Source organism: Aulonocara sp. 'chitande type north' Nkhata Bay, linkage group LG3, assembly GCF_057382095.1.
Source record: "Aulonocara sp. 'chitande type north' Nkhata Bay isolate Kocher_YH1m ecotype deep benthic linkage group LG3, A_spYH_male_GT1.1, whole genome shotgun sequence".
Classification (NCBI taxonomy): Eukaryota; Metazoa; Chordata; class Actinopteri; order Cichliformes; family Cichlidae; genus Aulonocara; species Aulonocara sp. 'chitande type north' Nkhata Bay.
The window spans coordinates 40,075,635-40,197,530 of NC_141346.1; the positions used below are offsets into that span (position 1 = coordinate 40,075,635).

At 42.2% G+C, this 121,896-nt stretch overlaps 7 protein-coding genes across 11 annotated transcripts in view; 4 read left to right on the forward strand and 3 right to left on the reverse strand.

Moving 5' to 3' along the window:
* The window catches only part of fis1 (fission, mitochondrial 1), a 5,676-nt gene extending 4,531 nt beyond the window's left edge, over positions 1–1,145 (forward strand). The window contains exons 4-5 of the mRNA XM_086280934.1: positions 175–280; positions 367–1,145. Coding sequence (XP_086137060.1) covers positions 175–280; positions 367–470 — 210 coding nt within the window. The 3' untranslated portion in view covers positions 471–1,145. The remainder of the gene's footprint in view (positions 1–174; positions 281–366) is intronic.
* Positions 1,146–9,913: 8,768 nt separating this feature from the next.
* cldn15a (claudin 15a) lies at positions 9,914–16,914 on the forward strand. Of its 2 annotated transcripts, none has more exons than XM_086281015.1 (6): positions 9,914–11,040; positions 14,146–14,380; positions 14,627–14,791; positions 15,059–15,140; positions 15,220–15,327; positions 16,330–16,914. In XM_086281015.1, exons 2-6 carry the CDS (start codon positions 14,164–14,166, stop codon positions 16,421–16,423), a joined length of 666 nt encoding a protein of 221 aa, XP_086137141.1. In that variant the 5' UTR covers positions 9,914–11,040; positions 14,146–14,163; the 3' UTR covers positions 16,424–16,914. The 2 variants fall into 2 exon arrangements, with proteins under 2 accessions (XP_086137141.1, XP_086137132.1); XM_086281006.1 differs by having other exon boundaries at positions 9,914–10,029.
* Positions 16,915–18,947: 2,033 nt separating this feature from the next.
* On the forward strand, positions 18,948–25,790 carry dnajc3b (DnaJ (Hsp40) homolog, subfamily C, member 3b). Its single transcript, XM_086280984.1, has 12 exons — positions 18,948–19,425; positions 20,893–21,003; positions 21,189–21,313; positions 21,420–21,494; positions 21,580–21,723; positions 21,896–22,077; positions 22,166–22,285; positions 23,169–23,274; positions 23,455–23,575; positions 23,814–23,946; positions 24,065–24,213; positions 24,880–25,790. Exons 1-12 carry the CDS (start codon positions 19,341–19,343, stop codon positions 25,023–25,025), a joined length of 1,497 nt encoding a protein of 498 aa, XP_086137110.1. The 5' UTR covers positions 18,948–19,340; the 3' UTR covers positions 25,026–25,790.
* Positions 25,791–26,466: 676 nt separating this feature from the next.
* naa38 (N-alpha-acetyltransferase 38, NatC auxiliary subunit) lies at positions 26,467–29,267 on the reverse strand. The gene is made up of 3 exons (XM_086281034.1): positions 29,159–29,267; positions 27,863–28,037; positions 26,467–26,920 (listed from the first exon to the last, which is right to left on the reverse strand). Exons 1-3 carry the CDS (start codon positions 29,195–29,197, stop codon positions 26,796–26,798), a joined length of 339 nt encoding a protein of 112 aa, XP_086137160.1. The 5' UTR covers positions 29,198–29,267; the 3' UTR covers positions 26,467–26,795.
* A 4,854-nt stretch (positions 29,268–34,121) lies between these two features.
* chd3 (chromodomain helicase DNA binding protein 3) lies at positions 34,122–90,552 on the forward strand. Of its 4 annotated transcripts, XM_086280952.1 has the most exons (41): positions 34,122–34,343; positions 34,902–35,088; positions 37,627–37,754; positions 37,859–38,047; positions 38,145–38,272; positions 39,974–40,212; positions 41,442–41,581; positions 41,727–41,856; positions 43,830–43,999; positions 45,629–45,898; positions 46,006–46,209; positions 47,554–47,777; positions 47,857–47,988; positions 48,652–48,751; positions 49,757–49,948; positions 50,039–50,239; positions 50,328–50,465; positions 50,872–50,993; positions 51,667–51,840; positions 52,841–52,982; positions 53,189–53,320; positions 53,534–53,651; positions 57,674–57,798; positions 57,892–58,123; positions 58,474–58,658; positions 58,816–58,993; positions 59,252–59,338; positions 59,677–59,762; positions 60,195–60,328; positions 61,276–61,420; positions 63,687–63,849; positions 63,959–64,116; positions 65,760–65,970; positions 66,107–66,223; positions 66,314–66,448; positions 67,926–68,034; positions 69,808–69,940; positions 72,669–72,864; positions 73,704–73,867; positions 74,184–74,310; positions 79,475–80,914. In XM_086280952.1, exons 2-41 carry the CDS (start codon positions 34,926–34,928, stop codon positions 79,741–79,743), a joined length of 6,390 nt encoding a protein of 2,129 aa, XP_086137078.1. In that variant the 5' UTR covers positions 34,122–34,343; positions 34,902–34,925; the 3' UTR covers positions 79,744–80,914. The 4 variants fall into 4 exon arrangements, with proteins under 4 accessions (XP_086137078.1, XP_086137086.1, XP_086137092.1 ...); XM_086280960.1 differs by lacking the exon at positions 34,122–34,343 and having other exon boundaries at positions 34,618–35,088; positions 66,317–66,448; XM_086280966.1 differs by lacking the exon at positions 34,122–34,343 and having other exon boundaries at positions 34,618–35,088; positions 59,273–59,338.
* Positions 90,553–96,740: 6,188 nt separating this feature from the next.
* On the reverse strand, positions 96,741–108,331 carry tnfsf12 (TNF superfamily member 12). The gene is made up of 6 exons (XM_086280995.1): positions 107,607–108,331; positions 106,118–106,199; positions 103,897–103,956; positions 103,724–103,747; positions 103,503–103,630; positions 96,741–100,875 (listed from the first exon to the last, which is right to left on the reverse strand). Exons 1-6 carry the CDS (start codon positions 107,856–107,858, stop codon positions 100,600–100,602), a joined length of 822 nt encoding a protein of 273 aa, XP_086137121.1. The 5' UTR covers positions 107,859–108,331; the 3' UTR covers positions 96,741–100,599.
* A 2,493-nt stretch (positions 108,332–110,824) lies between these two features.
* On the reverse strand, positions 110,825–121,444 carry sat2a.1 (spermidine/spermine N1-acetyltransferase family member 2a, tandem duplicate 1). Its single transcript, XM_086281025.1, has 6 exons — positions 121,035–121,444; positions 120,693–120,744; positions 117,351–117,434; positions 116,211–116,312; positions 116,079–116,119; positions 110,825–115,908 (listed from the first exon to the last, which is right to left on the reverse strand). Exons 1-6 carry the CDS (start codon positions 121,095–121,097, stop codon positions 115,741–115,743), a joined length of 510 nt encoding a protein of 169 aa, XP_086137151.1. The 5' UTR covers positions 121,098–121,444; the 3' UTR covers positions 110,825–115,740.
* Between the last annotated feature and the right edge of the window lie 452 nt (positions 121,445–121,896).

Here is a 121,896-nt window from a genome sequence, read left to right on the forward strand (position 1 = left end):
TTTTAGACCCTTTATTATGGAGCAAAGTCCCACTGACCACAGCAATTACTGCCATGGCTCTATCTCCCCATTAATTTAGATAGCCGCTTGGAGGTGTTACAGGGGTGGCTGTCGAGTGATGAGAGCTGCTTTTGGAAGGACTTCCATAAACTAGACTTTCTCTTCTCCCTCCAGGAATATGAAAAAGCTCTCAAGTATATCCGCATTCTCCTAAAGAACGAGCCGGGGAACAAGCAGGCTCTGGAGATGGAGAAGCTCATCGACAAGGCTTTAAAGAAAGGTAAGAAAGAGGCACTAAATGGTTTCATAATAAAAGCGCTTGTGTTTTGAAAACTACATCCTGACCTTTTACCTCTTGATATCTAGATGGCCTTGTCGGCATGGCGATTGTCGGGGGAATCGGCCTTGGCGTGGCCGGCTTAGCGGGCCTCATCGGCTTGGCCGTGTCAAAAGGAGCTGCCAAATCCTAACTTGGGTGTGAGTGGGAAGGTGGATGTTTTTCTGGACTCACACACTGACCAGCCTGCATAAAAATAAAGCTTTTGTACTAAAAGCTTGGAAGACGTAGAATTCTGATTTGAGGGTGAAATTAAACTGCGTTATTTAAAAGATTTGAATATTGCCAGCTGTAACAGGGGTGAAAATCGTCGTACATACATTTGTTGACACACTAATAACCTGTCACTTCCTCATTTGTCGTTTAAACAAACTAGAATAGGAGACGTGTTGTTTAACCCTTATATAATTTTTATACTGTGCACTTCAGCCCAAATATTTACAGCTTGTAAAAAGAAAATTTGTCCAGATGCATGATTTTGCTTCAGTTGTTGTTCGTTGCATTGATTTTTGAAGCGTTACAGAAAGTGTTACTGATGAAGCGGAAAGTGAAGCTTGTAATCCTGTAATGAGGGAAGAGAATCATTTGTTTGATGGTGACGTCTCGGTGACTCTGCCATACTTCTGCTGCTGCTGCTGAGGAGGCAGTGAGCAGATGTTTGCATTTACTCTGGACATGCAGTTTCTTAAAGGGATGCAGCTCTTATAATGGAAATTAAACTGTTTTATGTTGTGTAAAAAGCATTTCCTAACATTAATATTAATGGGTTGTTTTCCATCTCTATTAATAAAATGATTTTCAAATGAGAGATTTGTGTTGTATGCTTTTGATATCTCAGAGTAACACACACACACACACACTACTGTGGAGTAAAAGCTATACTTTAAATTCTTTTGCAGCACAAGTAGCACAAATAAGCATTTGATTACATGGAGTCCTCATTATAATAAGAAGATATTAAAACATTGAGCAATGTATTTATATGGATAAATACATTGTAATGAAATGAAATTAAGAAAAGTCAAAATCTGAATTTTACATAGTTAGCATAATTAGCCTATGTTGTTTGGGATATGTATTCACAAGTCACATTTTAATTGTACGTTGAAGCCTTTTATTCACCTGACATCCACAAACAGCACACAATCACCAGTTATCTAACACCTATGTCTGTGGGAAGAAGCTGGATTGCCCTCGCAGAGAAATCCACGCAGAAAGGATCTAAACGGCATTTAGACCAAGAACCTCAAGCAGTGACTGCACTGCTGTGCTTTAAAAAAGAAAATAATAATACTTTTTTTCAAATCAAATCAAATCACTTTTATTGTCACATCACATGTGCAGGTACATTGGTACAGCACATGTGAGTGAAATTCTTGTGTGCGAGCTTCACAAGCAACAGAGTTGTGCAAAATACAATAATGTAAACAAGCAAAATACAAGAATGGCTACATCTGAAACTAATAAATATATGTACAATATATAATAGTATATGCATTTCTGGATGTGTATACTAAATATTTTTCTACGTGTGTGTGTGTGTGTGTGTGTGTGTGTGTGTGTACATATTTTACAAATTAAATAGAGTAAATGAATCAAAGTACTTGAATCAAATAATTAAATTAATCTACAAATGACTCAAAATTGTTTAAAATCCTTTTATAAAATTGAACGCAACTTTAAAAACATGTTATATACTTTTGAAGCTATTTTCATATTTACTTTAGAACCTGTTTAATATGTATGTATAATCTTTTTATTCGTTTGCTATTTGATAATGAACCGATAATCTGACATATGCGATATTGCGCAGTGGTGTTCCCATCACTGCCACGCATAACACACATCAGATCAACAAACACGGTGAACACAGCAGCTGTGAGCGCGGTGTCAAAGCTGTAGGTCCCGACGAGTCACCGGCTCGCTCCCCTGACGATTCCCGGTCCACCTGACTGGTTTGTTAAAGAGCGGGAGCGCGCGCACGCAAGCTTCCTCACACACCAAATGAACTTGAACGCATTTAGCTCCCGAACTCCTTATTACCACAAGGCATATTTATGTTCACACGTCCCTCAGTATTAACACCTGAAGTCCACAACAGGCTCCGTGTCAGATTTTCCTTCCTGCTTCACCCTTTGGCGCATCAGTCAACAGAATCTATGTAAAGCTCGGTGTTCTTCTGCACCCAAGCATTTAAGTCACAACACCGTCTTAAATCAACCAAACTCTGATTTGCATTAAAATGAAAATTGCTGTGAAATTTTAGCTTCACATATTAAATACTTTTCCAGCTGATTTTTTTTTTAATTACCGAATCAATCAACCGATAATATATTGAAAATATGAAAGAAGACCGGCACTCCTGCAAAGTCCCATATTCAAGAACACATTAATTTAAAAAAACAAACAAACAAAACAAAAAACCTTCAAAGTTGCAAAAGACAACTTGTGACAAATTTAAATGATAAACACTTGAATTACTCAATACTGTAAAATTAGACAATTTTTTTAACATTACATTTTTAGTCACAAAAATGAAGAAAACTTTTATTCACCTTTCTTATTTTCTGCTCTGCTCTTTGCAAAAAACATGTGATGGTCCATAGTTTGAATGTACAGTAGGCTACATAATAATTGCCGTTCAATTTAGCGTCATATATGTATTAGAATTAAAGGCGTGTTTTTTGTTTTTATGACATACAATGTTTATATCGTTTTTCTTGCACATTAAAATCAGAGGCAGTAATTGAAAATGCTTATTTCAAAAGATAAACTATTACAGATGAAAGCCTGAAATGTTGAATTTTCTCACCATCAAAATAAAACGGGGTCTTTAATGTGGGACTCGTGCATCAACAATGTCTGCGTATTGGCTTATTAAAATATGTAGTCCTGCATATTTGTGCGCACAATTTCTGAATAGTAAATAGTTCACTGCACTATGATGCTAAAACAAAAGATAGAATGCTTTTAAACATCGATTTATTAGTCACAAAAATGAAGAAAATGCTATTTTCATGAAGGATCGAGCAAATAGTACAAAATCCTGGAGTTTCTAGGTACGCCTGTAAGTACAACTGGGAAAATTTCCTATAATGAAGAGCACCTCCCTTTCTTCAAGGCACCACCCACGCTCCTGTCATTGTTTCACTGATTTCATAAAAAGTGGGTCCTTGTAACTGATGCAGATACTGTTTTATTAAGGTCCAGCATCACTCCAACACAAGACAGCTTATAATCTAGACATGGTTTGGGATGAAGAAGAACTGAATGGCTTTAAAACACACGGTGTAAGCGTTTCTACAAGGAAACAGGAGCCAGGATTCTGTAACACTGTAGCATTTTTCCTACCATATCCATAAAGACCAATCGATAAATCAAAGTCCAATATGAAACCCCATTCTTATCAATGTCATTTATTAACTGTTAGATTTACAATGAGGGATTTGGTGCACACAATGTGACAGCTTGTATTGTGATTGTCATCTCTGAGAGTTTAACCCACGCACGAGTTCGCTCACTCTCGATCATCCTCATATCTTGACCCTCGGAGAGATTCAAACAGTCAACATCTTTTTACAACGGGGAGGTTTATGGAGGCTATGGTTTATGTGCCGCGTTATCAGCGCGGTGGGATGTTACTTATTAACCCGGGTGAAAGGACCGAAACTCGGATCGGCCTGAGAAAACAATCATTTTCTCTGGTGTAAAATAGATGATCATTTAGGTAAACAATTAGATAAAACCATATCTGAAGAAACAAATATCCAAACAGAGGAGCAGAAAATAGACATAATGTCTAACTGACCCCCGAGCTGTCTCCAGCCTCTTCCCACGCGCAGTTTAAACACACTTAAACATCAATGATTCATCAGAGCTGGTGTAATTCAGCTCAGCTTCAGTGCGTCTGAGGGCCAACGTCCGTCAAGTACCCAGCGGGTTTAACACAGATACTAATGTTTAATCACCGCGAATGAGCACAGTGTAGAGGCTCGCTTACCCCCCGCTGTGCAGGTGTAACTACACTGGAAATTAAGGTTGTTGTATAATCCAGTTAAACAGCTGATTGCGGGCAGACACAAGGAAAGGCGGTACATGTTACTTTTTGTCTCTCTTTTATTGTGCTGTTCACATGTCATATTCATCATAATGTGAAAGTGAGTCTGTCTTTGTATGTGGGCTGTGTCGTGAAACAGAGGCCAGAGGCATCTGCGGGAACAAAGGCTGTTTGTGTCGCAACCGATCACAGAGCGCTCACAACACTTTACAGGAGCGAAGCAGACGTCAAAATGAAGGGTGTCGGAATTATGGAAAAACTCTTAACCCTTGTCCTTTGCATTGCATTTTTAATTTCTTTAACTGATGATGTGTTGTTGCCGTTTCTTTTTAATCTGGCATTAACATAAATGACACCATGTGGGTGCTGCACAATCACAAGACAAGTTTCTTCTACTGTTTTTTTTTTTTTTCAAAGCACAAGAGTGTTTTTTAAACTTTTTTCTAAAATTAAAACAACAATAGCACAGGAAATGGACAAACAACACAGAAAAGAGGACGAGCTTAAACAAACAGGATAGAAAGGGGGTCACGTGGTTAACTGTATTCTCCCCATCATCATGATATATATATAGTACCATGAAAAGGTGTTTTCTGAAAAGTCGTAGTAGAAAGATTTCTTATTTTTAGTGTATCTGTCTCAATTACATAATGTGTAAATACAAAATATAGTTTTTAAAGGATTATTTCTTCTATTTGGGGGGGGGGTATCCAAACCTACAACAGAAGAAGAACAAAACAAATGCATAAATAAGTAAATGTGCAGTTCCATAAATATAAAGTACTAATAAAGAAAGGGAGAGGCTTATTGGTAAACTTTGAAAAGACAGACAACAGAGATGACCTCTGTTTGTAGTCAGCAGCCAACTGTACACACCTGGAATCTGGTGACACAGCCATGCTGCACAGCTCTTGAGACAACACCAGTGCATTCAGACCAAGTTCACGAGGCCGTTATTTAAGTGAATAATGAATATGAACAATTAACTGTTATTATTATAACTCATAGCATCACTTAATTGCAAACTGAAATTATGGCTTCAGTGTTAAATGTATGTATTAATAGTATTATAAGAAGGAGAAGAAGACATTATATAATAATACAGAAAAAGGCTATGGTCAAATATCTTAATACACACACACACACACACACACACGTGTATATATATATATATATATATACATATATAAATATATATACATCTCCCATCTGTGTTACCCAACCTTCATTTCCTTATAAGCCTTGTGGATTTTGCACCATCTGCAATGCAGCTTTTGATCATTTTTCATTATACTTGGATACAAATGATTTAAAATGAAAGATGCCAAATCTGTAACTTTCTGGAAAGTGAGTGGAAAGTGGAAAATCATAGTTGCTCTTTGAAGTTTCGACCTGTTGCTCATCAGGACAATGTTAATGTTTACCCAAGCATACCAACATTTGCTAATTGGCACTAGACTCTAGTAATAAAATCAAGATTTCTGTGTGGAAATTTCACCTTGTAAGTCTGTTTGTGCGTACCTCTGTGTGTCATAATGGGAAAAGTGATTCTGAAGACACCTATTGTGGCAGAAAATTAACACAGCGGTGAAACTGAATACTTTGGCATGTGTTTTCTGTCCATGGAGCAGCACTGCAATAGTATAAGATGCGGTCATGACATTTCACAAGTTTTGCTGACACTTTCACAGATGGGTACAGTCTGTACTTGAGAGATTCCTCAGCAAGATGAGTTCAGGTTTTAAAGATATTATGGTGGCACCAAATCCAAATTTATTCTTTGTGTACCAATAAATCCACACTGTCTGGACCTATGTGACAGACTTATACCTGCCATTCCCTGTGGGTATTTTGCGCTGGTAAAAAGCGGTGAATATTGCTCTCCAGTTTTAGCAATTTCCTCTTAGCATTGATATGCATGTTTCGATATGACACTTAAAGGTTGTGTAATACGTTAAACCATTTAAAGCAACTGATTGGTTTCATTATGGCTTTATGGGCGTGGTCAAAAATATTTGACTGTGGCCTGGCAACGTGAGCAACAGTCCAACAACTATTGTTTTATTTTGATACAAATGTTACTAAATCCTGATTGGTGTAGGAGATGTGAGGTCACCTTTTTTGTTTAGTTTTTTTATTTAAAGTCCACCCCCCTCCACACACACACACACACACACACACACACACACACACACACAAATAATTGTGAATCTTTTAACAATTAGAGTCAATGGATTATTTACAGACATACTGACGTTTTAAATAAACAAGTGGACACAAAAAACTTACTAAGCACTTACCTGCTCGATCTCATCTCTCTAGTTGTGTCCACTCATCACATGCTCATCTCGCCGGCTTTTAATGACCTGTTCTGGGAAAGCACATGAAAAACTTATAAACTTCGTTCCAGGAATTAGTTTATAAATGTCATATAAAGTTTATTTTAAAAGGCAGAGCCTGGGTGAAAGTTTCAATACAATAGCACAAAGTTATATGTAGCCAAGTGGGCAAAGAAATTGGGTTTAACAAAAAAGCTTTGCAAACACCTCACTCGTAAACTGAGACACTTAGGGCTGGACTGATTTCTCAGTTGAAAATGTCGCAGAACGTGGCTAATGTGTTTAGACGTAACTGTGGTTTGGATTTCTGTCTTTCTTGATAAAATGTTGGTCAGAGCAGTAAAAGGAAATAATAATGGCAGATATTTAGTTTGAAACACTTACATTGGTGTATGTAGTATGCATGTACTAACAGTATTTATCCTATTGTACATGATATTCTTAATAGTCAGATGGGATGCAAAACTTCAAGTATCTAAAAGGGTTCCTTTTAAATTATCACAATTAAGCTATAATTAATATTAGATTATTGGTTTGCTGTGCTTTTTATATATTTTGAGTTCACATGGCTGTCATTGTGAAAGAGATTGGATCAGTTAAATAAAGATAAAATAAATAATATTGACTGTGGATATCCTGAAGTGCAATATTTTTGTTACTACACTGTTTTAATATAACCATATATTGTTTCTATTCTGAGGTACGATATCTTTTTTATATGGACCATTAATAATGTTCCAAATTTTCTTTTGTACATAACTAAATCTAAGACATTAATTAAATCACAGGAAAAGAAATGTGTGTAAAACGTACTGAAAATGTAAAATGTAATGCTTTAAAAAAACGAACTAGTTAAAAGAAGCCATCAGGTAATCATTAAAAACATCAGCACAAATATCTGGGTGCCCCTTTCCCAAGAATGTCTTTGTTTCCTGGAAGGTTTGTTGGAGCATTAAATTACTCTGTGTTCTGGCTAATCATGCACTCCTATCACTGTGGAGAGATTCAAAAAGCCATTTGTGATGGAGAAGCATTTTGACAATATCCTTCTCTTCTCAACAGTCAATTGGGTGGGGGGGTGGGGGGGTTATCGGCACATTTATAAAAAATAAGGGTTTACATCAAATACAGAAAAAAATAAGATGAAAAATAAACAAAACAAAAGTGAAGTGTCAAAATCTTGTTTATATTTAAACGCTAGGGAGTAAAGACGTGTCTTCGAGCTGGTTTTAAAGATGTCGAGTGCTGGTGAGGTCCTAATTTGAAGAGGTAGATTGGAAAAGCTTAGGTGCAGCCTCGGCTTCAGTCTGCTTGTATGAACAAACACAAGCATCTGATGACTACGCCAAGATAAAAGTTCAGAAAGGTTATAGGGTGCTAATCCATTTAGTGGCTTTAAAAAACAAACAATAAAATCTTTAAATGAACTGTAAAGCATACTGGAAGCCAGTGTAAAGAAGAAATATGGTCTCGCTTATATGTGGCTGTCAGGAGTCGAGCTGCCGCCTGCAAAGCCTGCATGACTCCAAAATAAAGGCGATTCCAATATTGAGGCCTGGATTAAATTAAAGCATGAATTACTTAATTAAATCAGCAGATGAGGGAATATTTGTAATCTTTGTAAGGGCCCTCAGCTGGAAGAGGCAATTTAACAACAGAATTTAGTTATTAAATATAAAACTGCCATACAAAAAGGTCACTCCTGTTTTGTTTAGTTTTTTCTTTTTTGCAAACGGTGTTTTGCAATTTTCCAAATGAAAAAGTTCCCCCTTAAAAGAGCAATGTGTGTCAGGAGGTTCGAATAGTACCACCTCTGTTTCTTTGTCCATTCATGTTGGAAAGGTCTATCACTGATCATGTTTTTTCGTCTGCAATACAGTCCAGCAAGGCCTTTTACAATATATATATATATATATATATATGCGGTGACTCCCAAGCTAGGCGAGTGGCTCCAGCAGATCCCGCAGGGGCGTGCTGGCCCCTGCGGGCGGTTTATCCTTCAAGCTCGGGTCCTCTACCAGAGGCCTGGGAGCTTGAGGGTCCTGCACAGTATCTTAGCTGTTCCCAGGACTGCGCTCTTCTGGACAGAGATCTCCGATGTTATTCCCGGGATCTGCTGGAGCCACTCGCCTAGCTTGGGAGTCACCGCATATATATATATATTAGGGGTGCAACGATACACAAAATTCACGGTTCGGTTCGATACTTTGGTGTCACGGTTCGATATTTTTTCGATACAAAAAAAATGTTCATGCCTTTTTAATTTGTCATTTATTAAAATTATAAATATATATTTTAACTCAAAAGTACAGTTTTTAAATTTAATGTTGCTGAAACAAAAATAATTAAAAAAATAAATATATCTGATTGAGGAATCACTCATCTTTGGAAAAGAGAGTTTATTACAGAGAAATGGCTCTTTCCAAAATAAAAGCTATACTATACGCTTCTTCTGGGCTATATTCTCAGCAGCATATTGTAGCGGGTCAGGGCGGGGTTCTGTTTGTACAGTTATGTTTTGTTTATGTTGCCATAGTGACGGGTGACGCCCTCTCGCTGCGACGGTGTGTCCTTCCGGGGTCAGAGGGCGCCCTGTGTGTTGTTGTTGTTGTTGCTGTGCGGTTGCCGCGCTGAGCAGTTAGCTAGCGGCAGTGTTCTTCTGCAGATGTCAATAAACGGCTGTGCTCCCTGGCTAGCTCACGGGAAGCAAGACCAAACAACACCTCCGTCTCCTCCTTGTCTGAGCTCGCCACATTGGTGTCAGAAGTGGGATGATGGTGGCACCCCATGTTCTGACCCGAGTGACTTTTCCTCCGCCTGTCGTGACCGGCGGTGCGCCAAAAGAAGGCACCTGGATATTTGCAAAGTGAAAGCAAAAAACAAGCGCAAATTCAAACGCGATTTCAATATGTCACATATTGACAGTGGCTCACCGATGCCAATGACATAATTACCCAGCTACATTTCCGAAAGAATGCAAAAGCATTGACATATATTTTTCCTTCCTACAATAGCCCGACGGGCAGGGCAGAGATAGATTTTGGTAGCCCGACTGGAAAAATCGCTAGCCCGATTTTGCAAGCCCTGTGTTACAGGCATGGCCCTTTAAGGATGAAGCCTGATGGGAAATGTATTCGGGATGTGTGTAGCGGGACTGCCTGGTGTGTGTGTGTGTGAAGAGAGAGAGCGGAGAAGGGGAAAAAGTAACGGTTAGCTACAGAAGAGACGGAAAGAAAATAAATAAAAGGAATATAATAACTCCCTCGACAGCCAGAGTTGTGTCGGCGATGCTCGCTGTGAGTAAACTGTTTCAGCCCACTGTACGCTGTGTTCGTGCCTTAGAGAAGAAATAAAGTTCGGTGAAGCAGTTTCCTACGCCTCCTTCGATCTTTTTGCTAGCGGAGTTGACCTGTATAGTAAGCTGTTGCCGGCTACGAGTCAGTTACGGAACCTTCAAGTAACTGCCAGAGGTTTCCTTACTACGGTTCGGGGCCGCGGATCTGGCGCGGTAACACCTGTATCTGATTGAGGAGTCACTCATCTTTGGAAAAGAGAGTTTATTACAGAGAAATGGCTCTTTCCAAAATAAAAGCTATACTATACGCTTCTTCTGGGCTATATTCTCAGCAGCATATTGTAGCGGGTCAGGGCTGTTCGGGGTTCTGTTTGTACAGTTATGTTTTGTTTATGTTGCCATAGTGACGGGTGACGCCCTCTCGCTGCGACGGTGTGTCCTTCCGGGGTCAGAGGGCGCCCTGTGTGTTGTTGTTGTGGCTGTGCGGTTGCCGCGCTGAGCAGTTAGCTAGCGGCAGTGTTCTTCTGCAGATGTCAATAAACGGCTGTGCTCCCTGGCTAGCTCACGGGAAGCAAGACCAAACGACACCTCCGTCTCCTCGTTGTCTGAGCTCGCCACATTAGTGTCAGAAGTGGGATGATGGTGGCACCCCATGTTCTGACCCGAGTGACTTTTCCCCCGCCGGTCGTGACCGGCCGGTGCGCCAAAAGAAGGCACCTGGACATTTGCAGGACTTTGTGTGGGGCAATGGGGTCGTCGGGGACGACTGACCCCTTAGGCGGGGGCTATGTAGCGGGTCAGGGCTGTTCAGGGTTCTGTTTGTACAGTTATGTTTTGTTTATGTTGCCATAGTGACGGGTGACGCCTTCTCGCTGCGACGGTGTGTCCTTCCGGGGTCAGAGGGCGCTCTGTGTGTTGTTGTTGCTGTGCGGTTGCCGCGCTGAGCAGTTAGCTAGTGGCAGTGTTCTTCTGCAGATGTCAATAAACGGCTGTGCTCCCTGGCTAGCTCACGGTAAGCAAGACCAAACGACACCTCCGTCTCCTCGTTGTCTGAGCTCGCCACAATATTAAACATATCAGGTCCCCATAAGGAGAATCATGTGCTAACGGCTGTCTAAATGACTCGGGTAAAGTTTGTAACATGCATGCTTGTTGTTTTTGTCTGCTTCCACTTGTCTTTGCACTAGGATGATGTCGGCGTAAATGTGCAGTCATATTCGTTGTGTTCCCACTAGTGCTCCGTTATCGAGCTACCCCTGCGTGGGGCTAGACGGCTAACACGTTAACGAGCTAACTGCTCGCTAACACACGAGTTCCCACCCATGTAATTGAGCATTGCGTGGCACATCCAACATACTGTTTTACTTTAGTCCATGACGCGCTTACCTTCAGGGTCATACGTCACATGAAAACCAAAATAATTCCAAACGCCAGATCTGAATGAGGGTGGGGAAGGTTCAATTTGCCATGTTGCAAGGAGAGCTTAACTTCTGTCTCGCTAGCTTGCCCTGCGCTCTTCCTCCTGACTATGCTGTCTGTGTTGAGCGCTCAGTGGATCTGCGCTCGACAGTGCAGCCTAGGCTGAGTAGTCGAACGCAGATTTACTGAGCGCTCAACACAGACAGCATCGTCAGAAGGAAAGTTGATAAAATAAATTACAAATGTTGTATTGTTCGATACATATGCGTACCGAACCGAAAGCACTGTATCGAACGGTTCAATATCGATACGAGTATCGTTGCACCCCTAATATATATATATATATAGTATTCTTTTTAAGATAAAGTAAACATCACCATAACATGAAAGTGAAAAGAGTGCCGGGCCAAGGATAGATCCTTGAGGGATGCCCCATGTAAGCCGCTGAACATGACGTAAAAACAATTCAAGGCGAGTTCCTTTTAGTGCTCACAGCTCTCCATAAAGACTAGGACACCATGATCCACTCTATCAAACACTCAGGTCTAAAAGCACTAAAAAGGCAGGATTACCTGAGTCTGCAATTAATAAAAGATAATCAAAAATGTTTAAAAGTACAGTTTCTGTGCTGTGATGTTATTTTGAAACCTGACTGAAATGTTTCAGTGACGCCATTTATTTCCAGAAAAGTCTAGAGCTGAAGGACAATTTTATCCACCACCATAGACCAAAAAGGGAGTTTAGAGATTGGTCTAAAACCAGCAAAGGAATTTTGATCATGAGCAGGAAGAGTGATTTGACACCTGCTAGCAGCAGCCTCATCACCAAAAACAACCCAGAACATTTTTCACAAATAGCTGGAGACTCTGGAAAGTGTGTGATGGGTAAATCATTAAAGTGTAAATGGTGTTAAAAAAAACAGTAACAGTTTCTTCATAAGACTGTTAGAGCTAAGTTGTTCCAAAGTAATGCATCATTATGACGACCTTACATTTGGCAGTACTGTTGCTAAAACCAGTAATCAAATTCCTGCTTAATGGTTCCATTAAAAAAAGAAAAATATATAAATTTTATGGCAGTTGAGCAACACTTGTTGGAAAAGTGGGCTGAAATATTTCAGGTCTGATGGAAATTTGTTTCATGAAAACAGAAAAATGTTAAGTTAAAGTGTTGACTTTTGCTAGTAGCACTTTTAGCTAAGTGCGCGCAATGACCACAATGACGATGCTAGTATGCTAATGTTTATCAGGCAGCCGTGTTAACCATGTTCTTCAGCTTGTTCACATTTGCAAAGAACACGAATTACAGTTGCAGTTGTGGTGACTAACAAAACACAATCAATTTGAAACAGTAATGATAATAAGAAGTCATTTTCAAAAGGAGCCTTTGAACATTTGTAGTTTCTTTTATCAGCACAAAATGTTTCATGGTCTCCCAGTTCACTCAGTAATGTTGCCAAACTATGTTACTTACCTTCAGTTGTTACATGCCATTTGAGCAGTTTAATAACCTATCTGATGAAACATAAAGAGCATAACCCTCTTTGATTATATCACTGAAAATGTGCTCATTATATTTAATCGGTTTATTTAAGCATTTTGTGAGTTTTTAGTTATTAGTTTCTTTGTCATTTCGTAAAATAAATGCAAAACATTTGAATTTTTGTTACAATTAACAACCTTTGTGTCTTTTTCATTTCCACAAGTCGAACTTTCCCTTCCAAACACTCGGCTCACCAGCAGCTAGAGTCTGGCTTATTGTTGGTGAATGGGGCTATTCCTGGAGGCTGACCTTTAAACAAACACATTCGCTGGTTTATAAATCTCCCCACCTCTACCGACTTGGTGTGAAATGCAGGTTAAGATTTATCTTCAAATTATCAGTGAGGTAAACTCAGAGTGCCCTGGATTTGTCAACGCTGACCTAAAAGCTATCAGGAGGATTATTAATGGCATGAAACAAACTGAGAAACTACGGGATGAACTGGGCAGCGTTTGACCTTGGTCTCTGGTTGGTGTTTGTGACATTAAATTGAACCTGTTAAATATTGATGGTTCCCAAGCACAGGGTGTGACAAAGAAATTGTTAACTCGAGTCTTCTGGCCTTGAGATATGCAAACCGAAACAATAAAACCTATGCGGTGGAGCATAATTTAGAGAAATATATTCGTATATGTTTCGATATGAGTTTTGAAGTGTTATAGTGAATAGTGATTACAAAAAAACTAGTTGTTTTTTTTAAGCAATGATATCCTTTAAAAGTTATTAAATGACAAATAGTGTAATCATTTATTATGAGAGATGGGAGAATTTTATATGTTTGAGTATTTTTCATAAACATAACCAGAAATGCATACAGAGTCACGGCGTCATTAAGAGTAGCAGATGACCATTGGACCCTGAAAGTGAGTCGATAAACACCTGTTCAGTTTCAGGGGTGTAAAATGCAAAAAAAAAAAAAAAAAAAAAAGAGGATAGAGTACACGTGTGTGCGTGTGAGAGAGAGAGAGTGTAGGGGGAGGAGAGACTGCAAGTGAGTCATATAACTGATTATACTTATCTGTTGAACTGGACACATCTCTCAGTGGCGGAGCGGACACACATCACACACACACATTCACCCAAATCCGATGTTTTTATCTTCATAAAAAAACAACTTTTATTAAATTCAAAAACTTCAGTCTGTCGTCACTGACAGTTGGGCCGAGGAGAAGTCATGGATCCAATCGTGGAAGTGGTGGCTGTGATTTTGGGGTTCATCGGATGGATAATGGTGGGGGTTGCGATTCCAAACCGTTACTGGAGGACCTCCACTGTTGACGGAAATGTCATCACCACCTCTACAATCTATGAAAACCTGTGGATGTCCTGCGCGACAGATTCAACCGGGGTCAGTAACTGCAGGGACTTCCCTTCGATGCTCGCTTTGAATGGTATGCTGACAAAAAAATTGACTTCTTAATAATATCATGAGGTTCGGGAAAGTTGGATGCCATCAAATGTTTATGTTGCTTTGTCTGGAGGAGGGTTTCTGTCATAAGAAATGTATTAAAAGGACAACTTGAAGAGCTTAGATGTCCTATCTTTTGTTGTACTGTGGGTACACATTAAAACATCAATCCATCTTTGAAAAATCTGCTAGAATTATGTGGTTTTGTGTATCTATGCACTGTTTCCAGGTTACATCCAAGCGTCTCGTGCCTTGATGATTGCCTCGATAGTGTTTGGCACATTTGGACTGCTGGGCTCGCTGATCGGGATACAATGCTCTAAAGCAGGAGGAGAAAACTATGTTCTCAAAGGGAGGATCGCAGGCACTGCTGGAGTACTTTTTATGCTTCAAGGTAACAAAAGCATAGAAAATACAGTCTGTTCTTCCTGGCTATTCAGATAACAATATTGACCTCCTATTACACTACCCCTTAAAGAAGATAAAGAAACCTCCCCAGCATGCTGATGAATCATGATAATGCCCTACCGCCTTTTTAGATCAGTCCTACCTATTTTTGTTTACTTCAATACTTTGGATCAGAGTTAAACTCTGACCCGTCACTGTTTTATTGCTCACTAAAGACTCCCTGTTGTTGTTGTCTGTTTTTTTCTATCAAAAGGTTTGTGCACTATGGTTGCAGTGTCCTGGTATGCTTTCAATATCACTCAGAATTTCTTTGATCCCTACTACCCTGGCACAAAGTAAGTTGCTGTTAGTGGTGTGAGATAAACAGGCCTAAAGTGCAGTGCCAGCAGCCCATAATTTTGCTATGTGTCACAGGTATGAGATAGGAGAAGGGCTTTACATCGGCTGGTGCTCTGCTGTGCTCGCCATCGCTGGAGGAGCCGTTCTCACCTGCTCCTGCAAATTGGGCACAGAGGAAAAATAGTGAGTTTGATCTCTTTTTGATGTACAGAGCTGGAGGTAATTCTCAGAGTCTACAGGTGCAGTCTGGCCCCGCCATGAAAAATGTTCTGGTTAAATTAAAGAAAACACGAATGTGCTGAATGTTCTGTTATTAATTTGATACAAAGGGAGACGGATGCCGTGGCTCTCTAGCGACTCACTGTGGCAACATGAACTTATCTCAAAGTGTCGATAGTTCCCACCCATCCAGGTGTCTTTGTCTCGACTGTGCTAAGTGGCAGGTTTAAGGGGCTTATAGTAGGTTTATAGTTTATTTGGTAATTACCTGTCTCAATGGTAAACATGGGCAAAAGAACAAATAAAAATTGTATGAAAATTTTTTGACCCACCTTCATTACAGGGACATCATAAAACACAGCATAGAAAAGATTTTAAATTTCTCTGTGGAGAGATCTCTGTTTGGAGATGGAAGCTCCTGAGCAGGTCTCAGACTGCTCAAAGTGAATAACGGAGACGTAGCAATCAAAGATTTGAAAAAGAATGAAAATCTTTGGCAGAAACAGAAACAAAAACCCACACACGTATTTATTAAAACCTTATTTTATTAGAAAGTCGGTAAAATTGTAAACTTTTTAAATCAGATTAGTGATTTAGATTTCTATCCAGGTAATCATTAGAATTAAAGTAGATCTAAACTGTGCTTTAAAAAGAAACAATGCAAACACGTTACCAAGATGGCTGCCTAGTGGCAAGTGCTCATGTCCCTGATTAGAAAGTTGGCTCCCCCCAGTGGTCAAAAAAAGTAGTAACTAGATTATTCACAAGAATTTTACTCACTTTACACTGACCATAGCCTGTTTATATTCACTTCTGATAGGTGCACTGCCACTATAAGGATAACTTATTCTAACACTATTCTAAAACTTTTAATTTCCTTGCTGAGACTCTGAGTATATGATGTGCAGCATGCTTGGGGTGATTTGTATTTCCACCATCTGATCCTGACGTTTTCTTTCTCTGCAGCCCTCTACCTCATGCAAGGGGAACTGTGTATTCTGGACCAGCACCAACCAGAAGCCTGGCCGCCAGTACTTACGGGAGAAACGCTTACGTCTGAGCAGGATTTGGAAACTGAGCTTTGTGGACTTATTCATCCCTTCACTTTTGGCTGGTCTAACTAACACATTGTGCCATTTCATCACTGTGGAAACACTTGCAGTGCATCAGATGTTCACTGTTGGGAGTATTTCAGCTGTATATGTTATATACAAATAACCGCAGTTTCAAAATGCATGTTCTGTAGAAATAACATGGATAAAATGATTGCAAAAAGCTTGACAAAACATCAGCGTCACTGCACAAACTCACTGTGCGCTCTCAATGATTAATATTTATATTTCTCTGATATTGTCACTTATTTTCCAATGAATTCAATCACATTTGTAAGGGGAAGGTCAAAAGTGTGATGATTGTTGGGATATGTTGTTTTGTACAGTTTTGTAGGCGACACCTGAGGCGCTGGAGGGCAGGTTGTCTTTGTTTTGATTGTATTTTGCCTGTTTGTTTGTTTTTGGGGTTTTGTTGTTGTTGTTGTTGTTTTTTTTGGGGGGGGGGGGGTAAGCAAATGTACAAATTTAAATGTTTTACATTGAACATTCCAGTTTTGCTTACCACAGACAAAAACAGTGGTGGCTGTATTCTTCCTTTTTTAAATAAAAAATTAAATTAAAATTAAAAAACCATCAGCCAGGCGCATGATTACAGGTCATCAGGACATGATTTGGGTAAAATATTGTGGGAAATCATCAACAACCTGTTCGGTGTCTGTGTTCAGAGTAAAGACTGATTGCAAATGTTATATTTTCATCAAATTCCACATTTTTACTATTTAAATTTGGTGCTAAAAGCAGCAAATTCAAATGTCTTTATGTGTCAAATAAAGACTGTATTTTGTACAACTTATTTAATAATAATAAAGAAGATAGGGAAGAGTCACTGGGTGGTCACCTTAACCCGTGGTAAATGTATGCAGGTGGAAGCGGTCTTAACCAGGATGACAGTGACTCCGTTTAGAGGACACATCAACCACCGAATGATTGAAAATCCTGTGACTTGTGTGCCTTTAGCACCAGGTCTCAGCTCAGCAACTTCTTGTTCAGTTTGTTAACAAAACACAAGAGGAGAACACATCTTATGTGAGTTGGTGTGTGTGTGTCCACCGGTTCAAGGTGAACTCAAGCTGTTTTGGTGAAACATGGCTGCCCAGCTTCTTATTACGACTGTTAAAATGCTCGATAGTGCAATTATCTGCTGAAGCTTAACCTCAGTGTCAGAATGGGGAAAAAATTTGATTTAAGTGACTTTGAGTGCCAGACGGGCTGAAAAATGCTGATCTACTGCGACAGATCACAACCCTTTGTAGGGTTTACAGTGAAACAGTCTGAAAAAGAGAAAATATCCAGACGCAAGAAAATGTCTTGCTGATGTCAAAGGTCAGATTAGAATGTCCAGACTGTTTTCAGATGATAGGAAGGCAACAGTTACTCAAATAACCACTCGTTACAACCAAGTCTCTGAATGCCCAACATATCGAGCACTGAAGCAGATGGGCTGCAGCAGCAGAGGACCTCAATGGGTGACACTCATGTCAGCTAACATGATGTTGAGGCTACGCATGGACAACAAAACTTGACAACAGATGATTGTACTGATGAGTCTCAATTTGCTTCAACTGCTACAGTGGTAGGGATTAGGAGTACACAAGAGGAAAGCATTGACCCATCCTGCTTTGTATCAGCGTTTGTCCTGCTGCTGGTGATGTAATGGTGTGTGATATTTTCTTGGCATGCTTTAGGCCATTTAGACACCTGAGCTTCATTTGTATGGCACAGGCTACCTGATTATTGTTGCTGACAACAATAGCGTGTCATGTCACACAGCTCAAATCATCTTAAACATGACAATGAGTTCACTTTACTGAAATGGCCTCCACAGTCACCCCATCTCAAACTAATAGAGCACCTTTGGGATGGAACAGAAGATGCACATCATGCGTGATGTCAGTATGAAGCAAAATCTCTTAGGAATGCTTCCTGCGCCTTGTTCAATCCGTACTATGATGAATTAAGGTCGATCTTACTCTTAAAAGGCAAAAAGATGTCCGACCTTGTACCACACGGTATAACTATGAAGTGAGTGAGCCAGTGAGTGTAAATCACTTCAAAAATGAAGATTCAGGATTATTTTAAATTAAGTTATTAAATGACAAAACTTTATAGACCTGCAGAGAACTAAAAGAAATGATGATTTATCATGATCGATTATTATTATTATTATTATTATTATTATTATTAGGACAGGATGATTACGGTTTTCGCATTCTTTGCATTTCGCATTCTTTGAGGTAAAAACACAGACTGGGCCTGTTCAGCAGGTTGTTTTACGTTGCATAACACGTCGTCATGCGTTACCACTGTCAATTACATACCCCGTGGTGACGTTTGGCCGCAGTGTGCAGGCTGCCGGGCCCATGCAGGGACATGGTGGGAGCGTCACTGTTAAAATAGCTTATCCAATGAGAGCAGCCCACGTTTCCGGGCGAACACGGATGTGCACCTCGCGGACCAACCATGGAAAAGTAGAGCAGATAGGGCGGGGACGGCTCTGGCAGAGGGGCAAGGTTTCGTTTACAAAGTGTAAGGACGGTCAGCTGTTCGGCTTCAGCAACAGACTAGTCGTTTTAACTTTAAAACGAGTCTAGAAAATAATTAATTCAGGCGGGGTAGTGAATTTAAGCTGCTAGTTCTTTTGTGAGGGGAGGAACCTTTCAGCGATACGACTCATTTCTACACGGAATACTGTCCGATTGGGACCGTAAATACACCGTCGTAGCTGTTCTGTAGAGAGGGGAGACCCATGAGGGTGTAATAAATAACAGGCAGATTTCAATGAAACAGACAGGCGCTTTCAGTCGAAGCGGACGCAGAGCTGTGAAGTTGGCTGGTTCCGGTGTTAAAGCGTGAATCCGGGAAGAGATGGAGCCGTGTCGGCGGGCCGGACTCAGCGGGGTCCTGTGCTCCCTGTCACTGCTGTGTGTCATCCTGGACATCCAGCTGGACGGTAAGACCCACTTCACGTTAAAAGAAAACAAAAAACAGCCTGCTTACTCACTTGTTTGTCGTCTTTAGTGCTAAAAATTCATCAAGCCGGCTTAATTACTGACCCCGAAACTGCTCTTAAAATACTAATACAAAAAAGTAATTACTATATCGTTGCTCTGATTTAAAGATACCGGCTATTAATCTGTAAAAGTTAAACATGAAGGCTTTAAAAGATGTTTCCAAGGGCAGCATCCTTACAACCAGGGGCGTAGTGAGGACTTACAGTCCCAGCACCACCTGCTTTTACCTGTGTCAGGCCTCTGCCCTTAGTAATATTTATAGTTCAGTTACATTTATATGTTATTTTAAAAACACTGATTGTATAAGGTTTCGTCTTGCAGTAATACTCCACTTTCACTTTTCATTACATCGGTTTTCTTTAGTTTCTCCCCTCCCTCGTTCCGCGCCAGCGCTAAATTACTTTCAGCTCTACACTTAACTGCGTACTTTACTACTAAAGGTGAGGTTTAATACACAGTAATTGTACTGTATTTAAGTATTTCTCTACCTTCTGCTTCTATTCCACTATATTTTGGATGCAGATGGAGATTTTAAGACTTTAGTCGCTTATTCATTTGAAGATTAACTGCATTATTATAGATCAATGCCTATAAGCAATGTAGAAGGATGTAAAACAGTCCTCAACTGCAATGATCCACTAATATAATGTGTATGATTCTGAAAAGTGCCATTCTGTGTAATGAGTACTTTCACTTTAGGTAGTTAAAATATATTTTGATAATGTGACTTGTGCAATATTTAGCATAAAAGTGCATAAGAGGTGAATAAGGGAGAGGGAGTGGGTGAAGATGAGTGAAAAAGGAAAGCGGTGAAAGAGATGGTTTAGAAGATAGTAGGGAGACCTGCTGAGATGATCGCTCTGGTATAAAGACAGGAGACTGAGGTGAAGATGTTAAGAGTTTCATGGGAGGATGGAAAAGAGTGGAAATGAGTACATCAGAGGGAAAGGTCAGGCTGAGCAGTTCGGAGACAAGTTAGGTTGTTGGTCGGATGCCGTAGCTCGATTGTGCGTTTTGAATCTTTTTCTGAGCTTGTGCAGCCTCTGTCATCAGAAGAGAGGTGCAAGTGTGTACATTATTATTACATTATTGTACTTTATTGAGCCCCGTGGGGAAATTGCTCTCTGCATTTAACCCATTCACTCAGTGAAGCAGTGGGCAGCCATTGGGCGCCCGGGGAGCAGTGTGTAGGGACGGTACCTTGCTCAGGGGTACCTCAGGGTAGCTGTTAAGGGGAATCGAACCCCCGACCTTCCGATCATGGGGCAACCACTCTATCTACTGAGCTATCCCTGTGAACAAAAGACAAACACACAAAGAACACTGGGCTACACTGTGGTTTCCTTCTATAAAGTTGTCCCTCTTCAGTGTTTCCAGCGAGGCTCACACCCAGTTTTATGTTACAGGCGTCTTTGGGGAAACTCAGGCTGAGATTGAGCACCACTTGGAGATGGGCCGCAAACTTTTGGCAGCTGGTCAGCTGGCTGAAGCCCTGTCCCACTACCACTCTGCTGTGGGTAAGGTTACACACACAGACACGTTCTTGCCACTGGCTGACATTTTCAGTCTACACAGTCGGTGCTTGTCTGTACAGTCGAGAAAGGTGTGTTATTGTGCGGTAAAAGAGTTTAGAGGTTCAAAGCTTGTGTTTGTTGCTTTTGTTAAAATAAAAATGAATAAATTGTGATGATGCATTTTCCAGAGGGTGACTCTAAGAATTACCTGACCTTCTACAAGCGAGCTGCAGTGTTTCTGGCCATGGGAAAGTCCAAATCTGCCCTGCCAGATCTGACCAAGGCTATCCAACTCAAGCCCGATTTCTTGGCTGTAGGTCACTCGCTAGCCTTTCTTAATGTCTTCTATCATATTCCATTTCTTCTGCCCTCTTCAGAGTCTTCGTCATCCTATCTTTTCATCTGTTTGTATTTTTCAGGCCCGCTTGCAGAGAGGGAACATCCTGTTGAAGCAGGGCAGCACGCAGGAGGCACGGGAGGACTTTGAGGCAGTGGTAGGTTTTATAACGTGCTGCTTTTGCAGTCCTAAATCACTCTCCCACGTATGTTTGTCACAATAATATGTACCTGCTGTTCCAGCTGCAGCGGTCCTCAGACAACGAGGAAGCTCAGAACCAGCTGATGAAGGCGAACGAGCTGGAGGAGCTGCAGGAGGAGGCCCAGGCCGCGTACCACCAAGGGGACTACAGCACAACGATCACTGTGCTGGAGAGAGTTATAGAGGTAGGGGTCTTGTTGGTTAATTTTATTTTTCATTTACAATCTTACCAATACCAGCTGCTTCAAAGTGTGATTTCAAATCTGATTTTAATGCCTCAGCATTTTAGTTATTAAAGGAATCACTATGATCTTTGAGCTGATTGCTCATTTATAAAAAGTTTCCGTCTTCCTCTAGATCTCTCCTTGGGATCCGGAGTCTCGGGAGCTCCGCGCAGAGTGCTACATCCGGATGGGAGATCCACAGAAAGCCATCCAGGATCTCACGCCGACGACGCGGCTTCGCAACGACAACCGCGCCGCCTTTCTGAAGCTCGGCAAGCTGCACTACAGCCTCGGCGACCACCACGAGTCACTCAAGTGAGCGTCGTTCCTGGAATAAACAAATAGGTCTGGCTTGCTCAGCCACGCAAATGAAGTCTCACTTTTTCCATCTATTCACACGCAGCAACGTCAGAGAGTGTCTGAAACTCGACCAGGACGACAAGGAGTGCTTCAGCCACTACAAGCAGGTGAAGAAGCTCAGCAAGCAGCTGGACTCGGCCGAAGAGCTGATTGAGGAGGGCAGGTGGGTATTTCTGTTGGGCTGAGGCACTTCGCTTCCACCTGCATGCAAATGAGAGTTTCAGAGGGCAGCTATAGTCTCAGCCTCTGAAAGTGGAACATATACAAATGAGGGCAGAATTATTAGCACAGCTATGAAAATTTTCCCTTTGCTTTTAACAGAGCAAGGGATTTTCAACACAGCATTTTCTTTAGAAAGCATAAATTATAAATATTTTCACACAGTAACAGAATAATTTCATAAAAGAAGAAAAAATACCAGAGTCAGTGTTATTAGCCCCCTAAAAAAAACCACAAACCACTGCTGTGCAATGATTTGCTGTAACTTGTAATGCTCAGCTTGTAAGTTAAAGTTAAAACTGAGGGTTATCGTCCAACTTGCACACAGCAAAAAACTTCAGCAAGAGTTTGAGCTGTCAATGAGAAGACAGCTGGTCAAAGACAAAAGAAGACAGTTTAGACTTGAGAAAAAGAATGGCCGATGCTGGAGATTCATCAAAGAAAAGTGAGTTGTGATTCCTCAGGACACGCGTGAGAGCCTTATTGAGAACTAGAAGAAACAGTTGCAGGCTGTTAACCAGCAAAGAGAACACAAAACCGAGTATTAGCAGCAGGGGGGCTAATAATGTCGATGCAGGTAGTTTTTATGACATATTTGTGTTTCTGTGCCCAAAGTAAAATAATGTAAGCATCCAAAATAAAACAAGCATGTTTGGAAATGCTGTGTTTGAAAGTCCTGGCTCTCTTTAACGGCACTTATTTTATTTTCATAGGTGGGATAATAACTAACTCGTCTGTACATTTGCAGCTTGTAAACTGTGAACTGCTTCAGTGCCACAGCATGTTAAGTGCTTTGACCTTTAACTGTGTTTCTCTCTCCCCATTAGGCATCAAGAAGCCATAGAAAAGTATGAATCAGTAATGCAGACGGAGCCTAATGTCCCGTACTACACCAACCTGGCCAAAGAGAGGATCTGCTTCTGTCTTGTGAAGGTGGGAGAGTGACGGCAGCTTTTCTCACGAAGCGATGCTCATTTTTCTCCTCTCACATCCCCCAGAAGATGTGGAACCTCTAAATAAATCATCATTTCCTTGCAAACGCACTGTCCTAGTTCTCAATAGAGTTCAGTCTTAGTTTGTAATCATTCACCTTTTGCTTCATATCATTTCCAGATTAAATCAGCGACCGAGGCGATAGACGTGTGTTCGGAGGCCCACCAGAGAGACCCCCGCAACGCCAACGTCCTCAGAGACAGAGCAGAGGCCTATATCCTCAACCAGGACTACGAGAAAGGTGACACAGTCTTCTCAATGAATGCAACTCAACTCATCCCATGCTTATGTCCTGTTATGATGTCATGAGCCTATCGTAACCATAGACACAGCTTCCATCTCAGAACTGCACACGCAGTATCAGAAGATTTTTATTGATAATTGATGATTAAAGTAAAACAATATTACATAATTAGCCTCAGATATGTGGTACAAATAATATATAGGAGTAATCTGTAAATCCCTTGTGTGTCATGCAGCTGTGGAGGACTACCAGGAGGCGAGAGAGTTCGATGGCGACAGCAACGATATCAAAGAGGGGCTGGACCGAGCCCAGAGGCTGCTCAAGCAGTCTCGTAAGAGGGACTACTATAAAATCCTCGGTGTCAGCAGGTAACCAGTCCAGCCAGCTTCAACATAAACACTACACGTTTACTTTATTTTTCTGATGCCAAAGTCAACGCCCGTCAATATTATAAGAGGGCCCGCTAACGCTCAGAAACTTCCTCAGGAGTGCCAACAAGCAGGAGATCACCAAGGCGTACAGGAAGCTGGCACAGCAGTGGCACCCCGACAACTTCCAGTCTGAGGCCGAGAAGAAAGAAGCAGAAAAGAAGTTTATCGACATCGCATCGGCCAAAGAGGTCCTTACTGATCCAGGTCAGCAGCCAGCCTTGTTATTTAGTCTTTACAGCCACATTTCCACACCACCAATATCTGATTTTAAAGAATTTCCAGGATTTTAGACATACTTTACTCATCCCAGAGGGAAAGTCACAAATTCCAACAGTCTCCATAAACATCCATCTATTCATTTTCTTCCACTTATAGACTTGAAAAGTCTCCGAAAACTCCAATAGCAATGCATGGTGAGCAGCATGTATTACAGTCCAGAACACAAGCATTAAAATTAGTTGGGCTCATTTAGAAAGTTTGGCTTTCTCAGAAATGAAGTTAAGCTGAGCTATGAGAACATTCATGTGAAAGAAACGAGCGGCTTCGTTCTTCTTTTCACAAAACAGACCAAAAAATGTTGCTCAGCAGACGTTAAAACTGCAGCTCTGCAGTCAAAGAACAAACATTTACTGACTGTCAGGTTTTGTCTGATGAATAGACTGATGTCATTTTGGTATTGTGACAGTAGGGGGCAGCACAGTGGCACCTAAGTTCAAGTTCACCATCATCACAGGTCCTGTAAAAAATTGAATAGAATTGTAAAAGCAGAAGAAAATGGATGTTTGTCAAACCAAGTCCAAACTAGTTGATGTTGATCGTTTACTAAAATGTTAACGATCCTGTTCTCTATTACTTTTTTTTTTTTCCTAGAAATGAGACAGAAGTTTGATGCGGGCGAGGATCCGCTGGACCCAGAAAGCCAGCAAGGAGGCGGCGGAGGTCAGCAGGGCTGGCCTTTTCACTTCAACCCCTTTGAATCTGGCGGCAGCTTCCACTTCAAGTTCCAGTACAACTAGAGAGCAGGACTTGACGAACACACGGGCGGGGAAGGGGGGTAGTGTCGTTTTAGGTGGATTGGATACTTTGGAAAAAACCTTCGGGGGATTTTGGAGGACGAGTCTTCCTCAAAAGCTCTGCGTCAGCCTGGACGCAGGTTTTTGCAAACTTTTTTTTTGTTATTTTGGACTTTTTACCACAAAATCAAAGGACCTACCTGTGGTTACTCATAAATTACGTTGTGCTTGAAGAAAATGAAGTCTACAGACGAGCTCCGGAAATGTGTGACGGCTGGAAGCAGTGTCCGCTCTTATTCTTTCTTTGTGCCATTCTTTGAAGCGCTACTCGGCGCCTCCTTTTTATTTTTAGTGCCGTGACTCTTTGCTTGGAAATCTGTACGTCTGTCCGTTTGCTTGCAGTATTCTTTAAAGGTCTACTGATTTCAGTCTCTATTTTTTACCACGTCGAGACGTCTCTACACTAGAGAAGCAGGATTTTTATATTTATCATTAGACCTGTGGCTGTTGAGCTATATTTATGGTGAAACTCGAGCACCGCTACAGGAAACCTGTAGGTGTAAGAATTTCAATATCCTATGGATCTGAAGTCAGCGTAGGTGCTCTGTGATGTATACGTGTATATTTTTAAATTTAAATCAGCGCCTCCTGATAGCTAATTGGAATAATTCTGTGTGAATTTTGGTTTGGAGATGTTCATTTATATCCAGGGGCAGACATTATGGATGTAAGTGCACAAAATAAGTGGAAAAAAAAAGTTTAGAAAAACAGCCGCAAATGACTGCATTGACATTTAGAGTATTTCTGTTCCTCCCCTCCTCCTTTCAAGGAAACGTTTCGAAAGCTTGCACTTTTACTTTGTTTGAAAAGGCCACTTCACTCCTGAAATGTTACTGTAGGCCTTTGAAAAGCCTTCCACACACTCCCGTGTGTCTTCAGTGGCTATCCGAGAACCTCATTTATAAATAGGCGTGTCTGAGCTGCTGCTTTATTTTTCCCGAGGTACACCATATCTACTTCACGAGCAGCATGTTTGGATAATATTTATCCAATGGGTCGCACTGACACATACGAACTTCATACAGTTTATAAATGAGGTTCTTGCAGCCACACGGGCCACACAGGTGAACCGAGATGATGTTTTTAAAGACTTTATTTTTTAGCACAAATTAAGTTATTTTGTCTTTAATAACTTGAGGACACACTGACTGTAACCAGCTTCTACTGCTTGATTGTGTGAACAAAATGTGACAGGCTCTCTTTGTATTTAACTCTGAGTGGGACGGTTTTGTTTCTGGGTTTCTTTTGTTGGAGGCTTTTTTTTTTCCTGTTGCCAAACTGAGTCAGCTGACAAGCTCAAGTGTATTAAAATATTGAAACAAACGCATTTTTGCTCATTTTGTTTTGCTGTGTTTTAAAGCGAGGCGAGGACGGCAACACAAAGTGTCAAATAGGGCGATTTATTTTAAAACACACTGTAATAAAGACGGGCACTGCAGACACTGAGACACATACAAGTAAGCTCTCGTTTACTCACACCTCATGCACGCCCACACCATTTCTGCACTCGCTGCATTGTGCAGCAGTTGACGCAAACGCACTCTTTCATCAGTCGCCGAGGGACTGACTGAATCCACGACATCGACACAGAAGGTCTGCGTCCAAAGAGTCCGAGAGACTGACGTCGTCCGTTCTCCTGGGATCGACCACGGCCTAGAGTCTGGCTCGGCAGGACTCAGTCACATGAATGCTGTCCAAACAGACGGAGCTCCGTCAGTGGTTAGCTCCGAATCCCTGTGTGTCGTCCAGGCTGTCTGCCTCCACCTCGATGGACACCACGTGGTGGCCGGGAATCATGGCCAGGCCCAGGACTCTGGGTTCGCTCTGGGAGAATGTGTCTGAAAAGAAAACGAGACAACAGGTCAGACTACACTTACTGTGTGATACCTTATTAAGCACACCTGCACGTTAATGTAAATACCAAGTCGGCCAATCACATGGCAGCAAATCAGTGCATTTAGACATGTAGTTATGTAAACATCAGAATGAGGAAGAAAGGTGATTTAAGGGGCTCTACTAGTCTGAATATTTCTGAAATTTTCCCACACAACCATCTGTGTGGTTCATAGAGAAATTTCTGAAAAAGTGAAAATATCCAAGCTGATAGGAAGGCAATAATAACTCATTACAAGCAACGTACGCAGAAGAGCACCTTTGAATGAACAGCACATACAGAAAGAACAGCAGGGCTTTGCCCAATAACAACAAAAGAAACATTAAAGCAGGATGTTGTCTGGTCTGATGAGTCTCAATTTATACTGTGACATTCAGACGTTTGTTTAAAGAGCTACCCCGCAATGTACCACTGGCTACCAACATAGCATAGTCTAAATACCTGCAGCCTAACTGGGGTATTTGACTATGCCCACCCCTTTATAACCCCAGTCTAACCATCATGCCATGAAGCTCAGATTATCTCAAACTGGTTTCTTGAACATGAGAATGAACTCATTGTACTCGAATGGCCTCCACAGTAACCACATCTCCTCCAACAGAGCATGTTGAATGACAAAAGCATCGTGTATGAGTTTCCCACAGCTGCTGGTTCTGATCAGTATTATTTTTAGCTTTATTGATAACCTTTAAGATGGTTTGGCATTGAGTAAAGTCACAGTTTGATAGCACACCTGTGTGTTTAAATCTTTCCTGGAAAGACACTTCAAAGATGCTTTGATAATACAACACCATAAAAAGTGCGAGGTGTGAAAAAGAGCAGAACAGCCTTTTTATACGGAGTCTAAGGCATCAGTGGACGCTGTGCTCAGGTCGCCTCTGCGTACCTGTGGATTTAAGGAATTCCTGAGCTGAGCCGAGGATGACGTTGCAGTCCCGGTCAGTGCAGAGGAAAAGGCCCACCAGAGTCCGTCCGTCTGTCATGCGGATCCTCATGTTCTTGTTCAGGAGCCCCTCCAGCTTCTGCCGTGCCTGAGATGATGAGGACACTTCAGACTGCTCCTGGGTGAGGACAATAAGGGAAAGTGAGCAAAATAAAACCTAAGCTGAGGGCTAAATTATTATTTAACAGACTACTTGGCACATTATTAATCCATTATTATATATTTTTTGAAAGAAGCCCTGTTTAGACACATGTAATGACCGCTGTGAAATTTTAGCTTCATATATCAAACACTTCTTAGTATACATTTTTCTCCATTGACCCACTTTCATAATGTTTTTTGACCCCAAATTTTGAAATCCGACAGTGTTTGAATGTGAATATCTCAAAAACTATTAAAGAAAAATGTGTGAAATTTGCACTGGTGTTTCGTACCATGAAAGGGAATCGGGATCTTTTTTGGGACACATAAACCAAAAAAAGGATTAGCTAGATAAAATGTGAGAAAATAAATTCCATGCACTCCTGTTAAATCTCATATCTCTTAATACATACTGATATCTTTTTTCCTGGTACAACTTGTCATGTTTGCTAAACACAGAATAAAAGTTGAATGAAAATGACATTTTCTTAATTTCTGTGACCAAGAATTTCATGTTTAAAAGCTTTCTACTTGTTTTATGTTACAGTACTGTGAAATGAATCAATATACCATTTGGAAACTGTCACTACTGCATTTTACAAATTACAGAAAGGAAGGCCTGTGGAAATGTAAGGATTTTATTTTTAATAGTTTTGAGCTATAAAAAGGCCTGAAAGTAGGTGGATGGGACTTAAAACATATATATTGAAAAAAAATGATATATGAAGCTAACATTTTAAAACAATCACTATATATATCCAAACTCTGGACTATAAAATGTTTAGGTAAATCTGAGACGGTCGAGGAAAAAATAATGATTTGAGACAGAATGACCAAACTTTGCATTTTGGTGAGGAGAACTCAACACATAGTGAATCTCTAGTCTGTCGTTCATATAAACAGTTAAATAAACGCAGGTTACCAGGTCAGATGTACAAGCTAATTTGTTAGCCACCGACTAACGAATTGGCTACAACTGAAGCAATGACAATGTTGAAATACTTTTCAGTTTAACTATTTTTTAATCTCAGTTTTGACATGTTAAACAGCACCAAAAACCCCGAGACAAACTGAAAAATTAAAACGAGAAACACATACGTGAGTCGAAGGGCCGTTTTCCTCAATCATTGTGGCCATAACCTGCACCTCTTCTTCTCCTCCGGCATTTGCTTACGGAGCAATTTCATCGACGGACCAGCGAAACCGGAAACGATCCAGTTTTTTTTTTTCTTCTTAAAGGGGAAGTCCGTTAGGATGCTGCTAGAATTTTTTAAAGTTTACATTATTTAAATGATAAATATTAATAATAATAAGTTAACATTTAAGTCTGTAAATTTATTAATTTTAAGAGGAACTACCAGCTGGCACTGATCAAAGACGCCATTAGCCTCGTTTTAGCACTGTTTGCTAAAGCCTTTTAAAAACTCATATACCCATACTTTTCAAAAACGAAAACTATTACGTGTTCAGAGTTTTATTGTCGGGTAAGTCTGGAGAATTTGGAGTGTGGCATTTTAAAGCTCGCCTGTATGTTCCCACCGTCGCCACAGGTGGCCGCTACAGGATCATTTTCCCTTCATTTCCTGACACATCGCTTTAAAAACACTGATAAAATCACTGAGATTTCTATCTGATTTGTACGCGTTGCTTAACCCACGAGCTTCACTGAAAAGATGACTTGTATAACTTACCAAGTGTTACTTAAAAATCCTTTCTAAAGTACCACATTTAAAACCTGGGGGGAAACTGCTAAAGTCATTACAGTGGTTATGATTGTCGCAAAAATATCATTTTCACTGCACTATTATGGCAACACAATAACAACAAAGTCGCAATATCTGCAGAACAAATAAAAGCAGTCAAGTTAATTTGACTCAAAATAAAAGTAAAGACAGAGGCTGTCAGCATAACTGCAAATGAAATGAACTGTAACACACACTGTAGAGGAACCAATAAGCAAAAGATCCACGGTGCCAAACATCTAACAGAACCATGAAACCCAATTACTTACAGGAAAAAGAGAACAGAGAAGCTGCGTGAGAGAAGAAGAAACACTATGATAGTAAACCTCTTTTTCTCAAGTGCCAAAAATCTAAATCTAAATGACCGCATAGATTAAATGTTACACACTGGATAAGACAGATGATGTAAAACTGGAATGTTGGCATGTGAATATAAATATCTGGTTTGCACTTTTCTCTCAAAGTAGAGTTTGAAGGAGGGGCTAATAGTTTCTTTTCTATTTAGTTCCTACGTTTTCCTGCGTTTTTTTTTTTTAATTATTATCGCCGTGAAATATTTTAAAAGACTTTAAAAAGAATTTAGAGTCAAGATTTATGTGAGTCATTCCCGAGAAAGGAAAGATCAAGTTAAGATACAATATCATAAGATCAGACAAACACTGTTCAGCAAACGACCCGGAACAGATGTAACTACTCATGTTTAAAAAAGCATGATTTTGTAGAAGATATACTCTTGTGCAGCAGCATTTCATCATATATTCACTGTATATCGACGCATCTCTATGTGAATGAAATGAATGAGAGTGAAAATAGAGCCTCAGCTAGGTGGTGTGCATAGTTTGTTTTTAATCTGAACTAAAGTCATAATCCACAGATCTTCTTGTAGTGGCAGTGAGTGCTGGCCTTGCTGCTGACTGTGCTGATGGTATCTTGAATCCTTAGAAGAGGGATGACTGGCATCATAGTCGTAACTAAAGGTTTGTATCCTCTTTATCCTTCAAAACTCCACGCATAGCATGCAAAAGAAGGCTATTTTGTGTTTTTGACCCATCTGCAGAGAAGTGTAGGAGCACCCACATTAAAAAGCTTTTAATATGTGAGGTTAAAGTCATTATCAATGGCATCCCTAACCCTAGTGCTGTGTTTTGGAGAGAACCACATCCTATCCACACACCCATCCATCTAGCTCCTTCTGCTTATCAGATTCAGCGTTGTAGTTGGAGCCCGTCCCAGCTTCTTGGGACACTTAAAATGGCACATTTTAATAGTTTAGGTTAGAATGATAATCACAGATGATGACCTATGCCTCATGAGTTAAAAGTAAACCTGTGAGGATTTACTTTCTTTTACTGTCCAAAGAAGCCTTAACCCTAAACCTCGATGTGTCACACTTTATCTGGTGGATGTGGATGTTGCTGATTATGTCCTTTACAGTCTTGATGTAGTTAGATAGTTCAGGAGTTTTTCATCACCCTCTCCCTCTTATGTCTCTGATAAAACTTTCCCATAAATCATCATCTCTCAATGTAGACGGCCACAACTGGAGCCCATTAACTGGCACAATTAAACCCCAAAAAGCACTGTGTCCCACCTTTACTTTTTATCACTTTATTACCGGTACAAGTGTTTCACTGGTCAGGGAATACGCTGAGCCAAAACTCAACTGATCAGCACTTCTTCTGCTGCTAATTCAATCCCACACCAGCGCCTGCTGGATTGGCCCCCGCTGCACGCCTCTTATTTAAGCATTATCTGCTCCCCGGGTCGCCTCAGTTCAGACAGCTCAGCTCTGAATGGAGCTCAGGAGCCGGTGTCTTCCTCTGTGTGTCACACTGCATAAAATCTGGGTTAGCTGGAGCGCAGCACCCAGGGGAGGCTTTTCTCTCTCATCCTCGACATGTCTCCCTGCCAAACGGACACGGGGAGTGTTGGTAGCGGCGGGCGGGTGGGCGGGGAGGGGGAAGGCGGGTAGTCACAGCAGAGTAGCGCAGTATGTCAGGGCCTACGGCACATGAGAGCCCTGGCTGCTTTCACCCTTTTTTTTCTTTTGCAATAGCATAGTGAGAAACATGCACGGTTATGAGTACAGATACTTCACTCACACACATAGGTAGTGTGGGTTAGGGTATGTAAGCTACACACACACACAGCTTCCACATCACCAGCCTCTCAATCTGGCAACCGCAGACACCTCAGTGGCCAGAGGCTTAGTGGGTGGGTGGATGGGGGGACTCCAGTCACACACACACACACACTGTGATACACTTTCCCTGCACTGACACACACAGACATGTCTCCTCTGCCCATGTTGTCTTGCGTTGCGCCGTCTCTCTCTTGGCAGATGTGGCCTTTGGATCAGACACTAATTAAATTCCTCTCCTCTCATTTGTGGGCGCGGGGCGAGCTGAGCCGAAGCAGCTCGAGCACCTGTTGCAGCAGCAGCAGAGAGAGGAGGAGGAGGAGGAGCGTGCTCAGCAGGCGAGGCGTAACTGAAATGCTTGTTTACACGATACCCAGTTATTGGTGTGGGAGCCACAGCTGACAGAGTGACAGATAGCATAGACGGAGCGCTGAACTTGGAGACGCGGAGGCTTTATGAGATGTCACAACGGCTAGGCTGCCTGAGTTGTCGGCCGTGTGGTCGGGATGTCTTTCAGCTTCGGACACTTTTATAATTCCACATTTCCCCCCTCCTGCGTTCACTTACAGATCTGTTGGGACAACAGGAGGGTTAGAGAAGGTTGTATCGTGGTGAGGTTCAGGGAGATTTAGGCGTGCTTGCACTGCAACATTTCAGTTATCTTCATATAAAACTTCCTTAGGTTGTTTAACAGTGGATGACATATCTGTGTGTGTGTGTCAATGTGTGTACATGTGGCTTATGGTGTAAACCACAATGTGTGGTCAGTAAGACTGGAAAGGTGGTTCACTGAGGTAACAGTGAGCCTGGATTCACAATGCTTGCATTTCTTTATTTGCATGTGCTCAGCATGCAAACTGAATGGAGTGTAAAAGGCCTTTTGACTTTGGTGTGGCCTGACCCCCCAAGGCCTCCTCAGGTAGCTCAAACCTCAGGCAATACTGGGCGGGTGGCCCTTTAACTGTGGGCTGGTTGAGCAGGTGACCCGTATGCCAAAGGCTGCTGCAGCTGCACAGTCTGAGTCTGCCCCCTGGCCATTTCCTCCACTCTTGCCCTGCCTTGTCTCTGCACTATCCTTTCAAAATAAAGGCTGAAAATACAAAAAGCAAATGTTACTACATATAAAACCCTTCCACGGTGCGTCTTTGGTCCTGTCTTCCTCCCCTCACCCCCAAGTGGTCGCAGCAGATGGCTGCCCCTCCCTGAGCCCGGTTATGGTAGAGGTTTCTTCCTGTTAAAAGGGAGTTTTTCCTTCCCACTCTCACCAAGTGCTTACTCATGGGGGTAGTGTGATTGTTGAGGTTTTTTCTGTATTATTGTAGGGCCTTTACCTCATATAAAGATAAAGACCCTTTACCTTTATATGAGTCTACTGTTGTTGTGATTTAGCACTTTATAAATAAAATTTCACACTCTTCCCTCTAACTCTGAACAAATGTTCACACACTCTAGGGCTGACTACAGTTTGCTGAAGCGAATTAAACAGTAAAGACATGAGCAGCTTATTGGAACACAGGTGCTGAGATATTAAAGGGACCAAGGGTCTACTGCTACTAGATATCGGCTCACTGGGAAACAAGAGATTGCAAGAAATGTGTAATTTGTTCATTATTTATTCAATATCTCTTTTAAATGAAATAGGAATCATGTATTTTAAAACATAATGCGCCTTTTAAAAAGATATTATGTAAATTCTTTTTTTAAACCATATATTTGAATCTTTAGTGAAGTCACAGTTTCCTGCCTGACCCTGATTTTCTATGTGAGGCTTGAATGCGGGAAAAAAAAAAAAAAAAAAAAGCAAATCAAAATTCCTTTTGTCAAAACAAAAGTGCCCCGAGGGCTGGCCGGGGTCTAGGCATTCCCATGGCCTTACTGCCATCCAGTTGTCACAGCTCGGCGGTAACGAGAGCGCGACTTTACAGCGAGAGCTCGGAAAATCTCTCGTGGCCGTTTTAAACGCCGGTGCGAGAGACGGCGTGCGCACTTGGAGCCGTTTCTCGCGGTGCTTTCTAGAGGTGGAAACGCGGTTTTGCGTACCCCGACCTGTTTCCATCCCCACCACAAGTAGTTAATTTTTTAAGCAATACAATCTGATGTAAGTCTGGGCATGGCTGCGGCAGATTTTCCCAACCCCCCTCTCTCACTCACTCTCTCTCTCTCAATCCCTCCCCAGCACTCATACACACGCACACGCTCACACACACACACGTATATATACAAGCGCGTGCCCAACCCTACTGCTGCTGCTCCAAAATAATTTCTTTTCTTTTTTTTTGAAGCACAACGGTGGGGGCTCCGGAGAATATAAGGTGGCCATATTTGATAGATTTGTGTCGGGGTCTGCAATGCAGAAAGCGAGAGTTGTTGCGTGTGATCTGGCAAGTGACAGTGACACCAGGCAAGTCTGTCGGATTCGTGACTGATCCGGACTTGAGGGGCTGGGGAGGGTGAGGGGGATAGAGAAAGAGAGAGCGAGAGAGAGGGGAAAAAAGAGAGGAGGGGAGGTGGGGGGTCAGAGAGAGAAAAGAAACAAACAAGTAACAATGTAACTTACATGCAGTCACACACCCCTTTTTTTTTTTTTGCTCCTTGTAACAATGTGTACGTTTTTGAGGAGGGAGGGGGCGCGCGGAGGGAGAAAGAGAGAAGGAGAGAGAGAGAGAAAGGAGGAGGGGGGTGCGTTCTGAAATAATATAGTCAGCCATTTTTTATGTAAGGGGATTTTTTTTCTTATTGGGGGGGTTGTTAAAAAATAAATATAAGAGGGCGGCCATCTTTGTTGCTCTGCCTTGGTGTAAAATATTCCAAAACGCCCCCCACTTTTTCCTGAGCCGATTTGAATATTAAATAAATATCATATAATCGGACAAGAACGCGCTTTTTCTCCCCCTTTCTTCTTCTTCTCCTTCTTCTTTCTCCCTCCTTCTTTTTTTTTTTTTTTTTTTTTAAATACAAGGACGGATCCAATGACAGGGATATAATGTCCTCTCCTCTCCGGTCCTGTGAGGAAGACGAGGGCATGGTGGTTAATTCCGAGGGAGGAGATTTTGATGAAGAAGACGACGACGGGGACCTGGACGAGAACGCAAGCGACATAAACTCGCCGGCGGCGCCTCGGGAAACTGCAACACCAGCCGCGCCAGGTACAGTAAAAAACGGGAAACTGGCGGACAGGTCGGGAGCGCGCACACGAAATAAGAAATACACACACTCACGCGCGCTTTTTGCTGCTTTTCTTAGAGGCACAAATATAAGATAGAAAAGCGCGTGATGGAAGTGTCCGAAACCCGCAGATCTTCTTTCTTTTAATCCCCCCCCCCTCCTCCAACACATCCCATCCAGGTCCACATCGGTACAGTAGAAAGCAGCGAGATCTCGAGTGCGCGCAGACAACAACAACAACAAAAAAGAAAGAAAGAAAGCCTCCTTTAACACTTTTTCCTTCCTCTTAAAAAAAGACAGTCGCACTCAGGCTGCTGTCCTGTTATGGCAGCTATACGTTGCTGTAGGTGCCATATTTGCAGCTGCGAGAGCGCGCTGTGCAAACACAAGTCCAGTTTGCAACAAAAACGCCACAAACTCACACACACAACCTACTGATGTGTTTCTGCTGTGTTTTGCACTTTGTCCTCACTCCACTTCCTCTTTGCGTCTAGCATCCCCAGCAAAAGTTTAAACTGAACTTGGCACCGCTGTTGTGGCTTTGCCTCCCCCCCCTCACTTCGTCGCGATCTCACTTCACAGTCGTGAAAAGTTGTTGAAAAGAAAAAAAAATAGTCCCTTGCTTTTTTTTATTGGTGGGGTTCTTGGACGTGCAGGACTTGCAAATTGTTTTTAAAAAGCAGAGGTCTGCGGGGGTAATGAGGTCGCCCTGAAGGACTGGCACACACGCTAGCATGGACTCTCCTCTTGGCCGGAGGCTATGTATAAATCTGATAGCAGTCTGGGGAGACGATGCAGTCACAGAGCCGGGCGAGTGTGTGAAATCGCGACGAGAGGCACAAACTGCCTGGTTGTCTCTGTGATAGGTCAGGACAGGACAGCACTGCCCGCATGCTGCTCGTTTTCTTGTAAAAGGTACCCATACTGCGTTCAGCTCCGGAGGACCTGCTCGGTCGTTACCCGTATTAAACGTCTATTATCGGGCATGTTTGGCGCCTCGGAGCTGGGTGTTAGTGTGTCTGTGTCCCATTCTGATTCTTAACCGCCCCCCTTTCGCAGCAGCAGCAACATACAAATATCGATCGCGTCAGGCGATGATTGACTAAATGACATTCTGGAAGTTTCTGTGGCAGTGAACTTGCACGGGGGGGCAGTGAAAGTGAAGGGTGCAGAGAGTGGAGGCTGGTTAACCACACAGCAACAGTGGAGATCAGATGCACGGCTGAAAGCTGCCGTCGTGGGCTGTACTGTGAGCTCTGGTTTGGATGTGACTGAAGCACAGAGTTAAAAGTCAGCTCGGAGCTCCGAGTGTCAGGACGGCAGCCTGCACAAATCATCCCACTGCGCTCTTTTTTGTACTTAATTAGCTCGAGGGCTCCGTGGACCTGCTGTCACGCAGTGCGAGACAGATAAATTAGTGTCGAGGCCTCCCGGCGGGAGGACCTTAGCCCCATCGCGACCTTGTTTCCAGCAGCGGTCACAGCGGTGGTCAGGGGGCCTGAGCGGGAGAGAAGTCGTTCCAGTTCACCGCTCCGGCGGCCTCTGAATCACCGAGCCCCGCGTGCGTGCCGCTGCCGCCCCCGGCGTGCGTTCGGCGGCTGAACGCTGCACACAGACGCGGGAAGTGGGGTTGGCTGGTGGACGGGGTGGGAGTGAGGAGGAGGTGAGGGGATGGCTGTTGCTGCTGCTGTTGCTGGTGGTGGTGGGGGGAGCGCGCACCAACAAAGGCAGGCAGACAATAAAAACCGACAAATCGCAGCCTGTGAAACGGGACGAGTGGCTGGCGGAGACCGCAGCCCATATCTTGGTTATGCTTCAACGCTTTGCTGCTTTCTCCGCGAAGCCCGGGCTGCTATCTGCCCTCGTCTTCCTGTGTTTCTCTTGTCATTTGCAAGCCAGGTCGGCCTGCAGGTTAAATTCCTTTCTCCCCCCGTGGCTGCGATGATTCCCACGTAAAATCGGGAATAACTGGCCTGACATTTTCAGGTCTTATGCCACATAATGTCAGCTGGTTTCAGTTGCTGCACAGTGGCTCAGTCCCCTCTGAGCTGTCTGAGGTTTTCAGACTATTTCTTCCCTGAAATAAAAGTTTTATAAATTTAAATCCTCCCTCAACTCATCAGGATGTATCCATTGATTATCAGCAACAACCCCACCACCACCACTTCCTCCCCCAGGGCTCTGTTTTTCTTTTTTTTTCTTTTTAACAAAGGTAATGATCACCCTTTGCATTGCCATAAACCAATTACATCCCCAGGCTGCAGCAACCGGCTGTCAAATCTACTTAGAGCGCTCTGACAAACTATCTAATTTAGCATGTGTCACAATTCAGACAAGGTCAGAGGTCAGCGATGCCACTGTGTGGCTATCGTGCAGCCTTTGTCATGTGTAATTATGGTCAGCTGGGATTAGCGGGCTTGTCGGGGAGCGTTTTGAGACGATTAATGTTCAGCTGATTCTGATAGCTGTCTTTTCTTCCACGCTTTCTTAACCCTCTCTCTCTCTCTCTTCCTCCTCAGAGGAAGAGGCAGAGCTATCAGACAGAGAGGTCCCGTTGAGGAAGAAAGGCCGGCCGAAGAAGAAGAAGGACACAAAAAAGAAAGACAAGGAAGGGAAACCTGTCAAAGCAAAAAAACGCAAGAAGATCGTGAGTTTCCTCGGCCTGTGGATTTTGGAAGTTTGACGTCCACATTACAGCGTCTTAACTGCTCTTCTTCCTTTTTTGTTTTTCATCTCTCGCTGCATGCACAGGACAGTGATGTAGAGAGAGACTCGGACAGAGAAAGAGACTACGGCGAGAACTCGGACAGCATTGCCAGCGACTATGGATCTGGTGAGAAAAAGAAAAAGAAGAAACATAAAGAAAGGAAAGAGAAGAAAACCAAGAAAAAGAAAAAAGACGATGGGGATCGAGACAGCAGTCAGGAGGAAACAACGAAGGTAAAGACGTTTTCGCTTGACTCCCAAAAACCCCAACAGTGATCAACGGTGACGAGTCCACCCTTGTTCACGGTCTGATGCTCTGCTTTCTTCTCAGCAACCGTTAGAACAGAAGACCTCGGCGCAGCTGGCGAGGGAGTGGGGCCTGGAGGATGTCGATCACATCTTCACAGAGGAGGACTACAGGGAGCTCACCAACTACAAAGCCTTCAGCCAGTTCATGAGGTACGGCCTGCTCTCTGTTCTCACGTGGGTGGGTGACATCAAGACAGCTAAACCTTCCCCAATAGGCTCCACAGATTAGGTTTCACTGGATGGTTAAATAGGTTCAGACAACTCACTTCTGATGAGCTGTCGTCAGGTGGAAAAAAGGTGCTCGACATTCGAATTTCTCTCGCTTTTCAGGGTAAAAGACGAGTAAGAGTGCTGACGTCCTGTGGGAACGTTTGTCTGGAAATGTCGTGTCATTACGCCTGTATTCAAAAGACATTAGCTCCGCACACTCGCTGTGACTTTGCACTGCAGGGGTGCAGTTTGGAAATCTTTTGATTCTAACTTCTGTTTGAGTTGCAGAGTGGAGTCAGATTCCCGTTAGCTGATCTGATGGGAGTGGAAGTGCTGCTGCTAACTATGTGGATGTTGACAGTGTGCTTATGGCTTGTTGTCAAAGGAGCTTGCAAAGAAAAGCGTCTGGACTTCTTTAAGTTGCTTGAAGACGTTTCACCTCTTATCCGAGAAGCATCTTCAAGCAACTTAAAGAAGTCCAGACGCTTTTCTTTGCAAGCTCCTTTGACTACGATGACCTGGATGACTGAGAACCTTCACAGACTTATGGCTTGTTGTTTTTATTCTTTACTCCCCCACAGTGTCTACATCTGCTGGTAAGCTTACTGTAACTGCTCAGCTCATGTGATGAGGCTGGTTAGGAGAGTGAGGAGTCCTCGGCTTGGCTGGCTAACTTTTACAGAGTTCAGGTGCTTGAGGGTCTTGATCCCGAGCAGCTGTGGTGATACGGGTGCCCACCTGGTCTGTTGTGGTGATGACAGAGCTGAGCCTCTAGGCAAAGTTCCTACCTGGCGTCTAGCTGACAGACAGAAAGGAGCTGTCTGTGAAATATTTCTAAACTCGAGGAGAAGCTTGTTCATCTTGGAGATGCTCTGAGTTAAGGTGCCTCATGGCTTTCGTGGTGAGGTGTATTTTGGGCTTGGTGACCTCAGGCCTGATCCAAGATGTCTTGAAGACATTGTATGTTATGACTGAAATGCTTCATTATGGTCCCTAATCTGTAGGCGGTGGCTAGAGACAGAGAGAGGGGAGATCTAGTCAACTCTGTTTGACTTTTGCCCCCTGGGACAAGGACCCAAATAAGCAGTAGAACAGATGGTTAGATACAATAGAAACATCAATAAACGTCCATATATGGTTGATTCTACAACACATGGAAATGAAACTGTTTCATTGACAGGACTTGAACCTATTAATACCAAACGAACCTTAATAATAATAATAATGTCAAAACGATTTGATGCTTTTTGGTGACACTGCTTCCTCCTTAATGAAGAAGAGCTCCTGTTAAGTGTCTGTTAGCACAGACGCCAGTAGCCTGGGTTGACTACTATTACTTGTTTCTGTCCCCCTGTGGCAGCCGTGTCTTTATCATCCCAGCTTTGTATAAATGAGACAGCAGCCCCCGTGTTACATGTAACACTGTGTCAGCAGCAGCCTGAGCCTCGGTCTCTGGGGCTGACTCATACCTGCTTTGACTCTCATAAGTAATGTGTAATGCCCAGCGCCTGTTCAGCCAACTTGTCTGCAGCTGGTAGGAAAGCTAATTGACAAATGAACCTGGTGATTGGCTCTCTTGATGGAGGTGAAAGTTTATTCATTTTGGTTATGTGGTTTCACTCTCACAACGCTCTCTCTTAGGCCGATGATCGCCAAGAAGAACCCTAAGATCCCCATGTCAAAGATGATGACCATCCTGGGGGTCAAGTGGAGGGAGTTTAGCTCTAACAACCCCTTCAAGGGCAACGCTGCAGCTGTGGCGGCGGCGGCTGCGGCCGCTGCCATCGCTGTTGCCGAGCAGGTCTCTGCAGCGACCGCCTCACCTGAACCGCCACCTCAGCCTCCACCTGTTAGAAAAGCCAAGACAAAAGAGGGCAAAGGTCTGTCGTCTTCCCATTCCTGTACTAGGACCAGGGCAACGAGATGTTTTAGAGGCACACGATGAACACAGCAGATGTTGACCGATGTTAGGTTTACAGAACTGCGCAAAAATGTTGAACCACCCCTCATTTCTTTAGATTTTGTTTCCAAGGAGCCAGACTTTTATGTAAATGTACTTTCTGAAAGTATTTCAAAATCTTTCTTTGGAAACTAATTTTTACTTCAATCCTAGTTCCTGATCACTTTCAGAGAAATGGTTTTATTTGTTTGTTTAAACTACTTAACACTGAGTTGTTGATCATCATGCTTAAAAAAGGCACCTAACACCTAACCAGTGTCAGCTGTCTGCACAAGAAGCCATTTTTAAGGAAGGGAAGCAGGGACAAAAGACTGGGGTATGTCAAATTACACAAGAACTGGACTGTGAAACAGGTCTAATGGAGTGATGAATCCAAATTTGAAAATATTGAGTCAAATCATCGTTGATATACAGAGAGGAGGTCAGGAGAGAGGTATACCAGTGAGTGTCTACAGCCATCTTTATAAACAGGGTGGAGGCACTGTCATGGTTTAAAGCTGCATTTCACCCAGTGGTGTCAGAGATCTTGTCAAAATGAGTGGAATTATGAACGTAGATGATCCATTAGATCATGCAATACCTGCAAAGCATCTGATTGGCTGCAGCTTCATTTTTCAGCATGACAACGATCCAAAAAACGCTGTCAATGCTGTAAAAACATACCTGGATAGAAAAACACACAGTGGAACTCTATCAGTGATGGATTGGCCTCCTCTGAGCTCAGACCTCAACATTATTGAAGCAGTGTGGGATCATTTTGACAGAGAACAGAACAAAAGGCAGAAACATCCAAAGAAGAGCTTTGAAAGTCCTTCAAGAAGCCTGGAGAGCTATTCCTGAAGACTACTTAAAGAAATTACAGGAAAGCTGACTAAGAGAGTTTAAGAATAAAGGTGGTCAAACCAAATATTGACTTTCAAACTGAATAGAAATATATTTCCATGTATGTTTGCGCGTTTCAACTAACTGCTGCACCTGTTTCCCCTTTTCCTGGCAAAATCTAAGGGTATGAGGGGTGGCTCGAGACTTTTGCACATGTGCTGTACATGCTAATGGAGAGCAGTAAACTAATGCTAACCTCTCATTTACCTCTATCCCTTTTCTGATACAGCTCACTGATACAGCTTCTTTGTTATGCTGTCTGTCCAGGTCCGGGTTACAAGAAGCGCAGTAAAAGTCCTCGAGTTCCAGACAAGAAAAAGGCTTCAGCCGTAGCCAAAGCTAAAAAGATGGCACCCATCCGTATTAAACTATCACCTATCAGTGCCAAGAGGAAGAAGAGCTGCTCGGTGAGTGTGAAGTTTAGAGTATTCGTGAAACACTGAATCGGTGGAAGTTAAAAACAGCGTCGCTCCCTATTGTTTTCCTCTGTTTCTTGTTACCTGTCTCTCCTCCCTTCACTCACTGCCCCCGTGCTTTCTCGTGCTCTGCTAGAGCGAGGATATGGATGAGGACGAGTCTGAGCAGGAGGACTCCAGCGTTCACAGCTCCTCGGTTCGCTCTGACAGCTCTGGCCGAGTGAAGAAGAACAAGCGCGGACGGCCTGCCAAGAAGAAGAAGAAAAGTAAGCGCAGCCTGCTTGTTATACGTACAGCACATAATTATAAATGATGTACAGCCTCCCTGTCCACATCCATCTTACAGCTCCACTGTTAAGTTTACTTTGGCTTATTGGAATCCAAAGGAATAATGCAGCTCAACTCTTCTGGTTCAGACAATAATCTTCTCTCTTTGCTGATAAAAGTGTATTTAAAAGGATGAACCTGAGCTGGGAAACAGTATTAACAGCAGTGGAGCGATGACTGAACTGTGTGAGGGATGAGATAGGCAGAGGATGAAGGTGCTTCCAGCTGCAGATGAATACAGTTACAGTCTGTATACTCTTGGAGTATATTTTTAGCAGCTATTTAACAAAACATTCATATTACTGGAGCTTGGTTAAAATGGAGACAGCGTGCAGATTGAACAAAAATACTGCACAAAGTGAATAATTCGACTTTTTATAGTCTCCTATTTATAACACAAAACTGGAGATGCATAAACATAAAACATAAAAAAAAATCAAAAATCAAATGTTGATTTTCAGTAGTCTGGAGTGCATGGACATCCCCATGCAGCTGTCTTTAGTTACTTGTTAATGTGTCTCTCTGTCTTCAGTTGCGTGTTCAGGATGAGAAATGCGTGCTCGATCGGGTTGCGATCAGGTGATTGGCTCTGCCATTCCAGATGATTCCACTTGTTAACCTTCAATAAGCTCTGTTCACTTCAGAATTAATGTGTCTGCTTCTGTTTTCTGTCCCATCATCAATAAACAATAGTGCCCAGTGTCACTGGAAGCTGCGGGTAACCATTCGTCACACTGCCTTTACCGCGTTTCACAGATTATGTTGATTATGAGCAGAAGGAGCAGCCTTCACAATTCTTTCTTCTGTTATTCTGGGGCAGATTAGTGTGTCCAAAAATGCTGTTCCTGAGCTGCTCGAAAGGGGTTTTTAGACATAATTTGGTCCTTTGCATATTCTGGGATAGCTTATGTTTTATTGTTTGTTTGTTTTTCATTAAATCTGTTCTCAAGTTAAGATATGCTTACTTCCTGATATGTTTTCTCAGTTGGATGTTGTGAACAGACATTTCTTTACCATAGAAAGGATCCTATGATCATCCACAACTGTTGTCTTTCCTGGACGTCCAGGTCTCCTTATGTTGCTTAGGCAACCATCTATTGTATTTATCAGTCCCTCATATGTTAGCTTACAGTATTATTACCTCCCATTTAGTAGTTTCTTAAATTGCCAAAATTGATATAAGTTTGACTCTAATCTTGAAGTTGAACTTGTTTCACTTGCGCTGATCACATGCTGTGAGTTCACATCAACAGCTTACAAATGCAACTATTGGAATAAAGAAAGACCTTTTACATTTTGAATTAGTGAAGAAATAACGTAAAAATATAACACATGCCTTTTTCATAGACAGGTGTGTTTTGTGTGTGTGAATTACACTGAGGCCATGGAAAGAAGGCACTGTGTACAAAAATGACTTCAGTTTCTCAGTGATGAATGCACTATTTTGTTCAACTCCTCAAATGCAAACTGAGACTCTGCACTTAATCCAAACTCATTACACGTGCATCCATAGGCTAAATCTGACTATTGTCACGTCTGGTAGCGTGATTTCATTTTGCCAAGAAGGCCAAAACTTGATCATTTGCAAACCTTCTGCATTACAAGCGTGCAGATGTGCTGCAAATCCGAGCAGCTTCAAGTGTTTCACTTGCGTTTTTCAGTTTTTCTTTTAGTTCTGAAAAAGTTCAAACATGCAGCACGTACCTAAAACTTCACCCCGTGTTCCTGAAAACGTCACGCACATCTCTCACATTTGACTGCACTTGTTTTAAGTTACACATGAAACTGCATGGTTATAGTTGGAAGTGAAAAATGAGCAGTTCAGTTATTTGGGGTGAAAAACACAGAAATGGTTTGTGACCTTTTGTCAGTGCTTGTCAACTCGCCCTGTGCTTGCTATCTCCCTTCCCAGGTGAAGAGGAAGGGGATGGCTACGAGACCGATCACCAGGACTACTGTGAGGTGTGTCAGCAGGGCGGGGAGATCATCCTGTGCGACACCTGTCCTCGAGCGTACCACCTCGTCTGCCTTGAGCCTGAGCTGGACAAGGCCCCCGAGGGCAAGTGGAGCTGTCCCCATTGTGTAAGTACAACTGCTCCTGTTTTTTATTTTCCCGTCTCCTTTGCATCGTTTTTATTCCACAACTTATCTCCGAGCTGTGTGGCTACCTGAGCAGCAAAAACACCTGTTACTGTTAGTTAAAGCTTGTTTTCTTGGAGGATCAGATGAGTAGAAACCCTTTAAGCTTATCAGAAATCTGAGCGGGGAAGCGGCTACGTGCAGACATCCTGCCTCAACAAAAAACTGTCGCCAAATGTGGGTGTAATCTATTCAGCAATGGCACAAATATTGCTCAGTGCTAATTTCTAGATGCTGCGAAGTCTTGGTATCAGATCTCTGAGATTAGTCAGTTAAGGTGCTGTGAAACTGCTCACTAAATTGCTGCATTAAATCCACTGTGTAGAATTTTATGTGATTGTTTCGACTGGTTTAGCTTTTTAGTTTCTTTATGAGTCACGTGTTTTTATCTGTAGGGACGACCTGGTATTGATATCGAAAGTGTGAACAAAGTGAGCGATACTTGCGCTTAAATGTCATTTAGCTAACTGACTGGAGGAGCGGAGAAAAAGAGGGAAAGGGCATGCACTGGTGACAAACAGGAAGCTGAAAAGAAGCTTTTTACCTGCTGTTTATTCAGCGCAAGTGTCAGGTTTATCTGAGTCAAGCATCCCTGAATACCAAGAAGTGGTAGACTGGCATCGAATTTGAAGGAGAGCTGTATCAGAGCAGTATAACTGTCACACTCAAGGTGTTTGTTGACGTACTAGTGAGATACTTACACTTTGAAAGGGTTGGGGATTTTTTCTGGTCCTTTTTTTTTGGAAAATTTTGACTCCCCCGAGTAGGTGCTATAGCACAGTCAAAATTTCCACTTCATTAATCGTGAACATTTCAACAATCAAATGCCATGTTGTAAATATGTATGCATTATTCAAAAAGCAATGATTTGTAATGCCGTGTAACCATTCTGCAGTTTGAAAGTCACTGGTTCTTGCAAATAAACGATTTCACATTCTCATTTTATTCTGCACAGCAAGGCGAAAAGCTGCTTGCTTTCCTCCGGAGTGTGAGCTCCCTATATGTCACCAGGCTACATTTACAAATTGGCAAATGCCGGTTTTAATATCGTACAGTAGTTGCCAAAACTGTGTTTTATATAAGCTTGGGTCTGTAGTGACTGAGATAGCAGACATTTACTTTAACTGTCAGTGTTGCACAGGGATAGTAGACCCCAAATATGGGTTACATACTGCAGCTGTTACATAAATCAGGTATTTCTTTTTTTAACCTTTATTCACCCAGAATAGGCTCACTTGGAGCAGTGGTCTATTTTTCACAAACTCCATCCTTCACAGTCACGGAGGCCTACTTAAAACAGCACCTGAGCAGCTCCAGCAAAGGTCCTTCTCCCGCTTATCTTATGTCTCACAACCACATTCCCACTTAAGGCTAAAAGAGTCAATGGGAGCCAGGACTCTCAGTGCAATGAACAGCTGGCAACATTAGCAGCTTAATTTTTTTCTGTGAGTCATTAATATGTAACCACAAAATTCTCAATAAGCATCTTGTGGTTGTTGAAAGCTCCTTTTACTTCATGTGTTCAGGATGTTCCTCAGTTTAACAGTTTTGTTTTCTCTCGCTTTCTTTCAGGAAAAAGAGGGAATCCAGTGGGAAGCAAAAGACGAAGACTTTGAGGATTTTGAGGAGGACAGCGAGGACAGAGTGATATCAGAGGTCGGCGTGAGGGTCGCCACTGGGGCGGAGGAGGAAGATGACGACCACATGGAGTTCTGTCGGGTGTGTAAAGACGGAGGTGAGCTGTTGTGCTGCGACACCTGTACGTCTTCCTACCACATCCACTGTCTGAACCCGCCGTTGCCGGAGATTCCCAACGGAGAGTGGCTGTGTCCACGATGCACGGTCAGTTGATGCTCTTGTCACAGTGTTTTTTTAATCTATACCTCACAGATTTCCATCTTCTCGCTTAAATAAACTGATGTGATTTTAAAAATGCATTTTTGCTCCAGTGTCCGCCAATCAAGGGACGTGTCCAAAAGATCCTCCACTGGCGATGGGGTGAGCCTCCACCTCCCATTCCTGTTCCACCCGCTCCCGACGCTCCACCCGACGCCCCGCCACCGCCACCAATGAAAGGCAGGGCAGAGAGGGAGTTCTTTGTAAAGCTGACCGGACAGTCCTACTGGCACTGCACCTGGATCACTGAGCTGCAGGTGAGTCTGAAAGTCACAACCACAAATAATGGCAAGTCTGTTTTCTAGGGATTCCCCCTCCTCAGTCCAAATATTTCTTCTTCTTCTTCTTTTTAATCAAGCTCCTGCAGCCTAATGTACATCCCTTTGACAACATGCCGTAGCAAAAATATAAATAAAGTAATTAAATTCACAGTATTGCTCCCTATAAAATAACTGATATTTCTTATACACACACTGGCCATCAGGTATACCAGTACAAAAATAGCTAAAAAGTCAACACATGGCAGCAACTCTATGCCTTTAGACACGTAGACACGATGTGGACTTCCAGCACCTTGTGGAATCTGTGCCGTGAAGAATTAAAGTCGTTCTGAAGGCTAAACTGGGTCCAGCCCAGCAAGGTGTAACCAATGAAGTAGCCGTCTCAGGTAGTCAGCCTGGTTTGTTGTTGTTAAAAGACATATTTAAACTTACAGAGTTAGAGTTTTACTTGTTACATGTCCTTCAGAGGTTAAAATGCAGTTGTGTTTTGACTCTAGCCTGGCTCATTAGCTAATAACCACAAAAAATAACTTTTGCTTGCCCACCCTGGAGGAGAAGTATGAAAGAGAAAGCCCACACCAGACCACCCACAAACGGCCCTTTATAGGACCTTGTTTGGATTGTTGTTACACTGAAACTATGTATATCATGTGTAACTGTTGCTTAATCATCTCTGTGGCTGCAGCCGCTTCTCGCACACTCTTCCCTCAACAAGGGACCTACTTCACACACAGGCGTCTTAAAGGGGACAGAATGGGCGCTATCAGGCGAACCACGAGTGCAGCGCATTCGATTATCTGCATAAGCAAATGCTCGACCCCAAGAATCTTAAACTGATCCTTGGAAGCTTTATTCACAGGGCGGTCCTACTGTTTACACATATTTTAGCGACTGTTTTTACAGCCATAGATGGTATTTGTAAATGAACGTACATCATCACCATCACTAAAGATTATTATTCCCTTAAATTTCCTTTCTACTTTAAAAACTGCACTCAGCATGTCATTTGCAGTGTTTACTCAGCATTTTTGTATTCACCAGATTTATGAAACAAAACAGCAAAAACTGCTTTCTACATTTTTTAGATTGTTCTCCTGTGTTGAGTCTCTAATGCTTCAGATTTAAAAGATCTAACAATGGAAATCAAACCGTGGCTGAAATATAAACAACTGCTCTCCATATTTAGAATAAAATATATGACGAGGGTCACGTTTTTCCAAGTCTAAACAATGAAAAAAAAATGGTTTTGAAAACCACAAATCTAGGACGTCCTCACCTGAAAAATGATCATCTGACCAACTAATGTCTTTGTCTCATCAGCTGGAGATCTTCCACTCGGTCATGTATAGAAACTACCAGAGGAAGACGGACATGGACGAGCCTCCCAGCTTGGACTACGGCTCGGGGGGAGAGGATGAGAACGGAGTAGGAAAGAGCGAGAAGAGGAGGGCCAAAGACCCCCAGTATGCCATCATGGAGGACAAATACTACAGATATGGCATCAAGCCCGAGTGGATGATGATTCACCGGATCATCAATCACAGGTAAAGAGCCGTGCACACAAGCACGCAGAGGTCAGGTTTGTGAAGGACCACTAACTGTGATCATGTGTCTCCCTGCTAGTGTGGATAAGAAGGGGATATACCACTACCTGGTCAAGTGGCGAGACCTCGCCTACGACCAGTGTACATGGGAGAGAGACGACATGGATATCCCCGACTTTGCAATTTACAAGGCCAGCTACTGGAAACACAGGTATTTGTTTTTAAAGCTGTATTTCTCATTTATTAACCTCCTAAAACCTGCCGTCCACATATGTGGGCATCACATTTTGGGTTGTCCAGACCACAATACTAAATTTTGCTCTACAAAGGCCTGATATGCAGTTACGAGGACATTACACTGCCACCTGAAATGTTTCATGTTTCATGCTCTGAAATCTTTTACTTTTTTGACTTTGTTACAGGCATACGTCTTCCTGCAACCATATTGCTCATAGCGGCACAACTGCTGTTTCTCATTTTGTTTTTGTACTCAGGAAAAATGCTGCTGTGTTCAGACACCAAATAAAAAGTTTTGCACATCAATTGTGACTTTATTATGTTCTATCGAAATTTAATGCAAATCTCCTCATATGTGGATATAACTTTTCTCAGAAACTACATCAGGTAAAATGATCATTCGTTGTTTTTACATTCATCAGGTCTCAATCAGCCCAAAGAGAAATTAAAATTTCATGCAATGAAAACGTTCGGGTCTTAGGAGGTTAAAGCAAGTCCGCTAGTGTTTTTCAGCCGCTTCACAGAGACCTGCCCCACGTATACGTGCAGTCTCATCTCCCTTTGATGAATCGGATCCCTGCTAGAGTGAACAGCTTAGTGTCAGCAACGTGGCAATAATTCTGCTGCTGTTTAACAGGGACGCCATAATGAAGGAGGACCCAGACAAACCCAGGAAGATAAGGAACAAGAACTCAGATGAGGGTGAAGATGAGTCTCCAGGCTCACCACTCACTGATGTGAGTATTGTAAAGTGTGCAGCTGCTGTCTGCTGTTAGCCAGTCACTCTTTTTTGTTATAAAGTTATTAAATGTTTCTTATAAGAACAATCACACACTGCAATTCAGATTTACATTTTTTATATGCTATACTGTAAGGATTCCCTTACAATGTGTTCCCTTTATTTTTGTGTTAAATTGTACACATTTAAGGATCTTTATTGTATAAAAGCACACCACTGGTGAACCGACTTCGATTATTTTTACTAATAGTTTTACTAAAGCTGTCCGATGCAGCATGGGAGAATAACCACACTTTCCAATATTTCTCATTTTGCATATCTAAGCCTCTCTCTTGGTAATATTGCTCAAAACTATCTTTGAAAATGTAGATTATTGAACAGTTTCTGATTCATAACCTCATAATTGTTCAGCGTGGAGAGGTTTGTAAATCTGACAACTCAGTAGGTTACATAGGAGTTTAAAATCTGTACCATAAGTGCATCTGCTAAAAATCTCCGACGAGTTCAAATCCCAGTGATTGCCTGGGATTTTTCAAATTTATACCGCAGTCACAGGAAACACTACGAGGAGGCTGAGTGGTAGCATTGGCGACTGCCAGTATTTTTTTTTATCATGTACAAATCTGTGCGCATTAAACCACAATAAGTCAAAATACAAACAAACAGACACAATTTGACCTTTCAGTCAAAACCTTTACAGAAAATAAACAAAGACTGATGAATGAAATTAGTTTTTTCTTGGTAATCCAGATGTTTTCAGGAAATGTAAAGGAATTTCCATCCATCCATTCGCTTCCGCTTATCCTTTATCGGGGTCACGGGGGAGCTGGAGCCTATCCCAGCTGTCTTAGGGCGAGAGGCGGGGTACACGCTGGACAGGTCGCCAGTCTGTTGCAGGGCTAACACACAGACAGAGACAGCCATTCACTCCCACATTGGCAATTTAGAGTTTCCAGTTAACCCAATCGTATCTCCTCACCGTTTTCTCATTTCTTCCCTTCAGCCTACAATAAAATACGAGGAGCAGCCAGACTTTGTCACGTCAACGGGCGGCACGCTACATCTGTACCAACTGGAGGGCCTGAACTGGCTTCGGTTTTCCTGGGCTCAGGGCACTGACACCATCCTGGCGGACGAGATGGGGCTGGGAAAGACCATCCAAACCATCGTCTTCCTCTATTCACTTTTCAAAGAGGTGCTGACCTTATCTCTGCTTTTTTCCTTTAACGTTGTTTAAAGTCTCGCTGTGTAACACGGTACTGATTTCCCTCTCTGCTCGCTTCAGGGTCACACTAAGGGTCCATTTCTAGTCAGCGCTCCACTCTCCACCATCATCAACTGGGAGAGGGAGTTTGAGATGTGGGCCCCCGATTTCTACGTGGTGACGTACACGGGAGACAAGGACAGCCGAGCCATCATCAGAGAGAACGAGTTCTCCTTTGATGACACGGCCGTCAAGGGAGGAAAGAAGACCTTCAAACTGAGGGTAAGGAGGGATCGTTAGCAGTAGCGGGAAAACACGATATCGACAGTGGCGTCCACTCATCCTTCCTCCCTTGTTTGTCCTCCTGCAGCGAGAAGCTCCTATTAAATTCCACGTGCTGCTGACCTCCTACGAGCTGGTGACCATCGACCAAACGGCGCTGAAGTCTATTGACTGGGCCTGTCTGGTGGTGGATGAAGCTCACCGCCTTAAGAACAACCAGTCCAAGGTACAGCAGCTACTGCATATGAGTCCACATTAACGCACTTCACCTCTCTCTGGTGGCCAAACTATGCAATGGCAACACTTTAGTCCCACAGTACTTAACTACTTTCATAGGTCGTTTAATGTACTTTATCATGAGAGTAATAGATTAAGTATTAGCTGTACTTCTTCAGGAAGTTGGGGTCCATGCCATAATGACTTAATTACAACTAATTATAAGATCTATGCAATATAAGATATTTACTTACAGTATAAAACACCTTAAGGCGACTATTGTTGTGAGTTTGCACTATAGAAATAAAACTGATGTGAAATTAAGTCAAATATGTTTGTTTTTTAATGATGTGGAAGAGTTTAGAAAAATCCACTGAGAGTTAAATAACGCTGAGCTTCCTTATTTGTGTTTCCAGTTCTTCAGGCGTCTGAACGACTACAAGATCGACTACAAGCTTCTGCTCACAGGAACTCCGTTACAGAACAACCTGGAGGAGCTGTTTCACCTGCTCAACTTCCTCACACCTAACCGCTTCAAGTAGGACTTCTTTCTTTGTAAAGCACACACCTTCACACTACATGAACACCTAATTTTAAAAGGGGGTCCTACAAGAGTAGCTTTGCATGAGTCGTCATTCATTTAAAAAATAATGAATCTGTTCTAGCTTTTGGTGCAGCCCATTCACTTCATCCCCTGTTAGAAAAAGCTGTTTTACCTACTCTCTGTTAAGTGTGTCATATTTAACACATGAGTTTTTATGTGTTTGTGAGAGTGTAGAAGTATAATACAAATAAATCTCATGTATGCAAATTAATATTTAACTAATTATAAAATGGTCAGGTGTTTGAACAAACGCTGACAATTTTCTAGCAATTATAAAGAGTTGAGGCCACACTCTTGAAAGGCCACTTTCTTCTGATTGGCTGCCCCTCGTCTGGCTCCCTCAAACAAAAGCTTGTAAGCGTTGCGTCCATAGAAGCAAATGAAGCTGATATCTGTTCAGCACAAAAGTAGAAAAGATAGTAACTGAGTGTTTGGAGTAGTCTAAAGCCTAATGCTTAGGTTTACAGGGGTTACTATTATGTACACGTATCTCATTACCTGTAAACAGTAATGTGCCCAGTACTTGTAGCTCTACTAATTCATCTGTTCTTATTTCTAGTTGCAGTAGAATTGTCTATGATAGATTTTCTTCTCTCTCTCTTTGCAGTAACCTCGAGGGCTTCCTAGAAGAGTTCGCTGACATTTCCAAGGAGGACCAGATCAAGAAGCTCCATGACCTGCTGGGGCCTCACATGTTGCGCAGACTGAAGGCCGACGTCTTCAAGAACATGCCCGCCAAGACCGAGCTGATTGTCAGAGTGGAGCTGAGCCCTATGCAGAAGTATGACACTGACAAATGTAGATACAAATCTACGTTTGTAGCACTTAGACGAGCATCTTCCGTAGCCTAAAACCAAGGTCAGATTCAACTGAAAGGGTGTGTTTGTGTGTACAAGTGCGACAGTTAGTCTATACATCCTCTGTTGTTTGTAAGTGTTTGTTGGAGGGGAGAAAAAGGTTTTAAAAAGACTTCATCTTGATCTACACATTATATAAACATTGTATAAACAACAGGAGCCAGGCATTAATCTGGAGTTGGTACCCCTCTGCACTCTCCTGGGAAGCTTTTGTACATGTTGGAGCCTGTCTGTGGGATTGTTGTCCGTTAATGCAGAAAAGCATTTGGGCGGTCAGACACTGATGTCAGATCAGACGGGCTGACTCTTTCTAGTTCATCCCAAAGGTGTTCGGTAGAGTTGAGGTGTTCCCACAAAGCTGGAAATACAGAATTGAAGAACTGAAGAGTTTGTAAACTCTTAGATTTTTCTCATGATTTCCTTTCTTTTGGTTTCTTTTCTTGGAGACCAAAATGTGACACTACAAACCACATGAGAACATTCAGTCCTCTTATTGGCCGGATGTGTTCAGAGCAGGAGCAACATTGTTCTGGACTAGTGAATAACATGGAGCAGTTATTCCTAACATTTGTATTCAATATACCTGACTGCAACAAGATCGGCTAGAGATTGGATCACGTTTTCACCATAAACCAGTTGCTCGCTCATCCAATGGCCTTTTTGTTGTTATTTCGGTCCTCACTCATGTGCGATTACTTTGTTCACATCTGCACCAATCAACCACATTAAAGCGAAAAATGAACCAGCTGTGCATCTTAAAACTGAACAGCTGGCTCCTGGAATTCCTCCACCAGTGTCAGTGGGACTCAGTGAAATGCGAGAATTCAAAGATTTAATAGATCCATCTAATGTTGTTGACGTCGTGTTGACACACTCCTAATCATTTCACGATTTTGTGTTTTTCTTGGATTTTCTTAAATGCAGGAAATACTACAAGCTAATTCTGACCAAAAACTTTGAAGCTCTAAACTCGAAAGGCGGAGGAAATCAGGTCTCGCTGCTCAACATCATGATGGACCTAAAGAAGTGCTGCAATCATCCCTACCTCTTCCCCGTTGCCTCAATGGTGAGAAGAAACAAAAGGACACTTTTGTCTTTGGGGATTCTTGATCCACAGAAAGAGTAGATTTAATGCTGCTTAAGTTTCCTGTATTATTTCAGCATTTACTCCAAGATTTGCTTTAAATGAATAGCAAATTGCTTAACAGGGACACCCTGTGGTAATGTGTGGAAGAGCTCCTGTGTCATACTGTATCTTCTTTGTGTTTGTAGGAATCCCCGAAAACACCCAGCGGTGCTTATGAAGGGTCAGCCCTCACTAAGGCCTCTGGGAAACTGACCCTGTTGCAGAAGATGCTGAGGAAGCTGAAAGAGCAGGGACACCGAGTGCTGGTCTTCTCACAGGTACGTCTTCACACAGACACAAACGAGCGCGCATTCACACACGCAAACACCAGATGGGTATCTCCCTGCGCAGATGTTAAATTGGTCTCGTGACATCTCCAGAAGGCTCAGCGGCAGGCTGTGATTCCAGCTGTGCGGCTGCACGGGTAATCAAGTATTCATGAAAACACATGCCGGTGTCTCTCTCTACCTCTCTGTCTCCTCCGTTTTCAGATGACTAAAATGCTCGACTTACTTGAAGATTTTCTGGATTATGAAGGTTACAAGTACGAGCGAATTGATGGAGGCATCACGGGAGCGCTGAGGCAAGAAGCCATCGACCGCTTTAACGGTGAGACACAGGATCAAGTGCGGTAAGCTGACCGTGAGCTCAGCTAAGGATGAGTAGGTGTCACGCTGCCTTGCAGTACTCTAGAAAGACTCATTAAATTGACAGAAATAACAGACTAACCGAGAAAGTTTGCTGATTAAAATATAAGTTAAAATGTTTTAAAACGATACGAGACAGTTATACCAATAGGCTGTATGTACAAGACTGACACAGGCAGTAGTCAGTGAAGTCATGTGTTTCTGCCACATTTATTTTAGCTTGTTGAAACCAACCGTAACAAGCATGCCTGTGGAAGCTGGGACCACTGCACTCTTAAAGGGAGTGTGCCCTCGGTAGCTTCTCCTTCAGCACTAATGGGGCCATAATGGTTTTACAGAACCTTTTTACAGTGCAGGCAATATACTGCATTTTAAAATGATGCAATTTACACATTATTAATAAAACTACTGTTAAGTCAAATTTAATTTAAATGTGATGTACAAAGCGTGTCATTAAAGTGCTTATTTATTTATTCGTCGTCAGGATTCAGATGGTTCTCTACATTTAGGTCGAGGGTCATATGATGATGATGTTGCTTTGATTGCACAATAACAAGAAGAAATATGGAAAACACTTTCAAAAACATTCTGTTGGTAACTCTCAACTCCTCATTTGACTTTTGGGATTCAATGTTTAAGAAAATGAAGAATCTGAGGGCAAGATTTAGCATGATGATCATAGAAATAATACCTCCCAAATGCGGTAAAGCAAAAGCAACAAGTCTGTTTTGAAAATGTAAGGAGTAAAAAGTACATAAATTTTTTTTTTATTCAGGGAGTAAAAGTAAAAAGTAGTCCGAAAAAAAAAGTAAAGTATAAACAACTGTAAATTGCACTTAAGTACATTAAGGAAGTATTTGTACTTCGTTACCTACAGGGAGTGCAGAATTATTAGGCAAGTTGTATTTTTGAGGAATAATTTTATTATGGAACAACAACCATGTTCTCAATGAACCCAAAAAACTCATTAATATCAAAGCTGAATGTTTTTGGAAGTAGTTTTTAGTTTGTTTTTAGTTGTAGTTATTTTAGGGGGATATCTGTGTGTGCAGGTGACTATTACTGTGCATAATTATTAGGCAACTTAACAAAAAACAAATATATACCCATTTCAATTATTTATTTTTACCAGTGAAACCAATATAACATCTCCACATTCACAAATATACATTTCTGACATTCAAAAACAAAACAAAAACAAATCAGCGACCAATATAGCCACCTTTCTTTGCAAGGACACTCAAAAGCCTGCCATCCATGGATTCTGTCAGTGTTTGATCTGTTCACCATCAACATTGCGTGCAGCAGCAACCACAGCCTCCCAGACACTGTTCAGAGAGGTGTACTGTTTTCCCTCCTTGTAAATCTCACATTTGATGATGGACCACAGGTTCTCAATGGGGTTCAGATCAGGTGAACAAGGTGGCCATGTCATTAGTTTTTCTTCTTTTATACCCTTTCTTGCCAGCCACGCTGTGGAGTACTTGGACGCGTGTGATGGAGCATTGTCCTGCATGAAAACCATGTTTTTCTTGAAGGATGCAGACTTCTTCCTGTACCACTGCTTGAAGAAGGTGTCTTCCAGAAACTGGCAGTAGGACTGGGAGTTGAGCTTGACTCCATCCTCAACCCGAAAAGGCCCCACAAGCTCATCTTTGATGATACCAGCCCAAACCAGTACTCCACCTCCACCTTGCTGGCGTCTGAGTCGGACTGGAGCTCTCTGCCCTTTACCAATCCAGCCACGGGCCCATCCATCTGGCCCATCAAGACTCACTCTCATTTCATCAGTCCATAAAACCTTAGAAAAACCAGTCTTGAGATATTTCTTGGCCCAGTCTTGATGTTTCAGCTTGTGTGTCTTGTTCAGTGGTGGTCGTCTTTCAGCCTTTCTTACCTTGGCCATGTCTCTGAGTATTGCTCACCTTGTGCTTTTGGGCACTCCGGTGATGTTGCAGCTCTGAAATATGGCCAAACTGGTGGCAAGTGGCATCTTGGCAGCTGCACGCTTGACTTTTCTCAGTTCATGGGCAGTTATTTTGCGCCTTGGTTTTCCCACACGCTTCTTGCGACCCTGTTGACTATTTTGAATGAAACGCTTGATTGTTCGATGATCACGCTTCAGAAGCTTTGCAATTTTGAGACTGCTGCATCCCTCTGCAAGATATCTCACTATTTTTGACTTTTCTGAGCCTGTCAAGTCCTTCTTTTGACCCATTTTGCCAAAGGAAAGGACGTTGCCTAATAATTATGCACACCTGATATAGGGTGTTGATGTCATTAGACCACACCCCTTCTCATTACAGAGATGCACATCACCTAATATGCTTAATTGGTAGCAGGTGTTCGAGCCTATACAGCTTGGAGTAAGACAACATGCATGAAGAGGATGATGTGGACAAAATACTCATTTGCCTAATAATTCTGCACTCCCTGTACAAAGCACGCAGCTGTGGAAAAGTGCTTGTGTCAACGGGTGTGACTGAGTGAATGAAGTATGTTGTATAAAGCAGTCAAATATAGTAGAAAAGCACCATTTACACACCCACACACACAAAGTGAAACCCATGATGTCAAAGCCTTTTTTGTTGAGATATTTTATTTTATTTTTTGTGGTGGTGGGGGGTGACCTTTATTGGATAGTGGAGAGTGGATGGGAAGAAGGGGGAAATTAAGCAACAAAGCGCCTGGTGTTAGACTAGAAGCCTTGTGACACCCAATGAGCAAAATTGGCACCTTGTCTTCTTCATGTTTTTCTCTCTGGAAACACAGTGACAATTTAAATCACAGAGAGGCAGCAGAAGAAGAATCTGTATGATTAAAAATATATATATATATATTTATAGAAATTGCTGGGGACCGTGTGGGTTCGGAGGTAGAGACAGCCATGCTTGGGATAAATCTGACCGCTCAGGAGGGGTGCAGGACTTAAATTCTTGCATCTATCCCGCCAGATAAACATGAATCGTATGTGTAACAGCTGATCTGAGTGATTTGTAGAAGACAACATTGTTTTACTGTCAGAACCTGATCCATGTATGCAGTAATGAACGGTGGTTAGCACTGTCGCCTCACAGTAGAAGGTCCTGTGTTCAATTCCACCATCATGCCGGGGTCTTTCTTGCATGTTCTCCCCATGTTTGCGTGGGTTCTCTCCGCTTCCCACAGTCCAAAGGCATGCAGGTAGTCATGATAGGTTAATTGGTAACACTAAATTGCCCACAGGTGTGAAGGCAGGTGCGAATGTCTTTTATGAATGCCTCGCGACGCTGCCGAGATTCATCAAAGTCACTGTTACGTGCTGTAAGATCGTCCTGCATCAGCGATTCGTTTATGGCAGCTGTAGCTCAGGTGGAAGGTTGGTGGATCGATCTCAGCCCCGGTGCATCGGAGTGTGTGCAAAGATCACAAAGCATTTAAGCGTAGATAAAATCGCTGTATTGGAGGAATGAGCTTTCTGCACTCTGTAAATGCTCAGACTTTGTCACTGTAAAAAGAAGCAACTTGTAGCCTGTAAAACAAGATGTATCCTTGTATGTGTTACGCATACAATTTGGAAAATGGGGATTTTCACCTTTCCTCCCTGTAGTCCAGCTAAGTTAGTTGAGTTCTGCTCTGTTTGATTATTATATCGGTGTTATTGAACAGTAGAACTATTTGGGGCTCAGCTCTAAACATTCAGGCTGAAGAGCTCCAGGACAGAACGAATGTTTTGGCCCCGTGCTCACAGCTTTGAGCGCATCCACCCGCTCCAATTATGAGCTCATTCTGACAGCATCACCCCTTCCAGCTACAGCTATCACAGCCACATAAGGTTCAAAATAGAGCCCCTTTTTAAGGTGATAATATCAGTGCAGTCTTTGATAAATTGCTTGCTGCAGACTTTAGTAAAGCATGTTTGCGTGATTCTTTTACACACTGTCCTACAAGTGTTCCTGTTTATTTCCCTCTCACACATACGCTCTCCGCCCTCTCTGTTTCCAGCTCCGGGTGCTTGCCAGTTTTGCTTCTTGCTCTCCACCAGAGCCGGAGGTTTAGGCATCAACCTGGCCACAGCGGACACTGTCATCATCTTCGACTCGGACTGGAATCCTCATAATGACATTCAGGTGCCGTTCGGTCGGCTTTTCGTGTAAGCGAAGTGATCTCTACTTCATAAAACTTTGCCTCTTTAAAGAATTACCTCATCGCTTCCTTCGCAGGCCTTCAGTCGAGCTCACCGCATCGGACAGGCCAACAAGGTCATGATTTATCGTTTCGTAACGCGAGCCAGCGTGGAGGAGCGTATCACCCAGGTGGCCAAGAGGAAGATGATGCTGACCCACCTAGTGGTGCGCCCGGGTTTGGGATCCAAGGCAGGCTCCATGACCAAGCAGGAGCTGGATGACATCCTCAAGTTTGGGACGGAGGAGCTCTTCAAGGACGAGGGGGAAGGTGACGGCAGTTACTGTTGAATCTAAAAATAACACGTCCACGAGCTGAGCTGGATCTGTTAGTCAAATAAAACTAGGATTGTCTGTTAAATGTAATCAAGTAGGGGTTTGGCTTGGATTGGGATAGATTCTAATAGGGCATGTTTTGATAGGCTTATTCTGCTGAATTCAATTATTTTGTCAAATACACTCAGTTTAATGCCTTTCATTCTGACAGGTTTCGCCACAGGGCATTCCTGGCATGTTCTGGTGTTATTGATTAAAATAACTGACAAGAGCATTTTTACTTGTTAAAATGTGTTGGAAGAACCATAGAAACAATTGCTCGCTTTTTAACTCCACATTTGGCAGGCATGAAGAACAGTTCAGGGGATAAAGTTGAGGACGAGGGCAACGTCATTCACTATGACAGCACCGCCATCGAGAGGCTGCTGGACCGAAGCCAAGACGACACAGACGACTCGGATGTCCAGAACATGAACGAGTACCTCAGCTCCTTCAAAGTGGCCCAGTACATGGTGCGAGAAGAAGATAAGGTGAGGACACATTGAATACCCATTTATTGTATCTTTGCTTGCAAAAATGTGCAACTTGTGCAAAGGTCTGGAGTGGAGACATCGTTTTCTCCTCACATGGATGAAAAATAGAGATGAAGTGTAGCATTTCTTTGCACATACATGTTTAATGCTGCAGATCGAGGAGATTGAGCGGGAGATAATCAAACAGGAGGAGAACGTGGACCCAGATTATTGGGAGAAGCTTTTGCGGCATCACTACGAACAGCAACAAGAGGATCTGGCAAGCAAACTTGGTAAAGGAAAGAGGAACCGCAAGCCTGTCAACTACAATGATGCTGCACAGGAAGACCAAGGTAGGGGGCGAGTCTCGTGTAAGATGAAGAAACTCCACATAACAGAATGATGCTTAGGAGTAGGAAGCCCTGGATGTGAACATGGGTCCTCGTTCACGTGGACCTAAGAATGGATGTAAGATTTATTATGTTAATCTGGGGATCGAAGTAGAAAAATAATGAGGTCTCAGATTATGTGTGTGTGCTTTTTGAGTTATGACTTGCACAGTGGAAGTGAATGGGCCTGGCCTATTGACAGACCACCGTGTGCTGTTTCAGAGTGGCATGCTGACATTTCAGATAACCAGTCCGAGTACTCGGTGGGTTCTGAGGAGGAGGACGAGGACTTTGATGATCGGCCAGAAGGTAAGGAAAAGAATCGGAGGCATCAGATCGAGCAGAGCTGCTTGTGAAAGTCGAAATATATATTTTGTAGGACACGCTCTCAGGCCTGTGTTGAATTACAGCTTGAATTTGATTTAGTTGTTACAGTTCCCTGGCAGAGCAGAACAAGTTGGCTTGCCAAAAATTCAAACCAAAATGCTTCAGGCTTATCAGAAGTTTTTAACTCTTGGTTGACACGAATAACTGCCGGGTTGCAAAATGTAAAAATAAATAAAGAACATGTTTTATTGAGCGCATCTGTCTTTTTTGTAGCAAATATTCTTACGTGCGTCATTTTTGTTGCCTAATTTTTTGCACAGGACGACGGCAATCACGTCGGCAGTTGAGGAATGACAAAGATAAACCTCTGCCTCCTCTTCTGGCCAGGGTGGGAGGCAACCTTGAGGTTTGTACAGCTCTGGAACTAGTCTTACTCATTTGTTTTATTTTAAATTGTGATATTTCTGAAATCTGTCAGGCTTTTTTTTTTTAAAGCGAACTAGCATTCACGGTTATTTTTTCAGCGATCTTTAAAAACCGAATGATCCTTTATTGGAGATGGCGGCAAAGCAATTACTTCTTCAATAGCTCTGAACCGTCTAAGCTCATTCATCATCCTGATTATGATGGACGTGATAATGATCTCCTGCACTGTTAAAGATTGGACTTAGAGTTTATTTTAGCATTATCAAAGAGTCAGACTTAAACAGAAAAGGCCCTGGGAGGTTTTAAAAACACAAAAGTGTCTGCAAGATTATGAAAAAGTTTTTCATTCTGGCATTTTCAATCAAGCTCTAGGATAATAGTAGTTCACATATATAAACTGTTCTTTCAATAGGTTCTGGGCTTTAACACACGCCAGCGCAAAGCTTTCCTGAATGCTGTAATGCGCTGGGGGATGCCATCTCAGGATGCTTTCTCTTCTCAGTGGCTTGTAAGAGACCTTAAAGGCAAGACTGAGAAAGAATTCAAGTAAGTAACAGACAGTTTATTACACGGAGGACCAAAACCCACAAAATTAAAATTATTACACATCATTTTGTAGATTCACAAGGAATTAAATGCACGAAATGCACATCTTAAAACACTCTGCAGTGCAAAGAACAATCATATCAGAAACTGACTTCTACTTTTCGCGCTCGCTATCCAGTGACAGAGATGTCACGGCTCAGTGGGTGATAATCCAATTCATCCTGTTCCAACATTGCATCATGCCATTAAACAGTCTGTTTCATTGTGAAGCTGCCAGTAATAAAAGAGCAATGAACTGGATTCGAAGCTTCGGGCGACTCACAAAAAAATCTTAAAAATATTCTTACTTTGTGTACAATTTTGTCTAAATTCTGATTGTTAACATCAGAATTCCCACTAAAAAGTTGTGTAGCTTTTTCTTTGAACTTGATAATGGCAGTTATGCACCAGGGTTAGGGGGCGACTATAACATCCTGCAGTTATAAAGGGTGTTTTTAAAGAAATGATGCATATGTAATTTGTTGGCTTTGCAGCAGATGGTGAAACAGCTGTGATGAGCTGATAAAGAGAACCAGACATAAACCTGAATGAAAGCATCAGCCCTATCCTTACCATCATTCACAAGTTAGATCCTGGCATGATGCTTGTAATAAATCCACAGCAGACCCGACCACACGTTCATGCTTTGCAGCATACTTTATTAACAGACACTATTTCCATACATACATAATATACACATCACATGCTGCATAAAGGAATTAAACACAAAAGTGAACAGTGCTGTGAAAATAACTAGGAGAAAATACAAAATGTTATTAAGATATAATATTCAAATATGCTTTTGTTTTTTATTATGGTGGTCTTGGTCCTCCACACTATCAAGGTCAAGCTTTTAAACTTCCTCTAAGTCCAGTATGTTCATCTATCTCTGCCTTCTTCTTTCCCAGAGCTTACGTGTCTCTCTTCATGCGCCACTTGTGCGAGCCCGTCGCCGATGGAGCCGAGACGTTCGCCGATGGCGTCCCAAGAGAAGGACTGTGTCGACAGCCAGTTCTCACACGTATTGGCGTCATGTCACTCCTCAAGAAGAAGGTTAGACGAAACCTGTTGCCTTTCCTAGTTGCAGACAGATGAGGTGAATGATGCAAGTTATGACAGCTCTCATCCTCAAGAGTATTCTCTGGGGGAATCACTTTAATAACAAGATGTGTGGTTTAATATTCCAGGAAACGCAATTTGGTATGGAAAAAATACGACTGGTGTGTCTGTTTGGAGTACAATCAAACAAAGTCGTGCTCTTTTAATAAGGCCCCGTCACACAAACCTAAAGATCAGGCGGCAACCATCTGTCAGCCACCGGTCACAAGGGGATAATGTGTATTCCCCAACTGGTTGGCAAGTGTTTGCTGGAGATTCATTTGTCTTGACATTCACTGCTAAGCCCTAGTCACACAGGTTAGTAACTCCCTCATAACCACCAGCCACTTCTGTAAAATGGGCAAACTGTGACTGTGATGGCAAACAGGTATACAGTGCTGCAAAGCAGAATTTACATCCTGCAGATTTCCACACAACAGCAGGATAGTCACCATTTGGTTGCATGGCTAAAGAGTTGGAAGTATGCAGCTGCACCTTCTTATTCTCTTTCACCCTGCAAAATTTTAAATTTGTCAGCAGTGAGATGTCAATACTTGAATTTCTGACAAGGGTGTAGAATTTAGTAGAGAAAAAAGGGGCTTATTATAATATGCAATAACTACTGAACTGTTACTGGAAATAATTTGGATCAAAAATTAAAAATCAGTTTGAAGTAAAGGGAGCAGTTTGCGTTTTTCCTAATCTGAGTGTCACCACACTATTTCTAAAAGGATTGGCTTTGTTATTTCTGACTAACTACGTGTGCGTGTAGGCTCAGATGCCATCTTTATCCTATAAAAAAGTCAAACTGTGTCTCTCGCTGATTCATTAGGTGACAGTTTATATTATGTGTCAGTAGAGAACAGTTCGATAATAAATGGAAGCAGGAGAAACCCAGCAGTTGTGTTTGTTGCTCCCTGCTGGTTCTGTGTCAGAGTCTTTCCTTTGAGTTAAATAAATGCTTGGAACATCGAACAGCAGCAGAAACAAAAAGTACTTCTTAAAACTGCATTAGTAGCTTTTATAGCTCAGATAAAGATTCAGAGTTTAAGGTGTTTATTGTTGCTCTGATTGTGTAAATAGGGTCTTGTGAAATGTGAAAAACATTAAGTGTGCTAACTAAGACTCCAGTGTGTTTTGTACCAGTGCAAGTAAAGATTTATATGAACAACACTACTACTACAACACTACAGAGACATGCACTTTTGCAGTATGCATTGCTCATTTGTTGAGTGTATCTGTTATTTATTTAATAGTTTTACGGTTATAGGGGGAAAAATGTGTTCACTAGTCTGCTGGTGTGTGATATGTGGATCTTGTACCTCTCATTGGGCATTAGAGAGATCAGACTGTTGTGTGCATAAATGCTTCCTGGATCTCTTCCCTACTTACTGGTCTATATTGGGGCCAGAACATCATCTAGTATTTTTCCATTTACAAAATTTTAGTGTTGTTTATCCAAGTTTCTTTCTGTCTGTGCAGCTTGCACTTGACCATGCTTGTCAGATTTATGTGTTTCTCTATCCAAAATATGAAAACCATGATAATCAGGGGTAAATAAACACCTCAGCAAAGAGATTGCCCTTGCAATTCTTGCCATAACAGAAAATGTCCAGTTTACTCAAGCATATCATGAACTCAGCTCTCATTCAGCTGTGGAGAATTAACAGTAATATTGTGAATATCTTGTGCAAAAATATCTTGTGCAGTTAAATGCAAAGTGGGAACGCTGGACTGTGCAGGTAACTGCTGAAAACTACTGCACGGAGAGTAAATTACTGAATGTAAATACGCTGAAAGACTAACGTAGAATAATTGCAACTACAAATCGTATGTAAGAAAGTTTGGATAAATATAATGATGATAAAGCACATCCAGATTTTTTTGTTTATAGGTGTTTTTGAAGAAAAGAAGAAATAGACCTCTTTCATGTGAAACGATCAATCATTACATCTCTAAATACCCTTTGATTTCTTTGCTGCTTCCACTTTCTCAGTTTATCTTAGTTTATCGAAACATCTTCTTTCCAGTTTTCAGTCCAACTTGTTTAAACGTGTACACATCCTGATCTGCTATCTGTGCCAGAGGGATTGTGTGATATACTGCCAGGCAAACAGGGCATGTAGGTGGTGTGTTTAAAGGAGGTGGTATTAGGTAAAGTGCGTGGGTGCCAAGTTTTTTATTTAATTTTTTTACTGAGTGTTTCATGTTTTGTGTTCAGATCCAGGAGTTTGAGCACATCAACGGTCGGTGGAGTCTTCCAGAGCTCAAGTCTGAGGTTAGCATAGACAAATCCTCCTCCAGGGCCTCTTCTCCTGCGGTGAAAACCGCCACGCCCACCCCAGATGCCAGCTATAACAACACACCGTGCACCTCAAAGCCAGGTAACCCAAAAACGTCCAATAACAGCGGCCAGCAGAGGGCGCTCCACGTAAATAAAAGCATGGTTGATGTGTAATGTGCAAATGATTTTACGTGTATGAACAAATGCAGCGACCCCTGCTCCTGCAGAGAAGATGGAAAAGAATGGGAAGGAGGGAGAAAAGGAGGAGGACAAGGAGGACGTTGAGGCCCTTGTGGAAAAAGAGAAACTGAAGGAGAAGGACGAAAGGAAAGAGGTGGATGGCAACAAAACTGCAGACCCTACAGAGGTGGGACTTGGTCCTCAAAATGCAAATCAAAACCTGCATGCAGTACAGTGTCTTCTCAATTATTCCAATAATCTTAATATTTATGCATATTTCTGTTTTGTCAGTAAAACCTCTGACTTATTTCACAAATCTCTTATTTGTTGCACATATCCCACTTTCATTGAAAATTAAAAATTATATTTTACATGCAGGCATTGCAGTCTTAAAATTATCTATGCAATCAGTTTCACGGTATCAGCAGTTTCATGCAGTATGGTACTCAGTTTAAAGCTTAAAAGACAGAAAAACACAAAAAAAATATTCCACCACTCAAATTTTAAGACTATTAAGGCCATAGTGGCAAATGAACAGGTGGTCTGTTTATTACCTTATTATTTCTCTGATGTAGCATGTTTCCACAACAAATTGTGCAATTTTTTGTATAAATTTATTAAGCTAATTAGAAGATTTATTGTGGCCATCGAAGAGATTTCTCCCTGTGTGACCGTAGACTGTATATAAAAGATGGATATTGGACTGAAAAGCCAGTTATGGTGCATCTTAACCTGCGTTCTGTTTAACAGCCAGCAGAGGGCGACTCTTCTGGTTGCAAATGTGGGGCTTTCTCACGGGACGTTCTGCAAATATGCTCGAGAGTTGTTGGCCATATGGGATGTGACAACTTCTGGTTGCTAGGGAAACGTATCCCCTGACTGGTTGGGAGTGGTTCCCGGTGACTGCTTTGGTTGCTAGCAGATTGCCATGGTTGCTTGTAGGGACTTTTTCCTTCCAACTGTTAGCAAATGAGTTGTTTGATTGTTGGGGCTGTCTCTCTGTTAATATAGAGTCCTTCCTTACCTTACAAAATAAAGCACCTTGAGGCAACTGTTGTTCTGATTTAGTGACAAATAAATAAAACTGAATTGAATTGAACTCAACCTGTCGAGTTTGTGTCACGCTCAGTTTCTTAGAGCAGTTTACCAGTGTTTGCAGACAAGTCCATCACTTCCATTGACAGTTTTTACCACCGTGTTTGGGGAAAGCACGTTTCTCCTTAATGACTGGTAGTTGCCAACATGTCTCTAGGCCTGTGTGACTGGGGTCTTGTTTACTTGACTGTTACGATGTCCTGGGCCGCCTGGCCGGTTCTTTTCTGTGTGGAATTTGCATTTTCTCCTCATGTCTGCGTGGGCCCTCTCGGGGTAATCCGGCTTCCTCCAAGAGTCCAAAGAACTACGGGTAGTGGGGTTCGGTTTACTGGTGACTGTGAAATTTCCATAGGTTTGGATGTGACTGTGAATACTCTTGAAACCCCCTCTGTGTTAGCCGTGCAAGAGACCGGCGACCTGTAATCTGTCCATAGTGTGACCCGCTTCTCACCTTATGGCTGCTAGAATAGGCCGAACCATGACACTGAATTGGATAAGCGGGAGAAAATGGCTAGAAGGATGATCAGCATTAGAGTGAAAAAGATAATAAAGCAGGGTGTGTTTTAGGATTGTCCTGCCTTGTGATTGAGAAGTTGCACTACTCAGATTCACTCTCGTGACTTTGGTGACATCAAACTGGCTGTCTTTATATACAGTATTTACTTCTGGCGTGAAGATTTTGGCACATGACTGCAAACAAGATTATGTGATATTGCATTGTTTTATTCTCCGCAGCTTTCCTACTCCACAAAAGAAACATCGCAACATGTGTCTTCCGTTCAAAAAACTGAAAGCAAAGACGACAGCAACACGAAAGAGGACGAGAAGAAAGACACGACCGATAACCCAGCTGCCTCTACAGAGGAGAAGAAAGCACAGGAGGAGACTAAAGACGAGACTAAACACACATCTAAGCAGGATTCAGAAGTTAAAGAGGAGAAATCAGGTGAACCCAAAAAAAAGAAAAGGAAACTTGATAAGCCCAAACATTATAAGACTTTTTGTTGTATTGTGAGTTCAAGTTTGACATGCACAAACACATAAAACAGGTTTATGTGACTCAGGTCCTTTTGTTTTTGCAGAAGGAGAAAGGGTTGGGGAGGAGAAAGAGAAAGAAAAAGAAAAGCGGGAGGGAACACCTACCACAACGGAAACAACAGATGCCAAGGATAAGACCGAAGTGTCTGATGTGAAGAAAGGTGCGTGTCTGTTCAGTTCCTGGTGGTTAGACGTGTAACGGTATGCTGCAATAACAAACTAATTAACATTTTTACTGCTGTCGTTGATAGCAGAGGAGGTCAAAGGTGAAAAGGATGCTGGAAAAGAAGTCAAAGCAGCGAAGGAGGAGGCGCCGAAGGGTAACGGGAAGCCCCCGACTGAGCGACCTCGCTTCATGTTCAACATCGCAGACGGTGGCTTCACTGGTTAGTTACAGCAGATCTGGAATACAGATCCTGATTCAACCCTCATTTCTTTATTTTTTTTTTGCCTCCAGGGAGCCGGAGTTTCTTTAATTTTTTTAAAGTGGTGCTGCGCGATAGTTTTCTGAGCTTTCTGAAGGTGTTTCAAAGTTTATCTTTGGACATTGGCTGCTTTTTCACTCATTTTTAAAACAGTTCTTCTACCTTGCCATTTTCAGAGGAATGTTTTTTTTTTGTTTGACCCTTAAGCTCCTTGACACTGACATATAAGTCATTAGCCCAGAGCACAAAAAGGCCCCTAAATCAAGTGATGAACCAATTTTGTGATTCAGAAAACGTAGCACAGAGCCAATTTTAAAGTATGTCTTTGCACACTTTGTCACAAAAACACAGTTTGTTCCCATTTCTTTAGTTGAATCTATAAACATAGTTTGACAGATAAAAAAAAAAGTTTTTTAGCACCAATTAGATTCTTTCCCAGAGCGTCTTTAAGAAATAGGAAAAAATCCAGCAGAGCCCTGACACAGGACCTCAGAGATACATCTGGCCCTTCAGTTGACTTGGCTCTGTTGTTCACTGAAACTTTATCAGAAATGGTCTCAGTGGAAGGGTGGAAAGAGAAGCAGCGAGAAAAAGCAGGGACATGCCAAATTACGCAAGAACTGGACTGAAAAATCAGTGAAACAGGTCTGATGGAGTGAAATGTATCATTTTTGAGCTTTGAATGTCCTTCAAGAAGCCGCACAAACTCTCGTTTTTGCTTTATACACCGTATTTCATGTAGATTTGCACGTTTTAACAAACTGCTGCAGGTATTTCCCATTTTCCTAGCAAAATCTAAAGAAATGAGGGGGGGGGGGGGGGTCAAGGCTGTTTCACACTACTGTATATGATGTCATGCATCAACATTTCCTTCATTAGCAGCTTTATTCTCCTGTGTAAATTTTTTATTTTTTTTTGGAAGTGTTTCAGTGGTAATCAGAAGAAACAATCAAGGAAACATGTGTGAACAAGTGTTCTGCTAAATTTCATAGGAATTTCCATAAAGCTTGTTCAAGCGTCATGCTTCCGCTCATATTTCTATGATACTTCTTTTATGAACTTCCCCAAAACTAGAACAAGATATTTAAAAAACATTGTCAGATAATAACACTTCTCTACATCTGTTGCATTTTGTCCTACGACTCTCAGTTCACTTTCTCTGTCTGAATACTGGCTTTGTGTTTGAAACACCCCCCCCTGCTAATCAAGTGAAAAAGGTGTGAGGGTGAAAATATCCAGTTTGTCCAAAAACGTTGCCAAGCAGTCCAAACAACATTAAATGAACGAGCAAAACATTCCCCTTGTGTTCCAGAGCTTCAGTACAAAAGCAGCACTGAGCCAGAATTATCTCCTCCTTGATCGCGGACCCAGAAAAGCTCTGGGCGCACCGTGTAAACCCGCCTCGTGTTCTTTACCTTGTGCTCGCTTCTCTCCGCAGAGCTGCACACTCTCTGGCAGAACGAGGAGCGGGCTGCCATCTCTTCGGGGAAGATGAACGAGATCTGGCACCGCCGGCACGACTTCTGGCTGTTGGCGGGAATCGTGATGTATCCTTGATGGCAGTTGCTCAGGCGATGAACCTGGCGGGTTTATTTTTCTATCGGCCGGCAGAAGCCCAGCGTAATAAGTCAACAAGCCGGCCAGACCTCAGTAAACAGCAAGCTGTGTGTCTGCTGGACACTGATGTGGAGGGTCATTTAGTTCATGTTGCTCTCTCTATTATGGTCATTAAGGCTGTGGAGTATTCACATTAAACTCAGGTTTCATTATTCTACAAGCTGATGCTGAGGCCTGTATAGACTGAAATAGAAGTCTGCCTGAAGTCTGCTTAGAGGTGAAATTAAAATGTAAAAAAACACGCTTAGAAAAATAGCTCCATTTTGGAAGGAAACTCGCCTTTGTTTTCATTCTGTGTGAGAGTAAGATTAGAAGATGCTACTTATCTTTGTGCAATGCCATTGTTTTGTGGACTTCTATTTTAAAGCCCGAGTGTGGCATTTGGGCTGTTGCCATGTTGGTTTTGGAGCCAGAAGTGGCCGAACTTGAGCAAGAGGCTCCTGTGCAAAGTCATCAAATGAGGCTCGCTTGCTTTCAAGTAAGCTGCATCCCAATGGTGTGGTTGCATCACATGGACAGATACCAGCCGATGCGTGACGTCTATAGGAATTTAAAGGAATTGACTCACTTTTGGAGTCAGTCCTAAGTGAGATCTTAAGTTTTTAGCACTTCTGCTTTTGCTTCTTTTTTAAGCATCAAGTTTCGCTGCTTGCAGTAAAGGTCAAAAGTGGTCAATTTTTTCTGTGTGGTGCTGAAGATATTAAGAAAATAATTTACTGTTTCTTCTTCATTAACTTTAAACTAACTAAAGTAAAGAAAGGTGGATTTTTTTTATAACTCTAGACAGAGTAAGACTTGCTTTTTCTTTGTTTCTGGCCTTCATGCTTTAAAGCTAAACCGATCAGCTGCAGCCATTAAACATCATTATCTGATTTGGGCTTTAAAGGCAATTACGTTAAGCTTCCAAAATGGCAAAGTTAGTGCTTAGCAGGTACTTATATACCACTATGCTTATCTAATTAAGCACCTTGTTTAACATTCACACTCCAATAGAGGCATCAGGGGATTCTGCATCATCTGCAAGGATGCTTTGACATGCAAAACACCAACTTTAAAGTTAGCATAGAGCCCACTCTACCTCCTGAGCCATAGCCACCGAAAAACATGGTTAGAGATGGAATGAAGGCAATCCATTAACTGCATGTGTGTTGCAGGCTACAGGGGCCACCTTTCCTCCTTTTCATACAACTCAGTATTAGGTTAGCATAGGATAGCTATAAGAAAGCAGCACAAATGATCCTATAACCTCTGATGAAACTACAGATGTTTGCAATTAAGTTTTTTCTCTTTTTCTAGTTTTTATTTTAAGCCAGGGATGTCAAACTCATTTTACACTGAGGGCCACACACAGACTACTTTGATCTTTACCACGCCGGACCAACAAACTCCACTTTCTGTCCTTGTAAAGACATTTAACTAAACATTTATTCCCTGAGATGTCTTGATATAGGAAAAAGAAAATCTCAAAATCTATGAGAATACAATTAAAATGATTAAATAATTAAAATACATAAATACAAAGATTAATGCCCTCCTTCACATTTTCCAAATCTGTCCCATGTTGTTAATACTTCTCCCCAATGCACCAAATGTCTAAAAGTGCTCCTTGTTGAGCTTCAGGGTGATGTTGTGTGCTTAGTTAGATACTTTCTATGGTCTTATTCCCAAAGTGTTGTTAACATGACCCTTGACCTCAGCGCCAGTCACGGCTACGCTCGGTGGCAGGACATCCAGAATGATCCCCAGTTCGCCATCATCAACGAGCCTTTCAAGACGCAGGCGAATAAAGGCAACTTCCTGGAAATGAAGAACAAGTTCCTGGCTCGGCGCTTCAAGGTAAGATGTGTCACGAAAACCTTCACTTCTTGCGTTCAACATTAGACTCGCACATTTTATAAATGTCAGTTTCCTCCAAGCTCTCAAAGGTCTCACATGTTGAATACAAATTCATACCACGTATGCGGGAACGTGGTGTGCCGTGAACACGACAGCGGATGGTTTCAGTCGCTATAAAAAGCCTTGCGGTCCAGTGTCTTCGATCACTTGACTCGGTTGATGGTCGGATGACAGATGCCCCTAGACCCACATATTAGCTGAATGGTATTGCTGACCGCTGCATTTCTGGAAGAGCTCTCATCCTGTTTTTGAGCGGCGCACATGTTTCAGATCCTGCACTCAACATCCTCATTTACTGCATCGCATCGCTTTTTCTGCCTCAGCCTCGTCGTTTCTCATTTATTTTCTCGCTAAATTATTGTAGGCTTTCATGGGGGGTAAACCTGCCATCGAGAATGCACAGGACAGCAGAAAATAAAACGATTTCTCATCACGCTGTCTTAGTTGTAATTGGTTGTGTAACACGACAGCTTTTGCAATGCATTTACTACAAATAACTCCCTTTACCAGGACCCACACACAGATACCCATACACACATAAAGTGCATTTACTCACGAAGCTGGATTAATCATGAGAGGCCTTTATTATTAGTATGCCAACTAAGACATTGTTAAAAAAAAAACATAAGAAATTTGTACGAAAATTGAGAAGATTTGTAGATTTCAGTATAAATAGAGTCATCTGTTTTGTCAGTTTTCTTATTGGCTAAGTGTGACGCTGGTTTATTAATTCACTGTTTTTAATTAACCACTGTCTGAATTATTAATTACGCTGCATTATTAAGAATGTAATAAGGACTTTGTGTCACATCTTATTATTAGCAGTATTTTTTCAATCAGGTGTGTGGTTATATACTTACTGTCAAATTACGCCAGTAAGTATAATGTGCTGATTCATTCAGTGTTTTCTCATCATTATCAGTCTTGATAGACTTTTCTCGTTTGATCTGGACACACTTTGTGTGATTATAGATAACTTTTGTTTAAGGATATTTATATCATACCTTTAAAACAAACATGGTGTTTTAAATTACAAATAAATGTATTTTTATGTATTTTTTATGTTTAGAAACATATTTTGTTGAGTGTTGATGGCACATTGTTAATCGCAGCATTTCCACCATTAGGACAGGATGCAGTGTGTTCACCCTGATTAAGTTTTCCATTAATAAATTGGTTGATTGGTTTAAAAATGTGAAAAAAGTCCCTCTCAATTACCCATGTGGGACCTTCCTTAGAGCCCGACCAATATTGGTACCGATATTTGGTGAGTTAAAAGTCTGATATTCCAATATATATCTGCTGATTTTTTTTTTTCCTTTTAGAGTTGAAAAATATAAACAGATTTCCCAAATATTTGTTATGTATAGTTACTTATTTACTGATTCACTGCCAGTTTCTGTTTGGCTCAGTTGCTCATTGATTGCAGCTTAACAGATACATGGGTTGCCAGTAGTGAAGCTGCAAAGTGCTCTCTAAAGGAAAAGCTATGCAACACCAACACTCGTAGTCTTTGTATCATCTAGCTCAAAGCTCAAAGAGTTGGGAGTTCATCTTGTAATCGGAAGGTTGCCGGTTTGAGCCCCGGCTCGGACAGTCTCGGTCGTTGTGTCCTTGGGCAAGACACTTCACCTGCTGCCTACTGGTGTTGGCCAGAGGGGCCGATGGCGCGATATGGCAGGCTCGCTTCTGTCAGTCTGCCCCAGGGCAGCTGTGGCTACAACTGTAGCTGCCTCTACCAGTGTGTGAATGTGAGAGTGAATGAATAGTGGAATTGTAAAGCGCTTTGGGTGCCTAGAAAAGCGCTATATAAATGCAATCCATTATCTATTCTCTCCTTTTTAAATGTGCATTTATTTGCCATTATAAATGCCTTTTATAACGGTAGATAATATCAGCCTGCTGATAAACTGGTCCAGCTGCGATCTCGACAGTGCCAGTTTGACCCAACAACAGTCCAACCCTCAAAATTACTTACATTAAATTAAGATTGTGATTTATAAATAAATAATGGAAGCAAATCTTTACATTTTTTTTATACACAAACAAAAACTTAAACAAGCAGTTTTTCCTCAGGTACTAGATCTGCTTCAGCCGTACTTTTACGGCCTGTTGTGTTGATTTTATAACCAAACTTTAGATTTTAAAAACTTTTTATATGATTTTTTAAATTATTTAAAGCTCCATTTAAGATAAACATACGATAAATGTAATAAAATGCACATATGGAACAAGAGTATAGAAGTTACTAACTTTAACTGAATACAGTGACGGTATCTAAATTGTAGCTGTGGTACATTATTAAAATCCAGACTGGGAGTGGAACTATTGTGTAAGTTACGCAACAAGAGAGCCCTGGAGGCTTTGCAGACCAACTGAAGTGGCAAATTTTAGCGCTCTGTAATGTTTTTGTAACTTGATATCTGTGTTGAAGTGCACTTCATCACCGCGCTGTCATTTTGGAGCCTAGAGTGTGCAGGAAGGCCCAGAATACAGTGCAAACCACAATCAGTACAACTCTTAAATCACTTTTTTTTTTAAATTACATGGTTTTTTTTAATCATAGCAAAGCACATATACATGTTGCGGTTTCAGTGACCTCGGATTCATAAACAGTCCTTTCTCTGCTCTTTCTCCATTGACCTCCTCCCGATCCATCATCCTCCAGCTGTTGGAGCAAGCGCTGGTGATAGAGGAGCAGTTGCGGCGGGCAGCTTATCTAAACATGACCCAGGATCCCAGCCACCCGGCCATGGCGCTCAATGCACGCTTTGCAGAGGTGGAGTGCCTGGCGGAGTCACACCAGCACCTCAGCAAGGAGTCCCTGGCGGGAAACAAGCCAGCCAACGCTGTCCTGCACAAAGGTCAGGAGCGATCGGATGAAAGGCACCGAGAGTTGCGAGGAAATTGTTTCGTGTTGTTCAGCGAACAAAATCTAACACAAACGTTTGCGTCGGGGAAGCAGATCTGCGCAGAGGCACGCAGACGGATTCAGAGAAAGCAGGGAAGATTGTCAGGCAGATAATCAGAGGGGGATAAAAGATCGGCGTATCTCGCAGCAGCTGTTGTGCAATCTTTTCCTGCTGAGTTGACCGTATCGCTCTGCCTGGAGCTGACTTCAAAAAAACGGCAGGCAGATAAGCTTACACAATGATAAGTGATAGCTCCAAACATTTCCTCGCTGGCTCCTTTGCAAGCCCGTCCATGTTTATATCGCGCTGTCGACAGAATAACACGCTCAGCACACTGCTGGTCTTGTTCTCGTCTCGTACGTCTTAACAGACCCGAACGCAATGAAGGCGAAAACCTTTTTTTTTTTTTTTTATCAGCACCGCTGCGGACGGTGATTAATTACTTGTTAGGGTGCGATGACAGAGAGGGCAGATACCGGAGGATGGGAACTGTAATCTCTTACAAAAACAGCATCAACAATGTGCTATTTAAACATTTATTCTCAGCATTTGAGGAAAGAAAAGCAACAGCTTGTTGAAATAAAGCTGCTTAAGCAGACTATTTATGGTCTTGACCTTCATAGCACAGAAGCAGCCTCGGATGTGAAACACCTGAACTGCCACCTTCCAAAAAAAGCACATTTCTTCATATTAATTGAAGATTTTGAGCAAACGAAATAAAAATGAGAAGCTGAAGCACCTGGTCGGTGGCTCTTCTTATTGTGGTCTTCTTATTGTTGTTGTCATTGCAGTGTTGAACCAGTTGGAGGAGCTGCTGAGCGACATGAAGGCCGACGTGACTCGGCTACCGGCCACGCTGTCCAGAGTCCCACCCATCGCCGCCCGCCTGCAGATGTCAGAGAGGAGCATCCTCAGCCGACTGGCCAGCAAGGGCACAGAGACGCACACATCCCCGGTCAGCACATCAGGCTGCCTCTAAATACAGCACACACACACACACAAACGCTGACAGGTTGAAACCTGCTCGAGCTTTGCCAGCCCTCAGTGGAAAAATAATAGATGGAAGACATCCAATGAAAACATAGAGCCCATTATCCTCACCCACCTGCACTTTTTAACTCCCCAGCTGCTTACTCGGCACTTTTTATTTTGGTCACATTGCACGACTCAAAAGGGGGTTCGTTTTATTTTATGATTTTCCTAAAATCACCACGTGCAGAATTTCTAAAGAAAACCTTTTTTTTTGTCTTTCCCACGGTCTCTCTCCACAGCCCATACCTCCAGGACCCTACGCAACCCCTCAGAACTACGGAGCCCCCTTCACACCCGCGCCCCCGAGCGCCCTACACATGGGAGGGGCCAATTACAGTCAGATGCCACCCGGATCATTCATATCAGGTCAGTGTTTGAGGCGCCGCTGACACTGTAGCAGCTGTAAAGCACCAAAGTGTGTACTTAATATGACAGTAAGAAAGAAAAAAAAAAGCTTTGTCAGCAGAAAATGCAGTTTGTGGACGTATGAGAGACAAACAGGTGAGTTACTGAGTGATAATCGAACATCTCGAGGCATTAGGGCTTCAGTAATTATAGCACAGAAGAAGAAGCTTGTTTGATCTGTCTGACACTTGGCAAGCTGATGACTTTTACTCAGATTTATGCTTCTCTGCGGAGGTGTTCTGCCTCTGGCTCAGGAACTGATTCTTATCACAGCACGTGATTTAAGGATGTTTAAGGACAAAGCAGCGCCGCAGCGTCAGTTTAAGGGTTCTTTAGAGTCATTTTGTGCATTAAATCTGTATCTGAAGTGGCCGTAGTCATGTTTGTTTTTGTTTTTCGTTAACGTGCTGATAATTGACAGCGGTGGAGATGGTTTTGCTGGCTCAGGCGCAACATTCAGTTTGTCTTAGTAATTTCCCATCGATTTTTCCACATAAAAATTCAGTCTGCTCATCGGGAGGAGCTCTCATCAACCTGTGGGAAGCCGTGGTGCTGTTTTTAAATTTTTTTATTTCTGGGTCTGGATCCAGTCTGAGAAAATTACTCTGGTGATGTCAAAGGGATCATTGTGGTCGGGGTTGTGCAAATTCACACTTCGCACAGGTTTAAAATGAGCTCAGAGTTTATGGTCGCAGGTAACTCATTGCTGTTGAGCTTCTCTCAGTTTATCATTTTCAGTCAAATCTCTTCCTGCTGCTCCGAGCTGCTCCGAGTCATTGTCTGAATGAATGACTGCAAATGCTGCCTTACAATCACAGACAGTCATCTTTTAAAAGCCAAGAAAAACAACCACCGTGCAGTTTTTTCCACGTCTCATGAAGCAGAACTCAAAACAAATCTGTTAACCAGTGTCATTTGTAAACAGATCTGTTCGCTCTGGTGGCTCCTTTTGTGTTTTTTACCTTACTTACTCATAATTTTCTTGTTATCAGCAGTCGCACGCTGATATTTCTCAAGACTCCACCTTGGTTTCAAATTCTAAATTCTGTTCACGATGTGGCCAAAGTTCTGCTTTTGTTTTCAGGCTCGGAGCAGGCACCGTTTGCAAAATCTACAGATTTGTAAAAACGTGCCAACGAGCTGTATTGAGCGCACACACTTTACGGCGTCTAGTTACTCAGTCATGCCAAACATTCACTGAAAACTTTAGTGCACTTTTATACACCAGCTGCTCTTGGCCTGAGGGGAGCTGATTTAATGCCAGGTTCAGACTACATGATAACGCTGCGATCGTGGGCCGATCCAGACGATGTGGGCCGTCTGTTCGCCTACGGACTAAAACCGAGGCTCCATGCCTGACAGCCTCCTGTAGTGTCGCTCTAGCATGTTAAAAATGTGTTGGTGTCATCCACGACGGTTCCCTTCGGTTCAGATTGCTTTTTCCAGCTGTCGAGATCTTTTTTTCTACCGCTGAGCTCTGTACAGCTGTAATCATGACAATGCAAAAGAGGAATTATGTTGCCTGTGTGGTCAGAACTCAATATTATAATGACTGCTTCAGCTGCCATCTTCTGTTCCTTTTCCTTTCCTTGCTATCCTGGAAATTACAAGCTAGCACCTCTTTACACACATGTTTTGATGGATGACAAGCGTGACTCAGCGGGTGCAGTCTGTCATGTCTGTCAGTCATAAAGTGGCAGGATTTTATGCCTCTGTGTAATCTGACACAGCGATCAGCGTGACAGACAACTATCTTTTAGTCTCAGCTCGCTTCAAAATAGAAAGCAAAGAGAAAGTGCTTTCAAGAGTTCTTGAAAGCTATAGTAATTAACCAGGCATGAAGGGTATAATGAAAAGATGGTACTGTGTTGCATTATGGGAAGTGCTTCACCCATGCTACTGATTACTAGTGGCTAAATCTCAGAATCTGCTGCAACAGTTTTTAGCGTTCTTATTTTTGCTAAACTGCATCACTAACTGGGTTTAATCCTTACGCTACAGTCACACTGAGGAATGAATGGTTGTAATTGCTTTCAGTCTTGTTGCCTTTCAAATAGCTGCTTCAAAGATGGGAACCTGGGCTTTTGCTACTTGCAGTCAGTTGCTATCCTCAGAGAAACTTTAGTGAGTCGGGCAGCAATAAAACAGAAAGAAAACCAAATCAGTTTGCATTGGTTTGTGATTAAATTGGATTAAGTTGACAGTTACATTCAACCTGTTTGTGATAATATGATCATTAACGGTGGAAACAGTGAACATTGCAAATCTGTTGCAGTCTGCATACTCAGAAATTCACATTAACTACTGACATCCAAAGAGAAATTCAGACATTTCTCCACAGATAGTGACATAGTTACTGCAGAACAGCAGTTTAACTGTAAAATATCACAGGTGCTCAGAAAGGCTTTCTTTTATATAGGAATATAAGTACTATGCAGATGCGTTGAGTCAAGTCCCCTATTGCAAAGAGATGCATTGCACACGAGTTGAGCTTATCAGTGCAGACTGACTCAGGTTGATGTCTTGCTGGCTAACCTCCAATCTGTTTGAGTCAGGCTGCAATTGTTTGGAGACAGGTTGCCTCCAACCAGGCATCCTGTGCAATCGACTTCAAACTGAAAGTTGTTGCCCTGAGGTTAGTCTGTTGGTAGTTGCTTCTACTTCTAACGAGTTTCCAGATGTGAAAAAAAAAATAAAATCCAATCACCGGGCAACCGCTGACTTTTCCTAGGCTCAAGGAGGTTGCTGTCATATTTTTTTCTCTAGCGTGACTGAGCCATTCATTTTCACTGTTTAATGTCCTCCTTGTTTTTATACCATCTGCTCTGGCAAAAGAAACCTGTGAGAAAACAGAAGCAGACAAATCCCACCGGTCACACTTTTTATAGTTTCATATTTGAAAGGGTGCGCGCCAACTCCAGCCTCCGAGACACCCCGACGGAGAAGCCCAGATCTGGCCGCAGAGATCAGAACTTGATTACTTGGCAACGTGCGCCGTTGATGGACAAAACCGGTCCAAAGTGCTGCTCCTATTTTTAAAGATGTCATTTAAGGAATTCCAGCTATATATGGTTATGTTGTTGTGGAAAAAGATTAGGCAAAAGAAAATGGAAAAATATTGCAGAGGCCTCGCTGAAATGAGCGTGCCTGGGGAATCGGGTATTTCAGGATGTCTTTGCATTACGCGTAGATTTCGGATCATTGCTCGAGTCTTGGGTTTCATTTTAATGCCGTGTCGTGTGACTGAAAGAGCTACCTGATGGCTTCTAAAGCAGCGCCCTTTTAGGCACTCTGAACAGTCACTTTATCTCCCCCCTCACCCCTAAGCAGGTTTAGTTGTGAAACCTTAAAAATCCAGAAAGGAGTCCGTATCGGAAAAAACCATCTGCAGCAGAGCTTTCTGATGTGGCTGCCAGATAGACACCTGAAATAGACATTACCCAAATCAAACACGAGCGTGCTGCGCTGCTATATTAAGGCGTTCTCATCTCTTAACATGTCCGGCCTCGAAACCTCAATACTCAGCTCAGCACTTATGGGATCTAATGACACATTGTGCAACGATAAAGCACAGCCGGAGCGCTATCAAACCTGCCCCAAGGAGCCTGTTTATTTTCTCTTCTTGGGTCCTGCCGTGGCTCTAATTACTTATTGAGTTAAGGGCTTAAGAGTTAAAAAAGCAGAGAAAAAGAAAAATCTATTTTATTTTGACTTCTTGTCCAGCTCTCCTCGTCTGCAGTCTGTCAGGGCTCGCTGGCAGTTTTTCCAGAATGTATTTTCTCGTAATTAGTTTGGTAACAGCATGTGCTCTCCAGACGCGCTCTCTACTCTGCATGTGCATTCGTGTTTGGAGATGTTTAGATAGCGGCGATGTGGCAGAGATAACTGGTAAAACCTGATATTCCCCAATAGCTTTAGCTCTAAAAACCACAATAGCCAGCTTTCTCTCTCTCTCTCTCCAAGTGCTTCTCCTGTCCCTCTCGCTCGGTGTATCTTGATTTTTTTTTTTTTTTTTTGTAATTGCAGACTGAGACATCTGTCAAAAGCATTGCTTTTTCGAGAGCCAGGGCCTATCTCTGAAAATGTCATTATGCTCAGGCTGTCTGGGTTCGGCCCGTGCCAAGAAAACATTCGGACTTTCTACCAAGGTATTTTGAGAGGGACCAAAGCCGCACGAGTTTGGTTGTTTAAACCTCGTGTTGTGACTTGTGAACTGGCAGAGGGCTGGGCCGAGCACCGGCTGCTTCAGAAATAGTCACACGCGTGCTGTGTTGCTTCGTGGGGGTTTTTTTTTGCTCACCGGGGGCCTTTTCGTGGCGAGACTGCAGCTGAAGCTGAGCGTGGGCCTGGGGGCTGCAGTCTCGAGCACCGCAGCGGGGCACAAGCATGCAGCAAATGAGACCACATTTACGGTCTTGATTGGGGTTGCGCTGCGTCGTGACCTTTTTAGATTGAGCCCGAAAGGGGGAGGGGGGGAGGGAAAAAAAGTGAGCTGGAGAAATGGACGGAGTTAAAATAACAATTCTCTGATTCTGCGACCCCCCCCCTCCATTAACAGCGCACTTCCCCAAGAGAAGCTCCCACACTTGAGTACACAAAACATGTCCAAAAATACTCGGGCTGTGGCACTTTAAGTGCACATCTACTACTTTAGCTGCACTCTGTGAACCGCGCAACAAAACGTAACAATGCTCTGACGAAGGATTGTTTGGTGATGTCTCACACGTGGCAGTCTGTCAGCATTTGCACAATAACTCGAGTTGCATTCTGGAGAGCCTGTTTCTGCCATCAGGACGCTACACATCTGTGCTAGAAGGAGTCCCACACATTAGACCAGACTTCATCCTTTAGAGGCGTAAACATTAAACAGATGGAGTGGAGCACGCGTGTCTGCAAGTACCCATCCTGCTAAAGTGTCCTTGAGCAGGACACTGAACCTCAGCTCCCCCCACCCCTCCACCACTCCAGCTTCGGTAGCTCTCCCCTGACCTCCGACCTCCCCCCCCACAGAGAGGAGGGAGGCAAACTAAAAGAGCAAATCCCTACAGGGACCAGTTAAGTGTCACATTATCCTTCTCCCCTCTCCAAGCCTCCACTACAGTCTGCCGCTTGTCTGCCCCCACAGAAGCCGCCGCCGCTGCTGGGGCCACCGGGGGAGCTGCTGGTGGAGCCACCGGAGGGCCAACCGCTGCCAGCGTTTGCCAGAAGACCAAGGAGCACGATGTGGTGCAGCGGCAGCGTGTGGTGGACCTTTGGAAGGACGGAAAGTCAGAGGGGGCCATCGGGCAGGAGCTGAGGATGCCTAAATCCACGGTGCACAGCATCATCGTCAAGTACCGCCTCAGCAACACAGTGGAGAACCTGCCGCGCAACGGGCGACCAAAGAAACCCTGAGGGGCAAAAGCGGGGAGGTGAACACTAAAACAATAAAAACAGGGCGACGTTTGGATGGAAAAACAATCGTGGAATGTAACAAAAATGAGACGAGAAGCCGAATGCATGAGAGCGTTTCCAAAAAGGATCCAAGGATAGAGCACTTTGACACAGCTGGAATGTGAGGGATATAAAGGGAGAAGAAAAGATCGCTGGATGGATTGAATAAGGATGGGAGGCAGAAAGGAAAAAAACACAAAACAAGCGGACATGAAATGTGAAAAGAAAAGTAGCGGCGGCACTTTGATCCACTAAAGAAAACAAGCAATCAACTGCATAAGGAGTGAGTCCAAAATAACAAGGGAGAGGTGAAAATCTGGCCTTGAGATCAAGCACTAATGATGCCCGGGGGGTGGTGGGGGCAGAGACAAAAAGAGAGAGTACTTATCTGGAACAAACGAACCTTACTTTGAAGGCCTTGGCCAAAAAGAATGGGGGTGGGATTGGGAAAGCTGCTTAATGCAATCACAGGATTTCAAAAACTCTAAATTAGACGCCGAATAAAAAGAAAAAACAATGCAACAAAAGAGGATCTTTTTTTCGTTTAATTCCTCCCTATACAGACTTCTTTAGCTCTTCTATTTCTCCCTCTGAGACAAGAAAAAGATTTCCCTCCGGATCAATTTTTCATTCGCCGGCTGGCTGAACAAGGCTGTCCCCTCGATCTGACCCCGTACTCCCTCATTCCTCCGCAGTCTTCAACTCCTCCGTCTCTCTTTCTCAGTCGAACACGCTCAGATATGCATATATATTACAAGCTCTGGAACTCACACACAACCTGTAAAACCTGCAAACAAGTGAATTTATCTGCTGAGTATAGGCAGATGAAACCCAAACTCAAAATAGAGCGAGCGAGATAAAGTGGACCGAGATTATCTTGCAAAGAAAAAACAACAAAATCGAGGGGCGAAAGTTTAAAAAAAGAAGAAGAAAAAAGTTTTCTAAGTATAAAACACGACTTCCCATGGACTCTCTTGCCCTCTCTCGCATTCCTGAGTCCAAACAAGAAGCATAGATGTAAAAACTGAGACGATGCCTTTGTCCAGCGGTTGGCAGCTCTAACCCAAACTGATGGACAGCAAAGACATGTACTGTATTAGAAAGCATACTTACTGTTGCACCCGTTTTCTTTGGGGGGGAGTGGGGGGGTCACTTGAAGGGGAATATCACTCTAATGAAGTACTTACATTTCCTGTTTTTAAGCCTAATCACTGAAAAATACAAAAGATCATAATTTATGAGCGGCTCTTCCCAAAAGATGAAGACTGTAATCTGTCATCGAAGAAAAAAGGGAGACTCTCTTTGAAGGCGTTTTTTTCTTTTTTTGTTCTTTGAGTTTCCTCGCTGTGACAGCGTGATGGATTCCACGCTGGAAAATGTCCCCTGAACCCCGAGAAAATAAAACATTCTGGACCGTGTCATCGTTTTTCCAGCTTGGTGTGCGCGCTGTGTGGCGTCCTAGAGATGAACCATTCTGCCTCGTATCTAAAGGGAAAAAGCAATGAATTTGGATTGCTTTCAGCTAAAACTGAATGGTATTTCCCTTTGAGTTTAAAGGACTTAATGACCGGAGAAGTGTGGTAGCAGTGCGGCCTGCAATGAGAATGTCGTGCATGTCTGTAGGTTAAGAAATGAGTGTGAATGTGTGTGATTTGTGCCAACTGTTTGACATGCCTGTTTGATGTCAGTACGACTTTGGATAGCTTACTAGAAATATTAAAGTATTTTGTTCAAATATGTTTTTCTGCTCTTAGAAAATAAGCTAAACATCTTAGATCAGTCAGTATATACCTTAAAGTCTGTTATCCTGATTGCAATTCAGTCTAAAATAAGCAAAACTATGACTTGAAGCTCTCGTTGGTATTTTCTATCTAAAGAAAAGATGGCATTAATATGTTGTACGTGTGAAGTGCACACATATCGTCCGGCTCAGCAGTCGGGAGTATTTTAGCACCTTTCGGTTTAGCTCTGTTTTGGTTCAGTGACTGCTCTCAAGACTGTTTCCAGCTGCAGGCAGCTGTTTTCAGAGAAAATAAATACAATATATGCATCCTGCCCATCCCCGGGAGCAGCGAGTGATCGTGGTGGAACAGAGCTAAAATGACAGAATAGTGCACTTACAGTGTCTTCACCACTGAGGGACATTTTCCATAATTTCACAACTTTGTAGCTCAAGACTTCATGTTTACAGGAGTGGATGCATTTTAAAGCTAATAAAACAGCTAAGCTATTGTTAGTCATGAGCTGATTTTTATGAGACTGCATTTTAGGAAACATGTTCCTCCAGGTGCCTGACTGATATATAGGATCAACACCGATACTAATGTCTGTGATGTAAAAATCCGATATATCGGCTGATTTATTTATTTATTTTCAGACACACGAAACATGAACAGGTTTCACTCGCACTAGTTATTCATTTACGCTCTGCCCGAAGTCTGCTCAGATCCGCTGGTTGTTGTTTGTAGCGTTCTGAAAACCTATCCGGTCGTTAAGTCTGACATCACTAGCCGTGTCTGGGCCTAAACTCCGCTGCAGGTCCATATAGCAAACGATCACTATGGCATTACTGAGAGTTGAAAAACTGTCTAAAGTCTTTCATCTTTAATAAAACGATCAGCGTTCTGCTCTACCAGGTGTAACAATTGAGTTTAACATCCAGGCATCCATGAAAATGGAATTTATGACATTTAACGGAGTTAGAAGTTAGCAGGAAGTTAGCTCGCTAGCTTCTATCTAAATACAATATAGCATGTCCTGACTGCGGGTTTTTGGAAACAAATTAAAACGTACAGCTCTGTTATCACTTCCAACATAAATGAAGACAGAAAACTAAACAGCAGTGACGTTTGTAGGGTTACTGAAGTTTGGCTAGCTGCTATATAATGATGTGCTACGTGACCGCTAGCGACACAGCTATGTTAGGATAATATAAACAAGCTAACTTTTTTTCCCACTCGATAAAAGTTAACGTGAGTGTTCTCGGTGGTCAGGAACAAATGTAATTGCATGGCAGGATGCTGTAAAAGGACCAAACTTCAGCCAGGACAACAACTGAGATAATCCATCCACAATACGAGGTTAGTCATTCATATACTGCTGCATGGGCTGGGCTGTAGTTACATCCTAAGGTTTTAAAAACTGAGCTTAAATAAATGATTAGCGGTAATAAAAGCCGAGTGAGGTCAACAGGGATCACTGACTGTTTTAGGAGCTTTTTGAGATCAAATAGAAGAAAATACATAACATTAAACATGTTAACAACACAAAAGCCATATTAAACGCAGACTACTTTAGGCCCGGAAGTAGGATTCGTCACGTCATCACTTAACGACCGGATTGCCAAAAGGGATGTTGCAGAAGGCCCTCTGGTGGGAAAACTATGCAACGTCAGTGATGGCTAATGATGGTTCTTCCATTTCTTTTTTAAAATTTATCAGCCGTTATAAATGTCGATATCGTTCGATTGTCAATTAGCTAATATCGGCTGATGATATCTTAACACAGATTGCGCCCGTGAGCAGCTGAAGCCTGCTCACGTGTGGTTAATCATTAAACTCTGGACAAGCAAACTACAAATGAAGGCCAGAAAGCTTCCAGTATCAAATATCTTCTACCTTGGAAAGAGTCTACATCTTAACACAAATATGTGTTTGGAGACATTAGGCTGCTGTCTGTATTAGTAGTCAGATAACATGGCAGTCACATTCATTTGAATGGACTGATTCTTATATAGCACTTTTCTGCTCTACTTGTATTCACACAACCTCTTTTTTGTACATCTAAGCGCTTTGTAGCCGACATATTTACATTCTGATGACTACATCAGGAGCAACTTGAGGTTCAGTATTTTGCCCGAGGAATCGAACCAACAGCTTTCCCATTAGTAGATGATCTGCTCTACCTCCTTGTCACAGCCACCTGAGGGAGGTTTAGAAATTATTTGTGAGGCTTCAGGTATTAGTAAGACTGAGAATAGAAAAAGATTCAGGGTCACGAAGGATACGTAAAGAATAATTTACCAATATGTTTTTTGGGGGATAATCTTTATTTCCTGACAATTTTCTGGAGTGGGGATGTCCTTTCTCTAGCCTATAAATAAAACCACTCACAGTTTCAGAGCTCGATTTTACGATTTGTACCTCCAGAAGCATATTCTTCGTTCCCAGTTGTATGTGAACCTCCTGCTACATGCACGTCTTACTTTTCCTCTCTTTCTCTCTCTCAGTTGGGCTCTATAGATTTCTAAAAAACAAGCCTGCGTTTTTGTGTTTTGTTTTGTTTTTCTTCTTTTTTTACTTCCTGAAAAGTTGACAGTTTAGAGACACAGGGTTGTTCTTGGTGAGAGGTTTTTGTATTGATGCACTCACGCAAAGCTTTTCAGCGAGGGGAAAAAAATGCTGCTTTTCTTGCCAACCTGGCAGCATTCACTTCTATCAAAGAGTAGGCAGGACCTACAAGGGAGAGACACAGACTGACATGTTGGCCAGGAATCATTTTTACTGCCTTTTAGATTTCAGATGCACCATCCAGCTCAGTCCAGAGTTTCAGGCTGAGGAGAAGATGGCTTTTCTGAGAGCTTGCACACAACGCTGGGGGGGCTGGGAAGGGGAGGAGCTTGAGTAGATAGAGCTGAAGTATTGCAGAGTTACTTTGGCAGCAGAAAGACATGTACACTGTTGCAGACATCGCTGAGGGAATCTTTATCTGGTATAGTACAAGTGCTTCATTGAATTTCTCCTCCTGTTTTATCTCCACTCCTTCTTTACCTTGAATGCCTTTTTTGGGCCCTGCTGAAGAGGTGCTGTGGGTTTGTGAGGGTTCAGAGTCCTTAATCTTTAGAACTGAGTCCCATTTTTCAGCAGGTGAAACCTGAAATGTTGTTGTTGGGTAGACCTTTTTTCAAATTAAAGATTCAGATGTCGAGCATTTAATTACCTTTAATGGTTATATTTAATGACTTTCCTTTGGCTTTTTTTGGCAGCATTATCTCACGGTGATTGTTTTCACACTTATAAAATCTGACAAATTCCACCAGTGCGACCAGGCGCAGCATTCAGCATTTACCAGCAAAGCTCAAAATCAAAAACAGCAACAACAAAAAAAGGACTTTGGGACATCCACGTGTTTTGGGTTTATGTGACTAATTAATAGTAAAGATTTCCCTGCTTTTTTGCCATGGCAGTGCTTTTAAAGTGAAAGAGCGCCAGCAGGAAGCGAAGAGTAAACAGCCAGCAGTGAGGCTGTTCTCACTGAGATAAAATCAGAAACAACAAGCATTGGTCCATTCCTGTGAGTCCCTGGTGTCCAAACATGGCGCAACTCTGCCACGAGGTGCACTCATTAAGTACCGATTTCTAAAAAACACAATAACCAGAGTTGTTGTTCTGATTTGATGACTCCTTCATTAAAGATTATGAATTGAAGATTTTTAAGGCGTACTGTGATTTGCTGTAAGAACATTAAAGAGAGAGTGTTTTCTCATTATTTGAACAGTCTTCTGTCTTCTGCAGCTTTTCTTTTTTTTATGCAACTCCTCATTTCTCCTGCTCTTTCACCCAGTCTTTACCTCGATTTGTTTTGGTTCTTATCAGATTTTGCTTGTCCCACACACTAACTCTCTACTGGCTCATTCTCTTGATCTCCTCTGTTGGCCTCCACTGGCGAAATGCCATACGTTTCCCCATAAGCGGTCCCCCCCTCTGGTTTCAGACAGACGCACACGGCTTCAACACCCCTCCACCCCCACCAAACGTCTTCACTTCAATACACTTCGTATGACATCTTTGATCTGCACAGGGGTGTTATGGCACTTCTTTCCCTGTGGCGCAAGTCAGACCTCTTTTGGTCCATTCTTGGCCTTGTTTCGAAAGGAGCGCTAAACTCCCCGTTGTACTCCCTGAGCAGATTCATGATGGTGCGCAAATGTGGGAAGCACAGATCCTTTTGCTGGCCAGCTGTGCAAAGAACTTAATTTTTATGTGTGCTTGTGCGTGTGTGCATCTGTGTCCTTGTGTGACCGTGTGCGTGCTTGTGGATAAAGTGTGTGTTTACTCATTGCTGGCCTCACTCTGTCCAGGTTAATAGTTATGCATTCTGAGGTTTGGTCAATATTGTAAACAAACTTGATACTGGATATGTAAAATGATATATTGATGTACTGTATTATGCAAGTTTTCTCATTAAAAGTATTAAAAATCACACTTGGGTGGGACTTATTCGCCAAAAAATAGAAATGGTAAAAAATGGCCTGTATTTATATAGCGCTTTACTAGTCCCTAAGGACCCCAAAGCGCTTTACATATCCAGTCATCCACCCATTCACACACGCATTCACACACTGGTGATGGCAAGCTACATTATAGCAACAGCCACCCTGGGGTGCACTGACAGAGGCGAGGCTGCCGGACACTGGCGCCACCGGGCCCTCTGACCACCACCAGTAGGCAACGGGTGAAGTGTCTTGCCCAAGGACACAACGACCGAGACTGTCCAAGCCGGGGCTCGAACCGGCAACCTTCCAATTACAAGGCGAACTCCCAACTCTTGAGCCACGATCGCCCCGCAATAGAATGAAAATTGCTGTTTGTAAGATTTTGAATTGCACCATGTTGCAAAACATTGACTTATACACACTCACCACACATCATTAGGTACAGCTTACCTAATGGGCTGGATCCCCTTTAGCCTTCAGAGCTGCTTTAATTATTTGTGGCACAGTTTCAACACGGTGCTGGAAACATCCGTTAGAGATTTTGGTCCAGATTTTGGTGTTTAAATGATGCTCAGTTGGTACTAGGGGACCGATCTGGACCACTGATTCAAGGCTGATTCAATGTTGCAGCAGAAATTGAGACTCAGTTTCCTGTTCTTAGTAGAGAGGAGTTGCATTAGATTTGTCCTTCTCTGTACCTTCGTTGTATCAAGTGGTCATTTGAGTTAGGTTGCCTTCCTATCAGCTCAAAGCAGTCTGGCCATTCTCCTCTGAACTCTGACATCAACAAGATATTTTCAACCAGAGAACTATCCGATTGTTCAGTCTGACGTCACTAGCCGTGTCTGGGCCTAAACTCCGCTGCAGGTCCATATATCAAACGATCACTATGGCATTACTGAGAGTTGAAAAACTGTCTGAAGTCTTTCATCTTTAATAAAATGATCAGCGTTCTGCTCTACCAGGTGTAACATTTGAGTTTAACATCCAGGCATCCATGAAAACGGAATTTATAACATTTAACGGAGTTAGAAGTTAGCAGGGAGTTAGCTCGCTAGCTTCTATCTAAATACAATATAGCATGTCCTGACTGCGGGGTTTTGGAAACAAATTAAAACGTACAGCTCTGTTATCACTTCCAGCATAAATGAAGACAGAAAACTAAACAGCAGTGATGTTTGTATGGTTACTGAAGTTGGGCTAGCTGCTATATAATGATGTGCTACGTGACCGCTAGCGACACAGCTATGTTAGCATAATATAAACAAGCTAACTTTTTTTCCACTCAATAAAAGTTAACGTGAGTGTTCTCGGTGGTCAGGAACAAATGTAATCGCATGGCAGGATGCTGTAAAAGGACCAAACTTCAGCCAGGAGAACAACTGAGATAATCCATCCACAATACGAGGTTAGTCATTCATATACTGCTGCATGGGCTGGGCTGTAGTTACATCCTAAGTTTTTAAAAACTGAGCTTAAATAAATGATTAGCGGTAATAAAAGCCGAGTGAGGTCAACAGGGATCACTGACTGTTTTAGGAGCTTTTTGAGATTAAATAGAAGAAAATACATAACATTAAACATGTTAACAACACAAAAGCCATATTAAACGCAGACTACTTTAGGCCTGGAAGTAGGATTCGTCGTGTCATCACTGAACAACCGGATAGAAAGCACCTACCTGGGGGTTTTCCCTGTATTATTGCAGGGTCTTTAGCTTACCTTAAAAAGCCTTGTACGAGTTATAAAAACCTAAACCAACTTCACAGTTGGCATAAAGAGGGAACCATCCATAGAGAGCAAAACTGTGGATTGCATTGCACTGTGCCAGTCCCAAAACATCCTTTATAATGGTGTTGAGTTTGTCCGTAGAAAGTCCAGGAACTGCAGTTTTTGGCACTTTGGTGTCGCCGTTGCACGCTTCGTTTATAATGTGGAAGCTTCTCCCTTGGCTCGGAGGCACCCACCACAACTCCCCTCTTAATGATTTGGAAGAGCAGTGCCCTCTTACTGTTTTTGTGTCGAAAAGACATATCGCTCTCTTTCTCCAACAGCCCCGCATCCAGAATGCACTTTTAACCCAAATCACAGTGATTTATTGAAGGTAAAACCTGTCGACACTTTCAATAACACAAGAATCTGCTTTTCTTTTTCTGCATTGAGTTAGGAACGAGCACAAGGCTTCAAGTCAGATGTATCCGTCACAGAAAAGACTTTTCATGCCGAATTGCTTAAACTGAACTCGTGTCTCTTTCTCCCCCCACCGTCACCATCCGGCAGTGCTGAACGGGCCTCCCATGTCTGTAAAGAAGGAGCGGGAAGCAGAGCTGCTAGTCAACCGGCGGGAGCAGCGCAGCGGAGAGGTCATCTGTATCGACGACTAAACCACACAGACACGCATACACGCTCACACTCACACACTGAAATCCGTCTGCTGCAAAGACACCTTTGATTTCTCTCCTAGAAAGTTCTGGCGGTGAAACCAGCGTCGCTGAGCTCCACATCACAAAGTAATTGACTGACTGAGGGTGAACTTGTTGACCCGCTAGTGATTGTAGTTCCTTTCTTTGACACATACGCACGCATACACGCAGAAGTCCTCGAAAATGTTACTCTGCTGGCTGGTACTCCCTAAAAAGCTCAAGTCACACACAGACACACACATGCAGAGGACATTAGCACTCACGCACATGTGCACTTACTGTCCACGGACACACACCGACAGTACACGCAGTCCAACTTGTCTCAAAAAACTTCCTGTGACCTTTTCTTGTCTGCCTCAAACCATTATACTCCTCATAAACGGCCTCCTCGCAGCGGCCTCCTCCTCCTCCTCCTTTAGGGATGCTTCTAACCTCACACAAATGCAAGCATAAACACACACACACACGCACGCAAACACAACGCTAAACCCACCTCAACCCTAGAAACCTTTTTAGATTTCTCAAGTAGACCATGTAACCTTCTTCTTCCTCCTCCTCCTCCCCTTCTGCTCCTATAACCCACGACAGGAAGCTGCATGTGAAACTAAACTCATTTCTGCCATTGCACTCCATCTGCCCCCCACCCCCCACCCCCCTCCTGAAGCATGCTCTAATCACAATAATGCTGTCTCGTGAGAAAGGAAGAAAAATATATATATACGTCAAGCTGTGCCTACAGTCGTTTTAATACTGTTTCTAACTCTCAGAGAAAGGCTGAATCTCCGATGTCTCAGTCCAAGCAGCTCCAAGCACAGCTCCGGCTTCTTCTTCTTCTTTCATTTTTTGTTTTGTTTTTTTTAACCTTCACTTTGTTTTGATGGTACATGTTCCGATAAAACACACGCAGAAAGGTATGATGCATATATTCAGGACTCGTCTGACCACAAAGTATTTCCCGCTTCCCCTCGTTCCTAGTTTATGTACAGAGCTTTGAGGTATTTGGGGGGTTTGTTCCAGAAAAAGTTTTTTCAGAAACCTCCTATGAATGTTTATAACCTTTCATAAGCAAGTCAGTGTTATTAAATCCTATCGACCACCCTCAGCACTCCTCCCTCCTTTCCTTCCCTCCCCGTGCCCCCTTCAATCAACCCTTTTTTTCTGTATTTTTTTCATTTCCAAGTTTCTTTTTTCGTTCTACAAAATCCTGTGATATACAGTAATTTACATATTTAAACAGCTCATTCGTGTTCTCTTGTGTTTTCACTCTCGCGATTATGAGTATTGTTGTTGTCGATGTTGCTGTTGTTCTCGCCGTTGCTATTTGAGAAAGAGCTTCTACCAAAAGACATTTTTTGTAACAAGAAACTATGAAAAACAACACAGTATGTGCGACACACGGTGCACCTCTTCGCCATGTTCGTCCGATGATTACGAAAGACTGTAAACGAAGAAGTTGAGCTAACTTCAGAAGTAGATATATTACATGAAAACTTTTTTTTTTCCTCCCCCCTCGCTTCCATTTTAGATTTGGGGCTTGCAAATGACGTACGTGTATAGAAAACGGGACATGTGTAACCCTAAATGCTTCTATGAGCAAAATGAAAATGCATACTATCTAACTCTAGGAAAAATACAGTCATGCTGAAAAATTCCACTTAATATACCGCATCATTTAATAAAAAGCCTTAATAAAGAAATGTAAAGTCATTAAAATGAATTAAGAACCTGATGTCAACCTGTTAATCCTACAACATCCTCTCTTTTACGTTAAAAAGCCTAAAAAACAAACAAACAAAAAAATCATGGTAGACAGGAGTTCATTTATCCCATACATTTAACTCTTCCCAGGAAGTAGTCAGAGTCCATTTTACAAATGTTTTACAACCCCTGAACTAAAATGTTACATCAAATCAATCACTTAGTTCATTTTTTCTGGTTTTACTTTGTCCTCTTTCCAAAACGTTGTGTTGATTTCTGGGTATTTTGTGTCACTGTGTATGTAGTTGGTGCCGATTAAATGATGAATGGCAGTGAAAACATTTCAATGATGACGCATCTCCTCGTTTTTTCTTTCTTTCTTTCTTTCCTTTTTTGTTTTGTTTGTAATAAAACTGAATGAAATGATTAAAAAAATTCTCTCTGTGGACTTCATTGAGTAAAAAGCGCTTTGAGGCAACTGTTGTTGTGATTTGGCTCGATATGAATAAAACTGAATTGAATTGAAAGGATGATTAAACACAACACGTGCATTTAGAGTTCTGTGAAAAACGAAGGAACTAAGCCAGTACATAGCAGCCAGGTGTTGATAATTAAATGCAGTTGAATAGTTGTGATGTAAAAGCTGAAGTTTTCACAGTTTACTGGTCTGAAACATTCAGCTGTGTCAAAAAAAATCAATAAATAAATGCCACGGTCTTACAGGAGTGACCATCCCAGTAAGTTCACCTTAATCTCAGACAGTGCAGTGCTCAAAGAAACTGTAAAAACAACCCAGGAGCTCCATCTCAGACTCTACAGGCCTCAGTTAGCATGCGAAATGTTAAGATTCAAGACAACACAATTAGGAAAAGACTGAACAGTTATGGCTTGTTTGAAGGACTTTCAGGAGCCTCTTCAAAAAAGAAGCTTATGTTTGTGAAGTACGACAGAGTATTAGCTCCATGTTAACTAAAACAAATGAGAAAAAAGCCAAAATGTGGAGATTACAGTTGTCGTTTCAAGCCAAACAACTACCACGGCTCCTATACCCTCTACAACAGCGGTCCCCAACCTTTTTCGCACCACAGACCGGTTTATGTCCGACAATATTTTCACGAACCGGCCTTTAAGGTGTTGCGGATAAATACAACAAAATAAAACCTGTACCGGTACTAAAAAAAAAAAAAGATACGGGAAAAGACTCAGGGAAACCGAGTTAAAGATAAAAATGATTAAAAAATAATGCTAAAACACGATAAAAAACATGAATTTCACACCCGAGCCTCAACTCTCGCGGCCCGGCGCCAAACGACTCACGGACCAGTACCAGTGTGTGGCTTAGGGGTTGGGGCCCGCTCTACAAAATGCTTTGTTTAGATAAATTTGTGAAACAAATGATCGTCTGTCGTATCGTGTCTTGTGATTCATCATCCTCTTTATTGCACAAGGGTGTAACCATCAGCATCCTTGCATCTGTACACTGCCGGATATTTCAGTTTGTACAAATCCGGCCAACTCTTTCAAGTTGGGGGGGGGAGGTCGTTCTGACCAGATGCAGCTTTCTGCACCATGTTTTCAACCTGTTTTCAAACTATGACCTCAATGTCTCTTTCTTGAAATTTTCATTTTATTCTGAAAACAATCTTTTTGGGGGGGGGCTAAACTTCTGGGACATTGTGAACAATGAGCAGACAAGAACAAAGTGCAGATGTTTGGCTTAATGCACAGTGCTTGGAGAAAATCAAACACAACATAGCAGCACAAAGCAACTGTCAGCACGGTGGTAGAGAGGTGACAGTCTGGCCTTTCTCTGCAGACACAGTCCCTGGGCACCTTGCAATCACCAAGTCAATCATGAACTCCTCCGGAGACCAAAGTATATGTGAGGACATGTAAGCCTATCTGACTGACAGCTAAAACTTGGCAGAAACTGGTTGTGCAACAGCACATCAACAAATCTACAACAGAATGTGAAGGTGTTGCAATTGTCCTGTCCCATCTTGTGTTTCAGATCAGTGAATTTTGATCCTCTTAATACAATTCAGCCTCTCCAGTGGTCCTCTGCTCTCATGGGCGAACTCAGACTATTGTTGTCTCATAATTGTACTCTTTGTTCTGCCCTGTGGCATCAGTGAGCTTTGAGTACTATTATGTGGACCAGTACCAGTTTCTGCAATGCTACTTTTGACTGGAGTGGCTTCCATCTCACAGAAATTATTTCAGGGCAGGGATAGCTCAGTAGGTAGAGTGGTGGCCCCATGATCAGAAGGTCGGGGGTTCGACTCCACTGAACGGCTACCCTGAGGTACCCCTGAGCAAGGTACCGTCCCTACACACTGCTCCCCGGGCACTGCACTGGTGGCTGCCCACTGGGTGAATGGGTTAAATGCAGAGGAACTATTTCCCTATGGGGACTAACACGCACACTTTACTTTAAAAAGCAGAAAAAAGACTTTTGCTGTCTGCAGTCTAAGATGATGAAGTTGGCTTCTTTCTGCTAGACTACAAACTCCATGCCACTCCAACAGGGACCTAGCTTGATAGTGCAGTAAGCCATTTATCTACCGTATTCAGCCTCACGGAGCTGTAAACCTTCAGTCTTTTCACACAGCAAGCAAAACTATTTTAGTCAAAATAATTGGCTTTATTACATTGGTACATTTTAGAGAAAGAGAGATACTAAAATATGAAATAGCATCACAATATTTTCGTTGATGCAGTATTTTGAATGGAATCAGTGAAAACAAATCACTGAGTCTTATTTTTTCATCGAGTAGAAAAAATAAAAGAGGAGTCAGTATCTAAATGTGCAAACATTAGCTATATTAAGTTTCATGTGGAAGGCAGTGAAGTGCGCAAGTTGCATTTTAAAGCTCTTAAATGTTATTTCTTCTCAGTTTTTAAATACCACAGTCACGATCACTTAATTTGTGTGAACACCACCTAACACCCAATTGTCTTAGTCGCTCTGCTCTGATGGTGGATGCTGCAAGAGTCTGGAAGCTCTGAGGACGCCGCGCTGATTCAGTGTCTCCCCTTCGCAGGCCCCTCTGCCTCCCACACGCACACATGCACAGCAACCTTGAGGAGCAGATGACTGGTGATTCACAATGACTAAAAGGTGAAGAGTCACCCTGCTCTGCTATTCAGAACAGACTGCTGCCGCTCACAGACGAGCGTTCACTGTTATAGGAGCTTTGTACTCCCTAATAGGAGAGTCTGGAGATGATTTCAGCTCCCATGAGGTACACACTGGGAAGCCCTCTGCAGATAGCTCTACATCTCAGGTGAATACTCTTCTGTACTGTTCGTGTATTTTTACATTTATATCTTGGGCTTGTAGATGTTTTTGTTTTTAACGCTCATCAGTGTGGTCAATCGAGTCAGAACCCATCTTTTTACATTTGATGTCGATGTACTGATGTCTAACGTATTTAGTTTTCTTCTGTACATTACTTTGTAATCAGTATCTTGAAAGCCCAAAATGTATTAATATATTTATTAATTGCCCAAATAATTTAATATCTGCTTTCCTGCTATTAACAATTGGTTATTTGTTTCCATTAATATAAATATGACATATGCAACAAAAGTGAAAGTATGCCACAATACAATATCACATCTACACAATAATAATAAACAATAAAATGAGACATACTGGTGAAATACAAACTTCTAATAAAAATTAATCCTGAGCTGAACTACTCACAGGTAACGCCAGCAACAAGCTCACTTACTTTATATGACAAGGTGTCCATAACCAAAAAGACTGACATATTTAACTATTTATTGGTGAGGTGCAACAAACTGTAAAAACTGCTGGTCCCATCAAGCAGACAAGGAGTAACATAAGAATTTTTGAAAAATTGTTTCAGAGCCAAGCCAGAAGGTCAAACTTTACTGGTCAATTTACAGTTATGAGCTTTGAGTAAGTGACCAAAGAGGCAAAGTCATGGATACGCAACCATCCTATATTTTTTTTCAGGCATCTGGGGTAGATCCACAATATATATAATTTTGGGTGTCTTTGGACCCCCCCAGGAGGAACTACAAAAACACTGCTGAGGAAAAGGATGACTGGAATTCTGTGCCTAGCTTGTTGCCACTGTGACTCAACTTCAGATAAACAAAAGAAGATGGCTGGATGGACAGAAGTATGGATGGGCTCTTGCTCTAGGACGTTTGCGAGTGCAGCCAGTACCTTGTCATGGCACCACTTGTATCTGCCTTGGTTAAGAGCAGACATGTACACTAATAAGATATTGTAACAGCCACTATGGTGTGGTGTCCCTTTAAGACACCCAAGTCGAGGGTTGATGGTGTCATCAGTTTGTGCCACTGCTCTGCTCTCTCTCTCTGTGATGGTGTGAACATGTGCTTACACGCTAGTGCATGAGGAGGGACGGATTTTATGTTTTACCTCTCCAGACACCTTTGTTTGCAACGTTATGGGTTGTACGAACACTGTGCGCTATGTTTGTTAAGCTGCAGCCGTTCAACCGGGCTTATATGGTTGATGAAGAGAAGGTATATTAAAGAACACACTGTGGAATTCCCAACGCCAGCGTGAGTGTGTATTCTTTTGGCTACCCTGCTAAGTGTTTTGCCGCCTCCTCTCAACCACTAAACGCAACCCGACGTTACAATATGTGCCAGGGTTCCTGTAGAACTTGCACATTAGGTCATCTCTCGTGCCCCTGCTGTGCAGATTTGGATGGCTCCAACCTCCATAAGTCAACCCAAGTGTCAAAGAGCCCAAATGCAGACTCAGAAAAGGGCAATGGGATCAACCTGGACTTTATTTACTAAACTCAAGTGAAAACAGTACACACAGGAATTGTGGGTGGCACGTGGAACTCGAACGAGGGTCAGGAATCGTGTGTGGCATGGAACGTGAACAAGGGTCTTTTGCTAGCAAGTGGAGGGTGACTAGGAAAAAGCAATACTGGGCAGGTGAGTGTCCAGACAGATGAGAGGGAGTGGTTAGCATTTCCAGAGATGACCAGCGTCCAGGTGAGTGAAAAGAAGTGCGAATGAGGAGTATGGTGAATCCGAGAAGCTACTAGAAACACAAGGAGAACAGGATAAGTTAGCATGAACAAGAGAAATCACAAGATGCAAAGGAGGCCTAATACTAACGTAGATCATGAGACGAACTGGTGAAGAAAAGTTGAATGCGCTGGTCTTAAATACTGATGGCTGATTATCCTGGATCACAGACAGATGAGCATGACAGGCGTGTGGATGAGGGCTCCGCCCAGAGGTGGGACTCAGTGGAAACGTGGAAAAACACAGCCACTCTCCTGGACCATGACACCAAGTCACCTTCCTCTTGGGGTTGATTGACCCACGTTGCCCCTGAGCCCTGGGAGGTAAGCTTGACTGCTCTTAACTTCCTCTGGTACTCCTCCATATTTCTCATTTCTGCCTGGATCATGGTTTTCCTCTTTGTTAAGTTAAACTTTTCCAGATTTTTGGAAGCATGTGATGCCCAGACTTTGTCATCCTGCACAGGGTGCTCGAATAAAGTTGGATTTTAAAGATTCCTTTCTCTTGGACCAGTGATTTAGAGTCCTTCCACTCTTGTCCTGATGTGGTTTTTAACCTACTTCTCTGACCTTGTTGTCTCTTGAATCTCTGAAGATGAAGGCAAACCTGCATTTGCCACTTTGAACTCTGCAATGAGAGATGACAGAGTAGTTGTAGTTGCCCAGATGTAGAGCCCGACTGGAGTAAAACTTGGAGCCAGCTTCTTAGGTGCTCAATGATCTTTCGTTCCACTCCTTCCACTGCTGTAAGCTGGACTTTATACACTATCAGAAACCACATCAACCTTGGAAGCAAGCGTTGTTGATACAGCCATGTCTGAAACTTCCCCAGGAGCCCAGATTTATCAGTAGTCTTCAACCACCCCTATGCTTTCTCTTCAGTATTGTGGATGCTGCTGCTGTCCCTTAGTCATCGTAGTCTGTGTTGCCACCTCATCAAGCTTGGTTAGGACCAATTTTGCCTGCACATGGGAAGATGTTGTGATTATAAGGTCATCCACGAAGTCCTTTATCACTGTTATCAGATGCTTCAGTTCTTCGCCGAGTCTCTGGTTACATTTTTCATGAGGTTCATAACAGGATGATAGGCTGGGGGAGACTGCACAACCAGTGACAATCGTTTTCTCGTGGTGCTGCCACTGGGTGATGCAGTTTGTGGTCTTGAAGCGGAGCTTGATCCCTCGCAGGTAGCTACAGATCATTCCCTTGATGCGGTCTGGGACGTGGTAATACTTTATGGCTATTCTGACAAGATTGTGAGGAATGTCTACAAAGTCCAGCCAGACTACTGTCAGATTGCTTTTCTTTGACCTGGCTTCATGTGTCATCTGGCCTAGGACTCCTCTGTGTTCCAGGCATCCCGTGAAGCATGGAATGCCTCTCTTTTGGATCAAGGTGTTCACATATCCATTTTCCATCATGTATGGAGTCATTCTCCTCTCCAATATTCAAGGCTGAGCAGGATAATGGTTCTAAATTGGCTTATGCTTTGTTAGCTGTTTTATGCTTCCCATTAACCTATTTTTGAGTCTCTTTCTTAAAAGAAATTGAGCTTTTCAAAAACAGTAAGGAAGGTTTATTTCAAAGTGTAACAATGTTTAGGCAATGCATACATCATCATTTTACAGAGAACGTCTTCACAACATTACAGAATTTTCCGAAATGGCGATAAACTTTGACATTTAGAGAAAAAGGAATTGGGGCAGGGAAGTGTTCATGTGTGTGTTGTGTGTGTGTTTGTGGTGGCGGGGGTGGGATGAGGCATGTTTTTCCTCAAAAGACTTTAAGCTATGTGGTTCAGGTTCAGATTCAGGAAGTGAAAATTTAGAGGGTTGTTGGTGTGTGTGTGTAGTCTGATTGGTGCTGACAGGGAAGTATGAGGTGCACAGGGATGTGGAGGGGGGGATGACTGAGACATAAAGAGGAAAGAGGAAAATGATGAGGAAATCAAACAGGATATATCGTCTGCACTGCAGAATCGGACGTTTTTTTTCCATTTGAAAACATAAATGTTTGGTTCCAATTAAAAACGCTGCGATCGCTGCAGTAAAGTGCTGAGGAGAAACCAATGTGGTCCATCCACAAAAACTACTTATAAACAAGAGTGGGAGTGCAGAAACCCACGGCTAGAAATACACACTGTTTGCATTGTAGCAAGGAATATTACGGAAACCAGCAGCGTATGAGAGAATGGAAGGAGTTATATTTCCAGAAGGATATAAAAGTAAAACAAACCCAATACTAAAAGCTTTTAGATATTAAACTGAACTCTTAAATGTAACTTTCAGTTTGACACCATTCACCTCTCTTTTGCAGTCAGACACCAAATAACCAGAACTCTCTTTTTTTTTCTTTTTTTCCGAGGTTAACCTGGAACGACTCCCTTGAAAATTGATGTTGGATCTTTTCCATGTTTCTGCAGAGTTCTGCTTTTGGTGTCACACAACTGATTTAATATCTGGCTTTTATAAATTCACTGTAATAAAAATGAAGCCACAAAAGGGTAAAAGGACAGACTACAGCAATGACTCTCAGTCGTTTTTGTCAGACCCATGCATACCCACAGTGCCCAGATGAGCTCTGGTAACCCTTTCACTGGTTGCCTTTGTTATAAATAATTTTATACAATAAAGGGTCCGTTTTTAGGGCCAGTTTGTTAAATTCTGACCCTGATACTACAATATTAACGCATACTGTGGGTGATGAAGTCATTTATCCATATTGCATAAATGGATAGATGACATTCATTTCCTTTTCTTAATTTATACTTAATTTTAGCTGTTTAACACTCACAATATAGCCCATTGGTATTTACCCTCTACTGTTAATCCATAACTTTCAGTTCACTATTTCTTACTTTTAGGTATCTGTTTTAACCATTTACTAACTGGTTAAAATACAAAAATGATAAATGTGAAGTAACATATGTGGTTGCTTTTGCTGTCGTGGGTCCTTTAGCTTAGCCCTTAGCAGCAGCCTCATCGCTGCTCTTTCATGTTTTAACTTTGTCCCAATGCTTCTTTCCTTTTGATATAAACTTTCATTGGCTCTTCATTTCAGTACCAGCTAACTTTTTGAACCTATTAGCATTTAACTTATGTAGTAGATTAGTTAGGGCTTGCATGGTGGTGCAAAGGTTAGCACTGTTACCTTACAACAAGAAGCGTCTGGGTTTGAATCTGCCAGGAGGCTGACGTGTCTGATATCCCTGTGTTGGTGTTCTCACTGCATTATCATAATGATGTCAGTCCAGTATCAAAATTGCAACTGACGAAGCACGTTGTTGTGATCGCATAACTTTAAAATATGGAGAAAAAAGTAAAACCATACCTTTGTTAAAATAAACCTCTCTTCTAAAACAAATGGTCAGCATTTCAAGTGTTTTCTTTGTTCATTTATAAAATATAACAAACATATTATCGGGTTAGTTTTGCTGTTAGCCAAATTTAGTTTATTTATCTTGGTTTGCTAACTTAGCTAACTTTTTGGCTAATGCTAACTGAATGCTAACTAACTCAGACAACGTCACTGGTCGGGTGCAATGCTGATCCTGGGCCAGCGTTATTATGATGATGTAGGAACAACACTGACACGAGGATATCAGACTGTGCATGGGGCTTTTCTGTGTAGAGAGAGGTGTCGAAGGTGTGCACGTCCTCTCACAGCGCTCCTACAATGCCACACTTGGTAAGAAAATGGCTTTCTGTTACCTCTCTGAAACTGCAGAGTTATATCCTGGTGTACAAGAATCTCTGGTTGGACGTCACTGGTCTGCAATCAGTAGTGCTAATGTTGCACACTGTTTACCGCATTGAGAGGGCTGATTAGCAGAAGGGTTTAATAATCTATTTTGTAACTTGGAGATGACTTTGTGAAGCTCCATGTGTTCAGGTGCAGGGTAGCATCTTCAATAAAAGTAGAAAATGTTTTACTAACATGAGCAGGTTCATTTGAGAGGTGTGAATATCCATGACAGAGGATTTCTCAGGCATGAAAGTATTTGGATCTCCTTCTAAGAGGTTTCAGTCAGATTTAAAGGAAATCACTAAGTGTAATAAGATTATCTGTTGAAAATTTGGGTTTTAGTCATGCATATACAGTTTCTTTGTTAGTTTTTTCGGGGCCACTTATCTCACCCCTCGCCCTATGGCAACTGGGATTGGCTCCAGCACTGCTGTGACCCTGAATTGGATTAATGAAAGCTTTTCAAATGGTCACAAAGAACAGAAAATGCATAGATTTCTGCCAAATAAGATAACACTGAGTTTGCTGTACGTGAACCGATTGTGCCTACATGCGCAGTCGACCATTAAAGACCCATCATCAGCCACAACGATGACTGCAAAACAAAAACATCCAGCTGAGGCTGACAGGAAACGGCTGTTTTTATATGAATTCGCTCAGGGGTGAATGAAAGCGTGTACCAATTTCATGGCAGTGCATTTCATTTTTGTGATGTTCTTTCTGTTAGTTCTTTGTGAATAACTTACATAAGCATCTATACTTTGCCAACGTGATGAAAAAAAAAGGAAAATGTATTAACTTCATTTATAATACAGCTTTATCTGTATTTTGGCTGAATAATTAACAGTTTTATCAGGTTATTTCTTGAAAAATGGTCATCAATCAGGTGAAGAAGAGGGAGTAAGGACAAGCTATATTTAAAGCTCTATGCTTCGCTCGGTATAACTTGCACAACAAAGTATACAAACAATCATTTTAACCTTACAAAAAGATAACAAATTCACATCCATGGCATTTAAAACACCGCCCAAACCATCTCCTTGATAAAATGTAAAATGTGTGTAAAATATATCCAAAGTATTTAAAGAAAATGCTTGCATTGATATTATAAAATCAGTATAAACAGAAACAAAATTGATTTGTAAGATTTCATACACACTGACGCTACATTGTATAAAATATATGACAACTCGTGTAGGCCGCTTGCAGATGTGCTCTCAGCTGTGGAAGTGGAAGGTGCATGCACAGCTTTACTCATAGTCTTATAAAGAGTTTAAGCACAATTTATAGCGTAATACACAGGCTAAGATGAACATCCAAGGAGTTTTCTTCTGCTTCTTCTTTTTTATATGAAGCCCTTTATCTACAGAACAGCTCCCATCACATCTGTTCCCTCGGCAGACATTCACTGTGGGCCTTGGTTTTATTCCAAAAATCTGCGTTCCAAAACAGCTCTGCAGTCCAGAGGGAAAAAAAATCCACAACAGCTTCCCCAAATGTCAGGGTTTGTCTTTCAAATTAACGTCTTTGGGAAGAAGCCGTAGCATTAAGCGATGCCTCGACCGCTTATGACAGCTTCACCATTTATAAAACAATCTTGTCCGCACAAAAACAAGTTAGTTCTCTGATGAGTCTGTTTACTCGTTAAAACAAACAAACAAAAACAAACAAAAAGTTTCCACAGTGCGCTTCAGTTAACTTTAAAGATGCTAAAGACGTGAGGCGAGGCGGAGGGATTGCCTACGCTGTGGAGTCTGAAGGACGGGCCCGTAATGGCCTGCAGCTCCGTGCCTTTGTCCAGTCGCAGGAGGCCGGACACCTGGCAGGGCTTCAGGAAGTGGAAAGGGTGCGGCCCGGCAGAGGGGGTTGTCCCGTAGCCTTCCATGCATTGCAGCTTCTGAGCCCTCAAGCCAAGGGTCACCACGTCCAGCTTCACGTACTGAGACTGCTGCTCGTTGAACAACACCTGAATGGACAGAGAAGATGATCTCTCATGAACAGGTCAGCAGAGGGAGAACTTGTTTCTGGAGTATTCATGTGAAACCCAAGCACACTGTCTCGGGATTTCATGACTTTTTCTTTCTCTTTTTTTTTTTTTTCCTTTTGCTTAGATTTTCTCCAGACTTCTGTCAGCCTGACAAGGAGGAAGGCCTGGATACTTGAGATTACCCAAAACCTGATACCCAGCTCTCCAAAAACATGATTCATACATCTACACTATGACTGCTCGAGCTAAATAAAGCTTGCTTCTAGCTTTGCATGCAGACTTTTTTAATTCACCCTACTATCCAACCATCCATGCATTTTCTTCCACCTATCCAATTCAGAGTCACAGGGGGGCTGGAGCCTAATTCACCAGACTAAAAGTAAGAAATGTATTTTTATAGGTGTGATGCTTTAACCTGGATCTCTGTTTTATTTAAGATGTTTTCAGCTGGATTCATCTTTCTCAGAATCGTCAGTGTTTGAACTTTGTCTTAACCATCCCATGAACCCGTTTCAGTTTACTTTAATTTCACTTTAAATTATTACCCAACCATAGTCTGAAATTGTTTTTTGAAATTAAGTTGGCAGGATAAAAATATAGAATTTTGTGAAATAATATAAAGATACCTAATCAACTTTAAAGCTGCATTTATACCTTTGGGACAAAACATTTTCATTTTGACTCTGTTTTGGTCTTTTACATAGACTGTATATAAAAGATGGATGTGCCCATCGCAAACACGAAGTATGACACAGTATGTGGTTTCAGAAGAAGTCAGGTTAAAGGGAAGTCATATAATGAAGTACTTCATTATATGACTTTGTAAAAAAAAAAAAGTTAAAAAAAGATGAATTTATGTCATCAGTCACCAGCAGATGACAAAGACTTTGATTTTTTTGATTTGTTTCCTGTAAGAGTGTACTCCTCTTACTGCGAATATGGGTTTCTTAATCATTTTGTCATAAAAGGAATTAAACAGAGCTGCCCGTTCCAGGAAATAATTCACTGTCAGCGAAAACTGAATTCCCTAAAAATACATTACACAATGTCGACTTTGTTTGCTGCATTACATACTGGCTAATGCGTAACTGTAAACAGTACAAAGCCTCAGGGTTTAAAGAGTGAAGCCAATGTAGAAGTAACTTAGCTTGTGTTCTTTTTAATAGTCACCAGGGGGCGATACAGGTACAAAAATAATTCTAATCCTATATACATTTAAGGCAAAATGTCTCTTTCTTGACCTCTTTAAACACTTTCCTGTTGAGTTTATGGACTTAGTCACTCATTTGAATTAAAAACTTAAGTAAACATTTGTCATACCAAGTTCCAGAAAGGAGGATTAGCCAAGGTGTGCTTGCTGACTAACAACTTGTGAGGTTTAATTCATTAGCCAGTGATTTTTGTTTTGTAACATTACTGCAAAAATATTGTTTTACAGTAGCATTATGAATTTTAAAACCTTAAGCAGAGGACATTAATACTGTGCAACCAAATTTTCTTTGAAGGGTTTATATTAAAAGTGAACAGCTAGATAGCTAGCTTAGTTAGCAAGGTATGCTAACTAAGCTAGCTAGCGCAAGCGGATCGGCTCCAGTCCAATTATGTTCTTCAGCAACCAGTGCAAATTTTGATTTAATTTTAGTCATAAGTCTAAAGTCATAGTCAGTTTTAATCGAATAAATCTCATAAAATTATAGTAAATATTAAATCTAAAGGTGATTCAGTTGATTAAAATATGAAGCGTAAAAGTGTGGCGTAGTTTGGTGTCCTACTTTTATTGACATCAAATGTGAAATGTGTCCATATGTCTGCTCTTGTCTTTGTCAAAAGCACTAACATTTTGTCACATTTTAATGAGAAACAGGGAGATTTCTGAGTTCTGTTTCCAAAAAAAAGCTGTACCGTTGCCCGAGGGCTGATCGATTGTTAGCATCTAACCACTGGATCGCTGCCAAACACGTTCTGCCTTTCTACAACTTAATTATTTGTCTTTGGATCTCATCTCTCCAGAATATTTTCATCTCGTTCCTATTCGCAGACGTAAGCATCAGTAAAATTATTTCTCTCAATGAAAAAGGTCGTTGAGAGAAATTACTTGACAATGAAATTAACACTGATGGAAAATTGAACTTTAAAAAAAAAAAAAAAAAAAAGATGTGGGCATCTTTTATTTACAGTTCACCAGAACCTGAGGGAAATATCTGGATCTTTACTTCATCTTTGCTTGCATATCACTGTGTACATCAGCTAGCTGCCAACTGGGAACCATTTTGATTTTGTACAGTTTATCACACACAAACAGGCAGGACTAACCTGGTGTTTTTTTCTTTTGTGTAAAGAGAAAACATGCTAACTCCACTCAGAGGCGCTCTGTCTGGGTTCAAAGCACACCACTGAGCTGCCTTTAATACTGCCCACATTCATTTGAGGCATTATTAATGGAAAAGTTGTGACTGGTTCAGCTTTAAGGTAGAGGTGCGGCTGCCAGACAGTCCCAGACTAATGCTGGGTTAGCTTAGATAAGCCCAGACTCCTTGTTTAATAGCCACACCTTGTATGCAGAGTTTGCAGCTCAAAATAAACTATCGCTCCCAGCAGAAACTCACCTGGCAAAACAGGAAGTAGACGCCTGCTTTCTCCACGGTGAAGGTGCCCTGCTCCTTGTTGTACCTCACCGCTTTACTCATATTCAGCGTCCTCTCTTCCCAGCCCTTGATCACCCCACCTTCTCCCACTGTTAGACACACGCACACACATCCCAGGTCATTCCTCTCAGAGACAAAAGATTCAAAGATCAACCTCTGTCCTTCACTTTTACGACTCTTACCTTGCTGAGAGGAGACTTTGGTTACTGACGGAAAGCAAAAGCGATTTTGAAAGAAAAGGAAAAGGGAAAGTGAATTAAGATTTTATGAGTGCAATCGTATAGGGGTATATGATTGAAAACACTTCAGCAGATGCTACACGAGACAGCTACGAGAGATCTGCCAAGCCACTTACTCTCAAAATGAGACGCCGCTTTCCTTCCATTTCCACTCCTCCCTGCTTTCGACGTCCTCTCTGTAAAAGGGAGGCAGGAAAGGAGACTGAATGCACATAAAAATGACGTCTGTGGGGTTTTTTCTTGAAAAATTTATTTGGACAAAGCAATCATCCCCATCTCTATCTGTCTAATAACATGAAGCGTTAATTTGGTGCCATTCAGATCCAGACCTGGCTGGCTCTAACAGGGTTAGCAGATGGGTAAAGGATTTCCTTTCACGTGCTTCAATAATATTTCCTCAAACTATTATTTTCGGTCAGAAGCGCGTGCCTCCTCACCACCACACGCACACACACGTTTAGCAGCTAATCTTGGAGCCAGTTGGTCGCAGTCATGTAGAAAATACTGAATACAGAGATTGGATGGAAGGAAGGAGGCTGGAGAGATCTGATTGGAAGGAAGGGTGAAAAAAAATTAGAAAACCAATAAAACCCCTAAGATGGACAGGGGGAAAGTGACTGATAAAGCAGAAAAGGACAGGCATTAAAAGGCAAAGCTGAAGAACTAAAAGGCTAAGCAAGAAAAATGAAGTGCAGGAACAGGAGAGTCAAAGAGGGTCTTTGGCTGCAGCAAGACAGAGTGAAGCAACAGCCAGCTTCATCCAAGAACAAGCTCAGATAGCTGCAATAAATAAAGCACAGCACTGATGACCGCCTGCTCTTATTCCCCACTAAAAGTTTTTTTAGGGTTTTTTTGCCTTACAATCCAGCCGATTTCAAACACTGATACAACTCTGTGTATGAACTGTGAATTACACACTTTATGTTTCAGGATGAGACGGGCCAAACGCCACCCACCGTCATCATTCGGGAATATTGAGCCCCTGTGAAAATAACTCACATGCGGGTGACCCTGTGGACTTTGGATTTGCTATGGCCGAGCGTAAAGCCCTCAGGCTGGCCAGATTTTCTCGACTTAAGCTGTCGGTCTTTTCAGAGGAGAACATAACAGCAGTGTCCTGCTGAAAGGCAAGACTGGAAAAAGCTGTTTGCTCTTCTTATTCCCTCGTTTTTCTTCTTTTTTTCCATTGACAGCCATGAGTTTCTGACAGTTTAATGAGATATTAGTTACTAAAACCAATAAGCTAGCACTTAGAGGATATCAATACAGATACACTGGTGAAATCTAGACTCTAATCCCCTTTAAAAAGCCCTCGTGTGGGTTCACTCTCGGGCAAAACGTGGACAATCAAGCAGTCCCGTGATGGTGACGCAAGCAGAGGCTATAAATACAGCAATGATAGGTCATCAAATATCACCGCTTTCACAACAAATCATAGCTGTGTCAGTCGTGTGTTCTGGCGGTGGGGAAAAAAATCAATTTCATTGCCCGAAAGCGTGCAACAAGGCCCCCAGCGCCCGCGCCAGCTGCTTTTTTTCTGGGACTCGAGGCCGCTCTGGTCAGACCTGTAATTTCTGAAACAGTCTTCCAGCTGCCTACTTTTTCCTGTGTCAACTTTTAGCAGCGGGTAGTGCCTGCGGCCCGCGAGACCTGACCAAAGTGGCATGTGGGGCCAAGACTGGCCAGCGCTCTGCGTTAAATGTTCTTCCTAAAAAAACAACAGTTGGTAAGGAGACTGTGTCTGTGGCAATTTGGAGAGCTGAAAGGACAGGACGTCTTATACATGCCGGTGGTGCTGCAGTGCAAGAAAAATGTCAGGCTTTGGCAGGCTTTCGAGACGCAGTACCATCTAGATTTGGGCGGATTGGGCCTAATATCGATAGTATCGATACAAATGCTGGTATTGGCGCGATAGGATCGCATTAATGTCCTACTAAGTTCAGTGTGTAGCCAACTGAATTGTGTTAAATAATTTTATTGGAAAAGGAAAAATATCAAACATCTACTGTGAAAAATGGCCTAACGTCTGTTTTAATTACAGACTTCAGCACATTTAAACAACAGAAGTTAATGTGCTTTAGAGATGGACACATTTAGACTCCAGGTCCTTAAAAAATCACTTTCAAAATACATGAAAAGATGAAAGGTGTGTTTTCTCTTAGTAACTACTCATCACTAACCATTTAAATGTGTTAGGAATTAGCAAATTGATGATTCATCTCATAAATCTGCTACATAAGCTGCCTTTAGAGGTTAAAAGTATTGCTGAAACACTGGCCATGAATTTACTTGGTATGGGATCGATACCAAATTAGCAGTATATCACAGCACTAGTACCATCTCTCTTCACTCGATGCCCCACCAGCAGCTCTCTCTTCTCCAGGATCAGCTGAACAATGGCCTTCCTCTGTTTGTTGACCTGTTGAAACACACAGAAAAAACCAAGCTATTAACAAACGGCCAGTTATTTTTCTCATAACTTTTTTTTTCTGGCACAGAACCCACTCACGGCCACAGACAGCCTTTATTTCCTGCCAGCCACATAAGCAGCAGACTGTCTCTGGCAGTATCCTGCCCCCTTTGCTGCCATTCTAGCTGTAAATCTACCACTTCCTCAGCGACTGGTTGCGACACCTAATGCATGTTTTCAGCACTTCGAATTCTTCACATGTCATTTTTTTTCCGCAAGAAAGAAATTGATTTTGTCAAGCCAGACAGGATTTAAACCCTCAACTGGAAGGTGGCTGGGGGGGAGACTCCACTGGGTGACCGAAGGAGGCCTAAATCGAGTAAGAGGAGAAGCTGCTCCAGAGGAGGGGGGAAGAAGTATGTTTAAATTTACTGCTACTGTGGAAAAGCAGGCCGAGAGAGCTGCAGTGCACCCTCCAGACGTTCACTCACTGGGCTCTCATCAGAAGTTGGCTAACGGCAAATGGACAGAACAGGGGCCCCCTTGGGGAGGGCTCCAGCAACACTCCACGTGTCCAATTTTGGGGGGTATTTGTGTTATGTGCAGGTTTCTTGCCCCCCCCTCTCTTTCTCCTGATATAAAATCCATTGCAATCTGGTTTTGTGAAATACACTGAACTCAAAAACAGAAAAAAAAACAAGAAGAATTTCCATTCTGGCTCCTTTAGGAAATTTATTTGTCTTGTGATGCAATCTAGTGTCGGATATTTGCTGCAAGTGCAAAACAGAAAAAGAAGGAGAGTGGAAAAAAGTTTAGGAAAGCTGCACTTTGCAGGAGATTTAGAAGCGTTTGCTTGTGCGGGCTGAAAATGATTTACACTTGCCACGCTTTATCGTGCAGCTCGTTTCACGCCTCGAGTCCCCGGCAGACTCGAGGCAGTGGGGTGAGCGGGCATACGCCAAATAGCTGAGGCTTTCCAGTAAAATTAGATAAAAAAAAAAAAGGAGCACAACTGGCACCAGAGTAATTAATCATGATCCCCCACCCGGGGAGAATGGGGGTGGAGGTGGTTAACAGGGGGAGGCGGACACAAAAACAAGCAACAACTCGGCACAATTTGACTGCGTTTATTGCCGAGTAATAAAAGTGCCAAGCAGAGAAATGGTGCGAGAGAATAAGTAGTCTACGTGCGAGGGGCGAGAGAAAAGGGGGAGGGTGAAGTGTGGATTTGTCCATATGCCCCCAGCCAAGATTCCCGTAACCGCAGCCACAAAAGAAGTTACATAAGAAACACTTGATGGTCTTTCAAAAAAAAAAAAGTTGCAGGAGAGTAAATATTATTGTTGGTGCAAAAACGGAGAGGGGCTGTCTGCACGCTCGAATTATTAAGGTCTTTTTCTAAAGTATGACACAAACCTGCTCGAGTCGGTCCTGCAGGATCTTGAAGGACTGAGACAGGTCCCGCGTCTGTCGCAAAGTCCACGCCGTAAACAGCGCGCTGCATGCGGCCAGAGACAGAGCCACCAGGGCCAGAGAAGCCCAGACGACCCGCAGCCTGCGTACTCGTCTCCTCTGCAGAATCCGATGCATATTGGTGCAGACTGCGCTGCTAATCACCGCCGCAGACCATCCGAAATCCCCCGCTTCAACTCCATTCCAGCAGAGCATGAAGTCCCTCCAAATGCATTTCAGTCCAAATGTCCAGTCTGGCAATAAGAGGACAGGCTGTGACCGCTCTGTAGGATCTGCTCTTTAACTTTTAGCTTTATCTGGCAGATGAGTTTGAAAGCAAAGCAGCAAAAACATCTGATCAAATCACGGCCACCATCCTCCGTGTGTGCAGGCCGTCTCCAAATACAAGAAAACTGTGCAACTGGCGCACATCAACTGTTGCATCCTTCTCCTTGTGATTCGTTGACTCAGCTCTCTTGTCTTCCCTTTAAACGGCGTGCTGGGGGGTCAGTCTATTAGACAGACAGACCGAGCACACATGAATGTACACACACGCGCTGAGAGAGACGCACACACACGCAGCCACACACTCTCTGCTGGAGGCGAACTTTGCCTGCGCCCTGAATTTTTGATACCAGCTGGCAGCCGCCGTGAAAATCGACGAGGGGAGCGCACGGAAAGCTTTACGCGAGGCTTCCGCTGCTTGTCAAATCACTCTCATCAACTCCAAATATGTGCCATTCATGTCCGCGACAGTGCCGTGTGCAACCACACGGTGGCTGTATAGACTCACGATCTGCACGCTGCACGTTTGGTTTCCACTGTGCCATCAACAGGTGAGCCAGAGAGCAAAGTTTTCATTCATAATTGAATTTATAAAAAGAAAAGAAAAAAAGATAAACCGTTCCAGGGAACAAAAGGACAGTGGGTTCAAACAGGAGTACCAGCTCCTTCTATACAAAGCACAGAGGTTCTTATCTTCAGAGAATTTCACGCGGTGACACTGTGTCCTGACCACTAGATCTCTGCAACTCCTAAAATATTTTCTGGAGAGCGCGTTGAATCATTTTAAACAAGCACGCTGCTGAAGCCACATTTACAAAATGACGCTGTTCATTAAAATAGCAGGGGTATGAGGCGCTTTTCAGAGCTCTAGTGCCTTTTTACGAGGCCCCACACAGCAGGCACCATATCAAACAGTAAATTAAAATCAAACTTGAATTTAAAAGTAGCCCGAGGAGTCACGCTGATGCTTTTCTTAAAGAAGAACAAACCTTTCATTGCTCACATACTGTCTTCTTCTTCTTCTTTCCAGCCTTTGTTGGACAGCACTGCTGGCACCTCACCTGCCGATCTGAACGTCTAACGCACGCACACGTATGTGAGAATGAGCATCCTTGTGCACATTTGTGTGAAAATGAAGGGTTAGGGTTAAAATAACTTCCTGCCCAAAAAGATTAGAATAAATCTACAGTTTTCCAGTGAACATATAGGTGAACACAGAGACTTTTGGAATAACATGCTCTGGGCAGCCCAATGAAAGACAGAGCTGTTTGGCCACAGGAGCAGTAGACTTGTTTGGACCCAATGTGGCTTTTCAGGAGAAGAACCATCTGTAAAGCATAGCGGTGGAAATGTTTTCATTTGGGGTTTCTTGCTTCAAACTTTGGTGAGTTTGCAGTCATTGATTCAGAGTGAATGTTGATCAGGAGCACGCAGCAAATCCGCAAAGGCCCACTTGCAGGAATGGAAGAAAACCCTTAAATGTACTGCACGGAAGGACGGTCTAACATTTCAGCAAGCAGATGCCAAGCGCTGTGGACAATTATGCAAATGTTACATCTATTGATAAATATATTTTTTTTTGTTTGCATCCTAGTATATCACGTTTATTTGCAGGCACTGTATCGAAGAAGATGAAATGTTGAATATGATTCAAAAACATGGAACGTCTCCATTTCACAAGTGTATGTATCAGAGTCATGTGATGAACTGTCCAGAGTGTACCCCGCCTTATGACAGCTACTGTGGATGGGATGCGTGGGAGAGTCACCAAACAGGGACTGAGAAATACCCCTGCTTAGCACTACTCATGGTTAAAACTCCACAGAAATGTGACTCGTCCTCACATGGTGAATAGAACAATGTGAGCTGCAGCGCCTTGAGGCAGTTAAATTGAATAACTACCAGTGGACTTTTCTGTTTTAGCTTTTCATGGCTTATTAGCAGCAGGTACTTGTACTTTGATCTGTGCATGTCCTGTTAAATATAGCAGAGGTCTGTATATTTATGTGGAGGCTAAAGTATTCAAAACTGTGTAAAAAGTCAAAGACAGAGTTTGGTCGCTTGCAGCGATCTTGAAAGTCAACATTTGTTACAACATCTTTATTCTTCAACACAGTCTGAACTCTGTTCTCTGTCAAGATGATCCCACACTGCTTCTATGATGTTGACGTCTGGCTCTGGGGAGGCCAATCCATGGCTGATAGTGTCCCACTGTGTGTTTTATTGCTTTGGCAGTATGTTTGGGTCATGCTCAGATGCTTTCCAGTATTGCATGGTGGATAAAAATCTAAATGTACCTCATAACTGTATCTTTTTCATGAGCTGTTTTTAAGGCCACACTGCACACCGTGCAGAGATGTGCTAAGTTTTTGGCTAATGGCTCTTTGGGAATCGGCATGTTATTTTGTGTCTGTCAAACTTTGTTATCCTTGATATTTTTCATAGATTCAGCTAAAGAAATGGGAACAAATTATGTGTTTTTGTGCCTAAAAGTACAATTTAAAATTGGTTCTTTGCTAAGTTGTCTGTTTGGTGTTGACACAGCAGTGGTTCGTCCCTTCAGTCCCTGAGTTAAAGAGCCTTTTTTTAGTCTTGACTGATTTATATGTTTGTCTTGTGGCTTAACAAACAAACCAAACATTTCTCTGATGATGACCAAATACAAGGACTGGACTGAAAATGAGTGAAAAAGCAGCCAAAGAAGAACATTGAAAGAGCTTCAAAAAGCCTGGAGAACTATTCCTCAAGAGCACTTCAAAGAATGTCTGCAAAGCCTGGCTGCTCGGAAGTAAAACACAAAGAAATCAGGACTAAATCAAGACTTTTGCATAGTATGTATTGAGCATAGTTGGAGAAAAAATTACACCAAACTGGGATTTTTAAAAATGGGTGATGTCAGTACGCCCCCTATTGGCTAAATTGAGCTGCATTAAAGTTTTAGCTCTGGATAGCACAGCTCATCTACTTTGTAGTAATATTAAATCTATACATCTGATGTTAATAAAAGAAAGACAAACAGACTAAAGAAGAAATGCGCAGCTACACATGCACGTCACCTTGAATTCTGACAGATTTTATTACTCTAATCAAACCAACAGGTGGACAGTTTCTGGTTTTCAAGACAGTCACAGCATGAAACCACTGACTCTCGTACATGTTGAGTGTTTTATTCATTGTTTGTTTTTACACACAGCAAATGACCCAAAATTCAAGCATCTACCTTTTGTGGCAATTTCATGGCTTCGAATATCAGATGAAAAACTTATGGATCCATTTTTGGTGATTTTCCTTTCAGTGTTTTGACTTCAGCTGAGGAATTTACTGCTCCTCTGTGAGCCGAGGGAATTTATGCACCTCATGAAGCTCTTTTTTAAAAACTCAGCGGATGAAGTCGAAAATGCCCCGAAAAGCCTTAATTCACAAGGTTTCCACACAACTTTTATTTTCGGTAATTTCACAGACGACATTGGAAATATGAGGACATTAAAGACACCGACCTCACCGGGAACACTGATATGAGCTCTTATGGTACACTGGATAACACGGCCGCACAGCCGTGGAAATGAGAATGCGTCACGGTTGCCTCCTCTGCTATTACACAGTGTTGTAATCACACACACACATTCAACACACTAAAAACTGAGGAAACATTTTAAAAAATATTAAACTGGTGAGCTGCTGCTCTCTGTTTTATGCACAAAGCGTCTCTTCTGAGATTTACTGCAGTCGTGACTGACAGGAACACGGGCTGAACTTTGATTTTGAAGTGCTTTGGGAAATCCATGTTGGGAAAACAGTTTGAGACCGAATAATTTATAGCACTTGGTCTGAAATTCTGATGGGAAGCTGCAGATAAGACATAATGATCCCCTCGTGATCCCTTGGACTCTGTGTGGATTTTTGTGGAAATGCACTTTGTAGCAGCACAAAGATTTACTTTGCAAAACTGAGCTAGGCTGCAGATTTTGCACATTAGACATGCAATATTTCGATGTCCCAAAGATGGATAGCGAACTAACTAAATAAAATAAAATACCATGCATTCCAGAGTGAATTACTTTGTAAATGCAAATTGCAAAAAGTAACAAAGAACGGTCAGCGGTTTCTACTTGTTTAGAAAGAAAGAAAACAAACCAAATATAACCCCCAGCTCAGCCTGTTTTCATTAAAGTGCTGGAAAGAAGCCCTCTCTGAGAGAAAAAAAATTGAGACTGAATATAAAACAGAAGTGCAGACCAGAATTACGCCGCTTTCATTTTAGCGAGACAGGTTCAAAGACGTGCACTGAGCCCAGTCCAAGATTTTCTCTTAGTTTTCAAATACGACCAGATGGATTGTTTTTGTTTGACTCGAGGCTTCGTCCAGGTCTTTGAAACCAGTCCCGCACGTCTGGCTGCAAAGATGGAGGTTTTAGTCTGAGTCCAGCTGATTCCTTTAGTGTACACTCTCATCACAAGACCTCAATACACATAAACAGCTAGAAAAAAGAAGAAAACAGTGCAAATACCAACGCTGTGCTTCACAACAGCTTCGCAGCGCTCCTCATCTGGAAGACGAGAGGCAGAGGTGACTGACTCTTTGGTTGCTGTCGTTAGAGTAAATTTAAAGGGATACGATACAAAAAACCTTTAAAACAGTCGTACACTGAACATATGTCTTAGTGTTGCGATGCATAAGATTTTTGAGGATCTTTGTGCAAAAAAACCCCAACAAAATTCAGATCATATCTTATACCTTAGGTCACAAGTTGTCTAAAATGTCACTACATACACATGTATCACACCCTGTTGTCTAAATGTTTCATCATTTATCACACAATTCTTAACACGTCACACAAACACAAAACAGCTTCAGTGTCTCTGTATTGTACTTTTTAAATGTATTGCACGCATTTCTTCCCCATTCCAACACTTGACACTGCATATTCTTTTCAACATAAAAGTAAATGACCATTGGCTAAATCCCTGCCCGGCATAGTGATTGTCCAGTTTCTCCACAGTGCAGAGACAGAGTTGTTCCAGTGCTCGTCAACAGGTACCGGAGAAGACCAGAGAGCCTCACGTTTCACAAGTTTATAGTGAAATTCAGGCATTGTGTCATTATTCTATAGGCACTAACTGTGCAAAACATCATCTGAAGTATGTGTAATATTGGTGTAAATCAGACAATAAATTTTATGTTATTCATATATGGTGGGGGAACTAAATATTTGATCCCCTGCTGAATTGTAAGTTTGCTCCCTTCCAAAGAAATTAATAGTCTCTTTGATGGTAGTTTCATTTTAATGGAGAGAGACAAAATATCACCCAAACATCCATCTGCTGCTTGAAGATTGTCTAGGCCAGTGTTTCCCAACCACTGTGCCGCGGCACATAGGTATGCGTGCTGTGGAAAATTATCTGGTTCCACCTGATTAGTACTCTAAGCGATCAGCCTGAGTAACAGGCAGAACAATTACATTGTCTTCCACTAGAGGGCAGTACAACTACCTGCTCTAATTAAATGGGTTGCCAACTGCCAGTAAAACAGAAGAAGACGAAGAAGAAATTACATAATCCGGTTGTTCAGTGATGACACGACGAATCCTACTTCCGGGCCTAAAGTAGTCTGCGTTTAATATGGCTTTTGTGTTGTTAACATGTTTAATGTTATGTATTTTCTTCTATTTAATCTCAAAAAGCTCCTAAAACAGTCAGTGATCACTGTTGACCTCCCTCGGCTTTTATTACCGCTAATCATTTATTTAAGCTCAGTTTTTAAAACCTTAGGATGTAACTACAGCCCAGCCCATGCAGCAGTATATGAATGGCTAACCTCGTATTGTGGATGGATTATCTCAGTTGTTCTCCTGGCTGAAGTTTGGTCCTTTTACAGCATCCTGCCATGCGATTACATTTGTTCCTGACCACCGAGAACACTTATGTTAACTTTTATTGAGTGGAAAAAAAGTTAGCTTGTTTATATTATGCTAACATAGCTGTGTCGCTAGCGGTCACGTAGCACATCATTATATACCAGCTAGCCAAACTTCAGTAACCCTACAAACGTCACTGCTGTTTAGTTTTCTGTCTTCATTTATGCTGGAAGTGATAGCAGAGCTGTACGTTTTAATTTGTTTCCAAAACCCCGCAGTCAGGACATGCTATATTGTATTTAGATAGAAGCTAGCGAGCTAACTTCCTGCTAACTTCTAACTCCGTTAAATGTCATAAATTCCGTTTTAATCGATGCCTGGATGTTAAACTCAATTGTTACACCTGGTAGAGCAGAACGCTGATCATTTTATTAAAGATGAAAGACTTTAGACAGTTTTTCAACTCTCAGTAATGCCATAGTGATCGTTTGATATATGGACCTGCAGCGGAGTTTAGGCCCAGACACGGCTAGTGACGTCAGACTGAACAACCGGATAGTCATGCTGTGAGACCACGCAGCGCGCAATAGCAATAGATAAATATCTGAAAAGAAAAAGTAGTCAGTTTGATCTGGGTCCTGGAGAAGATTCCGGCCCTTGCAGTGGTCAAAAAAAAAGAAAGAGGTATACTGGGGACAAATGAGCCAATTCCACTATACCTGGTGTGCATGGGAAAATGATCAATATGCTCTTCGTGACATTTTTGTTTGGTAGCGTTTGCTGTGCTTTTTCTAATGTGAAATATGTGCTGTGGCTCCAAAAGGTTGGGAAACACTGGTCTTTTATCTTTGTGGGTTTTGGGGTTTTTTGCTGGAAGACCCATCCATGACTCATTTCAGTGTTCTGACTCAGAGAACAAAGTTCTTGTCCAAGATTTCATGGTACAGTGAAGTGGTCCTGTACCTTTAGCTGTAGCATGTTTCCACCTCCGTGCTTGACTGTGGGGATGGTGGTGTTTGGGTCATACTCAGCATTTCTCTTCCTCCAAACATGGCAGGTTGAGTTGATTTTCTTTCTCCCAAGCTTTCACTGAATCATTCAGCTGACAAACTTAAGTCAGGCCTTCTTGAAAAGAAGAACTTTACAAGTGTTGTAAGATTTCAGTCCATTAGAGAGTAGTGTGTTAGCAATGGTGTTTTTGGTGACTGTGGTCCCAACTGCCTTCAGATCTTTAATAGTGCACTGGTCTACCACCTGTCTCATGATTATCCTCAGCTCATGAGGCAAGACCTTGCATGGAGATCTAGGCTGAGGCTGACTGATGGTTCTTTTATGTCTTCTATCTGTGATGGTCCTGTAGCCCATCCCATTCCTGTGCAAGCTTACAATCTTGTTCCTGGCATTGACTTTGACAGATCTTTGTTCTTGTCCATGGTGGTGGAGAGACTGAAATGTGGAATCATTAATTCATTGGTTGACTGTAATCCGTGTGCCACACACAGCCAATCTGTGGGAGCCAGAATTCTGGCTGGGTTGTAGGGGATCAAATACTTATTTCAGTCAATGAAAATATGCAATTCCGTTTAGAACTCTTATGTGATATGTATTCTGTCTCTCTCCATTAAAATGACAGGTATTTTAAAAGTTATATCTCTTAAATATTATACTGTGGTAGGGGTGTGTTTCTACCAACTTTAAGTGATCCGTAAAGTAAAGGCTAGTTACCAACATGTAGGTGACGTTTGCTGCATAAAAATGGTGAAAAATGTTATAGTTAATATGCAACACATTGCTAAATGGCTTTAAAGTTAGAATGTTAAGGAAGGCAGGGATTAGCAAACAGTCAATAAAAATCAGCTTGTCAAGTTTTGGAAAGAGGCCACTGAGTGGTGCTCCATCCCTGCAGTGTGTGGCCTGACCTCATGGCTGCAAAGGTCACGAAAGGTCATGAGGGTTGGGTTAAGGTTGAGCCAGGTGCTCCAGCGCCTCCCCCTCGCAGCGCATGCAGTGGTAGCCCATGGAAGCAGTGATATCGAAGCTGCCCTGGCTGAGGTAAAAGTCCATCGATGGTTTGTTCCAGTCCAGGACGGTGAAGTTGAGCTGGTGGCAACCAGCAGCCAGAGCCAGCTACAGGAGAGCAAAAACAAGAAGGAAGACAGGAATGACTGCTGTAGATGTAGCATGGAAGCTGTTTCTGCATGCTGCCTCTGAGACACTGTTCAGCATATTTTCCTGCAAATACTGAAAACAGGAAAATGCTCAAGGTTTACCTTCTCCATTATTCACGTTTCACTCACCTGTGCCACCTTGCTCATTAGTGCTTTACCGACACCTTTCCCTGAAAGACAGATCATGTGCATTACTTGAGATTTCCTGCAAATATAAGGACACAGTGATGATGAGACATCTTCTCAGAGGCTGTACTGTACCTCTGAACTCAGGCATCACATACAGGTCCTCCATATAAATGGCTCTGCCTGACCAGGAGCTGTAGGAATAGAAGTAAAGTGCATAGCCGATCTTTGTGTGCCCTGAAAGAAGAAAACAGTTTGAGCATGTAAAAATAACCGTTATTTAGAAGAAGCAAAATTCAGTATTCATGAAATTTGTGTATTCGTTTTGGTGCTCCTTCCCACTGAGTGAATGACTCTGAACATTTAGCACAGTGATTATTAACAGCATAATGCTTTACATTACACTGTAAACACATAAATATGTATCATTTCCCTCACATCAGTGAAAAAAGTGATATGAGTCGTGGTGCTGCTCACAGTTAATGTGCAACAATCTTTATAAATGAAACCTCACATTTCCCAGTGGTGAGGCTGGTTAGGTCATTTTAACCACTATTACTTCTCTTTTTTGTTTTTGGTTCCTTGGAGGCAGCTCAAAGCAGCACTGATGAGAGCGGAGCACAACTTTAATGAGACCCAAGACATAAGTAGCTACTTCTCAGTATAGCCTCTGATAGTTGAAGCCTTCAGATAGTGGACAGCGGTGACTGTGTGGAAAAAGGCCCGTGTCATGGAAGGAAAAAGCACAGCTGGGCAGCAGAGCGTATAATGTTCTAATTACTGCATTCTTAGGAAAAGCACTTCAACTTTGTTATGTAAGAAGTGTTTAAGGAGGGAGGGTACATGTGCTGTGTGCTGCTACATTAGGTAACATGAGTAATAAATATGCAGGATGATGTAAATGAACGCTATATGGCAATTAATGTTTGTGTTAAGTGTAGCTACCGTTTTCCAGTTAGTGCGACACAAGTAATTATACAAAAATATATAAAATGTTAAACTTGTTTAGCTTTTTGTATCTTATAGTGCTGAAGTCTTGCTATTGAGTCTACAGTTAGCTTGGTTTTTGACCTTTTGGCTTTACTTGATATACCTCAACAGTTCACTCCTGCGTTTTCCTTTTTGTTTCTCCTGCTCGCTCTCTCCGTTGGTAAGGTTCAGTTACTGTTAGCGGGTCGTCACCCATCAGTTTTAAGTTTGTGTCAGTAACCGGGTTACAGCTGTTAGACAGTAGATCGCAACAGTGTGTGAGAAAACTGGGCGTAACATGATCACCTTCTTTGGTTTTGTGCTGTTCTGGCACCTCAGCGATGATCCCGTGAAAGAACGGGTTCTTGGAAAAGCCATCCTGCTCCAAGTCTGAAAAGAAATTATAGATACTGTTACACGGTGTTTTCACAAGGGGAAATTCAGTTTGCATTTAACAGTTTGAGGCTTTTTATCAAAATGTAATCTTAGCTAAGAGAGAGCTTTAAAACCAGTTCTTGACCTTTTGTTGGAAAATACAGTGCAATGGTTTTTCCTCAAAGGTCCATAATTCCTAATTTTAGAATGAAGCTTCCTGGGAAAAGCTGTTACCTGGTGGTAGAAACAAATGGCTCACAGACAAATACTTTATTATAGTGTGATAAAATCTACTGGGCTTAGATAAATATAACTGAACACCAAACTATACTTGATACAGAAACTTTATTTTTTGGTTAGAAGAGTTTTTCATCTGGACGATAAAGTCCACATTACATACTCTGTGTATTTATTCTCATTGCACTTCCTTTGGTAGTTTTCACATCCACAACTGAGTTCCCCTGAAGCAGCTGAAATCTGCATTAATCAAAATGTCTTTTTTTATTGGCTTATTTGTTACACTGTTGACTTTACAGCTGCAGAAGAAGATTGTTTACTATTTTTAAATAAATAATAACATTGATTTTTTTCCAACATTTACACTGCTTGATATGTCCAACTAACTTTTATAAGGCCAAGAACACAATTTGAACCTCTATTTGAAGAGAGCGAGAAATGAGAGTCAAAGTTTGTAACCAATCAGAGAGAGTTGAGAGATTTGATTAACCAATCAATTAACCAAAAAAGCAGGAATGGTTTGACAGCTGGAGACCACTGATATTTTTCCCTCCTCATGTTTTCTGACTATTTTTTCACTAGTTTTTCCTTTGGCTAGGGTCAGTGTCACTACAGGTAGCATGAGGCGATACCTGGTCCCTACAAAGGTGGCACAAGTAGTCCCAACTCCTCCAGGATGGCACATCAATATATGTCATTGCCAGAAGGTTTGCTGTGTCTCCCAACACAGTCTCAAGAGCATGGACTCCAAGAGACAGGCGGTTACTCTAGCAGAGCTAAAGAGGGCCATAGAAGGCCCTTAACCCATCAGTAGGACCAGGAACTGCTCCTTTGTGCAAAGTGGAACAGGATGCCAGAGCAGCACAATGACCTTTAGCAGGTAATCGATGTGAATGTTTCTCACCAAACAATCACAAACAGACTTCACAAGGAAGGCTTGAGGGTTCAATGGCCTCTATTTGGCATTGGCCATAGAATACCAGTATTGGCAGGTCCACCACTCGCACCTTGTGCTTTTCCCAGATGAGAGCAGGTTCACCCTGAGCACATGTGACAGATGTGAAAGAGTCTGCTGAAGCTGAGGAGAATGTTCTTCTGCCTGTAACATTGTTCAGTGTGACTGGCTTGGTTTGGTTGTGGTCAGTGCTCATCTCGGGGGCTATAGCCAAGGGGGGACACATAGACCTCTACAGGCTCGGCAGCTGACAACTTATGTGTTTAATTCAGGAGCACTTCTCTGACTAAAGATAGCTAACTGACAACAACTAACTGCAAACGAGAGGAAAGTTGAACCTGAGGAATGAACAGAAGTAATTCTAAAAGACAGAAAACTTTTCCTGCATTCTCAAATTATGTCATATGTTGCTGTGTAGCTGGCAAGATTAGGACTCAGAAGTGACACTGAACTCAAAATTTAGGTTTATTGCTGGATTCACAGGGATCAAAAATACAAAAGAACTCAAACTAAGCAGATACTAGGATGCTAGTTTACTAACTAGGAAACTACCCAGAAGACACTGAACGTACGGGACATACAGCAAGAGGGAATGAGGGACGAGGTGACAAAGGGCAGAGTGATGGAGTGGAGACACCTGTGGAACACAGCTGAACAGAATCCATCTAAAGAACCAAAGGAAGTGAAACTGAACAGGATGAGAGATTGACAAAATGAGACAGGAAACATAAACACAGAGACAGAAACCCAGACTCAAGGCATAATGACTTGCCGCAGAAAAGCAAACAAACACAGAGACATGACCGACTAAGGAGACAAGACTCATTTGAGGCAACTAACAGGGAGACTAGACAACCGCAGAGACGGAGCACAAACATAGTGTAGACAGACATGGAGACATGACTAGAGAACAGACAGGGACCACAAATGATGATAACCCAATAATGCAAAGCCCAGAAGACAACTAAAATATAAACAAACTACAAAGGATATAATAAAATACTCAAGGAAGTCTACTAATCATAGTAATATACAAAAGGAGCCAGACTAAATACAGACACAAAAACCTTTAGAGGAACACAAAGCCCTGAGCCCATGGCCCGGGGACTCTGACACATTAATATGATGGATGCTTTGTTTATGGTGTTTACACTTGTTTGTGATGCTCTGTGATATATTCACTATTGCTTTGTGATAACCTTATTGATGTTGGTTTTAAATGAAAAGAAGCTTCAATATGTTTAGTTTAAAATACCCTGTGGCTCTCGCTTCTCAGTAAGTCTCTTTCTCTCTTCAACAATCTCAGACTGTGGTCCAACTTACATTTTGATGTTCTGCAAATATTAAATGAGCAATGTTGGTAAATGGACTGGTTCTTACTTCTACTCTAACTGAACACTCAAAGCACTTTTATACAACTTGCCTCATTCACCCATTCATACAAGCACTGCTTTTCTATGTAAGTGCTTTCTGCAGCATTCACACTGCATCAGAGAGCAACTGATTAGCATGCAGACTGGAGCAGGTGGGGATTGAACCAGCAACCTTACGATTAGTAGGTGACCTACTCTGCTTCTTGAGCCACAGTCGCCCCATTTTTGAATAAAAAGTTCTTTTGACTTTTTGTGTTGTAAAGTTCCCAAAGACTGAGTCTTGAAGTTCCCCTTTTCAGGCATTTATAAATCCTTTGTAAAGTATAGATGGTCCTCACAACAGATGTGGTGACACAAAATACTGAACTAATGACAACTGCCTGAATTAAACATGGATTAAAATCTGACATAAGTAGTTATAAAAGCTCCATTAACACACTCACAAATCTGTATGTGTATAAAGCTGCTTTTAAAAACTTTAATTAATTTACCCAGACTTTCTAAATGATACCAAAACAAATAACGTGGTTTTACTCGATGTAATAATTTATTTGTGATTAAAGATATTATATATGTGCCTATAAAGCAAGACCAAACATTTATGTCCAAGTTTATAAATTACATTATAATAACCACACACTCTTAATCATTATTAAGCATTACGGATAAAATCAAGGCAAAAACTTGAGACATCGCTACATACATTACCTTTCTGGGTCACTTTCACATGCTCTGCCAGTTTCTCATACTCTGCCAGTTCCTGGACATAAACAAAAATAGCATCAGCTGCCATCATTTATTAGGACATCCCAGACATCAGTGTTGCTCAGCTGGTAGTAAACATGTCATTTACAGGCAGTTTATTAGCCTGAAACTAACGAGCAGGACGAGCACAGTTCATCCGATAATATCTCACTAATCTAATAATAACAGCAACACCGTGTTTATGAAAAGCCCTGCTGACGTAAGCCACTACAGGCTACTTAATAATGTCCTCGGAGTCATACACACAGCTGGACCGCACGCGCGCACGTGCACGTGTCCGCTCACCATGATCATCCGCGCGATGTCCTTGCAGTCGTCCAGGTTGGCCGCGCGGATGGAGAAGTCCATGTCGAGTGGATGTGATGCGGTGATGCTCACAGTGCTGCTCCGGCCTGTCGGAGCACGGATGACGAGCACTTGGAGAAGTACCCAGCTCTTCGTCTAGCCTGGACCAGCACGCCACAGCCTCTCCACGGAGGATGGAAACTGAATAAAGAGCGCCCTCCTCCAGGTAGGAGGTGACAGGGGAGTGAGTCAGCTCCTCTTGCGGACTGGAAAGTGCACCCGAGGATTAGAGGACGTCCATTAACAGGCTTTAGCTGCAGTCGTTTAAGAGATTGCTTCCGGATGCTTTCAAGAGCAGCATCCTTTTCGCTTTATTGGTGTTCCTCTGCCTCCTGCAGGGGCCAGAGGGATCCTCTAGGGGGCCCCAGCGTAAAAAGCATACACCGGTTCCCCTTGAAGTGTTTTCCCGTATTTAAACTGTTGTAAATGACTTTTCACTAATCTGTGAAACGTGTCAATCATATCAAATCATTTTGAGCCTCAAACAACACAATAGCACCAGTCATGTTTATTTATTCAGCTAAAAAGTCTTATCGATATTAAAAGTGTCTTTTTATAAAGAGATCTTCCAAGAAGGCAGGTAAATACAGATGGTTTAAGTGGCCAAAAAGCACTGGGTTGATTATCATGTAGGAACAATATTTATTTTTTATTGAACCTTATTTTGTACAGGTAGTTCCTTTGAGACTCAATGTCTCATTTACTGTGCTTTGACTGTTCTTCCTGTCCTACGCAAGGCCACCTGGGTTGGCTGGAAGACTGTTTACTTAGCTCGGCAGGGCGAAGGACACTGTCTCAGCTG

Bases quoted from the DNA above. Each gene is read 5' to 3' on its own strand.
- naa38 (XM_086281034.1), bottom strand. From the start codon at position 29,197: ATGGCCACAATGATTGAGGAAAACGGCCCTTCGACTCAC. The intron at 28,038-29,158 runs GTATGTGTTTCT...GTCCTCACCCAG, and splicing joins AAAACGGCCCTTCGACTCAC to GAGCAGTCTGAAGTGTCCTC. The intron at 26,921-27,862 runs GTACGCAGAGGC...TTTTCTTTTCAG, and splicing joins GGAATTCCTTAAATCCACAG to ACACATTCTCCCAGAGCGAA.
- cldn15a (XM_086281006.1), top strand. The intron at 15,141-15,219 runs GTAAGTTGCTGT...TATGTGTCACAG, and splicing joins CCCTACTACCCTGGCACAAA to GTATGAGATAGGAGAAGGGC. The intron at 15,328-16,329 runs GTGAGTTTGATC...CTTTCTCTGCAG, and splicing joins TTGGGCACAGAGGAAAAATA to CCCTCTACCTCATGCAAGGG.
- sat2a.1 (XM_086281025.1), bottom strand. From the start codon at position 121,097: ATGGACTTCTCCATCCGCGCGGCCAACCTGGACGACTGCAAGGACATC. The intron at 116,313-117,350 runs GTGATCATGTTA...TTCTTCTTTCAG, and splicing joins ACAGCACAAAACCAAAGAAG to GGCACACAAAGATCGGCTAT. The intron at 115,909-116,078 runs GTGAGTGAAACG...GCTCTCCTGTAG, and splicing joins TAATGAGCAAGGTGGCACAG to CTGGCTCTGGCTGCTGGTTG.
- chd3 (XM_086280952.1), top strand. From the start codon at position 34,926: ATGTCCTCTCCTCTCCGGTCCTGTGAGGAAGACGAGGGCATGGTGGTT. The intron at 50,466-50,871 runs GTACAGCAGCTA...TTGTGTTTCCAG, and splicing joins TTAAGAACAACCAGTCCAAG to TTCTTCAGGCGTCTGAACGA. The intron at 61,421-63,686 runs GTTAGACGAAAC...TTTTGTGTTCAG, and splicing joins TGTCACTCCTCAAGAAGAAG to ATCCAGGAGTTTGAGCACAT.
- dnajc3b (XM_086280984.1), top strand. From the start codon at position 19,341: ATGGAGCCGTGTCGGCGGGCCGGACTCAGCGGGGTCCTGTGCTCCCTG. The intron at 21,495-21,579 runs GTAGGTTTTATA...CTGCTGTTCCAG, and splicing joins GGGAGGACTTTGAGGCAGTG to CTGCAGCGGTCCTCAGACAA. The intron at 24,214-24,879 runs GTCAGCAGCCAG...TTTTTTTCCTAG, and splicing joins AGAGGTCCTTACTGATCCAG to AAATGAGACAGAAGTTTGAT.
- tnfsf12 (XM_086280995.1), bottom strand. From the start codon at position 107,858: ATGCTCTGCTGGAATGGAGTTGAAGCGGGGGATTTCGGATGGTCTGCG. The intron at 106,200-107,606 runs GTTTGTGTCATA...GTGTTTCAACAG, and splicing joins TGCAGGACCGACTCGAGCAG to GTCAACAAACAGAGGAAGGC. The intron at 103,631-103,723 runs GTAAGAGTCGTA...TGTGTCTAACAG, and splicing joins CAAAGTCTCCTCTCAGCAAG to TGGGAGAAGGTGGGGTGATC.